General features: G+C 44.0%; 15 protein-coding genes across 17 annotated transcripts in view; 6 read left to right on the top strand and 9 right to left on the bottom strand.

The window, feature by feature from the left end:
- Window positions 13,999–19,887, bottom strand: LOC8075731 (katanin p60 ATPase-containing subunit A1). Of its 2 annotated transcripts, none has more exons than XR_002452686.1 (13): window positions 19,471–19,887; window positions 19,200–19,349; window positions 18,664–18,794; window positions 18,033–18,147; window positions 17,666–17,949; window positions 17,147–17,271; window positions 16,797–16,840; window positions 16,492–16,623; window positions 16,317–16,394; window positions 15,681–15,763; window positions 15,229–15,316; window positions 14,573–14,633; window positions 13,999–14,482 (listed from the first exon to the last, which is right to left on the bottom strand). XR_002452686.1 is itself a non-coding variant. In XM_021460318.1 (13 exons), exons 1-13 carry the CDS (start codon window positions 19,756–19,758, stop codon window positions 14,333–14,335), a joined length of 1,764 nt encoding a protein of 587 aa, XP_021315993.1. In that variant the 5' UTR covers window positions 19,759–19,883; the 3' UTR covers window positions 13,999–14,332. The 2 variants fall into 2 exon arrangements, 1 of the variants encoding a protein (XP_021315993.1); XM_021460318.1 differs by having other exon boundaries at window positions 15,229–15,351; window positions 19,471–19,883.
- Window positions 20,516–22,596, bottom strand: LOC110434514 (GDSL esterase/lipase At2g04570-like). The gene is made up of 3 exons (XM_021458659.1): window positions 21,881–22,596; window positions 21,640–21,770; window positions 20,516–21,520 (listed from the first exon to the last, which is right to left on the bottom strand). Exons 1-3 carry the CDS (start codon window positions 22,170–22,172, stop codon window positions 20,786–20,788), a joined length of 1,158 nt encoding a protein of 385 aa, XP_021314334.1. The 5' UTR covers window positions 22,173–22,596; the 3' UTR covers window positions 20,516–20,785.
- On the bottom strand, window positions 24,041–29,270 carry LOC8068603 (primary amine oxidase 2). Its single transcript, XM_002452530.2, has 4 exons — window positions 28,411–29,270; window positions 25,435–25,834; window positions 25,203–25,316; window positions 24,041–25,052 (listed from the first exon to the last, which is right to left on the bottom strand). Exons 1-4 carry the CDS (start codon window positions 29,202–29,204, stop codon window positions 24,270–24,272), a joined length of 2,091 nt encoding a protein of 696 aa, XP_002452575.1. The 5' UTR covers window positions 29,205–29,270; the 3' UTR covers window positions 24,041–24,269.
- Window positions 32,794–33,644, top strand: LOC8068602. The gene is made up of 2 exons (XM_002454265.2): window positions 32,794–33,005; window positions 33,214–33,644. The coding sequence occupies exons 1-2, from the start codon at window positions 32,895–32,897 to the stop codon at window positions 33,442–33,444; spliced, it is 342 nt and encodes a 113-aa protein (XP_002454310.1). The 5' UTR covers window positions 32,794–32,894; the 3' UTR covers window positions 33,445–33,644.
- Window positions 33,832–37,019, top strand: LOC8075730 (protein NRT1/ PTR FAMILY 5.8). Its single transcript, XM_002454264.2, has 4 exons — window positions 33,832–35,002; window positions 35,087–35,304; window positions 35,475–35,971; window positions 36,053–37,019. Exons 1-4 carry the CDS (start codon window positions 34,948–34,950, stop codon window positions 36,861–36,863), a joined length of 1,581 nt encoding a protein of 526 aa, XP_002454309.2. The 5' UTR covers window positions 33,832–34,947; the 3' UTR covers window positions 36,864–37,019.
- On the bottom strand, window positions 37,054–37,730 carry LOC8075729. Its single transcript, XM_002452529.2, has one exon. The coding sequence runs from the start codon at window positions 37,515–37,517 to the stop codon at window positions 37,248–37,250; it is 270 nt and encodes an 89-aa protein (XP_002452574.1). The 5' UTR covers window positions 37,518–37,730; the 3' UTR covers window positions 37,054–37,247.
- LOC8068601 (metalloendoproteinase 2-MMP) lies at window positions 39,684–41,418 on the bottom strand. Its single transcript, XM_002452528.2, has one exon. It carries the CDS (start codon window positions 40,936–40,938, stop codon window positions 39,832–39,834), a length of 1,107 nt encoding a protein of 368 aa, XP_002452573.1. The 5' UTR covers window positions 40,939–41,418; the 3' UTR covers window positions 39,684–39,831.
- LOC8068600 (protein JINGUBANG) lies at window positions 44,055–45,884 on the top strand. Its single transcript, XM_002454263.2, has one exon. It carries the CDS (start codon window positions 44,435–44,437, stop codon window positions 45,743–45,745), a length of 1,311 nt encoding a protein of 436 aa, XP_002454308.1. The 5' UTR covers window positions 44,055–44,434; the 3' UTR covers window positions 45,746–45,884.
- Window positions 52,013–56,817, top strand: LOC8068599 (chaperone protein dnaJ 16). The gene is made up of 12 exons (XM_002454262.2): window positions 52,013–52,478; window positions 52,822–52,945; window positions 53,018–53,100; window positions 53,182–53,293; window positions 53,376–53,480; window positions 53,859–53,909; window positions 55,289–55,375; window positions 55,457–55,568; window positions 55,647–55,795; window positions 55,885–55,938; window positions 56,010–56,317; window positions 56,401–56,817. Exons 1-11 carry the CDS (start codon window positions 52,318–52,320, stop codon window positions 56,298–56,300), a joined length of 1,329 nt encoding a protein of 442 aa, XP_002454307.1. The 5' UTR covers window positions 52,013–52,317; the 3' UTR covers window positions 56,301–56,317; window positions 56,401–56,817.
- Window positions 58,047–59,486, top strand: LOC8068598 (peroxidase 65). Its single transcript, XM_002454261.2, has one exon. The coding sequence runs from the start codon at window positions 58,113–58,115 to the stop codon at window positions 59,211–59,213; it is 1,101 nt and encodes a 366-aa protein (XP_002454306.1). The 5' UTR covers window positions 58,047–58,112; the 3' UTR covers window positions 59,214–59,486.
- Window positions 60,933–65,928, top strand: LOC8075728 (alpha-mannosidase I MNS5). Its single transcript, XM_021458152.1, has 15 exons — window positions 60,933–61,210; window positions 62,005–62,047; window positions 62,136–62,201; window positions 62,296–62,357; window positions 62,509–62,608; window positions 62,705–62,887; window positions 63,444–63,492; window positions 63,580–63,759; window positions 63,976–64,096; window positions 64,188–64,269; window positions 64,343–64,428; window positions 64,559–64,659; window positions 64,855–64,996; window positions 65,146–65,296; window positions 65,414–65,928. The coding sequence occupies exons 1-15, from the start codon at window positions 61,065–61,067 to the stop codon at window positions 65,639–65,641; spliced, it is 1,740 nt and encodes a 579-aa protein (XP_021313827.1). The 5' UTR covers window positions 60,933–61,064; the 3' UTR covers window positions 65,642–65,928.
- LOC8075727 (nuclear-pore anchor) lies at window positions 68,916–89,897 on the bottom strand. The gene is made up of 49 exons (XM_021460591.1): window positions 89,381–89,897; window positions 89,147–89,293; window positions 88,565–88,663; window positions 88,271–88,399; window positions 88,082–88,174; window positions 87,940–88,005; window positions 87,525–87,614; window positions 87,349–87,426; window positions 87,079–87,221; window positions 86,254–86,362; window positions 86,078–86,170; window positions 85,599–85,647; window positions 85,364–85,467; window positions 85,223–85,291; window positions 84,733–84,867; window positions 84,526–84,630; window positions 84,293–84,406; window positions 84,088–84,166; window positions 83,879–83,922; window positions 83,715–83,788; window positions 83,177–83,279; window positions 82,916–83,050; window positions 82,742–82,840; window positions 80,578–80,619; window positions 80,442–80,495; window positions 80,024–80,203; window positions 79,897–79,938; window positions 78,890–78,934; window positions 78,509–78,592; window positions 77,770–77,844; window positions 77,504–77,688; window positions 77,304–77,406; window positions 76,454–76,570; window positions 75,781–75,873; window positions 75,136–75,291; window positions 75,001–75,054; window positions 74,353–74,466; window positions 74,141–74,218; window positions 73,904–74,053; window positions 73,605–73,676; window positions 72,996–73,142; window positions 72,869–72,922; window positions 72,693–72,780; window positions 72,522–72,586; window positions 72,339–72,446; window positions 71,008–71,070; window positions 70,717–70,894; window positions 69,405–70,549; window positions 68,916–69,326 (listed from the first exon to the last, which is right to left on the bottom strand). Exons 1-49 carry the CDS (start codon window positions 89,684–89,686, stop codon window positions 69,273–69,275), a joined length of 6,009 nt encoding a protein of 2,002 aa, XP_021316266.1. The 5' UTR covers window positions 89,687–89,897; the 3' UTR covers window positions 68,916–69,272.
- On the bottom strand, window positions 102,679–104,546 carry LOC8075726. Its single transcript, XM_021458310.1, has 3 exons — window positions 103,997–104,546; window positions 103,755–103,897; window positions 102,679–103,177 (listed from the first exon to the last, which is right to left on the bottom strand). The coding sequence occupies exons 1-3, from the start codon at window positions 104,265–104,267 to the stop codon at window positions 103,085–103,087; spliced, it is 507 nt and encodes a 168-aa protein (XP_021313985.1). The 5' UTR covers window positions 104,268–104,546; the 3' UTR covers window positions 102,679–103,084.
- Window positions 110,408–117,470, bottom strand: LOC8075725 (nucleobase-ascorbate transporter 6). 2 transcript variants are annotated; one of them, XM_002452525.2, is made up of 14 exons: window positions 116,697–117,470; window positions 115,112–115,209; window positions 114,844–115,020; window positions 114,646–114,746; window positions 114,427–114,502; window positions 114,289–114,348; window positions 114,002–114,186; window positions 113,807–113,903; window positions 113,604–113,690; window positions 113,452–113,510; window positions 113,242–113,333; window positions 111,463–111,540; window positions 111,200–111,360; window positions 110,408–111,051 (listed from the first exon to the last, which is right to left on the bottom strand). In XM_002452525.2, exons 1-14 carry the CDS (start codon window positions 116,818–116,820, stop codon window positions 110,833–110,835), a joined length of 1,614 nt encoding a protein of 537 aa, XP_002452570.1. In that variant the 5' UTR covers window positions 116,821–117,470; the 3' UTR covers window positions 110,408–110,832. The 2 variants fall into 2 exon arrangements, with proteins under 2 accessions (XP_002452570.1, XP_021315686.1); XM_021460011.1 differs by lacking the exon at window positions 116,697–117,470 and adding an exon at window positions 116,096–116,224 and having other exon boundaries at window positions 110,429–111,051.
- The window catches only part of LOC8075724 (protein LSM12 homolog), a 6,193-nt gene continuing 3,533 nt past the window's right edge, over window positions 121,764–124,423 (bottom strand). Inside the window, exons 3-5 of the mRNA XM_002452524.2 lie at window positions 124,345–124,423; window positions 122,242–122,365; window positions 121,764–122,127 (exon numbers count right to left, since the gene is read on the bottom strand). The exon at window positions 124,345–124,423 is cut by the window's right edge and continues 2 nt beyond it. Coding sequence (XP_002452569.1) covers window positions 122,074–122,127; window positions 122,242–122,365; window positions 124,345–124,423 — 257 coding nt within the window. The 3' untranslated portion in view covers window positions 121,764–122,073. The remainder of the gene's footprint in view (window positions 122,128–122,241; window positions 122,366–124,344) is intronic.

Raw genomic sequence — 124,423 nt, 5'->3', positions numbered from 1 at the left:
TTTCGTCTATATCTAATACTCCATGCACACGTCTAAAGATTCGATGTGACGGAGAATCTTGAAAAATTTTAGATTTTGAAGTGGAAGTAAACAAGACCTATGTGTAGTTCACCCCAAAACCTAAAAAAACTAAGATTCTTCGTCACATCGAATGTTACGGTATATGCATGGAATATTAAATATAGATAAAAAATAACTAATTGCACGGGTTGCATGTAATTTGCGAAACGAATCTTTTAAACCTAATTAGTTCATGGTTAGATAATATTTATTAAATACAAACAAAAGTGCTGCAGTACCCAAAACCCAAAAATTCACCAATAAATTATACTCTCAAAATACAACCTCCTCTCTAAGAAGAATAGAGCTTCCATTTCTCAAAGAGTATAATTTTTAAAATTAACTAAATCTAAAATAAACTACTAACATTTATAGTACCACAAAGATATCACGTATTAATTATAAGATATACTTTTATCACAAATCTAAGGCAAGATATAAAAGTTCATGTTTTTCTACAAATCTTGTCGAACTTAAAAAGTTTTGACTTATCTAAAACTTAAAATTATATTCTTTTAGAGATGAAGGAATTGATTGACTAAATCTCTAACATCCGACTAAGTAGCTAGACAAGTGTGTCTAGATACATAGCCTTTGGATGGTTTGGAAACAAAAAAAATTATAATTCCTGTTCCTATGTATTGAGTCGCTCTAGCGTCATTTCATTTGTAAGAAAAAACACACAAAAAAAAAATCTTTTGTGTTTCGTTTCATAAGAAAAAACACAGTTAAAAAACATACACATAATCCTCTTCTTGTTTCCAGTGTTCTACTACTATTTGTCCAACCGCCAATTCCTAAAAGATTTCTATGTTTTCTCATTAATCCATTCTGCATAAACATTCCTATTTTATTCTTGCTTCTAATCTTGCATTTTTGTTAATGATGCATTGCAACGGGGCTGAAGATTGATGTAGACTAGATGAGAAGACATGGTGGATATGTGTTCATGTCATGGTTTTTTTATGAGTGATTATTAAGGCGAGATGATCAAGTCCTCAATTGGGTTAGTTCTAGCATGATTTGGACTAACCAAGATGTTGAGCTAGTGTGTGTTATGTAACACATCTCTTAGTTTGTGAGTGTGCAGGCATTAAGTGTATCAAGGTGGTCGACAATAATAGAGAAGGTCGCACGAGAGTAAGGATAACAGCGGGTCGAGTAAGACGTGGGTGGATAAATACTCGGCTGTGGTGATTTGGATAGCTGATAAAATTTCACATCCATACCCGTACAGTCTTACCCCACGGATAACATATTACACACATACTGTCACTCACAGGTATGACACTTGCGGTTACGTACCTGCACTTGCGAGTCGGGTTGTCACTAAAATTAATGGGATTTTTTGTCACTAAAATTGATGGGATTTTTTTAAAGCGCTAACAGGTGAAGCAATAAACTTGCACCTATACTTGCAGGTAGAATCTTATACTCGTACCCACACCCATAGGTGGAATTTTGTATCCACACTCACACCATATTAGGTATAATATCCGCAAGGTACACGCACCCACGGATAGGATTGATATCCCTAAGTGACAGGTCTGGACTAATGGACCACAGATAGTGAAGACAGAACATATTGGCCTAGACCAAATGACTAAGATGTTAGAGACCAGACCATATGATGACTAGCTTTTGGCACCATGACGAGCGAGAGCCCATGAGAGATGGTGATGAAGACGACATTAACCAAACTTAAGGCTAGTTTAAACCAAGTCAAGGTGAGGCATCGTGACTATAATTTGGTGCACCACATGGTTGAGGACATGCTTCGACCCTAGATGGTTTGATGGGTCTCTAGCGTCAAAAGCACAGGCAGATTGGCTTTCGGTTATGAGCTCCAAAACCCAACAGAAGAGCTCAGGTGTCGTTGGAGAGCTTGCGTCGAGGCGAAAGCGGCTTTAAAAAGGGTTTGTGTCCATCCGATGCATCAAACAACAAATTGGATCATTTTGCCTTGACGTCTAAATGGCTTGTGAGTAAACAACCTAACAGTATTATTGGATGTGTAATAGCCCTCTATAAGTAATAGAGGAGGCTATCCAATGCAACTATCCTTCTGCCACTATTTATTTACTAGGGTTCGCCAAGTGTTCTAAGACCAGTCTTAATGAAGGATTTCATGTCTTAGTTTCTAACACATCTTTTTTGTAAACAGTATAGAAGAGTTTCATCCTTATGAAACTTTATCTACTTTCATAAAACTCTTATCATCTCTCTCTTCATTAATATAGTGTCACATCAACATATTTAATCTCGATGAAATTACATTGATACTGGCCTAAAAGATTAAATGAGTTAGGCTAGATAGTTGTGATTCCATTTGGTCTAGTTTCTCACCCAGGTGGGAGGGCATTGAGAGAAAGACTAATCTGATGCATAAATGAATACATGGTTGATTCGACATGAAAAAAACTTGTCGAAATCATCTCTTTGTGTCCCTTCTTTTTTAATCCTTTTTTTCTTTTGTGATTTTTCGTCACCTTTTCCATATTGATTTTTGCAGCAACTTTTGTTTTGATGCCCTGGATGGTTCCGAAGAGGATCTCAACTTTCACATTTTTCTTGTCTCTTTCATAACTGTGATTATGTGATCTTGGCGAGAGCCAAAAGTGATGTTTAAGTTTGTGTTTAGGACTTATCATTCGTCGAGGAAAAAACTAAGTCCCATTCGGTGTTTGTAACATAGCATTCTGGTGATATGCTACTCTCTAATCTGTTTTAGGAGGTGTTTGGATAGAGGTGTTAAAATTTAACAGGTACTGTAGCTCTTTTGTTTTATTTGACAATTAATATGAATCATAGACTAATTAGGCTTAAAAGATTCGTCTCGCAAATTACTCTCTAGCTATGTTTTTAGTTTCGTAGATAGTCTATATTTAGCACTCCATATATGTGTCCAAACATTTTGTTTTTAGTTTCGTAGATAGTCTATATTTAGCACTCCATATATATGTCTAAATATTTGATGTGATGAGAGTTAACGATACAAACCAAACAAGACCTTAATTTCCCTACAAGCAAAACATAAGAACTCAGATGAGCAATCGTGCATGCAAATGACACCTGCAGTCTCTGTAGATACCTATATCAATCAGACCAGCCATAAAGACAAGAAAGCTAGAGCCTTATTCAACTGATTTGCAACCCTAATAATTCTTATGAAAGAACATGTTTGTCTAAAAAATCACGACTTAAAATATTGTTCGCTGATTTATTGTTAAAAAAATATATTATTGAATGATTAATAGATTCGGCAGCTCGTTAGGTCGGGCTTGTTCCGGAGTTGACACGATTATGATACAAACTGCCCTGCCCAGCGCCACAAGTGGCCCATCTGAAGACGGGGTCTACCTCCGTTTCATCATCAGAGAAGCTGGGAGAAAAGGATCTGCTACTGGTATTTTATTAGCATCTGCCTATCTGGCACATGACATGACCCAAAAATGGATTATGTTAGTTGTAATGCAAGTGACTGGAATAGAGCATATTAATCGAACTGGCACACTCCAACTAATGATATGGTTCCTGGACCAAACCAAAGGCATTATGATGCAACAATCCAATTAGCAAAAGACGATAAGAAAATGCTAAGTATGATTGATCTGGACATCGCAACATATGCGGTTTAGACGCAATCACCAATTTTCTATTTTTTTTATTTACCCAATGCGACTACTTACTCAAAAATTGGAGCGCAAGAAAAATGTACTACCAGATCCTATGATTATTTAATTTGCCCGGTTACGGACCAACTTTCTCAGCGCCGCCGCCCGCCGCTCCTACCGCCGTCATGGGTGGTCCTTCTACGGTTCTCCCTTCCTTCTCCGGTGGTAATCATGGTAAGTTGGAGTGACCGGAGATCTATCGTTTTTAATAAATTTTTTCACTAGATCAAGTCTTTACCCATACCAAATTTTTTAAGGTGTGTTTAAATCTATTTTTTAATTTTGATATTGTAGTATCTTCGTTTGTATTTGACAAACATTATCCAATTATGGATTAACTAGACTTAAAAGATTCGTCTCACGATTTATATACAAACTGTACAATTAGTTATTTTTTATCTATATTTAATGTTTCATGTATTAGCCGCAAGATTCAATGTGATAGAGAATCTTGTAAACTTTTGAATTTTTGAGTGCATCTAAACATGCCCTTAGTTTTGGAGATTTATTTTCTCCTCTTCTCCGGCGACAATGAGATGGTAGGGTGAAACCGTTTTTTTCATAGCGGCTCCGTTAAAGATGCAGGCAACAACTACGGCGTCGGCATCCTCATCGATTTGATGACAGAGAGACTTTTTTTCAGACGGCGACATCAAGACGGAAATAACGGAGATTGTATTACTACCATAGAATAATTTTCTTCGGTTGTCGTGGTGAATAATTTTCTCCGGTCTCTTCTCCATTTTATTGTTTACAATGGATAACGGAAGCAGGCATGTAGACCTTAGCCTTGTTTAGTTGATGAATTTTTTTTTTTTTGCAAAATGCTATTGTAGGCACTTTCGTTTATATTTGACAATTGTTGTCTAACTATGAACTAACTAGACTCAAAAGATCCGTCTCGCAAATTACAAACGAACTATGCAATTAGTTATTTTTTTATCTATACTTAATGCTACATGTATGTGTCCTAAAATTTGATGTGGCGGAGAATCTTGACCATTTTCTAAAATAGATATGTAGGCCTTGTTTAGTTCCTTATGAATTTTGCAAAATTATTCAGATTTCTCGTCACATCGAATCTTGTGGTACATGCACGAAACATTAAATATAGATTAAAAATATAACTAATTGCACAATTTATTTATAATTTGTGAGACGAATTTTTTAAATCTAATTATTTCATGATTAGATAATATTTATCAAATACAAACAAAAATGCTATGGTGTCCATTTTGCCTAAGGCCCTAATCTGTGCCCATAACGAAACAACAGACAACAGAGTGTGCGACAAAATAGACTGGTAGAATCAGAAGGTTTTATGTTCTGACAAATTTAGGGGGGAACAAGGGGCCATCTGGTCCCCTAGCCAATAGTAGTACGTACAAACGATCTCTACCACTCCATTGTCCATACTTGAATCTTCCTTGGCAACTAGTGTACGTACTCCGTAGGTCATCAAAAAAATGCCGTAGTTACCCGTTTTTGCTGTAAAATTCCTCAAAGGATAATTTTGTTCAACTGCCCCCTGCCCTGCTCTGACTCTGGTGCCGGTATGGATGGACCCGGCATATACATCCTGGCACCAGTGCACCAACACGCACTGACGCACAGCTGGCCCGTTAGCGCTACGGACTTCAGTGCTGGTGCTGCGTGCAGTACATTTTTTCACTAACCCTCGACTGCTGTGCATAAATGCCACGCTACTTCTGTGTATACACGGAACAGTAGTAATTTCATATTTGGCCTTGTTTAGTTCCGAAAAGATTTCGGATTTCGGTACTGTAGCACTTTTGTTTGTTTGTGATAAATATTATCTAATTATGGACTAACTAGGATCAAAAGATTCGTCTCGTGATTTCCAGCTAAACTGTGTAATTAGTTTTTGCTTTTATTTATATTTAATGTTTAATGCATGTGCCGCAAGATTCGATGTGACGGAGAATCTTGAAAACTTTTTGCTTTTGGTGTGAACTAAACAAGGCCTCTGCCGATTGCCAGCCACGCAACGCCATGGCGCGACCAAACCAACCGACCTACGGAGCTCGCTTCGCGGGCGCGGTGAAAAAACAAAGGCTGCCGTTTCAGCGCGGGCGCTCACTGCTCAGGCTGGTGAGCGCACCTGCGTAGCGCGCGGCGCGGTGGCAGGCCGGGCAGCAGGCAAGGTGCAAGGACGGGGTCTGCCGCTGCCGCCTGGCGTCATGCGCCGTGCTGGGGTCCCCGGGAACGGGTGCGGTTGGGGCGTTGGGCGCGCCGCGCGCTAGAGGAGAAACAAAAAAACACGCTTGGCGGGTGGAGCAGCCACGGATCCACGAACCGGGCGACCGGCACGTGATGGCACGCTTCTGTGTGCCAGCTTTGCCTTTGCGCAAAGCGCTGGCCTGCGTCAAAGCTTGGAGTACGTAGTAGTATGCCAGTGACAGTGAGTGTATTGGCAACTAAAGCAACACGAAATTGTCTTTCGACGCCTGCTTTAAAGTTGCGAAAAATGAGCTGAATATATACTGTGTGCATGTGCCCACCCACCCAGAGCCAGAGGCCAGAACATCATATATCGTTTGTTCCTGAAGCTGAAAAACATACCCTCAAATTTTCGCAGAGAGAGAATGCAGCTACAGGCACATCAAGTTCTAGACTGTGAATTGCGTATATATACTCCTATCTAGTGAACCGCAACTCGTTTGAGTATTTGACCTTCGCCTGAACAGAGGAGGAGGATCTTTTCTTCTCCACAACATTCGTACGGAACTATACCGAAAATCTGCCAAGGGCTCACGTAATGTTCCGTGGGGCACCCGGCACCACATGAGCAGGAGACTGATTGAGCTGGATCATCGCCATGCACTTTGTTCGGAATTAAGCCTCCATTATTTCACATGGCAATGCATACTTCGCACCACTGGGAGACGACGGAGAGCCGGGGAGGTACCAGCCTGTAGAACGTCAACAGAGCGTGACTGACAGATTCTCGCCACGTGGCAGATTGTCGTCGGCAGGTGGAATATATGTCTAAAAACAGTAGCTGTTGACCTAGTCATAACTGCAACACACTACATGGTCTCAAAACACCGATCAATGGTGCTCTCCTTCTCTATACATGTGTAGCCGCTCTTTGTATCACGGACGGCAGAAGAATGACCCTGATCCGGAATCCAAACAATATTGCGCGTCCAAATCGGCATCGGGTCCGCATCCATGGGCATTACACAACTGTGCGATCCGTCGGCGATTGCCTGCGTTCTCTGCATCTATCCGGATAGATGGATGAGACGTGCGACGAGTCCAGGACAAGGAGAGATTGCGCTGGTGCATGTGCCGTTGCCGTTGCCGCTGCCACGCGACGTGTGATCCCGCCGCGCGCACCTCGCAGCGCATGTGACATGGTGACCGAGACCGCCTCTTTTTTGCTTGGACTTTTACGCGCGCAGGACGGGGGATGTTCCATGCGCCCGTGGCCCCGCCGAGATGCTCATGCACGCTTGCATTCTCTCCGCCAGTGTCACTCGGACACTGTTCCAGCACGACCTGCCATTGACATTTCGCGCACCAGTGAATTTCATGTGAATTAAAAGCACTAATCTGTTCACTTGGCTGAAAAGTCATGACTTAAAAATATTGTTCGTTGATTTTTATTGTGAGAGAAAAATACTGCTAAACAGAATTCGGTAGATAAGCTCAAGTGAGCAGACTATATTATGCGTGCACTCAGTTCTTTTTTCTTAAAACGGTGTTCAGAATGAATTTCGTCAACTTCAAGTGGGCGGTGCTTGTTCATGTTCTGAGAAAGGATTGCCACGAAAGATGATCATTGCCCCATACCATTTGGCTTGGTAGCAACTGGCAAGTGCCAGGATCAGTGGATCGTATTGAATTGCAAGGGATCCACACCCACACCGACCGGCCTGTGCTGTGTGTTGATAGGTGAATCTAGGCAGATGCTCAAGTGGATGCCACTTGGATGTTGGCCTCCAAAGAGACATCTTCGAGTGCGGCCAGGAGGTAGATATGAATTATGAATGAACCGTTTCTCAGGGTAACATGCATTGAGGCATCAAAATTTGAGATGTCCACCGCTAGTAGCTAGTGGAGTACTACACCAGAAATCGCTGCCATTGATGGGTTCATAACTATATAAGCGTGTTGTTGCTGTTGTCAACAGTCGTAAGGTGTTTTAAGCACATGCTCAATTAATGTATTGGTCCTGAATTATTTAGTCAACTACTTCTGCCAATTATTAACTGGATTAGCAATGGGGACACCTTATTATAAAAAATATATCCTAAGAAAAAAAATTGTACCAAGATCTTTATTTTTCATCTCAAAACACAATATAGATACAGACACTTAAACGAATAAACACTCAACTTATAAACACATGTACACATACACATTTGAATGTTTTTGTAAGACTAGACCAACAAATTTTAAGATAGGTGGTCATATGACATACATCTCATTGCCTATGGTCATGTCACCCTCTCACTATAAGAAATAGTCCATATGGGGCATAACCACATAAGGCATGAGGGTTTGATCCTTAGTGAGAAATGTAACTTTAAATAATTTGGGTGCTGCCCTAGAACAATTTTTCTTCACAATGAACTTGAGTAATTTTTTTCCTTGTGATGTTTCATCCAAGTGTAAAAAAAACACGGAGAAGGGAAAAAAGGGTTCCATCGGGAAAAAAAAAGAAAAAAAAATGTTCCACAGGAGAGGAAACTAAGCTATGTTATTATAGAGAAGAGTGCGACAACACAGCTTGTATTCACATCTATATATAATTGTATATGCGATATATATGTAACATTTCTCAGCTACAAACCACCTCTACTAACCACACAAGCTATCATGATTTTCAAATCTCAATGCACTGGCCTAAAGAGCCTACGATTGGTTCCAAGATGGCAGTGTACATCTGCGGTTATTAGCACAGCTCATAAAACCCACTGTTAGCACCGCACGATAATAAAGAGGTTAAGTACTGTAAAGTGCATGGTACATCACGTGAGGGTAGGGAAAGAAACGGATGCCACTTTATGTATCATCCCGGCATGCATCAACACGTACGAGGACCACAATTCCTTGGCTTAAATGCTCACGACCTACACCTTTGTTCGATTCCGTTGCCTTTTGGAGACGACGTGTTGTGTATCCCTGCTGAATCGTTGCATGCGGATGCGGCAAGCTGATGATTGAATATCTTTGAGACATTTTCTTTCAAAACTAAGAATGGGACGGTGCTTATCTGTGGTTCTTTTTTAGTACAACTAAATAAATTAAATGAAAAAATGAGGAAAGAAATTATTTATTGAGTTTATTAAATTACACTAGAGAACAACCGCGGGTATCCATTTGGAGGGCTACCCCCATCCATAGCCAAAACAAATCCAGTCACCAACAAATCACTATAACTATTCTCTTATAAGCTGTACTTTTTCTAACAACCAACAGTATTTTTCTCTAACGATAAATTAGTAAATAGTACTTTTCACACCAAAGAACAGGCTAGCAGTACACTGTTGCCATTCCCGTGTTCATATATACGGTTTCGAAAAAAAAAGATTTCATATATATATATATATACACACACACGGAGTAACCTCAAAACGGGAAACGAATCAGATGGAAACGTAGGAGTAGGGCCTTATTTAGTTTCAAAATTTTTTGCAAAATCGACACTGTAGCACTTTCGTTTAGATTTGATAAAAATTGTCCAATCATGGACTAACTAGGCTCAAAAGATTCGTCTCGTCAATTTCGACCAAACTGTGCAATTAGTTTTTATTTTTATCTATATTTAATACTTTATGCATGAGTCTAAAGATTCGATGTGACGGGGAATCTGAAAAATTTTGCAAAATTTTTTAGGAACTAAGGCCTTGTTTAGTTCGCAAAAATTTTCAAGATTTCCCGTCACATCAAATTTTTAGTCACATGCATGAAGCATTAAATAAAGATAAAAATAAAAAATTAATTACACAGTTTACCTGAAATTTGTGAGATGAATCTTTTGAGCCTAGTTACTCCGTGATTGGACAATGTTTGTCAAATAAAAACGAAAGTGCTACAGTAGTCAAAAATGGCTCAGTGGTCAGTGCCTGAATTCACGCATGGGGGAGGGGGACATGGCAGCAAGAAACGGCTGCCGATCGGTCAGTGATGGGTTCTGATTCTGACCGCGGAGATGGGCTCTGATTCGGACCGCGGACGCTAGCTTTTGGTGGCGAGAGGAGAGAGGGCTGGTGGGAGAGGCAGGGCCGAGGCAGAGGCCGGTGGCATGTTGGCCTTGATGCCCGTGGTGTCCCCTGGCATCGGAAGCGGAATGCCATGCCATGTCGCAGGCGAGGGGAGCCGAAGGACGGAGGGGGAGAAAAGGCAGCGTTGGCCATTGGGTACTTGGGGGTTAGATTATGGCCTTGTTTAGTTCCCAAAAAATTTTGCAAAATTTTTCAGATTCTCCGTCACATCGAATCTTTAGACGCATGCATGGAGTATTAAATATAGACGAAAATAAAAACTAATTGCATAGTTTGGTCGGAATTGATGAGATGAATCTTTTGAGTCTAGTTAGTACATAATTGGACAATATTTGTCACAAACAAACGAAAGTGCTACAGTACCTATTTTGCAAAATATTTTGGAACTAAACAAGGCCTATGTCTACCGGCCCCCTCCCAAAGTCCCATTTAGTATCACCACATGCGCAGCGGCACTATCATGGGTGGCCTCATGGGTGCCCTGCTTCCCGTCCGTCACGCCGGCCATGTGCCCGCCTTTCTTGGACCCCGGGAAGGGAAAAAAAAAAGGTTCCCTAGCGATCATCACCCCTGCCACAGCCCACAGCACCCCCAACCAATATGCTACGACTGGATGGATGCTATGCTACACACCGAGGTTTGTTGGGGCACTGTGAGCCTTTTTTTTTTTGGTTTTTGCTGTAAACTTCAAGAAAAACTAACGCATCTCAAGAGATTTCATCGAATTTCTGCAGGGAGGTTTGATCGGCTACGAGGCGCAGGTTGGTCCGGGAAATTAATTCGTTTTGTCCCCGTTCTCGTGAACGTCGATACTGCTATCTCGTAGTACCCATAATGCACGCTGGACCACTGCACTACTGGAGCTTTGGAAACATCCATTCACCGGCGTCCGTAATCCTGGTGCCACCTGTCCATATTCTATTTTGTTATAAATTTGTAAATTAGTCAAAAGCAGCCGTGTTAGTCATGGTTCTGTCGCGCATATGAAAAAGAAGGAAACCGAGTCGTCGATGATTGTGAATTATTGAGATATATGCAGCTGTGCTTTGCAGTAGTAGGGCTCTAACAACCATTGCTAGTCGACACGCTTAGGAGCCAAGCAATGCTCTGTCGGTCCAGGTGTTACCGCCTGAGATATTGCTTTTCTGCTCCATCACCCCGGCCGTAATATTCAAGGTTCAGCGATCCTATACGTGCTACCCTGAGTATAGGAGGATGATGCGTGCACATTCCTAAAGCTCGGGATACATCGTACTCGTGACAGTCTTCTCCGAACAGAAGCTGCTGCTGGACTGACGTGAACGTGGAGGCTTACTGTTCATCATGTATCCAGTGTAAAGATAGCTGTGGTGTGTAGGTGCACAAGATCGAATTGTTCAGAAAAAACACAGACTGCAGTGTGTAAAAACGCTAGCTAGGCACATTTTTCGACAATGTAACGAGAACCATTAGTGACGACTGTTAGGACACGTAGTACGTGTGCTTTTGTGTACTGATGCTGACCTCACCTTCGACTTCGATCTTTAGGTGAGCTAATGAGAGATTACAGAGGGGAAGTCCTTGGGTGCAGTAGGTAGGTTAGGTTGATGCGTGCTGCTCACCTAATTCATGCGTACGGAGAGAGATTAGAGGCTTGCCGCAAGAAGAGTCAGTGTTGAAATCCTTTTTTCGTAAGGCGATATGAGAGGTAGCTTGCGTTCCCTACCAGAAAAGGCACACAAAAGTCTTTGTTTCTTGATTTCTTCAGCCCTCCGGGAACTTTACTTGGCCTGCGTAGCGTAGGACAAGCTAATTAACTGCGTATACTAGTGCTGATTAAGCGTGCCACCTTTGCTTGCTCTCAACTCAATGGAGTGGTACCTTTTTTACTCCTTATTACTAGCCGCAGCTAGGATGGAGTACATAAACGACAGCTTAACTAATTTTATGCCGATCTAATAATGAAGTGTACCGCAAATTGTAATTACTCTTTATATTAGACTTGTAGTAGTATGTTTATAAAGGTAAGGTTTACGTGAGTGTGAGTGTCCGTATTGTATTGTGTAATATAATTTTGCATTTCAGCATTTATACATCACTTCCGGATTTGTACCGAGAATACCGAAATATCGAAGGAAAAATACAACCATTCAAGATGAACTCTTGAAGGCAGGCAAACCTACGTGGGCACCCAAGTAGAGCCAGACATGTTACCCCGTTTACTACACACGTTAGACGGGTAGTAAATTCGAATTGAATACGTTCAGGAACCAGGAGAGGAAGCACTTGAATGCGTACTGTACGTGCGCTCGGCCTCTTTCACCACCACGCCGTGACCGTGACAAAAGCACGACGGATTGCTGTCACGGCTCGTGACCCTTGGTCGCGAGATGAATGACGCGGAATTCATAGCGAGCCCGGGCCCGGACGACGCACACCCACGCCACGCTGCTCTGTTTGGACTCACTGACCGCAGCCTCTGAGCACGACAACGGAGAAAGATCGCCGCGCATCTCGGCATCTGGACCGCCAAGCCTCCGCACGGGCACGGTGGCACGGCACGGGCAGAGTCGTGCGCCGCGCCGCCGCGGGCGTTGGGCACTGGGGCACCGGCACCACCACGGATGGCTGCAGGCGATCAGGAGAAGCGTGCGTGCGTGGATGGCGTCCGCGCGGGCGATCAGGACGTGCCCGCTACACTCGAACGGACGGGTCAACCCCACGAGCGTGCCCTGCGCACAACGTCGCGCCGCGGACGGGTGGGCGCGGCGGACGAGCACCAGTCGCGCTGGTTGCCGGCCGGGATGCGCCGGGCTCATTTTCTGGCCGGGCGGATGGGCGGTTTCTTTCGGTCGCGCTGCACACTCGGCGCGCGTGTCAGCGTGTGGTAGGGACCAGGGACGGCACGGCGGTCTTTGGCCAAATCGGCGTTCGGGGCCGGTGGACGCAAGTATCATTAGCATTTGTCATGCTAGTGCCGCCGATCATGCGTCGGGCTGGGGGGGACCTGCGTCGGAGGCTAGCTCGCGCGGACAGAGCTGTCGCCGTCGCTGCTTATAGCGCGTAGCAGAAGGTTGCCGTCGTCTTCGGACTGTTCCGGCCGGCCAGCCGGTGTCGCCTTGTGATTTTCCCAAAATATTGCTATGCTACCGAGTACCAGCTGCCGGGGGGAAGCAGTAATAATACTTGCAAGATATACTATGGAGGATATTTACACGGTTGGGAAGGGTGAAAACGAGGAATGCAGGATCATTACACGTAGTACGGTTGCGTGGGGTGAAAACGAGGAATGCAGGATCATTCCGGTTGCATGTCGGTCGGTCACCTAATGTGGTGTTAAGTCGCTGACCGGTAGGCAATTGCTTTCTGATGATTAGTGTGGGGGCAGTGGGGGACACTCCATCGGTGTGGCTTGACTCATGGCCCCGGATCATCAAATCCATGAAATATATTTTGTTTGTCTTCTTTTATACAGGCAGAAACGCCCCTGCCCTAAAACTCGCAATGATTTGAGAGCTATGGCCAGAGTTCACGGAACTCTTTTTATCGGGTAGTTTTTACCTTCACGAAGGGTGGGTAGTTTTGTGGTAATCGTACACTGACGATGCCTCTTCGTAAGAGGATGAAACCGAACTAGTTTTTTCATTATCCTGTTCTATAAAAAAGAGCTTGTTTTTCATAATCAATCTAGAGTAGTCAACATTTGAAACTGTAACCACCACTAGTACTCAATAAAGAAATTTTGCGCCACAAGAAATAATGATAGATTTATCATAAAAAGAACAAGTTGGAGTTTCACTGATTTTTGTCAGTAGAGTATATAAAATATTAATACCTTTTGCAACTCACAAGTCTCCAAATTAAGATGATCACCAGGAATTACTTTTCGAGACAAGTCCACACCTATCATCTTTTATGTCCAATCTAATACTGTATGTATACAACTATAAATAAATATATATGAGCAATGACTGCACAAATTGACCAGAAAAGGCACTCTCTGTCAAAATTACTAGCTTCAGAGTTGCTTGGGCAATATCAATTTGTACCAAATGTTCTTGTTAAGAGATGGCACTGGCACTTAAAATATGATATTCATTTGTGCGTTGATAATCTCTGTACAATATAGTTTCTAAAAAATACAAGAAAGCCGTTTATCTGTCACTTAAGCTTTCCTCTCCAGAATTTCAGGTGTGCTGCCGTCAAAATTTGGATAGATCATAGATGTCACATTTCCTAAGTATTAGCATAGGTCGCATAAAAGAACTGTTTAGCAAAGACTACACACATTTTCATTTGAACCACATTCGGTAATACTATGTGCTATATGAGCATGTAAAGGTAAACTGGTAAGTAGATCCCTCATGCTAACTTAAGGGCAGGGGACCTGGATGTCCGTTTTGTTCTATCAGGCAAGGACTTCCGTCTCTGTTCAGCACAGGAAAGGTATTCGTCAATTGGGGGAAGACTCGGCTCCCCCTTCTCATCTTTTGGAACCTGCCCCCTTATTAACTATAATAAAAACATACAAAATGACAAGGTGAAACGCTAATCATAGAAAACATCAAAAGAAAAGGAACTTTTGCAGATCAATTTCCAAACCTTTGACGCCCAGTGTCTTTCAGCTTGTTGGCACACATCCCTGATATCTCTTCCTGACATCCTGCAATCAATGTTCAGAACTAGTCACAACTCAACGACTGCATACTGCATACCGGCCAGTTGTCTCAAATGATTATTGAACAGCTCAAGTAGCCGTCTGAATTCAGAAAAGTGCATCGATTCCCAATTTCCCATAAATCAAGTTGATAATACTGTTACTCGGAATTACAGGATGGTCAGAACATCAAATCATATGCATAAGATATCCTCTACTCCATAACATTATTTTGAGTAGTCGTCCATAATATAGTTCCCATGGTTAAAACATTAAATGGCTAAAAACATAAAAGGTAAAAAATAATAATGAAGCAAGACGTAGTAACACATAATTTCACCAGTTAAACAAGACTGGGAGAACTTCATAACCAGATGTACTGGTAATGTAGAAATTGACTAACTACCAGATGTGAAGATTGAATTCAAGAGATTAGGCTTGGAATTCCATACTGGCTGAGCACAAGCCAGAAGTAGCTGGAAACTAGTACTGGTTTTCTGGACATCTCTAATCACAGGTTGCAACAGATATGGCGCCATACTGTATATATGCATCTTCACCAGCTAACCAAGAATATAGGTAGAGACGAATCTGTACTTACTCTTCAGTGGCCAATGAAAATTGAACCAATTCTGATCTAGTCAAGTGCTTGGCATACTGTGCAGCTATTTCCGCACGAGTTTGCTGATCTGGTAAGCCAAAACAGATGATTGAATCAAAACGGCTGCAATGATACACCAGAAAAAGAAATAAGTCAACAATATGTACAGGAAATATGAACAAATTGGTAAGAACTCAAATTTTAGAAATGCCACAAGGTTATGTGGCTTAGTTCAATGTTGAACTATTGGTTTGCTAGCAGCTTAAACGTTGAGATCTATGCCTTTCAGTCTTAGGAAATATGCAAACAGGGAAAGAAAAAGGAGAAGAAACAACAACAGAGCTTTTGAAAAGAGAACAATAATCAGCTGGCCATGCCAAAACTATGGAAGTCCCAAAAGTATTTGGGACTGCTTGCAAGGAAAGAAAGGGCACACCGATAGAAAACTGCACCTGATGAGAGCTGGATCAAGGTCCTCCTTTCTATTTGTTGCAGCAATGACTACCACCCGTCTATCCTGCTCAAACCCATCGATCTACAAAACATACATATTTAGTAACATAGAAAGATGTTCTGTATGGAACTAACAACAATAAGCATTATGTTAAGAGACCAAGTGCATGTACGCCGACAGCAGTAACCATCATTGTAGACCATGTTCAGTTGTATGTTAGGAAACTGCGGGGTATCAAATTTAACACGCAGCATTTTTTTATGAATATGAAATATTCCAGCCTCCCACATTTGCCAGTGAATGAGTATAGCCATTTGCAGCACATTAGCGAAGAACTTCTTATCCAGTGAACGTCATATAGAGACACTATACTGGCTGCTGATGTGCCATAGATGGAAAAGGTGCCCCCTAAAATGGCATCACAGTTGGAGTTGGTTGTTAATGGACAAAATGCTTTGCGGAGGGAAGGCAACTGACAAACTCTGTGACTTTATTGAATTATTCTTCACCAAGACAACTAATTTTATTTTTGGTTTTCTTCTTGACCAATGACTACACAAAAAGTGCAAAATCAGGAGGTAATAATAAGCAAAAGGTTATTTTCCCCAACAAGGGAAATAAACAAGGACCCTACCTGTCGCAGAATTACTGACAAGATTCTTCGTGTAGCTTCATGCATTTCGCTGTCTCGAGCAATAGCAAAAGAATCCACCTATAACAGCGCATGCACACGCACATACACAGACGAAGTATGTTCAATACATTTTGCAATGTCTTGAGTTGTATGCTACAAGGATTACGATATATACCTCATCTAAGAATATAATACCTCCTTCAGGAAGATCATTTGCAAGTGAAAAAACAGATCCCAATAGACGCTCGCTTTCACCATAATATTTTGACATAACAACTTCAAGTGGCACATATAGTAGTGGAACTCCCTAATATAAGCAATGAGAAAATAAAAAAATTAATTATACTAAAAAGATAATTGGCATCAGCTATAAATTTTGCAGAAAAGAAATCAAAGGTTAAATGAATAAAACATTCATCATATTCAAGAAATGCTTATCCAAACATTGCTTTGGGACAAGACAAAAAATATAATACTTACTGCTTGTTTAGCAATAACTCGAGCTGAAGATGTCTTGCCTGTCCCTAAAATAATGAGTGATAGCTGGTAAGTGTGTGAACACAACAATCTGAGAGTGCAAGCGATCAGGCTAGTGGAGCATACAAAGGAACATGTGGGTTTTCCAGCATCAGGTTTTGCTTGCAAGGTGCTCTTGTTGTTTCTTCGTATAAATATTCAGTGGGTTACTTATCAACAAAATCTGTAAGCTTTATTTATTGTGAAATAAACTCAATGAAGCTATCTTCTATTGCAGCTCTCAGCACAGTAAACAAGATAACTGCAAGAATCTGCTTTTAGGCACTAATAAAGGTGAGATTCAGGCAACTCACCAGGTGGGCCCTCAAAAAGAACAGCTCGAGGTCTATTTGTCTCAAATTTGCAGCGCGTACCGCGAGCAATGTCATCATACACTTCAGGACTCTGTAAAGCTAAGAGTATGGTATCCTCTATTTCCCTATATTAGAAGAAGAAAAACTTTCCAAGCTTAAAGACAACAATTTCAGGATCGAGTACACAAAATCATTTGTCTAGTAAGTTATAAAACTAATAGGAGTCCCTGACAGGAAGCCAAAATATAACAAACAAAGAATGAGGCTTCATCTCTAAAAGTCAGCAAAAAAGGAAAATGTGTCAATAAAATGTTCCTTCTGATTAGAAACAGATGTATATATACATATTGAATTGGATAATATTTGAACTTTATTGTTCACGAAAATATGTTTTAGATTATATTTTTTCTGCAAACCACAGCTGCTTTTCATTATTGGAAATTCGTCAGTTATCCTAATTCATGGTACATTAAGCAGCTGGTAAAAAAAGGGAAGGAATAGAAAGCTGGTGGCACGTGCCTTTTCTGAGGTTCATATCCTGCAAGGTTCTCCCAGATTACAGTGCCATCCATTGGAACACTAGATGTTTCATCAAATCCATAGACTCTAACACCCATAGCATCTAAATCAGATACAGTTTTCTCCAAAGAGGGTACATGCTTAGATCTCTGACCATTTCCTTTTCTTGGTGTGTTTTTCCCTGATGACCCCTTAACATTTTTCTCACCAGCTATTTTTAAAGCACTGACCAAAGCCTCAAGTTCTTTCAAACTAAAACTCCCACGCTTGATGAATTCAATTTCCTGAAAAAGGATCATGATATAAAGAGAAATAACAGAATAAACTTCTTTCATAAGTCATCAATGAAGGGTCAAAAATAACTAACAGAATAATCTGATCCGACAAGTGGCTCAAATATCAGAACACAGAGACCATCTTCACCGTGATCTCCGGTGCTAGTCTTCTTGGGAGGATTCAGTGTGATTTGACGTGCTGCTGGACTGGAAAAGAAGCACTTGAGTAAATAAAATATATTGGTATACCGGATACATCTATAGGAATTTGGAAACCCTATATCTATGCAATGGACCAAAATCACAAAAGGCCAATTGCCGGAAAAAGATTCTATTAAAGAAGCTTCTAATGCAATTTTCAGAACAACTGGCAATGCTTTGCTATTCTACTAGCATAAGCAAACATTATCAATGGGGGAAGGAAAGAGAAAAGTGCAGGGATTAGAGAGTTGTATGGATGGGAGAATTCCTCAACAAAAATGAATCACATCATTTAATAGAACCCCCTTCAGTCACCCAATTAACAATGTGCTCATATAAACAGAAGGCCTAGAGATATGGTTTATCAGAAGCTGGAAACCAGTATACATAGAGCACATACATCCACAGGACAATGCATGAAGATTAAAGCTGAAATTCTTCTGTTTGTATTTTGTGCTTGCCATGAATGGCAAAAGGTAATTGCACAATACATTTCTGATGAAATAGACTTTCTTTGCTAACCTGTCCCAAGCACGCACTAGAACCTCTGAGCCACCACCAAGTTGTTCTGCCTCATGTCCGATATGTGTTACGAGATCAACGATAAGGTGTGATACATTGCAAGTAGATGGCATGTTGAATTTAACAACCAACTGTTGAAAAACAAACCAAATCAGAGAAATATAGTCGTTATCGTCAAATGACGATTAATCATGGTTAGTACTGATAGTGATAGCAAAAAGGATAAGCTGTGCTTCAAACTTGCTATGGTACTGACAGTCAGATTGCATCTCATTTGTATAGAACAGCTCTGCAGTGCTCTAATAGTAACCAGGCACAATTTCGAAAGCTTCCTACTTCACAGTATCCGTGTACATTCACACTTAACTCAAATAAGCACAAATGCTTCTACATTTTCTGCATAATCAAGCCCAATCCTCCTACAATTATTCTTTGTACCATATAATGCATACAGTGTACTCAGTTTTAAGAAAAACAGGAGCGAAATTCGGATATCTTTTAGATATATTGCCAGAAAAATTGGGGGGAGGAACAACCTTTTGGCCCTTCACTGCAACATCAAACTGCGGGTATGACCCGCGCTGCATCCCTCGGCTCTGGACAAGCTCCAATATCCTCTTCCTCTCCTTGCGGGCCAAATCCTCCCCCTCCGCGGGATCAGCACTCGCTACTTTGTCGACCGCGCCCTGCAAACACAAACCAAGCTCAAATCATGTAAACCTCACTCCCAGAATAACACCCCCTCCTCCCCCCCCCCCCCCCCCCCCCCACACACACACACACACAAAATGAACAACAGAACAAAACCTGCTCATTGCTGTCTGCGTAGGCCACCGGCAGCGACGCGAGCGCGGCGGCGGCGCCGATAGCGAGATAGGCGGCAGCGGAGGACGATTTCGAGGCCCGCGACACCGACTCGGCGGGTGTGGCATTGGGGAACCGCAGGCGGCGTGATCCTAGCCCCACGACGGCGGCGTGAGGCTTCTGGAGAGGCGGGGGAGGTGTGGAGGACAAGGAGGTCGAAGCCGCCGATTCAGTGTGCAGCAGCCGGAGGAGGCGGAGCAGCGGGAGTCGGCGGCGGAGGAGCATGGCCATGCCGGGCTCACCGCAACGCCACCGGAGAAGGGCGGCTCGTGGTCACGTGGTGCTGGGCTTCGAGACCGTGGAACGTGTAGGAACGTGGGTGGCTCCAGGCCGGGCGAAAGATGCCAGAGAGTTCGCGGCAGAGTTTCGCAGCTGGGCTTTCCCCCACGCCCTACGTCTTCATGTGACGTTTACGTGTAGTCAGTAGACGCTACGCACTGGGTTTTCTGGGCCGAGCCGAAAGATTTTTTAAAATTCGAGGACAGAAGATATTCTCTCTTGGGCCGCATAACCTCAGCCTCCTCGGCACCGGGCGCCAAGCACCACTGCTGACATATTTTTTTCCCATTTCATTTGATTTAGTTTAATATTTTCTTTTTCCCATTTGAATTTAGAATGATTTGATTTGATTTGATATCCGATTCTGATTTGGAGGAGCGAGGCAAAAAAATATAGGGCGAGCTGTGCAGGACAGGGCAGTATGACGATATTATTTTCATGATTTTATTTGATTTGGTTTGATATTTTCTTTTTTTCTAATTCGGATTTAGAACGATTTGATATCCGATTCTGATTTGGAGGAGCGAGTCAAAAAAATTCAAAGACGAGCTGAGCATAGGGGGATGGTACGACGCTGCGTATTTTTTAGGTGTAGAGATATATAGAAAATGTAAAATAAAAAGTAAATTAGATAGATAGATTAAGAGGGGGTAGTTCGAAATCAGCTTCGCGACACGAACGCAATTTGCAGCGGACGGAAGTCTTTGACTCAGCACAGGCACGGCGCCCAAATATTGCAACCTGCTAGTTTATAAGTTTATTCACGATCGTACATGGCGAGAAATTTGCCTCGCTGGAGTGCTGGACTCATCAATTCTGTATATGCTGCTCCCTCTCCCTCTACGGCTCTACATTTCCTGGTTTATTACTAGTTTGTATCTCTATTGATTCGTGTGTAATAAAGAATCAAAAGCTCTTTTGGTCGTGCTAGGCTGCAATGATTTGCGTCATCAGTTGAGAAAGTTCAGGATTCCGAGCATCAAGAAGACACCAGCTGCTTGAAGTTGATGGGCGCGGCGAAGCCCATCTGCGGCGGCGCGGAGAAGATAGCCACGGCGCCCTTCTTGGACGTGGCCTGCGTGCCGTGCACCCCGTCCCAGAACAGGTACTCGCCGCGGTCGGAGCAGTAGGTGGCGTTGGGCGTGCACCCGGTCTGCGCGTTGAGCCGCCCGCCGCCGCAGCACGCGCTGGCCACCTCCCTGAACCCTGCCGCGGCCGGGTGCGCCGTGAAGTGGGACACCACGCTGTAGGAGCTCCCCACGGAGTAGCGCGCCCCCGGCAGCGCGCCCGAGGCCGTGAGGTTGGCCAGCGCCGCCCTGAGCGCGTCGTTGAAGCCCTTCGCCAGCGCGTTGGCGGCGTCGACGCACCTGGACGCGCCGCCGTCCGGGGAGGTGGCCCGCACCGACGGCACGCACCCGAGCGGCGGCACGTCCACGATCCCGAACCGCCGCGCGCCGAGGCCGTGGAGCGCCCGCACGTGCCGCGTGTAGTTGGACAGCAGGTCCGCGTACAGGGACGGCACCTCGCTCGCCGTCCCGTTCCGCTGCAGGAACGCGAACATGTCGTTGCCGCCGTCGCTGATGAGGAAGAGGGACTTGGACAGCAGCTCGTCCACGGACGACGACGACGACGAGCCGCTGCCGCTGTTCGCCACCATCTTGGACTTGGTGGCCGCGAAGTACTCGATTTGCTTCGTCAACGTGATGGTGTTCCCCTGGTCCATCGACATTCGTGTACGTACAGATCATCATCAAGATAACTAAGGACAAAATCTAAATGATCAAGAATGACGCGTGTTTTTGCCACGATCAAATCTGGTGTATTACTACTAACCGTGGTATCGAGGATGCCGGACCCTCCGGACGCATAGTTGACGCCGCGGAGGCCTCTCAAGATCTGACGGCTCGTTCTTGGCGTCAGGGACAGGTAAGCCGGCGGGCTCCTCTTGAAACCCAACAGCTTCGCTGAATTTTCGTTTGCAACTCTCTCAGTTCCATGCATATATGGTTACAATTTACAAAGAAAACCATGGCAGCCAGTTCAAGCTGAAACATATACGCATGCATTCACTGACCGACGAAGTCGGCGACGTTGTAGCCGTTGCTGAAGCGTCCAGTGGGCCGAGAGTGCGGGAAGTCGATGCCGTAGGGGAGCTGCAGCGCGGAGTTCCCCGGCAGGTACTGGTTGTTGCCCACGTCCACGGTCGAGTCGCCGAACACGTACACCGCGGGCACCAGGTGCACCTCCTCTGCCCGGCCGGCCGCGGCCGTCGCCGGCGAGGCCGCAGCCAGGCTGACGCAGAGGAGGAGCGCCAGTAGCACCATGATCAGAGACTTATAATAACTGACAATGCTCACCCCAATCATGACGCCTGCAGCTAAACGAGCATCTAGCCAGGTACTAATTAGATGGATCTATCTATATATCTGTATGTATGTGCCGTGATAACTGTGATAAGATGAATTGCAGTACAAGGTAGTTGGTGAGCTGCCGAGCCGGGAATATGTGCTTGGAATGGCTGTGGGGCAAACTCCCTGTTGCTGCGGCCATGCTCATACTACTAGCTTTTTATACAGAGGAAGCAACGTTGCGCACGCATATGCATCCGTTATGGCCCTGCAACTGCATATGCCGTAGACAACAAGCGATCGATCGTTGAATAAATGCTAGATAGCAAGAACCATGCATCATCTGATCTTCTGTTTTGCACCAACTACTCTTGTCTTCTGAGTTCTGAATAGGGTTCTATCGCCACCGAGATGGTCGCACAAACTTCAAATTTTCCTATGGGTGGGTGGGTGGATTTAAAAGCCAACTTGGCATGGTTGTGATGTTCCTTGCCAACCTCTCCCACTGCCTTAGTGACGATAGATAGATGGTGATTCATGCATGATAAACATGACAAAGTACTGTCGGATCAATGGCAGGTTTCACGAGTTTATTTGTTTTTCATCATTGTTACTGATTGACCCGATATATAATAGCTACGTACGTATCTGACAGATCATTGCATGACAGTACGTAATCTGGCTTGTTCTTCTTGTATGGTTATTATTATCTCGATTACATTACTTATTCGTTTTGGTACTGAACTATTGATTTGATCCAGAAATATATACTTACTAAACAGGCATGTGCCCGAGCGTTCTTATTTGACCAATGACCAATGTTATTCCAAGGGAGTACATATATTTTTTGTAGCTGCCCTATCTATGCCACGCCTCCTTTGACTTTGGTTATATCATTTCATTTCTGAACCGGCCAGTCAGAACTATGGATTCTAGATAATCTCCTATGGTCTTTAATTAATGTTTCCAAGCAGCCCATCTCGTACTCATTCGAATTAGCCATTTAAAGTGCGATTTGTTTTCCAAATGCTGCACCTCTAGCTCAATATATAAACCTTGAATTGCTCATTGCTCCAGCACATGTGTGTGTGTGACAGACACTGTCGATCGTGTTCGATCATGGAGTACTGGAGTGCTCTGCACTCCAATCCAGACTGAGAAAGTAACAGGTCGAACGACGAAAAAGGCTAGCACCGTATAGCAAGATAACAGATGGAACCCAATCACAGCAATGATAGCGAGCAGAGCCATACCCATGCAATACAATTGCTGTTGCTATTGGCGTAGCACTGGAAGAATCGAGGCAAACCAGCGCAAGAGGGCAAAACGACCTCCTGCTTTTTTGTTGAGTAGTGGTGGACGAGTGGGCACGTCCCATGACTCCACGAGTTGTTGCTGTTTGCCCTTTCCCGTCGAGTTCAATTGGGACATCATGATGGGTCACTTGGCTGGTTGGCGATGTGGTGCTTCTGTTCCGGGTAAAAGTTGCCCGGCCGGCCGGCCGGCCGGTCCGGCGCGGTCATAGCACCTGGCCAGCACTGACGATGGCCGCACTTTGTCTGGTTGTCCGGGGCGCTAGTAAGGTCTCTGTCAGTGGTCGGAGACTCGCACTCCCCCAAACCCTCTTCCACTACACTAATTATTTTTCCTTGAGTTTGTTAAGTATCTTCTTATTTCACCCTTTTAAACATGTACAGTGGGCCACACAACTGTTCTTTATAAAATGCTTTCATATCAGCCACAAATAATATAGGAGTAAAAGACAAACTACTGTATGAATTTGTCTATAGATAGCATCTAATTGTTAAATGATGTTTTGATCTTTGCGGCATGTTGTTTGTAGCCAATTATCAATTCTTACGTAAGTGTTAATGAAGCATGAACAATAATTCGCGTTGAAGCACATAATCCAAATTTGTCTTTGAACTTAAACCAAACAAGGCCAGACCATATATAATAACCACGTTCACTTCAGCTCTCTACTCTACAAGTTTTTGCTTGTGATGCATTTATTTAAAATATTCTTGTGATCCTACATGAATTATCAATCTCAGCGAATTCCCACCTCATCATGTAAATAACTAGACCAAGAGGTTCTTTCATAGCCTTTACTTATCACATGGACGCGACGCCACATGAGCAGTTTGGGTAGTTATTGTGATCAGCCGGTGGCCTGGTCCGAATCAACGGATTCCTGTCGAAGAAGTTGGCCGGACGCAGCTGGAAGCCACCGCTGAGCGTGGGCATCACCGGGAAGTCCTCCTGGTAGGGGATGTGATGGAGTCCCACGGTGTACCACAGCACGATGTCCCTGTCCCTGATGCCTCTGTTCCTCTTGCTCCAGGCACCCAAGCTATCCTCTCCGGTGCCCTGCTCCGCGTACAGCCCCGTCGCCCACTTCTCCGACCTATCGTAGGGCGTCACCCACACCTGCCGCTTGGTGTAGCTGGCGCGGCGCTGCGGGTAGTCGTCGTCCGCCAGCAGCGACGCGCCGGTCGCCCCCGCCGGGACGAGCCGGTACCCGACCTCGTTGCCGACCTTGGTTTCCTTGCTCGGGTTGACGAACAGCAGATCTGCCGGTGGGCCGCCGCCGTCGACGTTCACCTGGCCGTCGGCCTCCGTCTCGGCCACGTCGCGGCGCACCGTCCAGTAGCTCCTCCTTGGCGTGTCAGCGCCGCCCGTGGCGGGGTCCCCGGTATTGCGCTCGGGGACCATGGTGTTCTTGACGAACGAGTTGTTGGTGCCGTCCACGTCGAGGTCCAGGTGGTACGTGATGAAATGGTCGTGGTAGACGCCCACCGTGTTCTCGGCCACCAGCGTGCCGTGCGCGTCGGACTTGATCTGCTCGACGTGTGTATACGACGTCGCCTTCATCTCAAGGATGCCGCTGAGTGACACCTGCAGCGCGCGCGCGATGCATATGCATATATCAGGCCACATGCATGATGAGAGTGCATACATTTGGTTGCATCATCACGTGACACAAAGGGACAACATGATATATATATATATATATATAGATAGCAGAGACAGGGCAATATATACTACCACACACTTGATGGAGCCCATGGTCTTGAACTCCCAGTCCAAAGTGTAGTCGTAGTTGCCCACTGTCACCACCGTTCTCGCCACCAATGTCACGTCCGGTCTCACCTCCGTCTCCTGCATATACCACATGCATGCAAATCATCAACTCATACATAATAAAACAATGTCCGCCGCGCGTGAACTCAATAAAAAAAGCTTGAGCCAGCAGAAAAAAAACCCAGCCACAGCTCACCACGCGGCCACGCGTTCCAAACTCGGTGTGACGCCACGCTACGTCGCCGGCGTACCTCTCGAACAGGCATATCACGTCCATGGCCTCGACGGGCTTGCCGTCCGCGTCGGCATAGTACCCGCCGAAGTAGGCGGCGTTCGTGGGGCAGTCAGCGCCGCGAAGCAGCGGCGACGCCGAGACGCCCAGGCCGTAGTCGCCGGCGTCAATGAAGGTGTGGAAGTACCACTCCTCCGCCGGGTCCATGTAGGGCACGAACACCTCTGATACGAAGCCGCGGTAGAGCACCCGTCGGCGCCGCTGGCCCCCTGGGGCGGCATCGTCGGCGTCTTGGATGGAGGCGAGCGAGATGACCATGCCGGCGCGCATGTCGAAGCCAACGTGGAACTCCCAGTTGGCCCATCTGCAGTCACGCGCAAACGCCCGGATGGCGGGATATATAGTCAAGGAAACATAATACAAAAAAATGATTTTGACCAAACACAGGTACAAATATAACTTATTATTAATTACTTATTATATAATCTTATATTATTGCAGTATAATGACATATCTATATTTTAGTTAAAAAAACCCCAAGTTCTAATATACTTATTTGATAGAGAGTTCAACATCTTGAGATAAAGTCAGGCCTTGTTTAGTTCCAAATTTTTTTGCAAAATCAGCACTGTAGCACTTTCGTTTGTATTTGACAAATATTGTCTAATCATGGACTAATTAGACTCAAAAGATTCGTCTCGTCAATTTCGACCAAACTGTGTAATTAGTTTTTATTTACGTCTACATTTAATACTTCATGCATGCGTCTAAACATTCGATGTGACGGGGAATCTAAAAAATTTTGCAAAATTTTTTGGAACTAAACAAGGCCTTAGTGCTAAAAAAATGGTGGCTTAAATAATAATATCGTGCTGGCCCCCTCGACCTCCATCCCCTCACACACCGTGATCCCCGGAGTTCTCATCAAGTTTCTTGGCACCGTCATTTGTGGCATCACAGTAATGTTTTTTTAGATAATGGGCATCATAATAATAATAATAATAACTAAGAGTGCAGTTTAGGATATAAAAATTATTGTGCTTTACTAAAATACAGGAGGAGGATTTAGAATAAAGGTGTTCTAAGAACAAGATTTCTATTCTCAAGAAAAAAAAGAACACGATTTCCAACTTAACTTGCAAACAACAAAATTATACTTCCCCCATTTCAGATATGAAATATATTTTGACTGCGCTCTTGTTTGATATTGTAGATGTTGGTATATTTTTCTTTAAATTTTATCAAACCTAGATAAGTCTGATATAGGACAAAGCTCAAATGAGAGCTATTATAACTCTGGTTTGAACTAAATTCATATTGAAAACATAATTTGTGTGCCATAGAGTAGAAAAAAAATATGGTTGTCGAAAGGGAAAAGAACATGGAGTGTAATTGATAAGTTCATCGCAACCAGTAAAGATAACAATGAATATATATTCTATTACATCAGGAAATGAATAGAAAGAGCAGACATGAATAGATAAATCATTTTGATTAGTTGTAGATACTAATCACGAAATTCATTCTTATCTCTCCTTAGATTCTAGGACGTACACGAACACAGATTGAAGGGCTAGTGAAAATATTATCTATATAATGAACTTAATGATGATTAAAGTATCATAAATATCAGTTTTGTGTAAATATGATCAGACATAAGAATGTAAGATGATTTGAGTTAGAGTGAAACTAGCTTTTGGGTGGTGCGTGAAGTAGAGGAAACAGAGGTGCCACGCGCATTGGCAAGTGAAGGTAACTTTTGAATTTCTATTTGGCATTTGGTGTGAATACATAACTAGAGTCGTCTTAAACCAAACTATTTTAGATATAGTTAACTTTATAGAAAAGAGTCTCACGACAGTAAATGAACATATAGTGGGAAACATATTTCATACTGTATCTAATGATATTCTTTTGATTTCATTGATTTTTGTGCATTAATTTTTTTTATAAATTCTATCAGATTTAAAATAGCTGAACTTTTCGAAACTGTAGATATTAAACTTATTTCAAAACAGAGAGAATACCACTTCAGGATAAACGGTTAGTGGATCTGGAGACAGAGGATCAAGTGAAGATTATACTGGTGCAGAGTTTGGGGTGTGAAGACACCCGCTGACATAAATTTTGTTGCTTTCCCCTCCACTTTTCTTTTCTAGAATCTGGCATTGACCTCCCCTTTCTATAAATGCTAACGTGCGAAATAAGAATATAATTCTAGACAAAAAAATGGCTTTACCATAAATCATTTAGAGCCTGTTTGGATGACATAGTTTTTGAAAACTGTAATATCATAAAATTGTGGTTTTTAGGTTAAAGAGACACAAACTGTGCTTTAGAAAAAAGACTCATGAAAGGAATATCTAAAACTCTAAAAAAACTATACTTTTGACAAAACCAAATCCCCGGTAGCTTTTAGAAACCAAATGATTTTGTAAAACCATAGTATTTTTCTAATATTTTAAAAATACTTTGCATCTAAAGAAGGTTCATTCACTGATAAGTCAAGCTAAAAAATATTATTTGCTAATTTATTAAAAAAACACTATACATATAAGTTAAGAATCGTGCAAAACAATGACATACTCTCTGTGTCTTAATTTATTTGTCGTCTTCAATTTTCGTGCCACAAGTTTAACTTAATTTATAGAAAATACGTGTAATATTTATATCTTTAAATAATTTAAAAAACTAGATTCAAAAAATCTTTACGACGATACCAATTATGTACTATAAATATTAATATTTTTTTAATATATATTTTGTTAAAATTGTTTTTTAAAACGTAAATGATAGTTATTGAATGATGTGTGGTGTCATTGTTTTGTATCTCGTTGCAACTTGCAAATCCCTTTACTGTTGAATGATGTGTGGTGTGGGCTCTGTCCATTCATCAACAGTAATCCTATCATGAACAGCATTTGAGATGTGACGCTGTACCTGACAACACGGCCATCAATGTGGAATCCCCTGCCCTCCGGCTGCACGACGACGCCGGGCGCCGTGGCCGGCCCGGTGAACGGCGGCCCGAGCTTCTCCGCCCGGTAGTCGGTGCCGTCGGCCTTGGGCACCGGCTCCACCACCCTGTCCCGGTACCCGACGATGGCCACCCGGTCGAGGTCCACCACCAGCGTGACGCCCTCCAGCGGCCGCGCGTAGAAGTTGGCCGACCCGGCGGTGACGAAGCACTGCATCTTCGCCACCCTGCCGCCGCCGTAGGCCGGCTGGCTAGCGCCGAACCACCCCCTGGAGATCACCCCGCAGCCGACGTCGCTGACGTTGAGCCCGCGCCGCCGCACGGAGTCCACGAAGGGAGGGTACGTGGGCGGCAGCGCCATTGCCGCGACCTGGTCCTCCGTCGTCATCATCGGGAAGCCCGCGCCGCGGTGGACGGCGTGCGAGAGGACGGACGGCGCGGAGGCGTCGGTGACGTCGACGAGGAGCTCGTGGGACTGGCCATCGGCTCGAGCGATGACGAGCGCGCGCCGCGGGAGGAGGGCTGTGGCGGAGGCGTAGGAGTAGGAGAGGACCTCCGGCTTCTCGGGCTCGTCGAGGCCGACGTAGTGGAAGTGGAGCGGGCGGGCGGGGACGAACGGAGAGGCAAGCACGGCTGCGCGGACAGCCGTGAGCTCTGCGGCGGAGAGTGGGTCCAGCGGGTGGGGATGGGAGTGGGAGGATGCTGCTGCCACCGCCGTGGACACCAAGAGGACGGCGAGGACAGCAAGCATCGTCATTGCGACTTGCGAGGGAGCCCAATTGGTTGATGAGCTGATATAGAGACATGGCTCGGTACTCGGTAGGGAGTTGCAATCTGTTATTCCAATTATTGGCCATTTATTAAGAGTGCAATCGGTTATTCCAAACGCTGTACAAAAACTAGCTCAGGCCTCCCTCCAAAAACCAAAAAAATTTTCAAGATTCTCCGTCACGTCGAATTTTACGGCACATGCATGAAGTATTAAATATAGACGAAAATAAAAACTAATTACACAGTTTAGCTAGAAATCACGAGACGAATTTTTTGATCCTAGTTAGTCCATAATTAGATAATATTTGTCACAAATAAACGAAAGTGCTACATTAGCGAAATCCAAAAAAAATCACATCTAAACAAGGCCTCAATATGTAACTTTTGAATTGCTTACTGCTCCAAGCACATGTGTGTCACAGACACCGTTGATCGTGTTCGATCATGGCGTACTGGAGTGCCAATCCACTCTGAGAAAGTAGTGGAACGAGGGAAAAGGCTAGCACCGTATGACCAGGTATGGTAACAGATGGAACACAATCACTGAATCACAGCAATGATAGCGAGTTAGATGTCATTTAGGACAGCAATATAGTCTCTAAAACATAACTTTGACTTCTTAGAGCATCTCCAAGAGTTTGGCTAAATTTAGTAGTCAAATTCTAATGTTTAGCCATTTTGTAAAATAGATAACTTCTTAAAAACTAAGAGGTTCACAACAGTCTTGCTATCAGATAGCTAGTGTCAGTGGTTGGCTATATATGGCCAGCGAAAATCAAGGGATAGCAAACTTTCTATTTTACAAAACCAAATAGCACATCTGTTGGAGCATCTTTTTCTACTATAGAAGTTCTAAAAGGCCTCCATAATAAGAATAGCAAAGCTGTTGGAGTTGCTCTTATTTTTATAAAAATATTTAGAAAAAAACATAATATATATACTTTTATAAAAATATTTTTCGAGACGAATCTATTCATATAATTTTCACATTTACAAACTCAACAATTTAAAAGTTATTGATGATTTATTTTTCAATATTTGATCCAAATCTTGTCCAAAACGACATCTAAATCATATAAAGAAAGAGTATTGTTGTAGCACTGGAAGAATCGAGGCAAACCGGCACAAGAGAGCAAAACGACCTCCTTTCTGCCAACACTCTTACAGTGTAACTGATCAGCACAACGCGCCAAAGAAGCGGTTGGCTGAGCCAACCCAGATTCGAGTCATGTCACTATCTTCTTAAGACAAAAGACGAGTTTTTTAATGACCTCCTTCCTGCCTTTTTGCTGCGTCGTGTACGAGTGGACGATCCTCGCTGGTCTGAAAAGTTATAGTTGAAAATATTGTTTGCAGATTTATACCCAAAAAATCAAAAACTTTTCAAGATTCTTCGTCACATCGAATCTTGCGACACATACATGAAACACTAAATATAGACAAAAAATAAAAACTTATTGCACAGTTTACCGGTATGGGTCTTATGTTAGATCCTATTTTTAGGATGCAAAACATTGTGCATGACCTATTTTTAGGTTTAGGTTACGTGGTTGGAGACAGTCTAATAGCCTTGCTTTCAAGCTGGACATAAGTAGACATGGTGTAGTCCAAGATACACGATGGCCGGTTTAATTTGCTACCGTTATGATGAAACGGAGGTCACTGTGTTCTTGAAGTGCAAGCCAATGCGGCATTGTTGGAGAGAGCTCCATTTGGAGGAGGAACGGATCAAATTGCTGAAATCCGATTCCTCCGAAGACTTTGTGCGATATGTGCTGAACCTGACAAGTGATATGGCCTTGTTTAGTTTAAAAAAAATTATAAAATAGATACTGTAGCACTTTCGTTTGTATTTGACAAATATTGTCTAATTATAAAGTAATTAGGCTCAAAAGATACGTCTTACAAAATACAGACAAACTAGTTAATTATTATTTTTATCTATATTTAATATTCTATGCATGTGCTGCAAGATTCGATATGTTGAGGAGCTGAATTTTTGGCAAAATTTTTTGGAAACTAAACAAGGTCATATACTAATTAGACTCAAAAGATACATCATAGATTTAACAAAAATAAAGCTAAATAAATCTATAACTGAGTTATACGTGATCTAATGGTTATAAAACTTTTACTATAGTTCAAACATACACAATAATGAGTCCACCATAAAAAATTTACCACAATTGAACCATAGAAACTACATATATGAATTATTCTTATTAATTATAGAAAAACATATATTTAAAGGTACAATAAAAACTTTGTACTAAAATATACCATATTATATATTCATCGTGAAGATCTACTCATCAGAAGTCCAACTGATTTATTATAATTTTTCATTTTTTGTGATTTATTATAATTTTTCAAAAATTCAGCGAAAATAAATAAAAAGAAAAAACAAAACCACCATCTAAGACCACTTTAGGGGTTATTTGACCGGTTTTAAAAGTTCATGAGGTGGAATATTCGGTTTTATAGTTTATGGGATGAAGTATTCTACCCTAGAAAGTTTAGGGTTATGTAGACTTTTCTTTTTTTATATTTTTTATGTTTCTTTTGTTTCCTTTTATTTCTCGTTTCGTTCCTTTCCTTTCCTTTCCTTATTATTTTTTATTTCCTTTTCTTTAATTTATTTTTATTTTTTGTTTTTGGTTCCATGTGATTTTTTATTTTTCTTTTCAACCTTTATATTTTTCATTCTTTAGTACGTATTCCTTCCGTTTCAAAAAAATTGATATTTTTAATTTTGACTAATTATATTTGACCATTTGTTTTATTTAAAAAGTTTTATACAAATTTTACAATAGAAAAGTTATTATTAAAATATATTTAATGATTAAATAAGTTATATTAAAATATATAATATTTATAAAAAAAATTAATAAAACGGATGGTCACGGACCTGGATCGGATCATCGCACTCGTATCGAAGACGGCGGTGAACGTAACCCCCCGTGAGGACGTCTGACGCCATGCTTCATGAGAGTGTTATCTATATTAAATAGAGTGACATACTCCCTCCGTCCACGAAAGAGTCAATTTCTAGAGTTGTCCTAAGTCAAACTTTTTAAACTTTGACCAAATTTTTAGAAAAAAATACTAAGATTTATAGTATCAAATTAGTATTATTAGATTCATCATAGAATATATTTTCATATAATGTGTATTTTATATTATAGATGTTGTTACTCTTTTCTATAAAGTTAGTCAAACTTTAAAAAGTTTGACTGGCACGGATCCTAGGAATTGATTCTTTCAGGGACGGAGGGAGTATAAGTAAAATTACTGATTTAATAGGGTCATTAAATGAAAGAGTTTTACCAGATGAGAGAGAAGTTTCATCTCTAAAACTGGCTCGGTTAGCTGACATCATGCAAAAACAAACCCTAGCCGTACCGTACACATCGCTCCAAGAGGTAGGCACACGAATCACAAACAGACGGCGGACGCCTGGAGCGGCCTCGCATGCGTCCTCGGGTACGTGGCCGGGCACTCCGGCGCCACGTCGAGACTCGAGAGAGGGCTGGGGATCGACCTGCCTTTACGCGTCCCGTCCCGACTTCTTAATAAGGGAGGGCAGACGGCGGCTCCCAATCAGAAGTTCAGAACAGACGGCCGTCCCTATCGGATTGCTTCGAGCTTGAGCATTGGAGTGTTGCTGCTAGGCGAGATGAAGAGGTTGCTTGCTCATCGCCAGTTCGGTTGCCCTTCCCGGAGCTTGGTGGCCAGATCCCCTGCCCTGCCAGCACTTTGCAACAATGTTCTTCCCAGCTACTACAGGGTGAGTTCACCAATCCTGTCACTGTCACTGCTGCTACTTCGTCCCAATGTTGTTTGAATTATAATTAAGCAAGCACAACTGCACAAGGAGTGAATCGTGATGTACGAATGTTTTAGACAACAACAGTTCGTTCCAATCAAAGTGATAGATTTTGGTACTCTCCTAACCTGTGTTCAGAATCTTCGGTGTTTTCCTGTGAAATTGGCAGTATTATTCCGCCGAGAAACACGATGACACCACCCTAGGTGAAATCGGGGATAAGGCAAGATCAACAGCGGAAGAGTTCGTGAGGGTAGCAAAGGAGAAGACTGACGATGTCGCAGAGAGGGCAAAAGAAACGCTGCACGAGACGAAGGAAGCGGTGGTCGGGGAGTCAGATGACGAGAAGGAGAAGTTCAAAAGGAGGGTGGAGGAGGGGAGGTACAATCATCAGAAATAAGTGGCTTGTGTTTTCTTGACTGTGTATGCAGTCAGGCTCATGGCTCGTTAAACTCACATGATATAGGCCTTGTAGTCTGTAAAAGTTTAGTCTCTGCATCCAGTGTCTTGTCCAATTTTCACCTTCAATAATGTGGTGTGACCGTCAGCACTAGAAAAGCTATCTCCTGTAGAATAAATAAGATTTGCTTTTGTGCTTCAGTCATCTTTCGAACTACTACAAGCCATCTCACACTGAATAAGTTTTGCCTTTTGAAAAAGTGTTCCTGTTGTCACTTTGGAATGGTGAAAGCAACTTGTTGAGGATGGGTATGAAATGACTCTGTTGGAGATCTGATTCTGTTAGATATATGTTTTTTTGAGGGAAGTTGTGACCTTTTCAGGTTAGTGCACTGTGAGCATCATCGATGATGGTGCACAGCTAGTTTGGTCTACATTTTGTTGGTACCTAAATGAGTCTATATTTTATTAGTACGCAAGTGATCATGCCACAATTGGCATTTTCTTATGAGTACGTTTTTGGAAAAGCGATGGCAACGTGTAACACAGAGGTATTCCAATACCCATGAACCTATTGTAATCAGTGCAGATAGAAATGCAGTTGCTACTCTGCCTCCCATATCAGAAGTTAAATGTTAATTCAAATTAGCTTTCTCAATGCTCATACACGAAAATAGGATTGGTGAACTCCACATCAGAAAGCACCTCCAGGACATTTCGTCAGTGTGCAGATGCTGTCTAGTTTGCTAATCTTTTGTCTCATATGAAGTGCTTAAATGATTGAGCACTACTGCATTGTAAAAATTTATGGCTTAGGATGATAAGGTGTTGTTTAGGTTTCAATTGTCAAGCTGAGCTCCACAAGCATTGTCATGAATAAAAGTTACACCTTCCACATACTACGTCAGGTGCTCTTTTTGGCTTTCTGTCATGTCATGTTTTCACTATCTTGCCATCTTTGTATAATGGCTAAACAGTTCTTTTTTCTCTATTGAAATTCCAGTATTATGTTTAGTCTTACCATGTTGTGCTAGTTTCCTGTTCATATAGGCATGATCAGTTAATAATGGTGTGTGGCTCTAGGCACTATATTGAAGTCGGTATGGTGCTTTGTCTTCGACATTTTCTGAACTTTGCAGCTAATTACATTCATCTAACTTGAATTATTCCTACTCATCAACGAAAATTTCCACATAAGATTTCATTTCTTTTTTACACCCTGTTCTTAATACTTCTCCATATCCATATTAGTCCTGGATTCGTTATCCTCTAACGGCACTAATGCCTGGACTTATATACTCATAAGTCATAATTCATAAAATAAATATGTTGATTTGTGGAGGCTGCACTACTAGTCCTCACGCTTTTCCTTCCCATTTGTGGAGTTACCACTAATAAAAGAAGGGGCAACAATATTAGGTCTCATCTGTCTTTGCTCAGAATATCCCATATATGTAAACTTTTGAAGGAGCTGAGTGAGGCTTCTTGGTGTTCACCGTTTCTCATGGATTCAGAAGTGAAGTCGGCAGCCCTGAGCAAGCCATGTGTTCTCATTATAGGTAACCGTGTTCAATGTCATTGTTTTTCCCCTGCAAGATATCATCTGTGCATCATTTTTCGGATCATTACATTTTGTGTTGCAGTGGTGGCTGGTGTGGAGAGATTTGTTTACAAGGGGATAGCCTCAAATATTGTGACTTTCCTTACTGATGTTGTAAAGATGAGCACATCCTCCGCTGCAAAGATTGTTAGCACATGGAATGGAGTCACGTCCATGCTTCCACTAGCTAGTGCCATTCTTGCTGATTCTTTCTGGGATCGTTATTCTACCATAACTGTTTCATCGTTGCTTTACATAGCGGTAAGTTTTTTCCCTGTTCCAGGAGGCTACAGCAACACTACTATAAGTACTCCCTTAGAACAAGTTTACTTCAGATACTCTACACCTGTAGTTTCTGTTATTGTTTTTTGGTGAGAAATTGCAGTTGACCTAATAACCTTTTTCTATCGTTTTTCTTGATTCTTAATCAGGGCCTAGTAGGTTTAACCTCATGGGCAGTGCTGCACTCATGGATGCCATCTTCTTTGTTGTTTTTGCCACTGTACTTGATCTCAGTTGGGCAGGGTGGATACAACCCTTCGTTGCAGGCATTTGGAGCTGACCAATTACTGATCGAAGATGACATGGAATCTCTGCCAGCTGAACAAAAGAACCAGATGAAGAGCCTGTTCTTCCAGTGGTGGTATTTTGGTATATGCAGTGGTAGCCTCTTGGGGAACTCCATCATGTCATACATCCAAGACACGTTTGGTTGGGGGCTCGGATTTGCTATTCCTTGCGGCGTCATGATCTTATCTGTCGTCGCATTCTGTTGCGGAACTCCTCTGTATATGTACATGGAACGGAATACTGGCAACAAACCTTCAGATAGCATTTTCAGAGTACTGAAAGAAATTGTTACACATGTCATTACTCGGAAGGTCCGTTTACAGACTAGAGATGATGATCCTGACATTTCGGAGCTAGAGTAAGATTTACAATAGTAGTCTGTACCTCAATTTCTTCTGTAGTATTCTCATATGTTATATGTTTAATTCTTGAAATACAGGTTAGAAGAGAAGGCACTTAAAGATGAGTTCACTGATCACAGAGAGGCAGAAGATGGCCATGACACTGCACCTGATGTCAGTGTCACTAAGGCTATCCTGAGGCTCCTGCCGATCTGGACAACACTGCTGATCTTCGCTGTCATTTTTCAGCAGCCAATGACGTTCTTCACCGAGCAAGGGATACTGATAAACCACAAGGTCGGCAGCACCTTCGTGATTCCTCCAGCAATGCTCCAGAGCTCGACGACGATGTCGGTGATACTGCTCATGCCGCTGTACGACAAGATATTCATCCCTCTGATGCGCATGTTCACCCGGGAGGAGAAGGGGATTACCGTGCTCCAGCGGATCGGCATCGGCATGGTCCTCTCAGTCGTGGCCATGGTCACCGCCTCCATTGTCGAATCAAAGCGGCTCCATTTCGTCAGCGAAGGAGATGGCACCACTCATCAGCTGAGCATATTCTGGCTGCTCCCACAATACATTCTACTGGGAGTAGCTGATGTGTTCACGGTCGTCGGAATGCAGGAGTTCTTCTACACGCAGGTCCCTAACACAATGAGGACCATCGGCATCGCGCTCTACGTCAGCGTCTTTGGCTTCGGAAACTTCCTCGGTGCCTTTCTGATCGAGGTCCTCAAGACGACAACGGCGAGGATGGGAGAGGGACACGGCTGGTTCTCCGATGATCCGCGGCAAGAGCACCTGGACAAGTACTACTGGTTTCTGGCTTTTGTCGGCACCGTCAGCTTTGTGTTCTTCACGTATCTCTGCAAGTACTACAATGAACCGGAGGCACATGGGAGATAGGCGCATAGAGTCGCTAGTTGCCGGCATGTGTGCCAACGGTTAACGATGTCCAATCAACTATCTTGGCAATTATTCGCTCTAATTTTTGTTGTTGTTGTGCAATTTGTACTGATGCTTTCCAGTTTACGACATATGAATCCAGGGTCACCTGGGTGTCAAAGAAACTTGTGCGGCAAAACAGAGCACGAGATTTGCAAACAATAAACCAATCATCAATAGCTGAAATCCAAACAGTAATCTACACGAAGGGTTCGACAGTACATCCATCCAACAGTATACACATGGACGACACAAGGAAGGACCGAACGAAGAAACGAACAGAAACCGCCTATTATTAACCAAAGAATAGGCTTCGAATCGAAACAGAGACTAGCTAGCAGCTAGCTAGTACCCGGCGATGCCGGAGCCCTCATGGGCGCCCTGCTTCTTGCCGCCGCCGCCCTTCTTCTGGCACTTGTCCTTGATCCACTGGAACCCGCTGGCGGTGCCTTCCTTCACCTTCTTGAGCCCCGTCACCGCGGCCGCCTTGGTCTTCTCCACGCCGCCCTGCTTCTTGCCGCCGCCGTCATGCCGGCCGCGCGCGCGCGGGCTCGGGTCGCCGCCGTAGTCCCACTGGTCCGCCCACGACGTGCCGAACGAGTTGCTGCGCTGCATGGTCCCGACTCCCGATCGATCGGCTGAACCGGCCGGCAACACCGATGCCAAAGACGACGATTCCCTCGAGGAAGAATGCAAGGAAAGGGACCCTGTGCTGCTGGCTGCTGCTGCTTTTCTTGCGGCTGAGGCAAGGGAGCCTGGGATGCCAAGAGAATGAGGCTTTTATAGGAGCACACGCTTACCAGAACTCCAGAAGCATCGCCGCCCATGCGCGCCAGGCCTGTGGAATTGAAAAAGGGCGGGGGGAGAAGTCGCGCGTCCGGATATGTCCGGAACGCGGTGGTTGGTTGGTCCGTTCGTGCTCGGGGGGCAGCTGCGCGCCAGTTTTGACTTTTTGACCAGCCAGCTTCTGGCTTCTGGACCTGGGGATACCGACTGGTGGGTCCGTTGCCAGGACTGGTCCACATGTCGGCAGCTGCCGTGCTCAGACGCGGTCGGAGTGCAAAACGGCGTGAATGGTTTCCAGAAGTGAAGAAGTTGCATGCCGGAACAGGTCGCCTAATCTGATTATTTTAACTATACATCTTTTCCGGCCAAGTCTAATTTGACCTGTTAAATAGTGGCTTGCTTGATTCTTCTGCTTTCTGCGAGGCCTGACACGAGTGATCATATATTAGTACATTTGCTTTGATATTCGTGCTGATCAAACTTTCTAAATCTAACTAGATTGAAGCTCTGTTTGGATTATTGGAGGAATATGAATGAGAAAAACATAAGAATAGGGTATAGATTTACTGAGAAAACGGAGGAAAGGAAAACACAAAGAAACATAGAAATACTATGTGTTTGGAATGCAGGAATTAGAACACATGATTTCAAAGGAACAAATTAACAAAGACATAGCATGTTTTTTTACTATGATATCCTTCATGTAAAATAGGCAAAGAAACATATTCTACCAGCCATACCCTTTAGGCTCTGTTTGGTTGGTGTTGTTAAACTTAACTTCTATTACATCGAATGTTTTAGACACATGCATTGAATATTAAATATAAACTATTTATGAAATAAAAAACATAGCTAGAAGTACGAGACACTCTTTTGAGCCTAATTAGTCTATGATTAGACATTAATTGCTAAATAAAACAAAAATGCAATGATACCAATTTCAACCAAACACACGCTTAATCCACCGATTGCGACGTAGCAAGTACCATTATTTTTGTTTCTCTTTCCTTGTTGCCTCGGTCTTCGTGAATCCATTGGGTTGGACTATGTTTTGTTTCCCGTGAAATGAATGGAGGTAGGAAACTTTCATTTGTTTCACTGTTGAAGTTTCCTCCATTCCAAACACATTTTTAAAAACCTTTCCAAAAGAATGGATTTCTGTGAATTTCCCATGAAATTTCTTTGATCCAAACAGGGCCTAGAAAATATCTACAATTATATTTTAAAATTTTTTTATAAAAATAAATTCAATAGATTTATTAAACGATACTAATTATGTACCTTAATTAATATTTTCTTATGTATATTTGATTAAAGTCAAATATATTTTACTTATCCGAAAGCGAAAACAACAGATATACTTTTAGCGACCTAGTCGGTGTGAACCAAGCATCGTCAAAAGCAACGCGTTAGTGGTTCCACTTCCACGGCAAATTACGTCGGAGCTTACGTGGAGATCATGGACAATGATGATTTTTGCTCCGTGAATAAATTATCTATACGGCGGGTTCCTCTCTCGTCAGTGCTTATAACTACTCCATAGCGTGTTTGTGAATTGCTATAGAAGACATTGACTCTAAGGCTTTGTTTAGATTCAAAACATTTTTTGTATTTTGACATTGTACCACTTTCGTTTTTATTTGACAAATATTGTCCAATCATAAATAGATTTAAAAAATTCATCTCGTGTTTTATAGGCAAACTGTGTAATTAATTTTTATTTTCATCTATATTTAATATTTTATACATGTGCCATAAATTTTGATGTAATAGAGAATTTTGAAAAAAAAAATAGTTTTTGGGTGAATTAAAAAGGCCTAATTAATCCGTCATGGACGAAATGGGATACGGATGATCTGACGGAGGATAGAAGCTTCGGACGACTCTTGGACCAAAACAGCGCAGGCGCCGCCGCCGCCGCCATACGAATTCCGGCTGTACCCGGAAAGAATGCCGCTTCACTCCACGTGTCCACAACTTGTAGTATCCTTCTTGTGAACTAAAGTACCGTATTATTCTGTATTTCTGTACTAGTAATCGCAGTATGTACACACGAATCTATCCAAGAATCAACTAATCGAGCAAGAAATCGATGTAACGAAGGACGTGGCAAAAATGACAAGCACTAGAGGTCTACTACGGGCTACGGCACTATGACTAGGAGCAGTCCAACTGCCGCAACTACTCCGACGAAGACTCCATCCGGTCGGAATCCCGCGCCGGCGCTACTGTCCATCTCGCGGCTGCTCGTCGCCGGCGACGTCGGCGTGAAGTTGGGGTTGCTCCCGTACAGGCTCTGTATCCCCTGGACGTCGTCGGCCTCCAGCTCCACCTTCCTCGTCCCCGTCCTGATCGTCGGGTACATGATGGCGTCGGGCACCGAGGAGTGGCCGAGCCCCAGGAGGTGTCCGATCTCGTGCACCGCCACGGACTCCAGGTCCACCGCCCCGGACGTCGACGAAAGCGACACGTCGCTGCCGGCCACCCACGCCTCCGCGGCGTCGAGGTGGAACCGGCCGTCCGTGGGCGAGAAGGCGTGCGCGAGCGTGCCCAGCGGCCCGTCGAACGGCTCGCCGTCGCCGTGCGACCCGGCGTAGAAGCCGATGGTGATGTCGGCGTCGGACTCCGACGCGGTCTCCTCGAACCGCAGGTTGGTGGCGGCGGCCCACCGGGCGAAGGCGCGCGCGAAGACGTCGCTCAGCGTGGACCGGTCGATGGACGTCTCACTCGTGGCGGTGATGGCGTACTTGAGGTCCCGCCGGAACGGCGGCCACGTCGGCTCGCCGGCGAAGTAGGCGTACAGGTGCCTGCCGTGGGCGTCGTCCGCCGAGGAGCTGGAGCTCTTGGCCATGGTGGACGTGCCGTTGATGACGTCGGCCACGCCGCAGCGAGGGGAGACCATCTGCGAGACGGTGGACGCGTCCAGCGCGCCGGTGGCGTTGAGCCCGAAGTTGCGCTGGTACGTGGCGATGGCGGACTCCAGGTCCTGATCGAACGCGTCGCTGAACGGGGACGACGGCGGCGGCGGCGGGAGGTAGCCGAAGTGGCTGAGGTAGTCCTTGAGCCCCGCCAGGCCCTGCCGCTCCTCCCCCATGTGACAGCCAGAGAGGTTCTGGAACGCCGCCCACGGGTTCGGGAACGGTGGCGCCCCAGGCGGCAAGCCGGACGGGAAGGCCGACGCCGGCAACGCGACCGCGACGGCCAACGCCATGACCACCACGACAGCGGCAGCTTGCGATACACCCATCATCAGAAACCAGAGGGAGTTTGCCGGGCCGGCCGCGCAGAGAGAGAACACGCCAGCAAACCGAGCTCGCTGTCACGTAAGCTTTAAGGCTCGGTACCCGATAAGTCACGGGCAGCGTGGTCAGGTACGCGGAGCCGGGTCCGGGTGGCTCCGTTCGAGTCGGGACGTCGCAGCGATGTGCGTGTGGTTTGGTGAGAGTTGCCTTTGGTCAAGAACTCAAGGGCGGCGAGCGAGAGAGGATGTGGCCATTGTGTCTGTTGCCAGTTGCTGTCGTACCACGGCTGTGATCGGCGTGAAGTGACGCGTTCAGAATTGAAAAAAACTGCGTTTTGCTTTTGAACTTTGCTCACCGTCACCGGCCAGAGAAGCTTCCGCTTGATTGGTTTCCGGTGAGCTGCTCGATTGGTTCAAGAACGGAGAAGAGTCGTGGGCTGCCAGGCCCGGCTCCGGCTAACATTTCGTTTTAAGCGTAACCAAAAGCGAAAGGAACAAGAGTATGTAAAGAGAACCACACGCCTCTGAATTCTGAAAGTCTCTGAATCGACAACTTTGTCAATCAGAATCATACATACACCTATCGTTAATTTTGTACTTACCACTTGACAGTTGACAGGGAAGACAATTGAAGAAAGATATGCATGTGAGAAAGCAGAGGTCTTCTGGTGGTACAAGGGCATCCGACTGTGAACCCTATGGAGTATGGAGTGTGGACGCATAAGAAAAAATAACTTTTCCGTACTTCATTTGTGCACAAACGACATTTCCTGAATTCCCAATGTCTGCGACATTTCCTGAATTCCCAATGTCTGCGATGCGACTTTTCAATTCAACGCCAGTGGTGGACAGAACAGAGAAGGGTCGTAGGCCGCTCAAGAAGTCAATCCCGGTGTCCGCGTAACTTCTACTAGTATGAAGGACGTCATTACTTACAACTGCAGCCAAAAGCGAAAGGAACAAGAGGCGAGAGAATATACGTCTGCGAGTTCTGACGCTCTGAATCAGCAACTTGGTATTCAGACAATAATCTAATTGTCTTCTAGTTAACTAGGAAAAGAATGTTGAACAAAAGCAATTCTTCAACACCCCAAAAGAAATGCAGTTACAACGAGCACCGCCTGATTCAGCTTGAGCCCTGTCTGTGGTCGCATGAGAAAAGAATAACTCTTCTGTACTTTCTTGTGTGCAAAGGACATTTCTTGAATCCCGATGTCTGCGACTTTTCAACGCGAGCTGCACATATCCTGTTGTAACGGTTAGCTAAATGATCAAGCAACTGACTCGTGTCTGTTTCAGACTCTCAGCTTTGAGCAGTTGGAGAATATCTGGCCGTCGTTCGTCAGACCTCACCAGTTGGGGAATATCAGGAGGAGTTTAGAGTTCAGACTTTCGGGTCTGTTTACATTGCAGCAACAAAGCACGAATCGCCAATTTGGAACGGCGTCGCATACAGTCTTCGGGCCCAACATTTATTGGACCTTATGGGCTTATATCATATTGGGCCTTCTTTGTTAAGGCCTGGTTTCTTTGCTGGGCCTAAAGGACATGGCACTAGGCCGACACCGTGACAACAGCTTTGCAGGTGGATCTGTCAATTAGAGCAGACTAGCTCAAGAAAAAAAAAAGAAAGAAAAAAAAGCAGATGACTGTTCTTGAGCAGCGCGCGCACCCGCGAAATGGCGATTAGAATATGTCACTCTCTAGCCTCATACAAATGCTAACGACAAGCCTATTGACCCAGCAAGTGGTCTGACTTTATGGGCTAGAATCTCACAGCTCCACTACAATGAAAAAAGCCATCTCCAGTCGACAACACGCTTCGATTTGCTTTGCGGCCATCGCCTGAAACTCAATGAATTTTCACGAGCATAAGACAGACATGAGAAACCAAAGTTTTTGCTTGGCTTACATTACATGTGGAGAAAATCTAGCTTTGCTGTCGTAAGCATCATCTAGAAGCTGCAGGGAAACAGGGTACTTATCACCTTATCAGCTTGAGCCCGACCCACACAATAATGCACAGGGGCTTCCAATTCGAGTCGGCATATAGGTATTCCAAGGGCCCGCCGTCCTACTCTACCTTGTCTGGAAGTAGATGTGATCACAGTTACAACAACAAAGCTGGCTTGTCCTGTACTCGTGCTAAACTATCTGCTTGTCTCGTCATGCTCCCAAGCTGATTTGGTTTCCGACGACGATCCACTGAACACCGGCCGGGCGCGAGTCCACCACTCGCGTTGCTGTTGATGCGATCGGCATATATATCCTTTGATTAATTATACCGTCCTTCACGAAGAATATAATTAATTAATTAATGGCCCTGCATACCACCATGTGTTTCCAATGTCTGAATTTGTTATCATCGCTTGTGATCACAGCAAACACTGTACATCTTCTCTGACAAATCCCTGTCGGTTTCACTGATGAGAGCAGATAGCGCAACGGAAGAATGTGTGTACGACGAGCATCGCAGGGACATCGGAGACAACAACTTGGAACAGTTCCCGCGATGGAGTTTGTGAGACAGTGTGGGACAGTATTGTCCTGTGATTCGTTTTTTTTTTTTAAATGTCATGTGATTCATTCCATGATGCCTACTGGCTACTGGCTGTGGTTCCAGTTGGGTGCAGTGTACAGGTGCATATCGCAATCGCGAAAGCCACGTTGGTACTACGCTGTTTCTTTACCATATTTCAGGTTTTCATATTTTTCAGTTGTGCAAGACAGCAAGAGAAGAATGACAGTCCTCCTATATTGATCTTCGTCTAAGGTTCCTTTTTGGAGCTAATGTGCTATATGCATACCCCCATGCCGGAATAGATCGACGGCAACAAGATGGAGGAGCCATGGGGGCCATGCTATCATATCATTACAGGATCACCTTTGTGTAGAAGAGAATGCATGTTGCTTGGAAGTAGGCAGAAAGGGAATCTGCTAGGGCTCCGGAAATGGTATGTAGGGGCAGCGCAACACAAATGCTGGTGGTAGGTAACATCGATTATCCTTATCCATGGATCCCCGCACGCAGCACTTGGGAGTTTTCGACATTATTCTCTCTTTGACGACAACGCCGTCTGTCAACGCGTGGAAAAGAACACAAACCGCTTTAGAATTTTACCTGAACGAACAGAACTATCCACGGAAGGAACAAGGAAGCTTATGATTTTACTTTTTGACCGGAGGTAGCTAAATTCTCGTTATCTGATACAGACACTTTACCAATGCGAGATTTTGCTGTCACGATCTGGATCACTCTCGTCTGTCCTATCTCCCTTTAAGCGCGGCAAGCTGGTGTGCCATTTGGATTTGGTTGCTGTGCTGCCGCCGATAGATGGGGCCGTCGGGCCATGTTCTTCTTCAGGTCCAACCGTCCAAGTTGCAGGTGTGCGAATAAAGGAAATCTTATGCAGCTTTCTGGATCAGAGCCACTACGATACTGCGCATACAATACAATGAAACAAAGCCGCTGCCTTTTTGGCTCATTAGATTCTTCATCAGTTCCATGAATTCCGCCAGTGAGCAAGAGCTGAGCCAAATCCGGCAGCACGAGCCTGCAGAAGCTATGCTCTCTCAGGCCGTGTCGCTCTCGTCGCAACCAAGCCTTCCTTCCCTGCCATCGTTAGGTCCCCGCGACCTAAACGTCAGCCCTTGCCACCACCGGTGCGTCGCCACCCTCAGAGACCACGCCTCCTACGTCTCGGCCCTCGCCTTCGACGGCCACTCGCTGTACAGCGCCTCGTCGGACGGCCGCATCAGGGTGTGCCCATTGGGCGACGCGAGCGGGAGGCAGGAACAGCAACGGGACGACGACGACGGTTGCAGGGCTACGGTGGTCGTTGCGGCGTGCGACAGCTCCGTGAAGTGTCTTCTCGCCACGGGCAGCAACGGTCTCCTCCTCAGCTCCCACCAAGACGGCAAGATCATGGCGTGGCGGACCGGAAGCAGGAAGGATGGGACCCCGCGCCTCGTTCTGCGCGCCGTCCTGCCGACCTGCGTGGACCGGCTGCTGACGTTCCTGCTCCCGTGGAGCTACGTGCAGGTCCGGCGGCACCGGTGGCGCACCTGGGTGCACCACGTGGACGCGGTCACCGCGCTCGCGGTGTCCCCGGACGGCGCGCTCCTGTACTCGGCGTCATGGGACCGGAGCGTCAAGGTGTGGCGGCTACCGGGGTTCCGATGCGTGGAGTCCATCGCGGCCGCGCACGACGACGCCATCAACGCGCTGGAGGTGTCGCCCGACGGGCACGTGTACACCGGCTCCGCCGACAAGAAGATCAAGGCGTGGAGGCGCCACCCGGAGCGGAGGAACAAGCACGTGCTCGTGCAGACGATGGAGCGCCACAGGTCGGCGGTGAACGCGCTCGCTCTAGGAGCCGACGGGAAGGTGCTCTACTCCGGCGCGTGCGACCGGTCGGTGGTGGTGTGGGAGCGGGCCGACGGCGGCGCCGGGCGCATGGAGGCCACTGGCACGCTCAGAGGACACGCCAAGGCGATCCTGTGCCTGGCGGCGGCCGGGGACGTGGTGTGCAGCGGCTCCGCGGACAGGACGGTGAGGGTGTGGAGGAGGGGAGCGGAGAATAATACGGGGTACACTCGCCTGGCCGTCCTGGAAGGCCACGGCGCGCCTGTGAAGAGCCTAGCTTTGGTGTACGGACGTGACCGCGGCTTGTTCAGCGGTTGGGGCGATCCAGAAGAGGGATCGTCCGGTGGTGGTGGTGGCGCCGGCGCCGGCGGCCATTGTGCTATTGTTTGCAGTGGCGCGTTGGACGGCGAGGTGAAGATTTGGAGCGTATTGTTTCCGGTTCTCTTGTAGACAGTATACTGCTGCATGAGCATGAATCATGATGCTGAATGCCTGCGTTTTTGGACATTTAGATTAGCGTTATGGGATTTGCTACCCTTGTTCTTTGGGAAAAAAAAAGACATCTATTTTAAAACATTGAGTTCCATAAGCATATTGGTTCAACCAAAAAGCTTAACTGAGAGTGCAAGTTGAATAATAATACAATTATACTTAGTTTCAACACAAAAATATATGTTATATACTCCCTTTATTAAAAAATGTAATCCTAAGTGTTGCAGTATAAGTGAATTTCCCATGTGGCCACATCTCTCGATCAACTTAAGCTTTTAAGTTGAACTATCGGCGCATGCAACTCAATATGATGTCAATGCTAAGGTCTTGAGACCAAACTGTGGTAGGCACAATTAAATAAAATAATTATTGCCTGCTCCTAATCTATATGTGAGTCATAGGGAGCTTCCACGTGAGAGGACTGCTGCAGTATAAGTGAATTTCACATCACTCTCTGAACAAAAGATTTCTAGCCAGTTTTACTAAGGCCAGTCTCAATGGACAGTGTCACTGTACAGTTTTATATACCAACACGTCATCAAGATTGAAATGAAACCATCTATAAAATAACCCCAGCAATGAAGCTATTTCACTTTGTTGTTTCCAAGGCTAAGCAAAACATTTTATTGCTGCAAAATGATTGGATCACATGCAAGATGGTGAAACGATTTAGCCCTCAGTGGGGATTTCATCTCGTTTCACCGCGTGGGAAACAACGCTCGTGGTGGTGAAACTACTTCCTTCTCTCTCTTCATTTCATACAAAAAGTACAATTTTGCTGACATGACACTCTAATAAATGTGCATGACATCTTGGTGAAACCTCCATTAAGACTGGTCTAAGAATAAGATTAGTAGTACATGACAAATTAGGGACTAGAATCATATTTGATTCATCATCCCATATGTGACTAAAACTCACAATAAATTAGAGATGAGAGTCGCAGTTGATTTATTGTCCCCCTATGCAACCCAAAAACTCACAACCATAATAAATTACACATTAGAGTCTTAATTGTTTTATTGTTCGATTCATGATCCAAGTTTAAGGGCATGTACAACGGGTCTCTTGAGTCCGTCTCCACGATGTAAATTTCGCAGAAAACACCCCGCTGATGCTAGAGGACGGGGTCGGCGTCCTCTCGTGAGGCGACGGGGAAGTCGCGTGGCCCGAGGCCGAGACGCCGCCTCCAGCACCGTTGTATAGGATGCGGGCGTCCCCAAACCAAGAGCACGGATCCGGTGCACGCGCACGCTCTGCTGGTGTCTGCTCACATCGTAGGCCGCCGCAGAGCCCTGCATCGCACAACCGGCCCCCAGGAGGTGCTCTGCCTGGCCAGATCAAGGCGGCCGAGGAGGAGCAGGGCTGCGACGCCGCGGTCCTCGTCAAGCCTCAGCGCATCCTTGCGTTAATCGGCGTCTACACCTGTCTAGTTTCTTGCGTCCACGCCAGGCAGCACACAACAAATCAGTCCTATCTCCGCTCCCAGGGAAGGCCCCGGCTGCATGATGGCACCACTCTCATCCATCGTGCCTTGCGGCGGAGAAGAGGAACTGCTGCTTCATAAGCAAACCCACAGCCACTGCTTGCAACCTTTTGGGTCTGATGACTGTCTGATGAAAGGTTCACTCCAGTATCTCTTCGATCTCAATCGAAAACATCACTTCTGACTATTTGTTATTGGTCAATACCTTAAGAGGTTGTAAGATTCGATGGATATGATTGTGTGCGATCTACAATTTTTAGGTGAAGTCTTAGAAGAGCTGCAATTTTTAAGTGAAGTTTTAGAAGAGCTTGGACAGGATGAAGTCATTGCAGTATGTGTAAACTTGCAGTATGTCCTGAAATGCTTCAGGAAACTATGTATGTGCTGTTTTTTCAGAAAATTGGATGGCATGCAGTTTCTGAATGTAACGATTTTTTTCATGAAAACAAGACGGTACCCAGAAAACAAATAACCTGTTTATGCATGTTTGTTTATTCGAGTAAATATGGCGGCAGCAGGTTCAGTTGATATTCATGCATTCTTGAGTTATTTTTCAACAGACGGCAACACAATAGTGTACAAATTTGATATTCATCATTGATCTTGGCAAGATGCAAAGTATTAAAGTGCTTATAGACGACCTCTAGTATCTCGGTTGTATGACCTGTCTTTTTCATTGTCTATAAGTTAGATTTCAGTATCTTAGAGACGACCTCTCGTCTGTGGGTTGTACATGCCCTAAGACCCATGCTAAGACAAGTTATAATAACACCACTAAATGCAGAATATAGTCTGATTTGAAAACATATTTGAATAACTTACATTATATTTCTCAACTAAACTAATAATATTTATCAAGTACCATAAATGCTAGTGTTTTTTCTTATACGTGTAGTTCTTTAAATTCGTAGAAAATGAGAATTGTATTTTTTTTGGACGGGTAGAGCTCTAGTTTTAAGCAAGTTTATTAGAAAGTACACCAATATATACAAATCGAAATAGCTTCATTAAATCTACCATGAAACGCACTCTAGTAATGCATTTTTTTGATATTGTATATGTTAATATATTTTTCTATAAAACGATATTACTTGAAAACTGGTTGTTGGTCACAAATAAGCCTAGCGATAGTGTCGGCGCCTTACACGAGTGATGCAGCCATGAAAGCTTGATGGCTTACATGCGCAATGCTTGAATGGTACGTAAATATCAACTTTCATGGTAAATATCTACTTGCAAGAAGCATGGTCAGCAAATGGTAAATATTATCATGGATCGTGCTTGATGTGCATTTCGGACTCATGCAATCACCAGCCGAAGCCTGGCCCAACTCTTCTACTCTGGCAACACGTTCCTGCCTTTCCTGGGCCTAATCCGGCTGGCTGGCCTCCAACGGAGCACACTGTATGCTACCAACGCCGCAGGAAGGACCCGTATCGAACGGTCTCTCCTGGCCCATGATTTTCTTTCCCAGCGGGCTGCTGCTTGTGGAAAAATACAGATCTGGCTGCAGTCTTGACAACCCCTACCTTGCCAATTGCATGCTACAGCGGTGGGGCTGCCGGAGCTCCTCTTTAGTTTCTCCTACAAATTTTTATTACTAATACATTTTAAAAAGGAGCTGAAGGTGTCTCAAGGTAGAAGAAGCCTCCCTCTAAGGGCCTGTTTGGTACAGCTCACAACAGCTTCATGAGCTGTTGTGAGCTGTTTTTTTGCCAAACACTTATTTTCAAAACAGCTTCATGGGTGAAGCTGTTTTTCCCTCCTCTCATAAAAACATAAGTTGGATGAAAAAAAAGTAGCTTATTGCAGCTTCTTTCTCATTTCTCTCTCTCAACTATGCATGAAGTAGTTAGTGAAGCTATTTTGCCAAACACTTTTTCCAAAACAGGTTAGCTTCATCTAGAAAGTTACTAATGAAGCTATTTTCTAAAAAAACAGCTTTACTAGTGAAGTTGAGCTGTGCCAAACAAGCCCTAAATATTTTTCTAGATTCCTCTCATGATACAGATGGTCCAGCTATATCACTACACTGCAATCTCTGCATGCATGTGAGCTCATTTCAGTCCCAATCTGGAGACAAATGGAGATTCACTTAATGCTGACAGTGCGGCCCTGGGAAGAACACTCTTTGCATATCAGGACATTGCAAGCTTTGGCATATCATTTTTTTCACATCAAATGCCACTCATACCTGGATGCTTTTGCTTGATGTACTTGCGCGTTTAAATGCAGAGGCATTCTGTTCTGGCGACTTTGCGTTGTGCTCTTCCGCAGAGATAGCAGATATGCATTTTCGTCCAGGATATAAATATTTTTTTTTAAAAAAATATCACCAATGAAGATTTTACCATCTCAAAGACCCACCTGTCATTGTCCATCCCCATGTGCATGCATATCCCGTGGCCTACAGAGTAGCCTGAAATCCTATGGAGCTGAATTCGTCTCTTGCTGCCATTGCCAGCCACCACTGCGCTGTGCAAGCTCACTGGAGTGTTTTGTTTTATCCCATTTGCCTGCATGGGACTGGGAGATGCAATCTGCCCAGCGGTGGGCCACACTGATGGTCAATCATTCACGATAGATTGTGGACAATTAGACAGGCAAGCAGTGGGCCCTTGCATCCTCTATGCAGCTAAGCAATACCTGCTGTGTGATTAACTGATTATCAGATTTCTCTGTGCCGCACTATGGTTACAAAATATCGTCCTGAACTTATCTGAGGGTGCACATCCATTACTGGAGTGTACCTGTAGGCTGCTAGGAAAGTTGAACGCCGACTTGTCCTTCTCTGGGAGTTTAACTGTTAGACGCCCTTTTGTTAGTCATCTTCGCTGTTATGTTGAACATGGTGTCACAGTCACTGAAAGAAGTACAGCGCCCTGTCCAAACCCCGTTGCTTTAGACATTTGAGTATGAGCAGACATTCACCCTTTGACCCCGTTCCTTCCACCGAAAGGACAAGTAAAAACAGTTTTGTTTCGGAAGGGAAGAGAGAGGCATAGTGAACTAACGGTGTGTTTGGTTTAATAAACGAGGCGATCTATCATCTTCTCATTTCTTGTTTTTTATTTGGTTTGTGAAACACCTCATTTCTCTTAAACTCATAATTAGTATATATAAAGAGAAATGAGTTGATTTCATTAAAATTCATAGGATGAAAAGTCACGATGCATCACCTCACGAAACATAGGGTGACTCCCAAACTAAGCGCACCGTAAATGTAGCTTAATCTTGGACTCGAGTCCTTTACTCATCACAATAGTGATGTTCATATTTTTTGAAATTATTTTAGGATTGGTGACATTATTATTTTTAGCTGAAGATGAAGTGTCAAATGCTGAAAAAAATCAAGGTTTACGGCTTTACTCCCAAGCCGTCGATTTCGCTCGAATGGCAGCTAGAATTGATGCATGGCGTGTGAACTACTGCCAAGCCACCAACTTTTTTTTTTGGTTGTCCAACTCACCAACTAAACATGCCTCACCCTCTTGAAAAGTGCTCAATGGGTGTAAGATATGTGCACATATACATGAGTGTGTTTGAACTTTGTACATGGTGCTATGAAGTATTTGAAGCTCATTCCACTAATCCCGACAAAAAAAAGAGTCGAAGTATTAAGAATGTATTTGGTAAAGATCTAGATTTTTATAAAAACATTTTGTTTTTAGATTCTTTTATAAGAAATGTTTCGGATGATGATTCAGAACCACTTTATAAAAATATTTGACTAGTAAACTAGATTATGATCCTTGAGAAAATATATTTTCTTAAAAAATCATACAAATAAAAATATATTTAAAAATCATTTTATGGGCAAAGAACAACTTAAATATAACCTATTTTAACATGTTACACTAAAAAAAATTAAGATATAATTGTTAGCACGAATGTAGATAGAGAAACAGAAATGATTCACCTGCGGAATCAATCTTTTGTCGTTTCAATCCAGCAGTGCAAAAACCAAAAACGTTCCAAGGTAATTCAAATAGAAACGTTTGTCAGAATTCGTCGTTTAGAACCGATTCTTGTGTTCCAGACTAGAAACCAAAATGTTTTGACATTTCCAAAACACACTCTAAGGCCTTGTTTAATTTGCAAATTTTTTTGGTTCGGAGTATTGTAACACTTTCGTTTATTTGTGGCAAATATTGTCCAATTATAGATTAACTAAGCTCAAAAGATTCATCTCGCGATTTACAGGCAAACTGTATACTTAGTTTATGTTTTTAACTATATTTAATGTTTTATGCATGTGCCGCAAGATTCGATGTGACGGGGAATCTTGAATTTTTTTTTGGTTTTTGGGTGAACTAAACAAGGCAATTTCAGTTAACGAGTTTATAATAAGGACTACACATATTTACTTTCTTTTTAAAATAAAACACTCAAATAGTCACCTATAAAAGACGGAAGACTTTCTTTTGATCAAGTGCAAAGGTGTACTATTCTCTCACACTCCGATTCGTCGGCTGACGAGTGGACCAGATAGTTGAGTTCGATGCCCCTTGACCCCACCTATCAGTGACTATTCACACACCCATTTGACTTGTTGCACTCCTCCATACTCCGTACAGTTTAACGGTTAAACCTCTAGGGCGGCAAAGACGGCGACGCGGTAACCGGCAGTCCCGGTACACGGGGTACAGTACTGCTCGAGCGGAGCACCGCACCGTCGCTGTCTTTTGGGCCCCACATGTCGGCACCTACTTTAATTCGTCCGTCTCTCTCGGTCGCGTCTCCCTCCCTCCCTCGTGTCCCCCACCGATTTCGTCGGCCTCCTCGCTCCTCTTCTCCCCCGCCTCGCCACCCCGAATTAGAAGGAGCTCCGAATCTACCGGGCCGAGCTCGCCCGCTGGCCTCCCCGAGGGCGAAGCCCTATCGGCTGCCGCTCCTCCGTTGACAGGGGAGCTCAGCCCCACCGCCGCCGCGGCTGCGGCGGGTGGACGTGACCGGAGCTCCTCGCCGCCGCCGATAAGATCCGAAGGGTTCCTAGGCTTTTTGTGGCGGGAGACGACTGGTTCCGTCGGGTGGTCCGGTGAGCATGGCGGGGCCCAAGTTCGGGTCGTTCAAGGCAGAAAAGGGGGACTCCGCGGCGGCTGCCGGCGCCGCGGTGCAGAGGAGGGACCCATACGAGGTGCTCGGGGTGGGGCGTAATGCTACGGAGCAGGAGATCAAGAGTGCCTTCCGCCGCATGGCACTCAAGTAAGTATTATTGTCTGCAATGCTCTTGGATTTCGGTACCTCGCGCGCTCCTATTTTATTTTGCTCAGAGGGGAGGACTGTGTTCAAATTCTTTTTGTAGATTAGTTCGCATTTTGTGCTTATTTTGTTCCAAGTATGAGTAGCTGTATATCGTTTGCTTATATTGAATAAATTCCTCTTCTTTTGGAACCACATGAAGACCAGTATTAGCTAGCTTCTGAATCGTGCATTATGTTGGAACAAAAAACAAGGCTCTGTCTTGCAAAGAGAAAAAAAATTAAGGCTCAGTTTAGACTGTTTAGCTGTTTGAGTATTTATATATCTGGTAATAATTGTCCTGCAGGTACCATCCAGATAAGAATTCAGACGACCCTGTTGCCTCAGAGAAGTTTCAAGAAGCCACATTCTCCTATAACATCCTGTCAGATCCAGATAAGAGGCGCCAGTATGATGCATCAGGGTTTGAGGTGATTGATGGCATGGTTGAGCAGTTTGAGCTGACTGTTTTTTCGTGTGACTAATGCTTTGTTACTGTTCAGGCCATTGAAGCAGATAGTCAGGAACTGGAGCTCGACCTATCAAGTCTTAATACTGTAAATACAGTGTTTGCTGCTCTGTTTAGGTAGCTTTGAGATGATATATCTTCTATTCTCCTTTACTCGATATTATTTGCCTCATTATGTAATGTGATATATTTGTGCAGCAAACTAGGTGTACCAATCAAGACCACTGTCTCAGCAACAGTTTTAGAAGAGGCATTGAACGGATCAGTAGAGATTTCTCAGCTTCAGCTGGGCAAATCTCTATGTAGGAAGGTTGGCAACTGCTCCTTGTTCTTTATCTGTTCATTTGTTTTTAGCAGTGAGTAAACTTTGGTATTTATACACATGTTGGCAGGTAGAAAAGCAGTCAGCTCACTTTTATTCTGTGGACATAACAGATAAAGAAGCCAAAATGGGCTTAGTTTGTAGAGTTCATTCAACTTCTAAAAGTAAATTTAAGGTTTGTTGCCAACTTACTATTCATCCATCTTCTATTGATCGTTTGACTATATAACTCCCATGTTACATCTGTTATTGTGTTTCAGACTTTCAGTTCTAAATGTCACATTCCACTAGTAAATGTTGTCCTTTTTTAATACAGAACTGACCACTAGTTAACTGATAAGCATCATCTTCTTTTAATTGTAGTGTGCCATAATCAACCTATTTTGCTCTTATTTACTGAATATAAGTCTACCTTTTTAGTGGAAAATATTAGTTCACTTCCATTGTTATTAAATTGTTGATATTGTCGCAGCGTAGAACATTTAAATAAACCAAGTACTTGATATATTGTGTAATTGCAGCAAAACAAGTTTGTTGACACTTCTCTTTTCAGCTGTTGTATTTTGAGCTTGAGGACAATGGTGGATTAAGCCTTGCTTTACAGGTATGCATGTGTGTAGCCAGATTATCATTTTTCTTAGTACAGATGAAAAAAGAAGACAAAGTTCTATTGGTTACTGGCTTATCACCTGCCATTCTGCCAAGCATATGATGCCAAACATGTGAAAACAAATATTTTCGTACCAAGTTTAGATCTTGTTGATTTGGCATGTCAACCTTGAGGGCACAGCCAAGTAGCTGCAGTGCACTGACTGCCATAACTGTAGTATGTTAGTATCAATAATGCTTTGTTTATCACTGTAGATGTGTTTGGCATCTGTTCATTCTAAAATATAGCTGATGTGGTATTGTGGTTGAAGCAGTCCCTCTCAACATGATTTATGACAGTTCAGTACTAATATTGTTGGCTTGGAAATTTCTCATCCTGACATTATAAGTTAATTTTGTGTTATTTTAATCTCAATCTCACAAGATCAGTGTTCAACTGGATGACCCCTAGGAAATAATTCTGTGGTATATTAAATCTGAATATGTTCCTTAGCATTATGTAAAACTCGACCGGGACGGTTAAGACTGCCGCCGCAGCTTTCAAATTAAGAAGAAAGTGCCATCTCACCCGGCGAGAAAATCTCCGAACCCCCACCCCCATCCATCTAAAAGCCTTTATTGGTCCAGAAATATTACCAAGGGTCTCAAGCATACACGCTATCCTGCATAGTCTCCCACAGTCCCACTCTCCCTGGGGATGAACTGTGTGTACCTTGACTTCATTATTAAATGTTCTATTATCCATCTAGAAGCTTTTAACTACAAATTTACCAGATAATGGAATGGGCAAATGGCTGCTACCACACCACTTCTCTCCAAATTGAACAGTAAGTAATTAGCTTAAGGAATCTGATTGTGAGCACCCTGAGCTGTTGTGAGATGGTGTCACAAAGGAAAAGGCAGTAATATCGGGCCCATCAATTCTTGATGCTTGTGAGAGGATGTTACTTCCCCTTGGTATTAAAGCCAGTTCTTATTGAGAGAGATCACACAGTTGCCTATGTATTTAGGGAGAGTGTAGGTGAGGTAGGAAACATATCAATCTACTGCACTTGGATTAACCTAGTGCAGTATTGATTCAGATATCATGTCTAAGGAACCAACCCAAGTAACTCAGTTGAGCCATTTTTTGTAAAGAGAACACAAAAACTATACATATAGTATGTCATGGATGCACATAGGGCATCACAAGAGAATATAACAGATGCATCATTTAGAAAGAGCATCATAGTTACTAACTTATTTCTGAAGTTATTTGCCTTGTTTGTATTAAAGTCTGCTGCTTGACAATGTTCTTCTATCCAGAAGGGGATTTTGTGATCTTACCATGTTGTCTGAGCATGATTTCAGCTAACGTCTATTAGCCTAGTGCAGGAAGATAGTGCAAAAACTGGAAAAGTTACTTCTGCGGGGATGTTCTTTCTAGGCTTTCCTGTGTATCGATTTGAACAAAATAATTCAGTGAGTATATAAATTAATGCCTTGTTGCCTCTTTTTGTTTTTCTTTGCGTGTTTATTTTTACAAGTCACTATTACTACTAGGCTGCTGCTGCTGCGAAGGATCCTGATAGTGCTTTCTTTAAAAGATTGGATGGCTTTCAACCTTGTGAAGTAAATGAACTGAAAGCAGGAACCCATTATTTTGCTGTATATGGTAATATCATTTTCTGTTGTACCATATCTAGGCATCTGTGACTATATTACAATTTACTGAAAATCAATCATTTTTCAGGTGACAATTTCTTCAAAAGTGCGAGCTATACTATTGAAGTTGTATGTGCTGAACCCTTCTCTGATCAAAAGGAGAAGCTACGAAGCGTGGAGGCAAAGATAATTGCAAAACGATCTGAGCTGTCTAAATTTGAGTCTGAGTATCGGGAGGTATGCAGTTCCCTTTGACATATTTTATTTATACAGGTTCTCCATCTATCATAAAGTTTTAATGCTAAAACACATCGCTAAATTGGAAGGTTTTGGCAAAGTTCACCGAGATGACTAGCAGATATGCTCAAGAAATGCAAACGGTATGTGCATTCATTAAACTGGCATTTGTGCTTCTCACTGTGGTCTGAACTTTCTATGTTTTAATGCATAGATCGATGAGCTTCTAAAGGAAAGGAATGCAATTCATGCATCCTATACCAACAATCCAACTCTGCAGCGGAGTTCCAGTAGCAGCAAAGGGAAATCACCCTCTAAAGGGTCCAAAAGTGAGGATGACCAAACTGTAAAGAAGGAAAAGAAATCAAAGAGCCAGCCAATGGAGGGATCCAAAAGCGACGATGAGGGTCCCAAAAATAAAAAAGAAAAAAAGCCTAAAGATCGGATTCGAAGGAAGAAGTGGTTCAACATTCATTTGAAAGTGGACAAGAGAAGGGCCTGCTGATAACTGCAATGTACCATGTAATTGTTTTTTTTGGTGGGTGGGTGGGGGTTCGGAAGATCTATCTCAGTATTCACTTGCTCTTTCTGTTCTTATTTTTTAGGTGTTCCCTAGATCTCTGCTCCAAGCAAAAGGATGGAAATCCCATTTGATGTCCAGGAAGATGCAGCATTTCATTTTGTCGATGATTCCTGTGATCATATTCATACCCATTTTGTTTCCTGAAAAGTCAGGAACCTCGCCAGTTTCAGAAATGGTGTAAAGAAATGTACCACGTAGTTTTGTGACCCTAGTCGGATACTGTTGTATTTATCTCAAGTTGGACAGTTGTTGATGGATGTACAATAGAGATCTTAGTAGTGTGCTGTCTAGAATGGCAGAATCCAATTCAGATTTGTTCAATTTGTTTGATGACGTCTGCGTCAGACTTTACTGTCCAACTTGACTCTGAACCATCTGATCTAAACTACTGATCCTGTATTCCATGAGGCAATCTAGCAATGTGCGATGATGGTTGAAACTTGTGCGTGGTGCTTCATGAAGGAACAAGGTTTTGATGATTCTTGCTGTTTCAAACACTGAATGAACACATTGTTACAACTCTACGTATTAAGAGGCATTTGAACCAGCATGCTCCCAGGTTGTGTGAGCTTTGTATTCTCCTAGGCTGGTCATGCTGAAGCGAGAATTTGTACCGTAGACCAAACCATGCTTTCATGGTGTGCTGGAGATAAAATCAATTCTGACCATTTGTTCCGCACAAAATCAAGCTTTGTCACATCCCACGGACAAATTGTCCAACGAAGAATGTTGGTTTCCTTTTTCCTTCTAGCATCAGATACAGGTCACTAGTTGGCTGTAGTTGTGATAGGCGTAATTTCCTGATAAAGTCAGTGCTAGATTAGGTGAAACTGATAGTTAGACTGATGCTTTAAGGCCCTCCACAGTGTGCAATCGATGCCCAAAAATGAATGGGTTTGAAAAAATATAATTGCAATCGGTGATCAAATGGGCATGTGGGGACTGCCAGAACTAGAATAACTCCGTCTTCATGTTTGGAGCAACAAAGACTAGCAATAGTTTCGGAGCAGAACTAAATAGTTTTTTTATTATAATTTTTATGATTTGGCAGCGGTGCCTCTACTTGTTTCGCTCCTGGTTTTGCTGGCAGCATCGCTATGTTTGGCTGATAAATCATGGCAGAAAGTACTGTTGGCTGATAAATCATGGCAGAAAGTACTGTTGGCTGATTTATTATGAAAAAAAAACACTGCTGAATGACTGGCAGATTCGGCTAAGCGAACAATAGAGGGCCTCATGAGCGAGAAGTTGTGTTGAGTTTGTAGTGGGGGGTCGTTCATGTACTAGAGTTATCTTGTCTTTGCACCCTAATAGTGTGATCTTCTGATCCTCATTTTTAAAACTAGGAATTAGACCTATTTTTATATTTCCTTTTCTGATAAACCTGCTAAAAAGATCCGACGATTCAAATTTGTACGGCTTCCCGCTTCCGAGGCACAAGACAAATCGATAGCATTTGGCATTTGCTAAATGTAGTAACCACCACCCTGGACGAGAGACACACGTTACAAGCAGCACAGCGTGCGCGCAGCGACCGTTTTCCACCCTTTACAACTCCTCTTCTTCGGTTGTGTCCACCGCAAACCTCTCCCCGCCTCTCCCTCGGCTCCGTTGGCCTCCCCTCCATTGCCTCCAAGAACGGCCGCTCCTCGCATTTCTTGGACCCGAACACCCACGCTTCCAAAAGTTAGGAGGGAAACCCATCAGCCAAGAGCTATCTCCACACGCACAGCGATGCACCAGCACGAGATACCAGCCATCATGCGCCTGTCCCTCCTCCTCCTCCTCGTGGCCGCCCTCACGGCGCGCGCCGCGGCACAGCTGCCGGCGCCGGCGGGCGGCGGCGCTCTGAAGCCAGACTTCTACAGCCAGTCGTGCCCGCGCGCGGAGCGGATCATCGCGGAGGTGATGCAGACGAAGCAGATGGCGAACCCGACGACGGCCGCGGGCGTGCTCCGCGTCTTCTTCCACGACTGCTTCGTCAGCGGGTGCGACGCGTCGGTGCTGATCGCGTCCACCCAGTTCCAGAAGTCGGAGCACGACGCGGAGATCAACCACTCCCTCCCCGGCGACGCCTTCGACGCCGTGGTGCGCGCCAAGCTGGCCCTGGAGCTGGAGTGCCCCGGGGTGGTGTCCTGCGCCGACATCCTCGCGCTGGCGTCGGGCGTGCTGGTCACCATGACCGGCGGCCCCCGCTACCCGATCCCGCTGGGCCGCAGGGACTCGCTGTCGTCGTCGCCCACGGCGCCCGACATCGAGCTTCCCCACTCCAACTTCACCATGGACCGCCTCATCCAGATGTTCGGCGCCAAGGGCTTCACGGTGCAGGAGCTGGTGGCGCTGTCGGGCGCCCACACGCTGGGCTTCTCCCACTGCAACGAGTTCGCCAACCGGCTCTACAACTTCCGCAACCAGGGCGGGAAGCCGGAGCCGTTCGACCCCAGCATGAACCCGTCCTACGCCAGGGGGCTGCAGGACGTGTGCAAGAACTACCTCAAGGACCCCACCATCGCCGCCTTCAACGACATCATGACGCCAGGCAAGTTCGACAACATGTACTTCGTCAACCTGGAGCGGGGCCTCGGCCTGCTCAGCACCGACGAGGAGCTGTGGACGGACCCGCGCACCAAGCCCCTCGTGCAGCTCTACGCCTCCAACCCCGCAGCCTTCTTCACCGACTTCGGCCGCGCCATGGAGAAGCTCAGCTTGTACGGCGTCAAGACAGGCGCCGACGGCGAGGTCAGGCGGCGCTGCGACGCCTACAACAGCGGACCCGCCATCCCCGGCGCCCTCGGCGGCGGCGGCGCCATGCCCATGCCCATGCCCAAGATGTAACGCTGCGCGTGCTACGACGACGGCGCGCGCACGTGCTTGTCTGCCGATCTCGATAGACGGCGGCCGAGCTGTGTGGCACGACGACGACGCGTTGCTCGGGGACCTCTCTGCTCCAGCTGCGGCGGTCACGATGGTGTTAACATTTTGTGCGGAAATGTAATATGTTTCCTGCTCGATCAAGTAATTTATCCCTAATCTGTGTGCTGCGGAAAAAAAGAACTTTGAAGTGTTGCTAATTGCTAGTATAAATTAATTCGTTTTTTTTGGTCCTTTGATCGTCTTGCCAGTTTATTCATCATCATGTATATAACTCACGCAGATTTTTCTCATGATTTTTTTTTGCTAAATAAATGTTGCGAAACAGACCGTTTTTAAGTTGTGACATTTGGCGGCCAAGGACACAGGCCACGGCGGCATGTCTGCGCGCTTGTGATTGGCTACTCCCATGGGTGTGCACGTCATAGGTGATCTGGTTCTGACTTCTGAAGCCGACAAACTGTTTTAGTGCGCGCCGCCTTGCGTACATTGTTATGTGTACACAGGTTCTCATTTCATGATTTGGGGAAAGCAAAATGTCACGTTAAGCGCAACATAAATATTATTACCTCCATTTTAAATTATAAGGCCTTTGACTTTTTGACCCTAAATTTGACTACTCGTCTTATTTTAAAAATTTATATAAAAATAGTCAAATTTAAGTTATTTTTGAAGAACTTTTATTAATAAACTAAAACCGCAACAAAAGAAGTGATATTTTACATAAATTTTTGAATAAGACGAGTGGTCAAACTTGATGTTAAAAAAATCAAGCGCCTTATAATTTGAGAGGAAATATATGAAACTTTATAAAGTTGATAGTTCTTTTCAAAAAAATTGATACAATAACTTAAAAATAAGTAAAAACGACCGAATATAAAAAATGAACCTTACATGAACTTCAATTGATTTACGTAATTTTATTTTCAAGTAAGTTTTCTTATCTAGGTTTAGAGGGAGATCATTGGCAACAAATGAACCTAGCGGTGGAGGTAGACATAGAAGTGATCAATCATGCACAAGAGAATAAGCCTTAAAATAGATGACGTGGAGTGGTGAACTCGGTTATTATGGTGCAGATTGTGGTAGACTCAAACAACACTGACACTCCTATAAAAAGAGCATGCAAGCAGGAAGTGGTCATTCATGGTAGCAATGTGAAGTGCATAAAGAAACTTGGGAGGAAGTAAAAAAAAGAACTTGGGAGGAAATTTAACAAGCTGCAGTGCCCAATGCCTGCAACTCAATGTTGTGATTGATACATTTAAAGAAGGTAAGCAGTTGATTATTAGCATGTTTCATATGAAAAACATGCATAAAGTCTATACGATAGGGCAATGGATCACACACTAAGTCAAGAAACGATATGAGAGATATGTATAGAAAAGAAATAATGGACAAAATTGTTGAATTTTATCACCTAGATAGATAGCTTTGTTCTCGTGCTTCATAATTTGTCATCCTAGTCGCCTCCTCATGTTCTCATGCACGCTCCATCTCCTAGTGTTGCCTTCCCTAGACTTGCTATACACATGTGTAAATCATGTACTTTTGAACATCAGTGAATTAATCTGTTAACATAGTGCTCTGTGCTTACAATTTATACAAGCTCATAAAAAACAAGAGGCATCGGTGGCACTGCATGGACAGCATAAGGGGGGCCTCCTAGCAAATTCCCCTACGCAGCGCTCTCGATCAGACCCGTCTGAACTCTGAACTTCTGAGGCGAACCCGATCCCCACCACCGCGCTCCACCAGGCACCAGCCCAGCCGGCTAGCCACTTCATCGTCCCTCGTCGTGGCGCGGAAGCCTCCATGCGATCCCCTGGGCCGCGCCTCCCAGCGCCGGCGCGGCTCGCCGTGGCTGCCCTCCTCCTCGCGGCTCTCACCGGGCTCGCCGTCGGCGCCGATGGGTACGGGCGGGCGAGGAGGCTGCACATGAAGACCAAGGTCCTGGAGATGTGAGTACTCATCTGCCATGTGCTTCATTTCCTCCCGTCTTCGCCGTTCGCTAATCTTTCTTCTGAAGGATCTAGTTGTGGGGGCCTGGGTGGTGTTTTCAGCGGTGTCTACGTGATGCTGTAAACACAAAGGCTAGTTCTTCTAATTTGACGAGTTCTGAACTGAAGTCGTGAAACAAATCCTTACAAGTTTCAATGCTAATCTTTTTCGATTTGTTGGCTCAAATGTTAACATTTGGAGCTCACGTGTCTTTGTCTCTTTGGCCTAGGATTGGGGTGACACACCTCGGAACAAAAGTTCTATGCCAACGTGGTTGGCAAAATCTGAGAGCACTTTGAGCTTAGCCTCTAGTACCACTGTTATTTGACGTTCTTTTGTTCTTTCTTCCTTGATTAGCTTCTTCTGAAATGAGTTGACTTTAAAGTTCTTCGAAATTGATGTTATTAAAGACCAAGAGACTGTAGAAGTTGGTCAATTTGACATCTTCGATGCTATTACAATGATATGTGATAGGCTGGCACATTTAGTGTTGTCAATCAAGATTATAGGGCATCGAACATGCCTGATGAAAGGATCCAACATATCCTAGCCACATTAAAGGTGCTAACAATCTAACATTTGTGTTGTTGCCGCTATCAAGATCCAGTGCTGTAACTGTAAGTAATGACCCACAAAGGCGTGTGACAGGGTGGCCATGCGTTAAGACCTATATAGGAAGCTTGGCCTCTTAGGCCTTAGCTTCATTGCCATGTTTAAATATGTTCTGGTATTGATATACTTCCATTCCTTTCAGGTTTTACCATGCCTATGACAACTACATGACTTATGCATTCCCTGTATGTTAGCAGCCACTTTAGTACTCTACTTTTGTTCAATTGGTCATTGACTAGCACGAGCTAATGTTCTTTCTTGATACCTTTTCAGCATGATGAATTGAAGCCTCTTACTAAAAGTTTCACGGACTCGCTTAGTGAGCTTGGCAACTTAAATGTATTAAAGTATTGACAACTCTAAGGATTTTAGTTCATATTATATAAGCTTAAGGTTCCACAACTTAATGTTACTCATTATTCCTTTTTTGTAGCTTGAACACTTGCCACAGGATTATAGTGGATCCGCATTGACACTGGTTGAGTCATTATCCAGGTACACTTTATGAATCTGTAATGTTTCTAGTTACTTAGTGCTTTGAGATTTATATTGTCTTTTGTTGTTCAAGATGTAAACTGTTGTATTTTTCTTTGACACTTCTATTCATAAGATTGGTATGTGATGCCTCTCTGTTTGGCTCATGCAGTCTTGTTGTCTTAGGTAACCTCACAGAGTTTGAGAGAGGAGTTCTCTGGCTTTCAGAAAATCTGACATTTGATGTTGATGCTCGGATTAATCTTTTTGAGGTAATTCTATTTGATTATTTTTACTGTTACCACACAGGATTTCAAGAATCAAAGCAGCTCTGCCTTTTCTCATTGTTTTTTTTTTGTGCTATTCAGTGTAACATAAGACTTCTTGGGGGGCTTATTTCTGCTCATATTCTTGCAAAAGACTACAACAGCCAGTTTAAACATGGACTGTATCAGGATCAATTACTACATCTTGCTGAAAGTTTAGGCAATCGTTTTCTACCGGCATTTGAGACACCTACTGGATTGCCATATGCATGGATTAATCTTAAGGTTCATATTACCAAACTTTGTCTTTTCTCAGACTTTAAAAGCCTAAATTGTTGTATGCATGGATCAATCTTAAGGTTCCCTTTACAACCTGTGTGAAATAAGACAAAAACTTTGAAATCGTATGGCCACTTGAATAACATCATTTATTGTTTGTACAAGTCTGTGTACATTCAACATGTCAAACTGAGAAAGGATCTTCTGCAAAGAGTTATCACATTTGTCTGAAAGCAGACTACAACAAACCTTGAGTTTTTTCTCCAATAAGTTTTGGAAAGGTGTATAGTTATTAAGACAAGCATGCTCATTAGGCACAATGTTAACATCTATCAATGTTTATCTTCGGACAACTGGGACATTGCTTGCTAACAGCTAAAATGAGAGTGACAAATTATAAGCATGCTATGGTAGAATGAAGAACCACTGAATGATTACTTTGTTTGGAAAACTCAAAGTTCACATGTATTAGAAATCTGGTACTATTACTTGTCAATTGGCATAGCTTTTGACCTTATGTTTATCAAAATATTTTTGTTGATCATACAACAACCTTTTTCAGTATGGAGTGATGGAAAATGAAACAACTGAAACAAGCACATCAGGGTGTGGTAGGTGGAAGAAATTTGTGTTTACTATTTCTAGGTATAAATGCATACTCTACTGTGGTTGTTGCTTACTAATCTACATGCTTACAGGTTCCCTTATACTTGAAATGGGTGTATTGTCACGTTTGACTGGTGATTCTAGATATGAAGCTGCAGCTCTTCGTGCTCTCCGCAAGTTATGGAGCATGAGAAGTTCACTGAATCTAGTAGGCACAACACTTGATGTTTTAACTGGCAAGTGGATTGAGTATTCATCTGGAATTGGTGCTGGTAAAACTATCAATACTTACCCATGTAATTTATTGATCATGTGCTTATGTGATGTGTTTGTAGCATTATTACAGCATATGCTGTTATGTTTCCTTCACTGCTGCATTTTAGCATCTTCATTTCTTAAAAGAGATAATTATTGTCACTTCATGAAATGTCTAATTAGAAAATATACCTTTTAAGGCATAATAATGAGTTCTAGTAACATGATTGCAGGTGTTGACTCATTTTATGAGTATCTGATTAAAGCATATATTCTTTTCGGAAGCGATGATTACTGGGATATGTTTCATTCAGCTTATCTTGCAGTGCAGAAGTACTTCCGACATGGTCCATGGTGAACGATTCTTCCTGCACTTCATTTCACCCACCTTGTCAGTCTCAGGAGTATGCTTGTTTTGAAATAGTAATGATTGTCAACTCTACAGGTATCATGAGGCTGATATGAGGACTGGAGAAGCAACACACTGGCAGCTAACTAGCCTTCAGGCCTTCTGGCCAGGTCTTCAGGTTTGCTGAACTCCATGCATTACTTTTGGATGGTACTTCTTTATTGTTTGCTTAGTTCTACTATAATGAACAGACACTGTTGGGAGACGTAACTGCTGCAAATCTATCACACCGTGAGTTTTACAATATATGGCAAAGATTTGGTGTGTTACCTGAAAGGTATACTGTTTTGATCCATGTTTTCGTTAATGGAAAACCAAAGTACACACGTCTAATAAGGCAAAACTATTTCAGTTAGAGATGAAGCATAATCTAGATACGTACATTGATGTATGTTTTATATTTTTAGATATCTTTTGGACTATGGAATGTTGCATCCTACAGAGAAGTACTATCCCTTGCGTCCTGAGTTTGCTGAGTCAACATTTTATCTTTATCAAGCTACTAAAGGTGCACCCAACATATCTAGCTCTCATGTGTTCATCTAGGTTTCCTGTCATCTTGAGCTCATCATATACGACTTGTTCTTTGTAATCATGCCATTTTTCTTATTGTAGAAACACCTAATTCACCCAGACATATGTAGTTTTACCACCTTTTCTTTTTCCTCTCCATTCCCAGATTTCTGAATCACTTCTCTTATAGATCCTTGGTACCTAGAAGTGGGTGAAGCTATTGTTGGATCACTTAATTACTATACTAAAGTGGATGGAGGTTTTGCTAGTGTCAGAGATGTTTCAACAATGAAACTTGAAGATCATCAGCACAGCTTCTTTCTTTCAGAAACGTAAGCTAACAGTTTTCCTCTTGTTTGTTTGAAGCAGTTAGCAGGAAAATACTTCGTGCACATCAGAAAGTCTCTCCTTTTATTGACTCATGGGCACGAACCGCGCATTGATAACTTAGTTACTTAACATGCTAATTAACAACTTGCAGGTGCAAATATCTTTTTCTTCTGTACGACGATTCATTCTTGAGGAATCAAAATTACATATTTACAACAGAGGGACACCCCCTTCCAATAAGAAGCACATGGCATGAGAAATTTCCAGCAGCATATGTTCCCAGCAATTGGACATTTGTTAAGGTGCCTTTTCTTCTTTCAGGCTCCATCCCTTAAGTTCTCCTTTCATGAGTATTGGTCTTCGGATTAGTTGATCTGGGAAAATATTGGCATTGCATATGACACCAAGAACCTCTGCAGGATGAGATCCAACCAATTCGCGTGAGCGCATTATCGTCTCAAGTTTGTCCGGAGACAATTTTCCGGAAAAGCGTTGGCACCCCATGGGAGAGTGCGTGTCATGTACCAGATGCACACGCTAGCCACAGATGCAGGACTGATGATGACTGTGGTATAGAAGCAATAACATGCAAGAAGAGGACCTGCAGTATGGCTGGCTACTGCGGCTTATGGCTGGTGATTTATTAGCATCTCAAGAGCGGGAGGCCATATTGTTTTGCCATTACGGGAGGATTAAAATATCCTCGGCCTATAACTGTACAATAGAGTAGTGGGATAGCATGATAGGTTGGCGCATCTCAGTCATTCAAATTTGCCTTTCTGAATTCGTTTTGTACATGCCTGTTTTCTGGTGCGGATTTTGAGCATTCGAGAGTGTACGTAAAGGAAGTAAATTTGATGGAATTGCATGATAAAAACAGCTTCCTTCACTTTATGATTTGAGCAATGGCAAAATCAGCACAATGTTTACCCCAGCCAAAAACTCTGGGATGCAAGTACCGGACGTACATTTATTTTTGGCAAACAGAACAAAAATACAAACCAGGCAGTAGCCACGAATAGAGCGAAAGATGAGTTTAGACGAGACAAAAACTGGCAACTACCACATCACTTATGAAACACAAGTTCTATCTAGATTTGCACTATATTTTTCTAAATATTATATGTAGCACAATTTTTCTTTACATCTTAGTCCCTCCGTCCTAAAATAATTGCATGTCTCACACCTCAAGGAGAAACATTTTTAAGTTTAATTAGATATATAGAAAATATTATGTCATTGAATCTCTAAATAAATTTATTATGAAAATACATTCTACAATTAATATGAAAATATATTTCACAATCTAATGATACTTATTATCCATCATAAATATTATTACCTTTTGTATATATATTTAGTTAAATTTTAAAATATATGGTTCCTCGATAAGTGAGATATGCACTTATTTTAGAACAAGCAGAGTACGTTCTAAACTATTAACTAACCTAACAAGTTAGATTAAGAAGGTAAAGCACAAACAAAAGAATGCAATGAGTAAATGTGAAAACATAGATTGGATTAGAGATGCAAACTACCACATAATGATTTTTCCCACAATATTGGAAAGTTCACACTTTTTCACTAGTTCTCGTTGTGTAGGCCTCACATGATTGTCCTCGAAAGAACTAGGTTATGCGGTTGGATATCTCCGTAGACAGACCATGAGGCCTTTTCGATGGGGCTCCATGTGACCTCTCCCTAACCATTCCTTGCCATCTTCACTATGAAGAGGTTTTGGACAAAACGCCAAGGCTTCATTTAGTGTTATCTTGCAATATTACTAGCCTAGCATATATAACTCTTGGTGCATGCATGCACCGATGCCAAGGAGGTATGTACTCACTGAACTATCTAAACACTAGGCCTAAACCTAGAACAAGCGTTAAAGTGGTCTCTAACTAGCCTAATGAAAGCCCTATGTTTGGTTTCAGCAATTGAGACAACAAGTGGACTAACCTTTATCTCAAGTGTTGTGATGAGATAGGTTATGTCTACACCAAGATTGAGCAAGATGGCACTCATGGAGGAGATGAGAGGTGTTCGCGTTGATCGAGTGCTCAGTTCTAGGAAAAGAAGAAAGAGAAAAAACAAAAACCTAGGGATTGAAGGCAAAGGTAAAAGATAGAGCTCTTTGTTTTGCCAGTCAAGACGCAATAGAGTGTGTGATCAGGTTTAGGATAGATAACCATACTATTAAGAGAGAAGCTCTCAAGTTGAATGGTTATCTGGTGCCACTAGGTGTGATTTCATTTGCATATTCATATCACTTAGTGACATGGTGAGATGCAAGTTAAAAGTCTTTCAAAATGGTTAAAAATGGTAACTCACACACATGAAATGGTGTATCACTTGAAGGAGTTGAGCACATTTGAAAAGGCTTAGAAATAGAGTTGATGGGGGTGTTTTAGCACCCGTCGAATCAGCGTGCATCAGACTAAGCATTGTGGACACCAGGCTATATGTTACGCGTAAAATAACACCACGTAGGATTGTTATTTCTGGGCTAGCTCCCTGGCGGTGGGATGACTGGCATCCAAGTAGCAGTGCATGTGGGAAAGTTTCAAAGACCATCGAATCAACATGTATGGCAGCATCGGATCATGCACTGAGGAAAGATCATGTCATCGTTGCCGGCGGTGGGACCGGTAGGCAGTAGAGGCATCAGACTAGCATATGCTCCTATGCCATCCATCAGACGAATCCGATGTGGATTTGGCCCTCTACAAAAGACGTCACACTGAGGACATTGGATCAATTTGAGTTTGCATCGGACTATTGGGGCTTTGAAACTAACCACGAGCGCTCTGTTAGTGACCGTTAAGTGCCTTGCGTTGGGACCGCCAGTGCACGGATGTGTTGGTTGGTGTCCCAAATGACTACTTTCTCTTGTCCCCTCTATGTGTGTGTGTGTGGGCGCGCGCGCATGGGATTTGGACCTCTTGGCCACTTGTTGAACCATGCTCATCCCATACAAGCCGAGAAAATCTCTCCCAACTCTCTCATGCTCTTGTGCTCTTGCAAAACACTTTTGAGAGGGTTTGATTCATCACTAGGCATTGCATTTGTGAGTTGTATTCTTGTGGTACTAGTGATTGTGAAGGGTGTTCTTGTTACTCTAGGTGGTTGCAGCTGCCTAGATGGTTGGAGCTTTGGTGATTGGTGAGGGTAATTGGTGATTGTTTCAGCCCCAAATCAAGTGATTGTGAAGAGGAACTTGATCCGGCCTCGCGGAGTGCAAAAGGGGATACTCTACTAAATTACGCATGGCTAGAAGGAGGGCTTGTGGAAGTGATTCTTGCGACACCTAAGTTGTGAGTCTACCATGTGATGCTAGTTAGTGCCCAATCACTCACCATTAGACTAGCCATAATGGGGTTAAGTTGCCAGCGAGCAGCCGAACCTTGAGAGAAAATTAATTGTGTCATTTCTCTTGCCGACTCGGTATAAAGCTCTACACTTGCATTTCATTCATTCCATTACTTATGTAGTTGAGTAGAGGTAGCTCTAGTTTACTATAGCATTAGAGTAAGTAGCTCTCTAGTTTGCTCTCTTGTGAAGTTGTGTAGCTAGAAGGCTTGTGTGGTGACGAGGTAGATTGGTAACCAACCTTGCTACTAGACTTGTATATTGTGTAGTCGTGTAGCTAGTAGCTTATGTTGTGAAGTGGTTAGATTAGTAATCAGTCTTGCTACTAGACTTCTGTAGGTGGGTTTGCTTTAAGTGAACTAGATAGAGCTAGTGCTTGTAGTTGTTGTTAGAGTCACCTATTGCTCTAACACTTAGCTCTCATGATCAGACCCAATATATCATGATGGTCCTCGATCTTCGCACCATAGCCTAAATAAATCCATTTCTCGCATCTATGACTGAATATCTTATATAATAATTGTTATATAATCACCCATAAAACTTAATATCTTCTATACTAGCAAACGTTGTTAATACTAGTAGTTATATTGTTAATCAACCTCCAAAATAACTTGCTAGGGTCTATGTTTCTTACACCCTGAATAAAACAGTTCTCAAATCAGCATCACATGCCCCGCCCAGTGCCCCAAGTTACAGCCATACAGGCTGTGGTAAGATCCTTTACAAATACTACAGTTTGGACTACAAGTAGCTGTCGCAGAACCCACAAGGAATACAGGTCAGGGGCTCAGGGCACATTTCGTAAGAGCCAATGGGACACAAAATTCGTAGGTCTAAAAACACAAGGTGGTCTCTATATCCCCATGGGCAAATTTATCCCTGCACGAGAAAAGACAATCTACTTCCCTAGGACTGACCACGTCCCCCACGGCCCCTTGATCCTCGACCCGCGGCATCTTTCTGCAAAAGGCAACCCCGAAACAGCTTAATGCTGGATATAAGCACACAACTGAAACGAACAAGTAGAGGAAACCATACCCTGAGTGTAACAGATTGCCCACGACCCCGAGCAGCGACAGGTTGTTGTGCACCAGCAGCAGGTTGCTGTGGACGTTGAAACCTGGCTTGCCTATTTTGCCTGGCCCTTTCAAAGTTGATTGTTCTGGTGTTCCGCTGTTCAGAAGCTCCTGCTTGGGCTGGATTAGTTGAAGGTTCACGTGCCTCTGTTGTAGTGCTAGTATTCTGGGGTCGAGAAGTTGCACCAGCTTGGACTGGATTAGGGGAAGGTTCACGTGCAGGAGATGCATCTGCATTTCTGCTTGGTGAGGCATCAGCTACACCAGATTGTGTTATAGGACTTTGGTCTGGTTCCACTGCAGCACGCTCAGCTGTAGTTTCACCCTCAATCTCTGACATATCAACATCACTCTTTTCTTCAGGTTCCTCTGGCAACTCTCCCTCCTCCATGTCATCGTCAACATCAGTTGCAGTAGTAAGCTGAGCATCTTCCTTTGAATCTTCTGTTTTCTGGTCATCGTCAAATGATTCAATTACTGCCTCTGACTTTGCCACCACATGCTCATCTTCTATGGTAATTGCATTTGTGTCAATATTAACATCAGCATCCTGGCCTTTGATGTCCATCGAAGCATCTCCAGAGTCATCTTTATCACCCACATCCTCCTCCCTTGTTGCCTCAGCCTCTAGCAATGGCACAGATGACTGATCAGTACCAATATCTTCTGTAGGCTGTTGTCCATCTAGGTCATCAGTGGCTACATCCCCAAGAGGTGGTTGACCACTTTTGAGCTCACTAGTTCCTTGTGAAGATTCTTCCTCCTTGGGCTTCTTAGATGGAGGATTGGCATCATTAGCCTCACCTTGTGAGGCACTATCTACCGTCTGTGCGGATGAGATAGGCCGTTTACGACTCGAAGGCTGTAACACAGGTAAAATGCCAGTAGCTTCACGCTCTACTGATGGACCCCCTTTGTCCTGAACAACTGTGGAGGCATCAACAGCTGATGCATCTGTATCAGCATGAGGTTCTTCAGTCCGTAGAGTAGGACGAATAAGGGGTCTTCTTCCTCCAGGCCTACGCACTTCAGTGCTTGGTTTGGTAACTGCTCTATCTTCCGTCATTTTAGCTTTAGCTGGCCTTGGCGGAGTATCTACTGGACGTCCTGCAAGTAAACGACTTATGAGCTCCCACATTGACCAGAAGAGTAAAGGATTAAATGTCATAATATAGGAAACAACATCAAATGCTTCAGAGGGCAGTGCATTGATCATTGTGTCCACTAGTGAATAGGATGCCAGCAATGTTATGACAAAATGAATACTGAATCACCTGCAGCTGAAGTAGATGCATCCACAGGGGCAGTTTCAACAACTGGAGTTTGAGTCGCTGCACCATCACGGAATGGACTAGAAGATTCCTCCATATCTTTAGCTGCACGGAAGTATGAAAGAAATTGCTCTTCTAGGGCAGAGACAGGTGGCACTTCAGATGATAATCCAGGATAATTCTGAAAAAGCATGTGTTGTAACTTTCAGTTGTGATATAGAAGGTACATCAAAGACAATGTATTTGAAAATTTTGTCCAGTAACTTGGCATCAAAAGTGCATTCAAAAGTATACCTCAATCAACTCTTTCACAGCCTGCTTATGCTTCTCTATGGACTCTTCCAGTTGTTTCTTGTCCTGTAAATCAATACTTACAATCAGTACTTCGATCAAAGGGGGCCACAAAATATGACGTTTTGAACAAGGACAGTCAAATTTGCAACTTGGTCCCTATGTTTCAGAAAAATGGTAATATAGTCCTACAATCTATACATAATATTAAAGAGCAAAAAAAAAAAAAAATCTTTCTTCCGTCTCCCACTCTAACCAATCTGTCCATTCCTCACCCCTTGCCCTTCTAGCTTTGAGTTTGGAGAAGCAAGACATTCATTGGCGCCGCACCACTCACATCAAGGCATGGCCTCACAACAAATTGTACGTCCTGTTGCAACGCGTAGGCATATTTGCTAGTACCAAATAAACGCAGTATCAAGGCATTTTCCATGGTGGATTTAATAGAACTAATTTGATGTTGTAAATGTCCTAGCAAATATAGGGTCTGTTTGCCACAGCATAAACTTCCATATGCTGCTTATTTGCTGAGCTGAGCTTGCGGGAACAAGGAGTTCAACCTTGTCAATCTTCTTGGCCAATTAGAGCTAAGTGTCGGAGGGCAGTATGGTGATTGAAGGGATCTCAGGTAGGCTCGACCAAAGGTGGCGCAGCACAGAGGGAGACATCCCGTCATGCTATTCAGCTCATCCTCTGGCGCCAGCCTGGCTGAGGGTAGAGAGGGAGCAGCAGTGCATGGAGTGGATAGAGGAAGGAGCAGGGGAATAGCCTAGCCAGGTTTCGTAACAAGCCAGATGGTGAGCCAGATAGAGAGGGAGCAGCAGTGCATGCTGTGTATTGAAACGAAACAGGCCAGATGGCAATAATAAGATCACAAAACCTAGAGCTCTAATAACATGATACAATAATAAGAGACTAAATTGGATAATTGTATTGAGATCCATTGGGTACTGTTATGTATAAAGTACATGATGGATACATAGGGGAAGCTATGTAAAATATTCTACATTCTTCAAAACAAATCAAATGCTAACAAACCCACATGACCAACCGAAATCGTTCAAAAAATCAATGGTAAAAGTCAATGAGATTTCACTAACACACTTTTTAGGACAACCATATACAATCAGACAGAGGAGTTGACAAGCAAAGAATTTGGGAACCTATTTCTTATGTAAAATGCCACCTAGTTCCTCCTAAGTTCATTAATTGCATGAAATTCAATCCCCTTATCCAAACAGGTCGTAAAAACCAACACAGTCAAAATATACTGTTAAACTGAATACGTATTACCATACAGTAATGAGATACTATACTTTTATGAACAAATGTACCTGTTGCACCTTTTGAAGAGCACCAAAGATTGTGTTCTCGTTCCTTCTACTCTTAGCTTTTTCTTTCTTGTTATCATCTCTCTCCTTTTCCAGGGTTCTTTCTAATGTCTGTTAATACATGTTTCTGCGTTTCTGTTAAAGGCTCAAGAATATTTTTGTACTATTTAAGAAAAACGTGCTAACCTGTATCCTGAAATCCTTTTCTTTTATAGCCTGCTCAAGTGTTGTTTCCGATGTTGTCTTCTGACCTGCTAAAGTATATTAGATTTGCAGCAACTAGCGTGAAACTATTCAAAACCTTGCTAAAGTGGGAAAGAACAAGAGGCAACTGCAAAAGGAACAGTGTGGGAGTACTTGATTTAAGATCCTCCATCTGCTTTACAAGGCTTTGATTTTCTTTAGCAATCTCTCCCTTCTCCTTCATCAAGTTGTCATGCTTTCTCTGGAGCATTTAAAATGGGAGAAGGCACATGAATACACAAAAATAGATATTCAATATTGCAACTAGAAAGTAAAAAAAAAAATCAAACCTTTAAGTTAATATTGAACTTCTTATGCTTGTCAATCTCAGATTTAAGGGAGGCCTACAATAGGGTAAGATTATAAGTACAGCAAAATAGTTGATATATTGGTGTTAAAAATTTGAATCATTCTCACCTCTACATCATTCAGCTTCTTTTCCTTGGAATCCAATTCAGACTGACATATAGAAAGCTTATCCTCCAAATTTTTTATGACAACTTCTTTCTCGGAAAGCAGTTTCTTAGCACTTTCAAGCTCCATAGAATTCTCTCTCAAGGTTGACTGTTGAAAACGATAATTATGCATGTGATAATAAGATGCATAAAATATGACCCCAAAAAAGTCAAGGAAATCCAATAACATACCATACCACTAATGAAATTAGACACTTAATGACTCATGTACAGCTACAGAGACTTGCACAATCACTTAATGACCCAAAGCAAGCCACCATCCAAAAGAAGATAACAATAATAATCGTAATACAGAGAAGAGTGCAGAAGCCCAAAGAGTTTATGTCACGAACTCGCGACAAAGTAAAGTGGTATAAAAATATTTCTTATAAAACAGGGAAACAAGGCACTAAAGTGATTCGTTAAATGTTTTGTCAAACTAGACAAAAATGACATACATCTAACTGCTTTGTGCAGAAGACCAAATTCAATTGTATAAACATCATGTGCGAAGAAACATTCAGAATGGCATCATCAGAAAGAAAAAAGAAGAGGAAAACAGATGACTAACTTTGATATTCTGAAGTTCACTCTTCATGGCTTCATAAGTGTTCAAATCAATGCCTTTGCTATTTTCAATCAGCTGCCCCAAAAAAAACCATTAATACACAAGTGCAGAACTCAACATATGAAGAATCAAATGAATTAATATGCTGATTTCTATGCATATATGGTTTTCTTACAATGTTAGGATTTTTATGGCAATAACCTGCATATTACAAACCATGGACTAAAACATACTTGGGACCAAAAGCCACAGTTGTTGTTCTTAGCAAAGGAATTTCATGATATTTTGTCACTAAAACTTACCTCCGAAATCCTTTGGTTGAGATTTGCTATTTCTGCCTTCTGCATTTCTAGTTCTCTTTGGCACATTTCAGCCTCTACCTGTTTCTCCAGTAGAAGGTTCTGCAACCTCTCAGATTCCATTGTAGCCTTTTGAGCTTCATCACGGAATTTCTGAACATACAAAATTAAAATAAAAAACAATTATGCACATATATAGTTATAAACCAGCAATGAAACATTACCAATTTAATATCTTACCTGGCATTCTTCAAAATTGTGCCTATTCTCCTCCCTAAGTTGTATGTTGCTTTCACGAAGCAAGTTAATTTCTCTGACCTGAGGTCAGCCATTTCAAAGAAAAAATAACAAATAAGGTAATAAGGCTAAAATACATTCAGGAACCATGTTAAAGCAACATAGCAGTGCGACCGAATGTAATCCACTAATTCCAACAGACATTTGAATTGCACCTGAATCTGCAGTGACTTGAATTCTTCATCCTTCAACATTAATGTCCTGGCACTATCAGCTTGACTTCGCAACAAGTCCTGTGCCTCCTTGGCAGACTTTAAAGCACTTTCCAGCTATATTAACATTAAGAAACATATTAGAAAGAATAATACAACTACTTATAACACAAAGTTTGTAAAGTAAACTATAGTGGAGGTTCACATGGTCCATCCAATACAACTACTTCTAACACAAAAGTCCTGATCAAATATTCCAAATCTAGTCTATAGAAAAAGCTCATTTCATTGAAGACAGATGAATTAATAAGGGCCATCACTTTCAGTATAACAAAGTAATAAACCAACATAAATACATGTGGCTGATAGACTGTTTCGAAAGCAAATTGGCTATTATTAGGGAGACGTCAATTTAAACAAACATTTGCAAGTAGAGCTGGCGTTTTGACACCAACCAACGCACAGTTTACCAAACAGAAATCAAACAACTTTTTAATTATATGATCAACATGGCACATTGCATTTGGCAGAACTTGCTGCAGTTTATTTAAGCAGCAATAAAGGGCTCATGGAATCTTATATTTTAAAATTCAAAAGCATTTTGAACAAGGACAAATGCAGGGCTGGTTGCCAGGTGTTATCATAACATACTTCTATCTGAAGCCGTGACTTCTCCTGTTTAAGCAATGATATCTCTGTTTCGGCCTGAAATAGTCAACAGGCTGAATAAGAACAACATCTAGTGTAAACTGAATACTACAAAAAGCTTCCAAATCCAACACTTACTATTTCTTTCGATCTGCGCAGATAGCTGATGACACTTTGTAGATCATCTTCGGCATGTGAGTTATCAGTACGATGTGATGAAAGCCCAGCAATATTCCGTTCTTTCTCGGCTAACCGAATGTGCAAAGCTTCTAACTGATTGTGTAGAATTCTATTCTGCACTCATCACAAAATAGAAATCATGAAAAAAATTATGAAAAGATAGCAGTAAGAATAAGTGGAAGAAAACTCTACATAAATTTCTTATGAAAAGCATGCATGTTCTCTTGCATGACAATCAGTGACAATATACAAATACAATGATGTGGTTCACAGGCACAAGTCATCCCTCAATTTTAATGATAATCCCTAAAATAAATAAGAATAGGTGTTGAAGTTCCAGATACAAATTTACGAAACATAAGCCCCTCAAAAATCAAAAGGTTAACTTTTAAACATCCATTGGGTTTAACCCATTCTGTAGTAAACTATTCAATGTGGTCATGGAACTGATCAGCTCTGGTATGAATGAAAAAGTGGCAATGGCACAACCCGAAGAACAGGAAGAAAATTCCTTACACAAGAATAACACAACATCAAAATGTAATACAAAAATACTTCTGTGACAGTGTGTTGGATATTCAACAAAAAAAATTGCTAAATAACCTGATCATTAAGCTCATTATACTTCTGCAGGGCATCATCCTTCTCTTTCAATAAGCCTATCTTTTCTTGCTCAGCAGAAGATCTCAGACCATCCTGAAATGATTGCAGCGTTGATTAGTTACGTAAGAAGCAAACCAATGGAAACTCCAAAATTCAATGCAGCATGGATAATGCACATCTGTAGAACATCAAGAAATCTATACATTTTTTAAACAAAAATGCACTAAGAGGCCAAATTTGATTTTATTTCTGATTGCTTTGCCCACTTCTTACAAAAAGAAGGCAGCACATATAATCAAAATTGATGAAAAATAACATATGTGCAAGAACAAGTATTAAAATCAGCTACAATATTGTTCGAGAACATGGCTAATCAAAAAATATTTTTTGCAAGAACAAGTTTATCTATATATTCACAATAAATATACGACTTATCAGCAGCAGGCCCCACTACCAGATAATGAGATAGTGAATGCACCACCATTTCGTGCCAATTCAGGTTTCATGTTTCAATAAGAAAGGTGTTTATGAAAGGCAGGCCAGGAGCTTTGGAAGTGACATGCACACAGCCAGACAAAAACTCAAAAGGTATATTTGTGTGACTGAAATATAACATAGATTCTGAAAAAAAAAATAGCCCAAAAAAAGAGGTTACACAGGGAGGGAAAGTTACATTTTCAGTTTTCAGTGCATCTGCTGTCTGGCGAAGTACAGTGATTTCATGCTGCAACGAAGATAGCTGTTTAGAAGTATTTGTCAACTCCTGTATTGTCTCAGATTGCAAAATAACCTACAGAAGACAATGTAAACATGAACACAGATCAGTATAAACCCTTGCATTCATACACTTGTGATGTTCACAATAAACGTCAATCCGAAAGATGCTACGAATCAATCATGGATATATAATAATCTTCATAATTTAAAAAAATCTGAGTTTGTGCTTTGCAGTGGTAGTGGCTAGTGGTATGTTGCACACTCGTGTTGCCTCCACCTTGAGGATCTTCTCTACGCCTCTGTGGGCTGATTTTTGTGTGCATTTGTATGTGACGAAAGAGGATCTATGTAGCATATAAATTCATTTTCTTTATGATAGAGAATTTTTGGCTTCATGACTCAATAGTTCCACGGCTAGGTTAATGACTTAATGAAGAGTTAGTAAAGAATTCATAGGATAGTAGATAGAGATTAGGACTTGCCATTTATTTAAAAAACGTGACAAGGCACAGGTCCTGACTAGAGGTAGCTAGTACATGAACTACAATTTGAACGCATATCCTTTTTTTTCAACTTTCCAAATAGGAAAGTCATTACTATTAAGCTAGATCATTCTAAATGATTATAGCAGTATACAACAAATTATTCTACAAAATCACTTAAACTTATGCACGAATCAAAATAGGAAGTCATGGCAGCCAACATTTTTATATTATTTTGTAATTCTTATTTAGGGGTGGGGGACTTCCCACATTCTCCACCAAGAAAAGTTGGTTTGCATCAGCAGAAGCATAAAAGAAAGAAACCTGGCGTTCGTAATTATCTTGGGCGGTTCGCCAGCGCTTATACTGCTCATCAAGTGAACTCTTTGACGAAGCCAACTCAATTTCTAATTTTTCTAACTGCGGTCTGTTAAGAGGAACAAAACAACAGCAGAAAACGTCAATTCATCTGGAAGTACACTAGAAAATTATTTCTGCCGGGTTTAGAGTAAACCAATGCTTACAGTTTCTGAGAAACTTCTGTTCTTAAAACAGAAATTTCATTCATGAGAGAAGTGACTTGCTTCTCTTTAGATTCAATCGCATTGGCAGCTTCTTCACACTTCATGACATAACTCTTCTCCATTTCTGATAACTTATCCCTCAACTTTACAATCTCATCTTCCAAGGCTTTCCTGCCAACCTCGGTCTATACATGAAAACTACCAAGTCAATGTGCATACATAAAATAAAGGTAGTCTTCAATATAACATATATAAAATTCTGGTACCTCAGCCTTGTAGTCCTGATGGGCAGATTCCAATTGCTTCAACGCAACTTCATTTGAGTGTGCGATTTCTTTGTACTGTACAAGATTTCATGTTTCATGATTCAGGAAATCAATAGTGTGAATAAGCAGCTTTCTTGGAAGGCAAAATTGAGGTTCTGTTGTCATAAATAAGCCTCTCCCTCCGTTTTTAAAATATTATGAACACAGCACTCACATCGGTAAGAGGTAAGATAAGGGAGGAAACATAAAGTATCATTTTACCATGATTCAGAAGTAATAGTGGTAAAGCTGGTTTTAACATTTCCTTTAAATTTTCAGTGCATAGAAACATTTTCACATCTAGGTAAGGCCCTGTTTAGTTCCCCACCCAAAAAATTTTCATCCATCCCATCGAATCTTTGGACACATGCATGGAACATTAAATGTAGATAAAAAAATAAACTAATTACACGGTTTGGTTGAAAATCACGAGACGAATCTTTTAAGCCTAGTTAGTCCATGATTAGCCTTAAGTACTACAGTAACCCACATGTGCTAATGACAGATTAATTATGCTTAATAGATTTGTCTTGCAATTTCTAGACGAGCTATTTAATTTGTTTTTTTATTAGTTTCTAACACCCCCCCCCCCCGACATCCTTCCGACACATCCAATGTGGCACCCAAAAATTTTTAATCTCCAATCTAAACAGGGCCTAAGCATAATCTTCTGAAATTTAACAAGGTGAGAGACGGGCACCTGAACCATGTAGTTCTTATTTACTTGTGCTTCCTCCTTGTATTTTTCTAACTCCTCTTTCAACTGGAATAACTCATCACTCTCCTATTGGTGACCAAGACACCATGTATCAGACAATCAAAGTTAATACACAATGAGCTGCATAAAGGAACGCTTGACACAGGAAGGTAGGGGTGGGGTAATGACTTCTTGTGCAAAATTTCAATGGTGCTTCAAAAGAGCATGGAAAGACAAGGACATAAAAAAATATAGAACACATTTAAATCAAAACGGCAGTACTATAGTCCTTGCAATTATCCCGAAGAATGTAGATACATGATTATTGGAGTACAAACTCATAGATAAATAGTTAATGGCATACAGCAACAAAAAATAGCTCACCTCAGATGCAGATGAGATTTCATGGCCACTATCCCTTGAAATGACCTGATAGAATAGAATAACAGCACAATTAGAAGCTTACATGACAATGATCTATCTAGTACAGCATATGATCTTGTCTTATAATTGTACGAGGTTCGAACTGGCCATTTTTTAAATTTGGCCATGAACAGCAGACATCACGTCATGGGTATGTCTTATATCATGTCCTCCCTCTCCTACCAGATAGATAACGTTTTTATTACTGCAGTCCCTAGTAAAGTATATATTTTCTCAAAGTTGCAGGAGACATGATATGGAATTTAGAAAATTAATTTTTAAAAACTAATACATTATTTAAAAAATATAATCATATGAGAGTAATTCTGATGAAAAATCTAGCATTATTTGTTCAGAAATATTCACAAGCAGGAATACATCACCATCAACATTTCAAAAACTAAACCTCAGTGTTGCAGTATCTTCAAAAATATCCAGGTACCCTGCAACGACTAACACTGCATGTTTTTGCAGCCCGTCAATTGAATATTAACTATTACTCCCTCCATTGCAGATTGCAAGTCATTTCAGTTTTTTCTAAACTATGTATCTAGACATAACGTATATCTAGAGAAAGCCCGTCATGAGGAAACAATTGTTCTTCAGTATGTTCCCCCTGAATTGCAAGTGACAGGCCCTTATATATTCTAGGCCTATATATATTGCCCATGAAGAGTTCTCTATATACTGTTGTCATCCCCAAGGGACTGGACAGACTCTCAGATATCAAAGGCTAGTAACAAGTATTACGGATTTCACTTTTTAACTTAAAATATATGGTACTTCTGCAGGAGTTTACAATCAATGGCATGCGCTTTTGTGTCCCTATACAATACAATCATTTCACAGAGACTAAAATGGTTAAAAGCACACGTGACAAACTATGAAGATTATCAACACTAAAAACATGACTGATTTCTGATATTCAAAGCTTGCAAAATCACAGTTTTTGACTTATTTGCATCTACCTTTCTCGATTTCAGCTTGGCCTCTAAATCAGAACACTTGGCCTGCAGAAAGAGAAACAAATCAAAATTGTCCCAATCTCAAATATAGTGCTATTAGTCCAGCTACAATAGAAATATTTCAACAAACCTCTGCAATGGCAGCCCTAGATTCAGCATCAGAAGCAGCTTTCCATGAGTTATTTAGCTCCTTTCTCATATCCTCTACCTGCTTCATGCAGCTGTCAAACACATTTTTCTTGTCAAGCGACAAAACACGAACTTGATCTCGCTGCTCTTGAAGCTCCTTCTTAAGGTCAGCCCAATCTCTCTGCAGAATGATTCAGTTTGTGAATAACTGGGAAACTAGGTGAGGTTAAAGAGAAAGGAAAAAGTAAAGCAGATAATTCATGCTAAGTTTTGGGCTGCTACAAGCTTGAACTCAAGATGAGCGGTCGAAAATATTTAACCCATGGAAACATAAACATACAACAAAACACTAGTGGCAATCCAAAGAAAGAAAATACAAGCAATCATCACCATGCAGAAGTAGCAAGGAGGAAACTTACTTCCAGTCGCTTAATGTGTTCCTCATGATTTCTCCTTTCCATGGACCTTGCATTCTAAATGATCCACAGGTCAAAAAAAGAGGCGACATATATTCCAAACCTTTCCATAACTCATCTTAAAGCCTAAACTGCATACCTCTTGAACCTCCTCGGTGGTATGGATTGTGTCGATTGTAGCCTGAAAAGCAATATATGAGATATATAATACACAGAAAGAAGAACGAAATGACAAGAAAACATTAATACAATAATGCACTGCAACTGTACTATGGCCCTACCTGCAGCAAGAGTCTCAAATTCAAACAAAAGATATGGCAGATATGTTTTTATTAAAAAAAGCAAGATGAATCCTGTGTTGCATAACGAATGTTATTAAGTAGTCTGACTAATCGTGATTAGTCAGGCTTATCAGTCCACTGGCATCAATTATGACCTATGACTCAACTATAGCAATCAGGAACCAAGTCATCCATTTAGGCATCGATTCATCACGAGTAGTCGTCCGACTTGGGCAATGGAAGTGGATGGGAAACTTGTCATGGGCTGGCAGACGGTCACTTGGGTTTATTGTTTTGTCCCAATAGGGTTTCACTTGTTATCTCTTCTTGTCCTGCTATCTCCTGTTTGATTCGGGAGACTGGAGTTGCCGCCCACAGAGCTCATATAGGAGGGAGAAGCTCTTGGCGCTGCACCCTTCTCAATCACAGATGCCTCCTTCCTTCCAAGTCACGGCTGCCATCCCCCTTCCCAGCCAGTCACCTCCCTTCACTGCATCTGCTGGCCAGGAGCCCTCACGGAGGAAGCTGCCAATCTGACCCATCCCCACCGCAGTTAGGCGTCACTGGCCGTCCACCTGTCCTTCAAACGCCGCCCACTGCCATGTCACACCTCCTGTTCCATGGGATTTTGAAGAATAGCCCCACCTCAGATGGTTCATCACCTCCACATCATTTTGCTCCTAACTTTTCTTGCTCCAAGCCCTCCTGATGGATCTGTTTCTAGTAGCTCTTAGCTCTGCTTAGCTTCTCATCCTTCTACTTCAGTACCTCCATGCTCTGGTTCCCTGAGAGCAATGACAGTAGCTGATGTATATGTGCACTACTGCACTTGTGTAGATGTGAATCAGTGCCGGCAAACTGTAGTGGAAGTGTTAATGCCTGAGGCTGACCGAGAAGTAGGAGCTGCAGCTGCATCATGTGCTTCTCCAGATATTTCATCACTAGCAGAAAAGACCATTGCTACATACTTATTATATCAGTTCCGGTATATAGAGGAAGATTATATCTACGACTAGGGTTGACTACAATCGACCTATCCAGATGATCAACAACTAACCGGCTTAGCGGGTGCCATGGCGACTAGGGTTCAATCAGATGATTTGGAAACACTGTGCATAACATGCTAGAAAACAAGAATCAAAAGTTGGTTATAACCAAAAAAAAAAAAAGTGAATATGTAAGTTATCCTTTTGTTGTATAGTTTGTTACCTGTGCAAGTGCAATGCAACAATAATCATGGTAGCATACCATTGCATGGATTTCATTTCAGAAATTTGACAGGACAGGAGACCATCTTGAAGAAAGTTTCTTACAATAAAAGGTAGAAAGAACGACATATTTTACAGCTATTATCATGGTTTGGGATATAAGCATGGTACTAGATAACGGTGGTAGCGGCCGCTATAGCGTCCACAATAGCGGTAGCGGTCTCCTACCGCTACTGCTATGACATAGCGGACTAGATTTAGCAACTTGGAACTTAGCAACCGCTATTTGAGTTAGCGTGCCACTATACCACTCCGCAATTCTTTTGTAGCGGCCACAATAGCATGGTATGGTATGCAACAAACAAATAATCCTAGTCCACTTAAGAAAAGAACTCCTATCATGGCTGGAGATAAGCCCCACAGCTGCCGGCACATCAATCCATTATTCTTACACTTCCACTGCCATATGCATCCAACCTCAAACCAATGAGAATATTATCCATCAAAGATTATATCAGATCAGATAGTTAAAGTAACTAGCATGTTCATTAGACCATGAAATCATGCAATTACCAAATACTGGCAAATAACTCTGTAGATTTGTCCAAATGAGACTAATGTGGGATGAGAAGAGACATTCAGTAGGCTTTTTATAACACGCGTGCACATAACTAAAACAAAACGAAGGATGAATCTAGCAAAAAGAATTTACATGTATCGTACCTCAACTATATCAGCATGATAAGAACTGATAAATGTAAAATGACACCTGATACACCAACTTTTATATGTGGCAATAAGAAAAAAAATAAACCTGCAAACGATGCACTCGCTCCGTTAAATCACGGACTTCATCCAAAGCTTTTTTCTCTGACTTCTCTAAATTCTCTTTTGCATTCTTCAATGTGGACACCTAGAATGTTGGGAAATCATGTCAGGTATCTGCATCATTATAATTATTTAGTGGATGCACAAAATGCAAACAAACCTCCATTGATAGCTTCCTTAGATTCTCCTCTAAACCTTGCTTAGAATCCATATCTTCACGAAGTCTTCTTTCGTAATCAACTACCAAGCGCATCAACTCAGCATTTCTAAGTGAAGCAGAATTAGACTCCTTCCTCTGTAATTACAGGAGAATAATCCAAATCAGCATTAAGAATAATGCGCAAGAGTTCTCATCAACAAATAAACGAAGAACTGAGAATTAATTCTGTGAGAAAACAGTATTACAACACAGAAAAAGAACCTGATGCTCAAGCTCCGCTGCAAACCCATTAAGCCGGTCCCGAGCAAAATCAGCTTCAAGAACTGCCTTATCACGCTCAGATCGCAGAGCCTGAAGCTCAGTCCTGAATTGACAACAGTAAGTATTTAAGGTATTTGAACTTTATCCAGAAATAGAATCCTAGTCGAACTTCAATAAATATGCCATCTACAACCAAACAAAATAAAAGCAAACTAAAGTGCAAGGCAAACTAAATTAACAGCATATATCACCCAGTGTGGATTGAGAACTGAAAGTTCCTACAACATTCTACTTCTACCAGCATGAGACTACCGCAGATGTGGCTACTATCAAAGGGTAAAGTACCAAACCTTTTCGCAACAAAAAAAAACAGTTACCCCTCAAATGTTACAAAAATTATGGTCCAACTTCTGACCTATAAAGCTACCGATAGCCCCTAGAAGTTTACTGCAGAACTTGTATAATGAAATAAAAATAAACATACACTGATCATTAGCTATATTAAGTAAGCCAGATAAACAATGAGAGAAAAGACAACCTCAATTTTGTCAACTCTTCATCAAGGCTTCTGGCTCGTTCAGAGACTTGCTCATAAGCTTTCTTTGAGACTTCCTATAGAGTTGAGGTAGAAAACACAGGATGGAATAGATAAAACCACTGTATTCATATAAGCTGCTTGAAAAGTATCATCCAGAAAATTACCTGTGATCCTTCAAAAAGAACCATCAGGTCCGGTCTGCTGCTATCTAGAGAATAAAAAGGAAAAGTGTGAGGTAAAGTTAACATCCAGAGCATCTGCGAAGTACAAGTGCCTTGACATACACCACCACAACACAGTCAACCCCACACAAATACAAGTTATTCAACTAATGGGCAGGACAAATCAAAAGAAAACGAATAATAGAACAAACCTTGCAGAGCACTAGGTACTGTATCAACACTCGAACGAGCCTTCTGCTGCTCCTCACACAGCTTTCGATACATCGCCACCTACATAACAATAAAGAATAACAATAGGCTATCTTATGATTCATGGTACATGCAGCAATTAATAGAATTATGTTTCAACACAAAAGGATTTTGTGTGTCTTTGAAAGAAGAATATGTAAGACATACGGATCGATGAAGCGATTCAATCATTATTGCTTGTTCTTCTGATTTCTTCATAACTTTTTCAACCCTGGACGCAGCATCATCTGTAATTTTCTTCAACTCAATTTGGAAGCTCTCCTACAAAGGTAGGAATGAAATTAAGAATCTTTGAAATTGAAATTGAGAATATAACTAGCAATTGACAAATTGAACAGTTAAAATTGTGCAGTCAAAAAAAAGCAACATATCACACTTACCCGCAGTTCCATATCCTTTTTGTCAAGATCGGCTGAGAGCATGTGAACTTGATTTCTTAGCTGAACATTTTGCTGAACTAACCCATTGATATCTTTAAAAGACATCTGCCAAAGATTATAATATGGTAAGACAAGATAACAATTTGATGCAAAACCATAGTGAAAAAAAGGCTTTAGAAGGGATAGCCACAAGAGTATGAGACTTACATTATCCTTGATATCATGCTCTACATTGGAAAAAGCATTGCCTAAGCTTGAAGAAAAGGTGTCATGGCCTACATTAGGAAGGCTAGAACCACAACGAAGCTGTATGTCTTGGCATTCTTTAAGAAGAACAGCAACCTACAAATAACAGTAAAACAAAAATCAGAACATGCATATGCAATACCACATGGACATTATAAAGCAGAAATGATGCATAACAAACATAATTCATATAATTCCCCACATGATTTTTTATTAGCCTTGAAATAATTGGAACAACTTCGGGACGAATGGAAGGATATTAGCGGATAACCACCATAGCATAAATATCTACGGGGGCTCCACAGTCCCACCACCTGAAGATGTTCTCATACATGACACAAATCTAAATCACAATGAACAATCTGTTTGAAAGTTCGCAAACTCCCATGTAATTAATATCAATAATGAAAACAAGCAGACTGAAATGTCAATGCCAAGTTGAAGCGCTCACTTGTTTTTGCAGGTCATCTATTTCCTTCTGTGCCACACTATAATCACGCTCCTGTCTTTTCAGCTCAGACTGAAAGGTATGTTGATGTTAAAACCATATCCAATGAAACCTATCAATGTGCAATACCTGTATACTATGTACCTTTAGATTCCTAATATTGCTTTCAAAATTATCGTGCTCCAGCAATGCTTGCTGCAATTTCTGATCCATTAGAGCATAAGCTTCGACCATCCTCTCGTGCTCAGCTATGATAGAAGAAAAAACGGGGAGGAATGGTTGAGAGGAATCATAAAGTCAGCAGTGCTTTCTTCTCCAAGCAATGTTATTTCGCTTGTGTGGTGCTTCAAGAGGTTAAGAACAATGAGCGAAAACTTACCCCGTTCGTCTAGGATAAGCTCAGCCTTCTCTTCTATTTCATGCAAAACCTGGTGTACAAGAGATATTCAGGTACTCGACTATGATTCAGGAAAAGAAGCACATATTTGTGCACAAAGGATCTCTTTAAAGCAAAAGACATTACTGTTTCTGTGTAGAAAAACTAGCATACTTCTTTCTAATTCACATCAGACCCATTGGACGGTTCAAATTACTGCGTCATCCTAGATATTGCAATGACAACTGAAAATAGAGCGCCAAATGTCCACAGCGTAATTTCTTATTTGCCATAGCAAAATTTTGCAATTTCTTATTTTCTATAATATCCCAATGACACATGGGGTACACGTGTCACTAACAAAGGCAAATAGAATTCCAATGGCACAAAAGAAATTTAGCTAATGTCGATCATTTGGGTAAAAAAGAAGATGAGCAGTTGATAAGATCCCAATTCAGAGATAGTAACAAGCAATGACTTACCCTTTCCAAAACTGCTTCTGCATGTCTCCTTCCCCGCCTCTCATGGAGGAAAGCATCAGTAGCTTCTTGGTATTTCTCATAGATCTTAGCAAGCTGATAATGCAATGAATGTTATCAAGCAACATAAAGAGAGGTGAAAACAAAGAAATTAAGAGTACAAAAGAGGTAGGACATACACTCCAACCGTCACGAAGAAGAGAAGCTGCTAAAGCAGTTCCAGAAACACCACTAGGTACCTTTGGAATAACCATTAGGTCATTCTGATTAACTGCATCAGAAATAGGACTGCAAAATAGGAGAGGGGTTTAATGAAAGACAAACTTTAAATATGAAGATGTTGCCCTAAATACTAATCTAGAATGCTCAGAAGTGATGCTTTCTTCATCTCTTTCTTCTACATCCCACATCCACCTCTATAAAAAATTGTCAATAAAAGTTGGCCTAGAGAAGTATGATATGCAACAAAACAGAAGGTTCAGGGGTTGCTACATTCATGACAACATTCCCATTCCATGTCCCTACAAAATAACATGGAAAGGACTAAAGAGATCAACCTGGAACAAACTAAACTCCTAACAAGTTTTTAATCTTATCCTAGCATGATTGTTAGTCAGGAATTATGTTTCATATGCCCTATTGTAACCTCATTTCAGTTTGCATAGCCCCACCACCAAAAGAGGCTGCAGTAGAACCACACTTCTCAGTTAGGCCTACCAGCTTCATCACCACTGAATGAAACATCCTCAGGGAGGGCAAAACTGCCAGGACAAAACTCTACCGTGGGTCTGCTGCAGGCCAAGCAGAGCCAAGGGCATGGGACAGGCCATTAGTCCACATCCACCAAAAATGAGACTAGGGTGATACAATTTTTAATCATTTCAAAAGAAAAGTTAACAGCTGGCGATTTGATAAACATCTCAAAACCTTTTGTTTTCCTGGCATTTCAACCTGTTTGATGTAACATATTTACAACAAAAGAAGTCAAGTGCTAGAGATCATACAGTTCTCGTACTGTTGTGTCTACTAGATCAGAAGAGTCTGCTGCAATGCTGGTCAATGGAATGAGGCTCAATTCACTGGACTTCCTTGTATTCTCCAGATCAAGTTCGCACTTTTCAAGCTTCTGCTTCAAGTTGACAGCTTCCTGCGGTAACAAGATCACATAGCACAATGAAAGAACACCCAAGATCTTGCTCAGGTTATGACAAGATCTAATAAACTTGCAACCAACAAAAATTTTGCAGGGAATATGAACATATAAATAGATATACCTTTTCAAGGTCTCTCCTGGACAAGGACTCCTTCTCAAGCCTTTCCTTGTATTCATCTTCAACTTGGGTCAGATGTGTCTAGTTTGTACGAGAAATTGATCATGAGTTATTCACTGTTTGTAACTGGGACTGTGGGACAAAAACATGTAACCATGATATACAAGCAAAGGCATTACCTCTAATGCTTTAATAACACCTTCGAGCTCCCCAGCCTTTTTCGACCATTCCTCGGAACTTTCTTTGTGAAGTTCAGCAAGTTTCATGACCTAAGCACCATGAGCTATGGTAAATCATCTCACTAGAGATAATAAATGGAAAGTACTCCAGGTGATAACACAAGCAATGCATTGCATCAGCTTTTCATAATCAGTTTCAATCAGGTGACAGGATCATCGGATATTAACAATTTAAGATGTGACAAAAAGTCTCACTCAACTATAAAAATGATGAATGGGCATGAAGAGATAACAGGAGGCGAGTGGAGAATCTCTAGACACTAGGCGGCAGTTAAATACTGACATACAGCAGCACCAAGGGTGCATACATAACAGCAGCAAGGAGAATTGAGAGTTAAGAGAGATAAAACCATACAGTTGAAAGCTCTGCACCCAAACGTTGTTCATTACCGGCTGCAGTATCCTTTGTTGAGCACAACTCCTTCAATCGCCAAAATATAAAGAGAAAAAGATTAGATGGAAACAGTAATACTACAATCAACTGCATGAGAAAATACCTTTTCCATGTAGGATAATCTTTGCTCCAGTTCAGAGATGCGATCTTTGCTTCGCCTCAAGGAGCTAGAAGATTCAGAAATCTCTCTTTCTAGCTGAAACACGAAGGTTCAGTCAGCATATGTGTTCTAAATCCATCATGAGTTAGATCACAAAAACTAACCATCATGAGTTAGATCACAAAGACTCACCTCAGCAATCCTAGCTGACATCCGAGCCTCCTCATCCATATTTGTTTTCCTTAATTCAGCTAAGTTCTTCACCTTTGCTTTCAGTTCTTCATCAAGCCAGAGATTGTGCTTTTCAAGCAGCTCCTTCTCCTGATAAAGAAAAGCAAACCACATAAGAACCAACTGGTGCACCATGCAAACATATGGGCAAGGCTCAGCATTAGGCAGTATTAATGCATCAAAGAGTAAAGGAGTGACACTACTAAAATAACAACTCTGCATATTGGTGTTAATTCATCCATTTCATGTTCATACCTGGGTAATGCGATTGCAAATTGCTTGACAATGGGTAAACTTGGCTTCAACCTCTTGTATCCTAGCCTCTTTACCAGCAGAAGTCTCTGCCAGGTTTACCTGAAAAGATGATAACCATGTTTTCAGTAAACTTAAACAAAAAAAATGCAGGATATACACCCAATCCGCGAAATAAAAGAACATTAAAATCTCAAAAAGAAAATGCAAAAACCAAGAGCCTTTTTGGTTGGCTGCTACACATGACATGGAACATGTGGCAAGCCATACTTCTTGCGAGTTGCTACCTGCGAATTCAGGCAGAGAAATGTGTCCACCACAGCTGATATAAATAAGTGTCTAGAGACCACAGGTCTACAGAAGTAGTGGCAGGGCTTGGTGGAATATTCATAGGTCACTAATCAAAAGCATGCTTTTATAATTTAGAAGATAGTGCTAGTCATATAACTGAACACACTTTGACATTGCAAAGTTCAATACTGATAAGAATACAGCTGACACTAGATTCACTATGAATACGGCTGCCAAATTGATTGGTTAGTGCATATATGTTATTATTAAAAGTACTTAAACAGAAGTGCTCACAATTTTGTCGTAGTAGCTCTGGATGATTCCATCCTTCTCTTTTATTTCTGCATCTCTCTGCTCAATCAACTCCAGCGACTGACACTTGGACTTGTGCAGCTCCGTGATTTCAATTTTCAACCTCTCCACCTCACCATCCTTAGCAATCTACAGCAAAAAACATCGAGTGATCAGTGCACCCAACCAAACAAAACAATGTGATCAAACAAACAAACTGAAAACCTCGAGTCTTACCGCCTGGATGCGAAGCTGATGTATCTCCGCCTGAGAGGAGGCAAGCTCGGCAGCGCGGCGCTCAGCAGCCGCGGTGAGCTCGGCGGCCTCGGCCTGGGAGCGATCGAACTCGGCGGAGAGGGAGGCGTACCGTTGCTCGAGGAGGGCGCAGGTCTGCTCGGCAGCGATCGCAGCGGCGTCCGCCTCGGCGCGTACGGTATCCACCTGGCGCCGGAGCTCACGGATGGCGGCGTCGGCCCGCTCGGCAACGGCGGCCGTGTCGCCGCCGAGGAGCCGGAGCTCCTCGTCGGAGATGAACAGCGGCATCGCCGCGAGCGGAGACGGAGGCCGGGCCCTAACCCGCGCCCAGTAACCGCAGTATGGCCGATGAGTCTAAGGTTCTAGGGTTTGCCGACCGCCGCTGGGGACGAGATGGTGGTGGTGGAAGGACGGAAGCGGAAGGGCCTCGACTCGAATGGGGCAGTGGAGGGACAGGTCGAGAAGCCAAGCGGTGTAGGCGAGGCAGCAATAAGGTTGCGACGAGAAGTGCGTAGGGAACTGGGTAGATTCCTCGGCCCACGGCCTCTATAAAACGGGATAGTTCAACGTAGACCGAGCCTGCTGCGTCTGAGGAGAGTGGTCTAGAGAAAAAGTCCGTGGCCCTGTTTGGAAGAACTGCTTCTGGGCCGTGCTTGTGTCACCTGTCCATTATCCTCGATCTTTGTTGGGACGACCGATTAAAAAAATATGTCGTTGTAGGTCTGTTTAGTTTATGCCTACGTTTGTCGCGTCTAATTTTTTTGGTAAACTATGGTCCCCAGAAAACATAGCGAGCAAAATCAGAGGCATACTTATAGTAGACTTTAGCAGAAAAAAAAAAGTCTATAACGTATGGACAGGATGCTAAGAAAGTAACACTTCATAGGCCTTGTTTAGTTCCGAAAAGATTTCAGATTTTGGTACTATAGCATTTTCGTTTATTTGTGTTAAATATTGTTCAATCATAAACTAACTAGGCTCAAAAGATTCGTCTCGTAAATTACAGACAAACTGTCGACGAAAGCTAGTCGGCAGTCTACCTTGGGGTGTACCCACGGTAGTAGTTTATCGGTAGACGGTGCGCAAACTACGAACTCGATGGTGACGCAAGACACGGACAAGCTTTTTATCCAGGTTCGGCCGCCGAGTTGGCGTAATACCTACGTCCTGCGTCTGGTTGTATTGATTTGTGTTGAGAGAATATCCTGTCCTAGGGGGGTCCCTTGCCCCTCCTTATATAGTCTGGAGGGCAGGGTTACAGATCTGGAAACTAATCCTAGTCGGTTACAATTGCCATGGATAATTCGATATCAATTCCTATTCTAACCGACTAGAATCCTGCTTGATCTCCACATCTTGTTTCCTTGCGCGAAACTCCATGTTGTCGGATCAAGCCTTGAACTCGTCTCGTAATGGGCCAAGCCTCCTGGCCGAAGTCTAGCCGTAAGGGTATAGGGGTTTATACCCCCACAGCTAGTCCCCGAGCACCATGTATTGTGATGTAACACGCCGTCTTGAGCTTCTTCGATCAGTGAGACTTGACGTCTTCAATAAGTGGGAAAGTCGCTCAAACAGTTGCAACGGTTCTTTGACCAACTCAAAAGACAGTTGATCAACATTGACATCGAAGAAGCGAGTTGTTCGAAGAATGCATGGTGCTCTAAATTAAAAAAGATTTCTTTCCTGGTGAAGTGTGCCCACTTTACTTTTTTGAAAGGTATAAACATCAAAAAAGCAAGCATATTCACCGCAAGGTGAAGTGTGCCCACTTAGTCCCCGAGCCTGGTAGTAGGTGACGTAGGCACGTGGTGCCAGGGTCAAAATAAAAGTCCTCAAATAAATTCTGTAACTGAGATGCATCGCCAGATGCATCGTACCGATGTAGTCCCCGAGCTTGCTGGAAGGCGAAGTATGAGCCTTGTAGCAAGGTCTAAAAAATTGAATTTACCAGTCCGTCTGCAATTGAATAGACTAATCGACTAGTCCCCGGGTGTATAATAGTATGACGACCAGTCCCCAAGCACCAAGTGCGCTCCTTAGAATTCTGCGTTGCTATACTGTACGACCAGTCCCCGAGCATCGACTGCTCGGTGGTCGGTGCAGTCTTTGAAGTTCCGAGCTGATAGACTGGGCGACCAGTCCCCGAGCGTCAAGTGCTTGGTGGTCGGTGCAGTCCTTGAAGTTCCGAGCTAATAGACTGGGCGACCAGTCCCCGAGCGTCGAGTGCTCGGTGGTCGGTGCAGTCCTTGAAGTTCCGAGCTGATGGACTGGGCGACCAATCCCCGAGCATCAATTGCTCTGTGGTCGGTGCAGTCTTTGAAGTTTCGAGCTGATGGACTGGTCGACCAGTCCCCGAGCATCAATTGCTCGGTGGTCGGTGCAGTCCCCGGATTGTTGACTCTCTGGCATATTTGTCTTCTTTTTATTGAAACGATCTTTTCAGTTAAAGTTGACATGACGAGACCTCCTGATGGGTTGTCAGATGGACGCATGAAAAGTTGCGCCTGGCAACTGTGCAGCCGCCCTTTGCGTGGTTTGAGAAAAAGGAAACCATCAATTGGTACGAAAACTCCGCCGCATTAATTGTCTATAATCATTGTAAACCGAAACGCCGCATCCGCCGCATGGCCCGCCCACTTCCCGAGAATACAGGAAATGGGAGAGGTGGAGTTGCGGGTTATAAGAGCCTGACAGTTCCGCCTGTACTCCTTACCCTGCCATTGCCCTCAAGCCTTCCATTCTCGCCTCTTTCGATCACCTGCATCTTCGTAACCCAAATCCACTTCTCACCTCCAATGGCGAAGAGCGACTCCAAGAAGAGGGCCGAACTGATGGCCAAGGAGTGGAAGAAGTCCCGCAGCACCACCAAATCCCTTGGTGACCTCGTCGACATGGGACTCCTGCACAGCTCGGAGCTTGGCGGCTGGAGAGCGCCGGAAGGAGAAAGCTTCCCCGACCCTCGTGCCGGTGAGATCGTCGTGTTCGAAGATTTCGTTAAGAGGGGATTTGGGGTTCCGGTTCATCCTTTTCTCCAAGGTCTTCTTTTGTATTATGAGATCGGGATTTGCAATCTGCACCCGAACTCAATTCTCCTTATCTCCACGTTTATTCATCTGTGCGAGGCCTATGTTGGCATAGAGCCGCACTTCGATCTTTTTCGTTATCTTTTCTGCTTGAGGAAGAAGGGAGCAGTTGGAGGCTCTAAGGTCGCAGGTGGAGTATACCTCAACCTTCGTGATGGAATGAAGAATCACTACCTGCACTGTCCATGGAACACTTCCTTGACCGAATGGTATAGGAAGTGGTTCTACGTCAGGGAGGAACCGGGCAGCTCCACGTTCTGCGACGTGGGGTACATTCCCGAGAAGAGGGTGAGCTGGACCGACCGCCCGGAGTTCGACGGTCAAGTGGCGGATCTGATGAAGCTGATCGACTGGTCGCGCCTGGATGGGCTTGGCGTGGTCGGCAACTTTATTTGTCGTCGGGTGATGCCCTGCCAGAAGAGGGTGCACTCGGCGTACGAGTATGCCGGAAGCGTGGACCCGACCAGGATGCGACCGGAGATCTTGGAGAAGGCGGAGGTACAACGGCTGTTGAACGAGCTGTTCAACTTCGCAGACGGAGGATTCATCCGTGGCAGTGATCGGGTGCAAGCCTTCAAGTTAGGTCGACCAGCACCAAAGGTATGTTGCAGATTATTTTGTTTTAGTATTTGTATATCGTATGTGGCTGGCTCATCTTTGTTGCTTTTTGCAGATCGGCGATGTCGACCGGTGCACAGTGTATGTATCACTGGCACCGGGGATGGAGAATCCTGCGGGAGAAGACCCGCTAGAGGAGGACGCTGCTCGGTGTGCTCATTACACCAGCAGTGAGGAGGAACAAGCCCGCCCCGTCCCAACCACCGAGGAAAGGGTGTCGGGGAAAAGGCCAATGCCTGTGGATCCGTCGCCGATGCCGACACTGCCGGCGGAGAGCAGCCGAGCGCCGAAGCGGCGTCGGTTCGTTCGGATCGACGACGAGGAGGAGGAGGAGGAGGCCGTTCCGTCGTTGGTCCGGAGGCCTCCTAGTCGTCCGGACGGCGGGGCGACCACTGCCAACCGTGTGGCCGTCGATCCACCTGCGCCTCGCGCTGGGGAGTCGGGAGCACAGGTGCCGACTGGTCGGACGAGAAGGAGGTTTACCGCGACCCACCGCCGCTCAAAAGTGTAAGTGTTCAACTTACGTATTTCACCGATGTTTTTTTTTATTGTAGTTTTGTTCCTTTAGCGCGGCGTCGGATGTCAACTCTGGCCATGCCGCTGGCCAGGGGACGAGTGAGCCGGTTTGCGCTGCTGAAGACGCGGCCCCGCAGACCGTAGAGCAGCCTACGGCTGCAGCCGTGCCTGAGAGCGCCGAGGAGTCCCCGGCCGCGGCACCGGCTACGTTGAGCAGCCCGACCAGGGTTGAGGAGGCTATGGGGACGTCTCCCCCAGCCAGCACCACGGAAAGGGAGGGAAGGGCCCCGACCCCTCCTCCCGCCGGGGATGGTGAAGTCTCCACACCGCCCCGAGCAGGGGCCGCTTCGACTGCAGGCTCCCCAGGTCTGGTCCGGGGACCAGTAATGCCTGGGACCGCTACCGGAAGCAACGCAGCGCGGGAGGAGGAAGCTCAGGCGGCCTCCGAGGACGAGGTGGAGGAGATTGAGGGTCGTCCCCGTGATGGCCGCCAACACGTGTATGTGTGGCGCCAACGCGGGGATCACTTTATCGGGCATGAAGAGCTCGCCGAGACCGAGGAGCGCGCCAGGGTGGAGCGCGCGGCCAAGCACCTTGTCGACGAAGTCAAGGTAAGCGACTTTTTGTACTGCTGTACATTCTATGCCTTGTCTTGCATGGTCGTTATATGTTCGCTTTGTAGGGCGCAATGAAAACGGCAAAGTACCGGAAACGGTGCTTTGACCAGATAGAAGGCGTCGTGGCCGAGAACAAGGCCCTGGCCGCGGAGGTAGACCGGCTGCGGTCGGAAGTCGGGGAGAAGGTGGCCGAGATGAGCGCCCAAGAGGAGCGTCGTCTCGACCTCACTCGTCGCTTGGCCGACCAGTACCGGCAGCGAGAAGGTTAGTCACACGCTCCGAGCAGCTTTGCGTACTTGTGTAGTTTGCTTTACTGACCAGTTTATGATTCACGCAGACTTGGAGGAGGAGGTGGCGCGCCTCCGACAAGAGAAGGAGCAGCTCAGCCAACAGCTCGCCGGTGCGCTGGAGTCCGGGCGGTGAGCAGGAGAGGAATTGGGTCGAAAGGACCGGGAATTATCTGGTAATGGGTGCCGCCTTGTTAGCTGCTGCTTGTCGCCCCTTTGTTTGTTTGGTATGTCGAAAATAACGCTTTGTTTCGTTTGCAGTGCTCAAGGTGAACGCCAAGAAGCACCTGGATGATCTGGTCAAGGACCGGGACTCCTGGAAGGTCAACTGTTGCAGGATCTGGAAAGGAGTGTCCCCGGTCCTAGACCTGATCAGTCCCGAGCTCCCGGAGAGCCAGCCCCGCGCGCCACAGTTGACCCCGGTCGAGAAGGCGCAACGGGCGTGGGACTGGCTCCAGCAGTTCGTGAAGGACGCCGGGGAGTTTGCCGGCGCGCACGTCCTCAGCATGGTGCGCGCCCACTACCCCTGGTCGACTTGAGCAGGCTGGAGAAGGGGTACCCGAAGGAGGTCGGCCCACAGGAAGCGGACGAGCTTCGGGGTAGTCTGCTGGACTTGTCATCGACAGTGATCGGCGACATCAATCTGTGCGGAACGGCCACTCCCCCAGACCAGCCGAGTTCAGATAGGTCGGCCAGGGAGTTGTCGGGCGCGTCCGTTGCGGGAGATGGGCGGTCGACGCCTGCGGTCTCGACCAGCCAGGCGCCGGTGGCCCCGACCCCTTCGTCCGGGCAGTAGGGCCAGGCGAGTGATCAGCCCGAGCAGCTAGGCCAATAGAGTAGTCTGTAGGAATAGACTAGTGTCTGCCCGTCAGGGTATTTATTGTAAACTTTGTATGTAAAGTTTGTAATAAAGTTTGCTTTTTGTCATGACTGTTGTTTTGAGCGCTGTAAGATTATCTGAGTGACGTGTCACCGTATTCGTCTTGGTAGTCGTTAAGAGCATCCATTGCAGAAGTTTTGCCGAGTGCTGTGTGCGACAAGGTATAGGCAAAAAATAGAGAATTTCATTATTAACAATTATAAGATACTTACAAAGGGAAGTTATTAAAACTTTATGGATAGAAACGTCGCAGTTTGTCTATGTGCCAAGAGTTAGGCACTCGTGTTCTGTCTGGGTATGCCAATCTGTAGGACGTAGGTCGTGTGACCTCGGTCACCACGAAGGGTCCTTCTTAGGGAGTGGATAGCTTGTGCATTCCCTCCTGGCTTGTTTTCCATCGAAGTACCAGATCGCCGACCACGAAGGAACGGTCCTTGACGTTCCTGTTGTAGTATCGCCTGACTGCCGCGAGATATTTTGCTGTTCGGAGACAAGAATCTAAACGCTTTTCCTCCATGCAATTGATTTCGAGTTCTCTGGCGTTGTCGGCGGTCGCCTGGTCGAAGTGTTCGATTCTAGGAGATCCGAAGTGTATGTCAGACGGCAGGACCGCCTCTGAACCATACACCATGAAGTAGGGAGACACCCCTGTGTTTCGACTGGTCTGAGTTCGGAGGCCCCAGACCACTGCCGGCAATTCATTCATCCATCGACCGGGTGCTCTGTCGTTTTCGGTGTACAACCTTTTTTTAGGGCGTCAACGATCATTCCGTTAGCACGTTCAACTTGACCGTTGGCACGTGGATGTGCCACTCACACGTATTTTATGACTATGCCTCTGTCATCGCAGAAGTCCCAAAAAGTGGTGCCAGTAAACTGAGTGCCCAGGTTGGTGATTATGCTGTTCGGGATGCCGAATCTGTGTATGATTTGATTGAGGAATTCCACAGCCTTCTCGGAGGTTGCCTTGACCAGAGGCATGTATTCAATCCACTTGGAGAACTTGTCGATTAACATGAAAACAAACTTGAAATTGCCCGGGGCTGGTTTAAATGGCCCGATCATGTCAAGCCCCCAGCAAGCAAAGGGCCAAGACGACGGGATGGTTTGAATTTCGTGGGCAGGTACGTGGGTCCTCTTAGCGAAAAACTGACATCCTTCGCAATGTCGAACCAGTTTTTCTGCGTCGCCGACCGCGGTTAGCCAATAAAAACCTGCTCGGAAAGCCTTTCCGACCAGCGTTCTGGATGCGGCGTGATTGCCGCAGGATCCAGCATGTATGTCTTCTAAGAGCTTGATACCATCATCTTGGGGTATGCACTTGAGCAGTACTTCGGAGCTTGCGTTTTTCCGCATGAGTTTGCCGTCGACCAGGATGTAGTTCTTTGATCGTCGAATGAGGCGCTCGTTCTCTGTTTTGTCCTGAAGGCCTGTCCCGTCCGATATGTATTTGATGAACGGGGTACGCCAGTCACGCCCACCGGTTGTCGGAGTGGCGTCGTCTATGAGCATTGCCTCGGTGGGTTGCTTGTCGACCAGGGAGGAGCCTACGCTCGGCTCGTGGATGTCCTGGACGAAAATACCCCGCGGGATCTGGGCCCGAGATGAGCCTAACTTCGACAACGCATCTGCTGCTTGGTTCTTATCCCGGACCACGTGGATGTACTCTATGCCGTAGAAGTTGGTTTCCCATTTGCGAATTTCTTTGCAGTAGAGATCCATCTTCTCGTGGGTTGCGTCCCACTCCTTGTTGAGCTGGTTGATGACCAAAGCGGAGTCGCCATAAACATAGAGGCGCTTGACTCCCAGCTCAACGGCTAGTCTTATGCCATGCAAGCATGCTTCGTATTCGGCGACGTTGTTTGACGCCGGAAAAAGGATTCGAAGGACGTAGCGCAGTTTGTCCTTGTTGGGTGATACGAACAGTATCCCAGCGCCGGCACCGTTGATGTTCAAGGACCCGTCAAAGAACATTGACCAGTGGTCTGAGACATCGGGAACGGAAGGCTCGTTGAGATCCGTCCATTCAGCAATGAAATCGACCAGGGCCTGAGACTTGACAGTGGTGCGACTCTGGAACTCCAGGGAAAATGGACATAATTCCATTGCCCATTTCACGATTCTGCCATTGGCGTCTTTATTGCGCAGGATGTCCCCGAGAGGGAAACTGGTTGTCACCAGGACTCGATGGCCGTCGAAGTAGTGCTTCAGCTTTCTTGACGTTATTAGAATGGCGTATATGAGCTTCTGTATTTGTGGATACCTGGCCTTGGACTCGTTTAAGACTTCACTTATGAAGTAAACTGGTCTCTGGACCTTGTAGGCGTGACCTGGTTCACCTCGCTCGACCACTATTGCCGTGGAAACAACCCTGTCGGTTGCAGCAATGTAAAGGAGTAGGTCTTCATTGGGCTGAGGCGCTGTAAGGACAGGTGGTGAAGTGAGGAAGGTCTTAAGCTGGTTGAATGCGGTGTCAGCTTCTTCTGTCCAAGAAAATTTTTCCGACGCTTTTAATAGTTTGAAGAAAGGGAGGCCTTTTTCTCCTAGCCTTGAGATGAAGCGACTGAGGGCGGCCATACATCCGGTTAGCTTTTGGATATCCTTTACGTTCTTCGGTGGTCGCATGTCGAGTACCGCCTTTACTTTTGAAGGGTTTGGTCGTATGCCGTCGCGACTGACAACGTTGCCGAGCAGTAGACCGGAAGGAACGCTGAAAATGCATTTCTTGGGGTTGTGGCGGAGATCCCTGTGCTGGTTTACTTCTTGGCCGCGTACGCGGTTCTGCTTGCGGCGACCGTCGGCGTCCCGACCACCATCGTCGCGCCGTGAGTCCTTTCGACGGTTGTCGGGAGAGCGGCTGCGGTGACGCCTGCTGGGAGACGGTGAGGCCCGGCTACGATTAGTCTCGTCGGAGGCGGCTTCCGTATAAGAGACGTCCTGGACTCTCTTGAGCAGAGTGGCTGTCTGTCCCATTGCAGCGATCAGGTGTGCTCGGATGCTGGTCCGGACTCCCTGGCACTCGGGGGTATCAGGAAGCCGATCTAGGTTAGCCATGGCGACAGCCACGTTGGCGTTTGGCGTTTTGTAGACTGGCTGGTCCCCGACCATGTCAAAGGCATCGTTGAGATTATTTGGTGGCATTTGTTGTTGCTCGTCTGCGCGTCGTCGGGCGCGATCGGCGTTGCGCTGTTCGCGGAGTTGCCTCTGGTCATCTGTTTCTCCATCAACGACCGGTTCGTCGGCGCTGACATTGAACACAATATCTCCTCGCTAGGGGGGAAATATCGGGAATCGGAGGAAACTCGGAGGGTGTGAAGGAAAATCCAGGTCGTAGTCCTCGTCTTCGGTGTTTATAACCTCGGTGGGGACGGAACCGGTGCTTGAGTTGGTGCTGGAAACCTGGCCGTCCCGTAGTTCTCGGATCGTCACCATGTTGACGTAGTGACGATCGTTCCTTGTCGGCGACCAACCCGCCTTGCTGAAAACGGATTGGGTGTGCTGTGAGTAAACAGAGGCCGAGTTGTTCAGGCCGCAAGGATAATCTTCCTTCTTGAGCTCGACGGATCGTCCTGAGGGTGTTGAGGTTATCGTCAGAGACGTTCCCAGCCGTTCGTGTGTGGCGACACGAGTTGGCCGGCGGGGTTTGAAAAAATCCGCTGGAGCAGCTTGGTCGGGCCGACGCAGAACTCCGTCTACTAGTTGGGAAACTTCGAGTAGCTTGGAGTCAGCGCGATCAAGCGCTTGGAGAAGGTCCGAGCTGTCGATCTTCTTTCCCTTGTAGAGCGGGAACGGTGGTCGGGCGCTCGGTGCCGCCACGTGTGTGGTCGGAGACGGCGTGATCTCAGATTGGATCTGGGTCTCTTTCGAAACCGTGGTCGTGAGGCCGCCGCTGCACGTCGTCCACGTGATCTGGCCAACGGTGAACGTGAGGCCTTCAGGCACGGTCGCGGAAGCTGGGATCGTGACCATCTTGTTCGCCGGAAAAGTTGCACGCACACCCCCTACCTGGCGCGCCACTGTCGACGAAAGCTAGTCGGCAGTCTACCTTGGGGTGTACCCACGGTAGTAGTTTATCGGTAGACGGTGCGCAAACTACGAACTCGATGGTGACGCAAGACACGGACAAGCTTTTTATCCAGGTTCGGCCGCCGAGTTGGCGTAATACCTACGTCCTGCGTCTGGTTGTATTGATTTGTGTTGAGAGAATATCCTGTCCTAGGGGGGTCCCTTGCCCCTCCTTATATAGTCTGGAGGGCAGGGTTACAGATCTGGAAACTAATCCTAGTCGGTTACAATTGCCATGGATAATTCGATATCAATTCCTATTCTAACCGACTAGAATCCTGCTTGATCTCCACATCTTGTTTCCTTGCGCGAAACTCCAGGTTGTCGGATCAAGCCTTGAACTCGTCTCGTAATGGGCCAAGCCTCCTGGCCGAAGTCTAGCCGTAAGGGTATAGGGGTTTATACCCTCACACAAACTATACAATTAGTTTTTGTTTTCTTCTATATTTAGTGTTTTTATGCATGTGTCATAAGATTTGATGTGACGGAGAATCTTGAAAAGTTTTTAAATTTCAGAGTGAACTAAACAAGGCCTATTGTGACAATAAACCAAACGCATCCAAACAAAAACTATGATATGCCTAATTGCGGCATGAAGCGTGACCAAATGCAAGATTTAGGATTTTTTTTAAACTTGCTACTACTAGTTGTTATATGTATTTAAGCTGCCGATTTGATATGAGTGTTTGTATTTTTCTAGATTTATCTAAAATATAACGGAGTTGCTTTTTCAATAAAGGTGATACGTCCTTTTATAAGGAAATGACCATGATAAATTTGTCAATCTGGAAATATGTGTACAGTCTTTTTAAAGTGCACAGTGCTGAACTGGAATTTTATTTAAGGGTACGACAATCACAATTTTTATATATAATTCAGCAAAAACATTTGACAATTTGGTGTCAAATTTGCAATAACAATTCGACGTACATGTACTAAATAACATGATAAATCTCTTTGAAGATTTATTTGAAAGCGAAAATTATTTTCTTGGTCTTAAAAAAGGGATAGTTTCTTGGCCCTTTTTTTTCTCGAACTTGTGTTGGCCCTAAAACGAATTTCTTTAGTTTTTTTTGCCCTTTTCGTTAGTTTGGTGGGCTAATAGTGTTAAGTTGTACGCGAAATGACTCTATTAGCCCCGACGCCGAAGGCTCACAGGTCTTTCAGGCTATCTCTATCAATAATTTTAGAAAATAAGGTACAATATTTTTTTCAATCATGGAATAATTATTTTTCAAACATGGAAGCTAATAACTAGTGAATAAAATTACAAAGCTGCCAAAAAGGGTATAAAAGATTATCAAAACAGTGATTGTGTTTAAAACTTTACTATATATACCTTCTCTAGGAAACACATATATACACTAATATACACCTATTGTACACAGTAAATGTATCTGCCTCTAGTTTGTTTTAACTTCGCTACGGCTCCTGCATGGCTGGTCATTTTGCAGAGAAAATCTTCTGATCTGCAGTCAGCAAAGGGCACGTGCTGAGCAGCTTTGTGACGTCTCAATCCTGAACATTGATCAGTAAAGCGAGATTAGAGAGAAAAGATGAAGGGCAACATGCCATGGCTTGTCGTTCACTTCACTGTTCTCGTCCTTTTTTTCATTCCCTGTCAAAATGCCGTGGGAGTGCCTCGGTAAATGGAGCATTCAGCCTCCACTCCGCTACTGCGTCCCATCTCTCTACTCGGATCACAGGCTCATTGTTTACTTCACAAAAATTTTGCAATTTTTTTTAGATTTCTTGACATATCAAATCTTATGATACATATATAAAGTATTAAATATAAATTAAAAAATAACTAATTACATAATTTTTTTTAATTTATGAGACAAATTATTTAAATCTAGTTAATTTATAATAGAACAATATTTATCAAATACAAACAAAAATACTGTAACGTTTATTTTGCAGGGGCCTTTCGGCCAACGACAGACACAGTCGATCAGCAGACCGTACGCGTGGTGGCGGTGGTTAGTCAAAAGCTGGCAGCATCATATGAACACCATGGTGAATGAGGAAAGCTAGCATCTTGAGCTGTGGAGGTGCTTTATTCACAACTATAAAAATCTTTATACAGACAGGTATTTAAGATTTTTGGAGGCGGGCAAAGCAACCATCTCCAATAGAAGGTCTCCATTAATGCACAAACCAAGGAGGCAGACGCTTTGCCCGCCTCGGTTAATCAGAAAAAAAACCCATTGACAAGCCTATTGAGCCCATCCACAGGCCCAGTGAACCCATCCACACACCGCCGCCACCGCCGTTGCTTGCATCCTAACCGGATCGCGTGCACCATCGGATTTGGCCTCCCGCCGATGGATCTCGACTCCTACCACCGCATCTGCCCTCCATCGACAGGATCCGGACGTACACTTGGCCGCTCGCAGTCGTATCCATGTCGATCGACTCAATCCGCCGCCACTAGAGCTCGTGGATCTTGCCTTGAACCCGTTGGAGCCCGCGGCGCCCACTTCAGGACCTCGCTGCTGGAGCGCACGGTGGCTGCGCTGTGGACCTCGCCGCCAAAGTGCGCGCCATCCATCGTCAGGGCGTGCGGGCGTCCACCGCAGGGGCTCGGACCTCGCATTCCGCAGTGTCTCTACCGCCAGAGCTCGAAGGGCACCGCAAGGAGAGCGGAGGAGCGCTGCGCTGGAGCTCAGAGGGAGAGGGGAAGGGAGAGGTTGCGAGCGGAGAGCGTCGCGAGGAGAGAGGAGGTGCGCCGCTCTGGTCCATCTCGTAGAGAAGGAAGAGGTCGCGAGGTGTGCCGCTCTGGTTTGTGTCTGAGTGGCATGAGAAAGAAAACTGAATAGAAAAACCTAAGTTTTAGTATTTATACTCAAACGGCTATTGGTTCTCACCCGAGCTTTTTGTGCCTTGACCTTTTTGGAGGCAGGCACACTAAATTTGATTTATGAAGGCGGGCTTCTTTAGATGACCGCTTTCGAAAATTGGTCATTTTTAGGTGGTTATTTTAAGGTGCTCGTTTCTATAAATCTAATTCTCGAGGCGGGCAAAAGTGGCCGCTCAGGACAGGCGCTAAGCTAAGCATCGCCGACGCGAATAATACACATGATGAGCTTCCCATCCAACCCAAAAGGCTCCGATGATTCCACCAACCAACTGCTGCCGGCATCATTGGCACTGAGTTTATGATTGCCTATTTGGCATCAACAGCGAATACTAAAGAAACGACACAGCGATATCCTCAAAAGCTATACGCTCGATTCCCATCTGCAAGAGAGTAGCAAGTACATGGCATGTCTGGTTGTAAATCTAATCGTAAGCTACTCTAGTTTGTTACTAGTATGATTCGATGTGCAAACCATATGGAGAGAGAAAAAAAAGAGCAAAGCAGTCTCACTAACAAACACCTGAAAATTTACACGGATCCGAGGCCACATACTGCATGATCTGAAGCAGTCCTCTCATCCTAGGGTGTCCAACTCCAACTCACAGTTTGCAAATGTAGCAGTAGGCCAATAGCAACGCAACCCTTTGCGATGAACTAATCGAGGCCAGCCAGGTGATCACCGAAAATACAGGTCCACCGGTCAATGATTACGGCTCTACGGTTGTGTGTGGTATGATGAGTGTATTGAGCTGACATATCAGCTCGTGGCCTCGTCGATGCTTTGCAGCGACGGCCGCCATTGCCGGTGTCGCGCACTGGAGCTCCGGCTGCCGTTGTCCTGACGCGCCAACTGCAGTCAGATGGGAAGAGCAGAAGAGTAATCAGAAGAAGGGAACCTTTGCATGTTGCGTGGTTAATAAAATCCGTAGGAAAAGGAAAAGATTCTCGGAAATGATTCCTCCCCAGGCCCTGACAGTAGTTGAAACTCACCTATTAATCTATCCCCTAATCTAATGCTGTACTTCCTTCTGCCTGCTATAGCAGCATCAGCCATCAGTTAGTTATCTACACTTCTTCCCCCCCCCCCCCCCCCCCCCGCCCCTAAAAAATGATACTACAATCTTCTTGTATGCATTTCACCTGGAATGTTCAAATTGTGATATTTTATTTACTTATTAGTTTTTAAACCGTTTTGTTTACTTGTTATGACCATGATTCTCAGTTATGTCAGATTTTTTCTACAGTGCAGAAATTCCAGTGGCAAGAACAGACGATGAGCACAGTCACGAGAAGATGAACATCTAACTACCCCCCGAAGAAGCAATTAAAGGCGTGCGGCGGGTCATGGCGAGAGCGTGCATGGGAGCATCGGAAAGCAGTTGTGGATTGGAGTTGGAGAGGCAAAGTCTAATCCATGTAATAATCACCTGATCAAGGCTGGCGTCCAAGGCTGCCTCGTCGTCGTCCTCCTCGGGCGCGCCCCTCGGCGTGCCCTGCCTCGACTCCAGCAGCTGCTGCTGCGCTTTCCTCTGCTTCTCCTCCTTCCTCGCCTGCACCGCCTTCGTCACCTCTGCAGCAGCGCAGGCGCAGCTCAAATTAGCTTGGTGCAGGGTGCAGGGCATACTAGACTGGGAGGATTGCTAATTTTTACGCAGGGACGACGACGCACCCTGGGTGGTGATGAGGCGGTAGACGTGGCCGAGGAGCAGCGTCTCCTTGGGCTTGAGCAGCTTGACGCGCGTGAGGCGCACGGTGCGGCGCTCGCCGCCGGGGGCGTCCTGCCGCTCCTCGGCGACGCGGAGCGTGACGAGCGCGACGTAGTGGCCCGGGTTGGCGCGCATGACCTCGGCGGCGCTGGTGGACCAGTAGAGCCGCTCCACGCGCCCGCCCGGGTGCTGGAGCAGCACGTTCGCCGCCTCCGCCGCCTGGCAGTTCCCCATGCTGCTGCGCCGCTGCTTTGGTCTGGGTGGGCCGCGCACGCGACCGAGCGAGCCCGGCCGGGGAGCGGCGACGACTGCGATGCAGAAGACAGAGGAGAGCCGAGAGCCGAGAGCAAGAGCAACCGCTCCGCTCTAGTGCCGAGGTGGTATATATGCCGCGACCAGCCAAGCCAAGCCACCCACTGCTCTTCTTCACCCCTTTTCTACCCCTGCGGGTGGCCTGCCGTGTTCGGATGCCAGCGCTGGGCTCGCGCGGTTGAGCCTCGCGTATGGGCGTATATATATGGCTCTGCGCGGTAACGGTTGCCGAGCGTGCGAACCGGCCGTGGTTGGTGTGCTCGGCTCGGCGTCGTGCTCGTGCGTGCCCTGGCCGGCGCGCGCGCCCGTATTTGGGCCAGTGGCGCGGTGAAACGGCTACTTGAATTCGGAATTCCTTATCATCGGCAAAAAAAAGGTCCGACGACCGACGCGGTTTTTGGCCGCCGGGGGAGGGAAGCTATCCTTTTCCCCGGAGTCGCACGTGAACGGACGTTGGGACGTACGTTTTCGGGGGCAGTTGTTTGTACTCGGCGGCAAGTTTGCAGTGCCGCAACAGCGAGAGCGAAAAGGGAAGCTCCCCCATGCTCCAGTCCTCCATCAATTGGTCGTTTCTGGCTGCTGCGTAGTACGTCCCGTCCACCACCGGCCAACGTGAACGTACGTCGAAAACCGTGGCTCCGGCCGGTACGTAGCTAGCGGTAGAGTCCATGGCAAACGGCAGCAGAGCAGACACCGCCGGCGGCGGCTACCGAAGTTTTCTGTGATGTGCGTTTCCCACCTGCACGGCTCTGTCCAATAGGGGATTCCCAAGTCGCAGGTGAATTGACCAGCAGACAGCAAAAGCTCTTGTCTATATTCAAAATATTTCTCTGTGAAAGAACACCGATCGATTAGTGGCGCTTCAGCATTTTCCCCAAAGTCTCTATGTGTCGTGTTCAATAGGTGGAGGATATTACTGCTAACAGATTGTAGTTTGGATTGGATCCACCGGTCCACCCTCTGGTTCAGGTCAACTTTCTATCTGATGATGGCCGGGCCTACACCTCACTAATAACATTTTCAGCAGGCAGTTGCGCGGCTTCTAAGTTTATTTTTTATAGAGCACCAAACTTTGAAAGGTCGTCGATTGGTGGTGCTTCAGCTTTTCCAAAGTCTATGTCCTGTTCCGTAGGTGAATAATATTACCATTGTGTAGTAGTAACAGATTGTGGTTGGGATCCACCCACTGGTCAGGGTAAATGACGTTTTACCTGGTGCTGGGCCTACATCTCATTAACATTCATCAGGCAGCTGTGCAGTTTCCATGCATGTATTTTGACAGAGCACCCAACTTCGACTATCTACTGTATTGTATTCAGCTGGAGCAGACGAACAACTTTTGTGTTGGGTGTTTGGGAGTATTATGTATTCATGTGTATGGGAATCTTCTACCTTTTCTTTTGTGTATGTAATACCAACATCTGCCACAAATAAAGATGCTCCAAAATGAAAGCTTCAGAAAGGTTTTGCCACCATGCCACGCATCAAAAATTAAATATTGGCACAGTATAAAAGACCTCTCACTTCAAAGTTCAAACAGTACAAGCAGCACAATGCAAATTGCAAGCGCACCAGCTTGAAATCTTTAATTGCAACGACACATGTTTGAAATCTTTGTAGCTTTTTATTTATAGAGATGCTGTCACTTCCATAAAAAAATGGAATGCAGGTGCCACATATCATGGCATAATGCTGCACCAATCAATACTATTATACATATACTACGATGACTTGATCATAAATTTTATTTCTACATACACTCTGCAACCGCTTCTCTGATAATGGAATGTGCCGAGTTAAAAAAATAAATAAAAATTGAGGCGACCATTCTGCTGCTTGCCTGCCAACCAGCAGCCTCCTGAAAACAAGCCTGTATCAAAATTGTGTCAAACCTCCACCTTCACTTGCAAGTAAAATAAAATTTAATCAAAGTGTCTAAGTTAGGTAGTTATATTAGTGCCTTAGTTAGATGTTTAATAATTAATAGTTGCCGAAGATGGATTGGGACTTTGGCAGAGTCAGCTCTCCTTATTGCCAGGGCAGTGTGTGTGTGTGTGTGTGGTTCACGTCTGATTTTCCGGTGATCGTCCGATCCCAGCTACCACTGATGGCCGATGGATGGAAGACAATATTGGGTTCTCTTGGTCAACAATGGCAACGCAGCTATCAGCAGCAGCGAGCACTGGTGGTAGCAGATAGCAAGTTCGTTCAGCAACAGCAACTGTGTGTATCAGAAGCTCGCGTGGCGTGTCAGGATCATATCATCGGCCGGTGTGGTCACCGTAATCCCACAGGGATATGGCAATGCTCATGCATTGATGAGACCATGTGCACCGGCGCGCCGCTGCCTTGCTCGAGTTGGCGTCCCGCCGCGGAGTGCACCCTCTCCTCCATCTCCACGCGACCATGCCATTTCTACTGTACTAGCTCTCCACTGATCGGCGGAGAAGCTGCCGAACAAGGGGATGACGTGTTACCATGCATGGGAAAGTCTTTGCGGCAATAGATTTATGCAGCGTCAGTGATGCCGATGTGTGAGGCCAGGTGAGGTCAGTATCGCATATTTTTCATCAAGGTGATCAAACCCTAATAACGAACGTGTACGTACGTCCAAGAATTTCTTTACAAGCTTCAGAGTTTGTTATTATATATATAAGAAAAAGATTCAGACTTCAGAGAGGTGTACACTGTAGCATACTGCATCAGAAAAAAGAAAGGAGAGAGATGTGGATTATTTCTGATTCTGATGCTTCACAAGAGGAACAGTCCTACTGTTGCAGCACTGTGCAAGTGGGCGCTGTTATTGGGCATGCAACGCCTGTTCGATGGGCTGAGTCCTTGTTTACTTCCTCCAAAAACTATATTTTTTAAAATTTCCCGTTATATCGAATCTTTAATCACATGCATGAAATATTAAATATAAAAGAAAATAAAAACTAATTATATAATTTATTTGTAATTTGCGACATAGATCTTTTAAACTAATTAATCTATAATTAAAGAATATTTGTCAAATAAAAACAAAATTGCTTCCGAATTTTTTCAGACAACAACTAGGCCTCAGGCCCACTCGAATCATTTCCCCAATAATTCGAACCTCAGCAGACATGCAGCTGACCTGCTCAACTGTATTTGGCAAGGCTGGTTCCCCTGGCTAAACTGGAGCAAAATGTGGCTGAGAATGTACTCATCTTCAAGGCTTCCATTATATTCATGGACCATATGCAAATTGCCATGCAATTTACGTAAGCAGACGCGCCCTGAGTGTGTGAAAACGTGTGCTCAAATTGCGAGCTCATTCGTTTGAGTTTATCTGCTAAATTTGTTAAAATTTGTTAGTTATTTAACAATATTTTTTTTATAAAAAAAATCAACAAACAATACTTTAGTCATAATTTTTTAGCCAAGCAAACAGACTAAAGCTAACCCTACCTGACTGTCTTATCAGCGTTGTCGCCTTTCCCTTCTTTGATGTCCATCGCTGATGCGTGTGGTGTGCTACACCCGTGTTTGTACAGTAACGCTTGGCAGCATCCGCCGAGCCCTTCTTGTTCTTTGTCAGGTCTCTCAGTCCATGAGATGAGATGAGAGCATCACCCTAGCTGTCGATCAGTGGACGCAAGCGAATGATAAGGCTGTGGTGGTCCGCGGTCAGGGCCCAAGAGGGCCATATGGGCCAATCAGGGCCCTTCTGTTTAGCCTGTTCTTCTCGTTGCTTCCTCTTTGGTTCCACCAACGAGTTGAAGAAATTGATGAAGATGAAGCCTTGCCTTCCATTTTACAAAGATCATTTTCTAGCTGTTGAGCATCTCATCATTAATTAAATCGTCATTATGGAACTTTTTTTATTTATTTTGATGAAAAATCTCGTCTGAACTTGGCCCACATACCATGATGCATTGATAAACACGAGAGACGACGACGACGACGACGACGACTTGTGATTTGTGAATCACCAAATCGGAAGAAGTATCTGCCACAAAGATTTGGCACCACCAGCCATGTCAACATGCCGTTTATGCAGGAATCAGCACCGAGGTCCGCATGATTTCACATGGGAAATGCCATTCATTCTTCTTTTGTATTACAAAACATATATTTTATCTCTACTCAGCAGTTCCAAGGATGACACAACAGACGAAGCCACAGGATCATGTGAGAAATACGTACAAGAAACAGCCTGCCACGAATCAGAGGATCACAGATGCTCTCTACCTGCAACAGTTCACTTCTTGGCAGCAACTGGCCCAAGGGGAATATTATTGTTCAGACGAACAAAATCTCAAGCTAGCGCCGGCCTTTAACGACCGGAAGAATGCTGAGAATCTAATCTTTTATATTTACAAGTTATTTGGTAGATGCAATCATGCATCTGCACATGTAAACACTAGTACCGACACGGGGCAATAACAAACGGTAGGAATTTTGTTAGGAATTTACACAGAGTCTCCGAGCTACATAATGTTCGCAGCGTGCCAGTGCCAGGACTAAACATGTGCCTGAATGTAAAACACAAGCAGAACAAACCATCATATCATCACGTTCCATTTTCCTCTTGTGATAAATAGCGTAGAGAGCAAATCACAGATTGTCCACAGTAAGAGTTGTTAGAATAAATGGGCTAGACCCAAAAGAAATTCTGAATATCTAAATAAATTCTAAAGGACCATTCATGTGGATAAAGAGGGAGTAATTCTCAAAAAAAAAGTGTGTAAAAGAGGAGTGGAGATTTGTTAGTCCTGTCTTACTCCCTGAAAGTAAAGGTTTGTCGTACCTACCTTGCTCGACAACGCGCGGAGGCGCGACACGGCTAGCCCAACGGCTCCAGACACGAAGCAGGTGAAGAAAGAGGGGAATGATCGGACAAACGAACTTGGATGGCATCAACAAGACACGAGGTGGTACTTCATTTTTTGAGGGACACCTGAGTGAGCGATGCATGTGACTATGTGAGGGATCTAAAGGTTTGTTTGGCTACAGTTCATCCACATGTATTAAGGAGGTATTCAAGATAGCTCCGCTTCTGTTTTTATAGCTTTGCTTTAGTTTATGTTGTTAAATACCTTCAGTTCTACAAACTCTATTCTAAGAAAACAATAGAGTTGGAGACCAACTTCATGTTTTTTCTAGAGCATCTCAGGAGACAGTTTCTACTCTAAGAAAACGATAAAGTTAGAGATTAACTTCACGTTTTTTCCAGAGCACCTCACGACGCATAGAGTTCAAAGTAATTACCCACCGTGTCAAGACTAGTCTCCTCGCGTGCGTGCTCCAGCAAAGGGGGAAAAGGTGAGTTCGTCGGCCAGCTGGGCTGCTCGGCCTTTGGGCATTGAGTGGCCTAGTACGGTCAACATTCTTAACCCTTTTTTAATTATTCAATTCTTTATTTCCAACAAGAAAATAAAAGAAAAAACCACTTACGCATGTGCTGGGTACTAATTGCATAAACAAAAGTAAGTAAGGGTCATAATAGACTATTTGCATAAAAATAACCAACCAATTCCTGGAACTGGAGCTATAATGTGTCAAATAGGACCACTTGCGAACTCCACGGTGAAACAGCTTTATGGAGAAGTTGATAGAGCAGAACTGCAAAACTGGATTGAAACAGTCCCAAACACCCTCTAATTATGAAGATAAATAAATTAGATTATAGCCAAACAAAATCTAAGAGGCATATTTATTATTATTATTACATTCCTTGTAGATATAGAGCCTGTTCAGTTGTCTTACCAGCTGTACTTTTTTTTTGTCAGATAAATCAGACTCGATGTCCCCCGTTATCTCCGATCCGAATGCCTCCAACTAAAGGCATGCAAAGTGTATACTCTCTTCGTTCTAAATTATAAAATGTTTTTACTTTTCTAAATACATTTTATCTACACACTTAGATATATACTATGTATAGTCGTATAGATATTAGATATGTAGTAAAGACATAGACAAAATATATTTCGAAAAACCCAAACATCTTATAATATTTGAAATGGAAGGGGTACAGAAGAGCACGGCCCTAGGGCGTTGGAACCGACTCATGTTGTTGCCCCACAGAATCAACAAGGTTTAGTACTAGCAAATACGAGTGCTTCCTGGACCCGAGAACATTTTACTCCACAGCAGAGGCTACACTGAAGCACCAAGTTAACATTACAAAAGATAGCGGTGGCCGGATTACTACAATATACAATATTAGCATAGTGTACTACAATGACATTGTCATTCTACTAATCCCGTTGTGAATGATGAAATTTGACTACAATGACATGTATGAACATGCTATTCCCATACGACAAACGGGTAACCAAAATTTCCTACTTTTGGCACCAAAATAGAATATAAAGTATACAGCAGCCGTAGGATCTTTCATCCTTTTGAAGCATAATTTTTTTTTTCATATACCATACCAAAGATCAACAGTGCCACCGCCAGAGAACAGGAGATAGACAGTCCAGAGTAACAAGAGTATCTCACATTAACCACAGCAAGCTCAGACGGAAGGGAAGAACTTGTTCAGGTTGAATGGCAGGGAATAGAACTCCTCACTTCTTGTATCAGTCCTGTATGACCGGAACTTGTCCCACCAATGATAGCCTCGGTCTTTCCTGACAGAACTTTCATGTCTGTGAATAGTGTTGTCCAGCAGATATGCAACGAAGCCAGCAACAAACGCCTTGGACGAGAATATCACATTTACTATGTCATTGAACTGTAATATTAATAAAATTATTAGTAATTCATTTACCTTTCCACAGAACTGTAAATGTTTTTTTTGAAAATGCAGGAGAAGTTTTGTTAAATTACATGATCACATTAAACTCTAGCACTAAGATTTCTGAAAGACAGCTGTTACATACCCATCTTGAATGTGTGTGAACAGGGCCATAACCAGCAACAGATGTGTACTCATTAAAGTATTGAGGAATTGAAAGGCCCATGAAAACTGAGAACCCAAGGATGAACTTGGTCCTAAAGCTGTTGAGGTTACAGAACTGGAGGAAGCCAAACCCAGCAGAACCTAATAGAACAAAGTTCATAACAGTTACACATATCGGATGCATCAATCGTCATAATGTGAACTAATAGAACAAACACGAGTAGGTTGAAGGTCTTCGCTCACCAGCATAAGCAAAGAAGATACAATATAGAGCTGCAAAGATGGGTGCAGGAATTGAGGCGAACACAGCTCCAAATTTCCCTGGGTAGTCAAAATGACCAATGATTATTACAGAAAATGTAAGTATTCACGTTCTGAGATCCAGAGCATGCAAAATTGCAATGCAGATGCTAGGCAATTTCCATTGAACGCCAATTTCAGGTTAAGTAGAAATGAAGTACTGTAAACAACATTGCAGTGAACTGCAAACAGAAGAGATAATTAACAGAACTGCACAACACATTCTCAAAACAGTTCAATTAAATTCTCCTTTTGGATAATATTATATTAACACTTGTTCCTCACATTTACTAATACGGATGCCCATTGTAGTACATGCTCAGAGCCTCAGATTCACAATTATATCAACTGATATTCCATAATTAAGTTAGACAAGTTAAGGGTCACACTTTCTAATTTTATAAGAATTAGAAATAATGATCTAACAGGAGCCGACCCACTTGGACCCATTGGGCACAGGCAGACTTGACACTTGAGCCAGTATTCTGTAGTTATAGATAGATATTGTATGAAAGGCATCTAAGAAGTCAGCACCACATAAGCTACTTGCTGGTTTATCAAGTACTAAACTAAAGGCAAAAGGCCTTGCAAGCAATAGCAATGGTCCAATTAAATGCCTTGAAAGAAAATATTAAGGGCATAATTTCAACTTGGGGGTCAAGTCAGTGGTGAAGTTATGAAAATGGGGAATGCTTGTTTATGCGCATCCGTGTATTAATGCCCTTCACCTGCACAGCCTCTCAACCTGACTATCCCCTCCCAAATTGATGCTCCTCCAGCAAACTGATTCTTCTTCCTGCCGCTCAGGAAATCACCAATGCCCCCAGGCCCCATCGTTCTTCTTCCTTGCACAGCGCAAGTCAAAAACTCTCACTGGCTCCTTGCTCCCAGCAGCGCACAGAGCGGTCACAACAGAGCAAGCCATGTGGTGCTGGAGGGTGAGATAGAAACTGCCTGAATCTGGAGACTACCGAATTAGGGTCAGGGATTTGGGCTATGGGTTGTTTTGGAGGGCTCCATGTCCGGCAGGCTTAGAGGGATGGCCTGCAGCAGCAGTAGGCACGGCAGCAGAGGCTGGGGTCAGCAGTGAATGACTGGAGTGGTTAGTGGAGGGTGGGGTGAACACAGGAGTTGGGCGGCAAGGACACAAGGTGCTGCTGGCTGGGGCGGCACCGCGGTTGATATCTGAGGCAGCAGCATGCCTTGGCTGCAAAAGGGACAAGCTGTGAGGGAGGTGGTGGAGGACATGGTGGTCATAATGGAGTGAAGAAGAGAAGAGGAAAGAAAGAAAATGAACAGAAAGGGAAACAAATTTGTCAGTAAGCTATTTTTGGAGTGTGCAAGCTAGAAGTCTAAAGCATGTGCATGCAGGATTAAGCAGTGTCTTGTGAACATTATTCGCCAAGTTTCTTAAAAAAACTACTGCCGGATATCTCTATAGACAGACCTGGTTCTAGACTGCATGAGTCCGAGTTTCACTTCAAACTTCAAAAGGAACAATCAATCGATCTATATAGTATACTGTATGCACGACCGACAATCTTCACAACCTCATTAAGGAAAGGGAAGAGCCCTATGAGATAACTACTACTATATAGCAGGCTTATGTGACAAACAAAACCAGGCCAATTTTGAAGTCCAATCATAAATGTTAAGCTTAAATCTGCTATCTCAAAGATCTAGTAAAGAATCAAATACTAGTCCCATGACAAGTAAACTTACCCAGAATAGAGAAGAATATCATGAAACCAGCTGATATCTGCACTACCCTTCGGCTACCAACACGTGTCAAAGCTAGCAAACCAGCATTTTCACTGCAGTTAAGGAAATAATTGCCGTATCAATCCGAATTAGATCTATTCCTTAAAGAGAAGAGTTGTATTGAAATGGAAATGAGATGCATTCCTTAAAAATGTACTGTCTGGTGCTTACACTGATACAGAAGACCCATTTCCAGTCCCAAATAGCCCATCCAGAAGAATACCGATGCCCTAAAGCAAGAACAATTGCATACTCTAAGTCAACTAAAATATACAATTATCCAGTAAAACCTGAACATGTGGTAGATGAAAAATAACATGTACCTGCCAGCCAATACCACGGCTAAGAACAGAGGGAGGGATTGGTGTAGCACTAGCATACCTAGAGACAGCAATGAAGGCCCCAGTGGACTACAAACACAAGGGATAGCCAGTTAGTGAGATCATTATTATATCACCATACAAACACACATATAGCAACAATGTGCTGGAATATTTCTTTTTTGTCTAAGAGTAGTGAGCCAAACCTCCACGAGAGCAACAAATGATGCTGCCATCATTGCAAAAGCTTCACCCGCATCGAAAGTTGGAGCACCCCACTGGAAGGGATATGGAACTCTGATCCTGTCATTTCATTTGTGAAAAAGTCACACTAATCATATATTTTGACAACAATGATGGTGGCATATGAACAATTGTATCTTCAGAACTGCAAACAGTACCAGGGTGCGCCACCAATTAATCCAGAACGGTCAGTGCGGCAATGAAATTGAGTCTTTGGTGGTGCATTCCTGTATGCTCCTCCAACAGTGAGAAGGTATGCATAGAGCCACACTATGGGGATAGTGAACAATACAGCAAATCGGTCAAAGATAGACTTCAGCATGTGAACAGTATTTGGCAGGTACTGCAAAAATGGAACAGAAAGGAAAATGGTAGTTGGATGACATGTAGAGAGTTAGAGAGCAAATTGGGTGCAACAAACAAATGTATAGAAATCCAATCATACCATTGCAAAGATCACCAGAAGGATTAGTTCAGGTAGACCAATCTCAACACATTTGGCAACCTGGATATTTAGTGTTCAAGCATGAGCAGATATACTTGAATGGATAGCGTGAATAGAAACACAATTATCAAAGCTTACCGAGGGAAATCCTAGCTCATACAGTCCAAATCCAACTAGTGCCACCAAAGGAGCAGCTGAAAGTGGACTCAGATACCTGGAACAAAACGAGTACATACAAGCATAAGACCTCAAGTGAGAAAGTAATGCGTCACTTCTACAAGATTCTTTCTTGCTTGAGTACCTCTGGAGGAGATACTGAAATTAGAAATACAGTAACTAATTTGTTCATCTTCCTACCTGGCAACATTACGCCAAAGGCCACTGAACCCAACTATAATCTGTAAGGCTGAAGCCACAATTAATGCACCTTGTGTCCCTCGCATGATGCGGAGAAATTTCTTCAGAAAAAATAACAAGTAAATGATCAGGTCCAGGCGTACACAACTAAGATAGTAAGATAAAAAAAAATGGTTGATTGCAGTACTTTCAACATACAATGTGTGGATTGGGTTCATTAGCATAACGTCCAGCAAGGATGATTGAGATGGTAGGCAGAACAAAGGTGTATGACCCCCCAACCACTGCAGGCAACCTGGTACCGAAGAAACTCTGCAGGAGGGTGTTGATGCCTGCAACGAACAACAATGTCTGGATAACCACTGCCTTGTCCTCCTACCGCAAAAACCGTAGGAATTAGATTGATAGCTTACAAGTTAGAACCAAGTAACCAACACAACATGAATAGCGAAATTCGAAATCTCACATTGTTTCCTCCCATTTGTGGAACTAGTGCAGTTGGTATGATCACACTGGTACCCAGCATGACCAGATAATGTTGGAACCCAAGAAGAACGGCTTCAGCTGCATTGCAGACAATCCCATAGAACCAAGTTAGACCAAAAAGTTACTCACTAATAGTATCACATCAACTTTTTGAAGTATTCAAGCATGTGAGCAAAGTATTTTTGTAGTAGAAAGCATCATATGTGTACCATTGTCAACTATATTGGGAACATGTTGAAGCTAATCCAAGACAAACGCACGAAATCAAGTTTGAATCGATAAATTCAGTTTATTAATCCTATTTACAAATGCTGATGATCCAAGATTGGGACATTTTTCTCCTTTAACATCATAACTTTCACACAAGCGCGATGAATTCAATGCACAACAAATGGATCATTTTCGCCCTAAATATGCTGGTGTCTTTCACCCCTTCCATCCATGGATCAAACTCAACCAGTAGGTGCAAAATCTCATGCAGGTCACATGATACTTAATGAACTAAACCCAAAATTTATTTGTGGAGATGTGCTGTAAAATATTAAATGCCAGAAAAGGCAGTAGTGGGACTTCAAAGTGACACAACCAAATAGATCATTACTTTCACAACTATGTAGCCACGGCACGTCCCCTAGATGCATCAGTTCATATGAAACAGTAGAAAGCTCCAACTCAATAATACAGGGAATTAAAGCAACTTGAAGCCAGATTTGGAGCTAGCTAGTAGCACTGGCATAGACAGTCTATAGCAATCCAATAGTGCACTACAGATTACAAAAGAAATAAACATGGACTAGACACGCTATACTAACAAAAAAGGCAGAGCATGTGCTTTAACGCAGGAAAGAGTCAACCCTAAGAGTTGATTAATTAACACCATAGTTACTCGGTAGAACTCCAAAGCAGCACCAGATTTCCTGAATATTCCATCCACACAAGAGAAGTCTCAATCCTAGGAATATACCACTGCTATCAGTTAATAAGGTGACAGAGAACCAGGATCACAGATTCGGGAGCCATCTGCAACTTGAGCATCAAGAGCGACAGAACCTCCTTTCGACGATTCCTTTGAGAGTTCATTTGGCGGATATACGCCACTTGCAAACAACACGAGCATCGATTATTAAACAACTAGAGAGGCGACATGCGGAACGGAAAGGCGAACCACCTTTTTAGAATTAATATGGGACTGACTGAGACCAGGAAAGCTCAGGCAGATCTCGCAAATCCCCCGTAAAACCCAATCGCCGACTCAAGCGAGGCGTCAAGGTGTGATGGCCACACCACACCGCACCGTCGCCACAGACCCTTGACAACGACGCGCGGAACTGCTACGTTGGTAGCAGCCGCGCATCGCTATCGCGACCAACTTCCTACCGGCCGGGACCAAAACAAACCCCCTTCGAAATTATGGGCCGCGCCACGGAGTCTGTTGTTGTTCCCTAACAACGACGTGAGCCAGCGGAGGCAAACTTCGGAACGGGAAAAAACTAGCCATGAACCGAGACGAGAGCGACGGCGAGTTGGCCGGAGCCGAGGAGGAAGCGATGGGATGGGAGACTCACGCCACGGCGGAGGACTGGTGATGCAGTAGGAGACCCCCGGGAGCTGGTCCTTGACGGGGTGCGGCGTGAGGTCATCATGCTTCGGCCCGCCGCCGCCGCCGCCGCCGCCTCCACCCCCGGCCATCTCGCTGCGGCGCTTCCCAGATCACGGAGCACGCGCACCACCCCCCGCCTTCCCCTCGCGCTAGCTAGGTCGCAATGCGAGCGCGAGGAGGAACCAGCACGGCAGCAGCGGTGGCGTATACTTGCGCGAGTGGTGTGAGCGCTACCGCTAGCGCGCAGCAGTAGAGTATTGTAGTGGCACTGGATCAGAGGCAAGTGTGCGAGGGGGAGGAGGGGTAGACGCGGTCAAAAAAGCGAGCGCTCGGGCTGCTGGCAGTGGCAGGAGGGAGGGGCAAGGCGGGAGCGGTTGTTTTTCTGCGTGCGTCGTCGTCGTCTCTCCCAGCCCCGCAGCCGCCGCGGGAGGAGAGAGGGGAGGACAGTTCACGCCCGCCCGCACGGCTCCAAAACCGCATTTATGCGGGCGTTGTTTTGCGTGTGTGCGTGAGCGAGCCGTGCGAATCTCTCCTGCCTGCCTGGGCCTGTTGGCTGCCCCTCCTCCCTTGGCCCTTGCTTGCGCGGTGCGGTGGGGGCTGCCACCCGCCCCGCCCGCCGCCCCCGGCTGCCTGCTACTGCTAGCCACCACCCACGGCCACCCCCACACCGCGCTGCTCGGAACGGCTGAAGCCCCACCAGCTTCTCCAGTTTTTCGCGCGACTTTGCGACGAAACCGGGGATGTGGGATGCGGTGGATCTTGACCATATGTAGTACGTATTTCGGGTTCGTTCATCGCGTCCCGTTTCTGCCGCCTCGGTCCGGTCCGTTTTTTTCCCGTGACGCTCGCGCGTTCGCAAGCGCGCTTTGGGCTCCGGGCGTTGGGAACGTGGCTGCCGATGGATTATGCGTGAAGAAAGAGGAGTGCTTTCCAGTTCCACTCGTTGCGTTCATGGCTTGTTGTACTGGCGCGCGATGGCGTGGCGCAGCGGCCTGGGCGAGCGCTTCCTTCTTCTTTCCCTTGCCTTGGGGAGAGCTGCGAATTATTATTGTTGGTAGGAGGGAGCTGACAGGAGATGGGTTATTTTTCCGCTTTTCCGCGTCTCGTTCGGAGGGGAGAAGCGGTGAAAAGAGGAGGCAGGGGCGCTTTTGACCTGTACGCAAAGTTGCGCGGCCCGTACCACTCCCTATCATTGTGTTTCCACCCGGACCCGGCGTTTTGCTCTTCCGCAGCGCAGCATTTGGCCTTTTCTTTTCTCGTCTCCCCCGTAGCTGGTGTTGTCCGTTATCCCGGCGAGAATGATTAGTCACGGGCTGGCCTCGAAGCCAGCGAGGGTCACACGCTGACACTGTGTTGCAGCAGCCCCGGGTTAGCTACGCCACCCTCGGCTTGGTCCAGGATAATTGTTTGTTCATACGTACGTAATCACCAAGAGATCCTACCGGTCTATCGTTAACTCATTTATTATTATTACAGGCCGCTTCTAGAAATAGAAGCCTACTAGTACCTGCAAAGTGGTTAGTCGTGATCTTGCACGATTAGCATTGAATTAGAAAAGGCGTGCTTTATGGCCATGGAGATCTCGAGTTCTCGGGCACGAGGAAGTGCATGGGCATCGCCGTCTGGGGATTTCTTATCTCGAACGATCAATGACGCAATTGGCATGTGGGTGGGGAAAGGAGGTCTCGCATGTGTCCAATGTCCAACTGTCCCAAGGGAAGCAACGTGGAGTGGATGACTGTGGGAGCACTGGCCAGATGTGACGGTGGCAAGTGCATGGAATTTCCAGGGATGAAATAAATGCGTACTCCGTATCTCCAACAGTATGACGCTGCGCTTTGTGTATTTATTGTTCGTGAATCCTTGTTCAACGTGGAGTAGTAGTTACGGAGAGTCGGAGACACGGATTGGGACAAAATTGCGCAACGGCTGCCGCGTTTTGCATTTAATTAGGCCAGTCTTAATGGGGTTTTATTAGAGTTTCATGCGCATTAAATATATTGATGTGACGCTATATTAATGAAGAGAGATGATAAGAGTTTCATGGGAGTAGAGAGAGTTTCATCTCCATGAAACTCCTATGCACTGTTTCTAAAATATTGATGTGTTGGAAACTGTGACATGAAACTCCTGGCCTTATCACGGGCTCACTGGCGCTCCGACATGTTTCTCACCCTAATAAAGCCCTATCAGTACTGAGACATGCAGACAACGAGACAAAACACGGGAGTGAAAAGCTGAAAGAACTGACAGTGGATTCCTCCCATTCATCATACAGTAGGTGCGCCAGTGATACTGGTACCAGTACTCGTACGTCTTTCGTACCACGATCATACCTGCAGACTACAGTGGATGTCTGTTTTGAAAGAGCGAGGAAGAGGTTAGCTCTATCACACGAACAAGAGGCGAGATTTTTTCTCAAACTCCGTTCTCGGTCGGCTACAAGATGACACTCTAGTTTTATCCTAAACTAATTTTTTTAAACTTATAACTAAAGACTATTAGCATCTATAAGACCAAAAACTCCTATGTACTCAATCCATCCCAAATAAGACGTTTGACTTTTTTGACATCAAGTTTAAACACTTGTCTTATTTAAAAATTTATACAAAATATCACTTTTTTATCATGACTTAGTTTATTAATAAAAAATCTTCAAGAATAACTTAAAATTGATTATGTTTATACATTTTTTTAAAATAAGACGAGTGGTCAAATTTAGGATTACAAAAGTCAACACATGTTATAATTTAGGATAGACGGAGTATTTAGTAAACGTAGAGTTTATCACGTCTAGTGGACCATATAGTCCATTTAAATGGATTGTACCTCGAATAAATGATAAACTATAGGTGATATACTGTTAAAGTCTTGTCTGCATTGTAGGAATTTGGAAGGAATTATAAAGGTATGGAGTTCTTACGCTTTGCTCATATCGCCTAGATAAATTATCCTTCATTAAAATTATGTCATTGTACAAATACCACGTAAAGACTTTAATTTTGAGGGGTATTTTGAGTTTCCAAATTAAAGTGTTATAAGGTAAAGTCTGTACTCCTAACAAAGCTATGTATGTAGACTTGACTAAAAACAATATGTTTTGATGTAGCCCCTGCACAAAACGATCTCTTTGGTTTCTTAATTCTACGTTTGCAACCATGGCCATGACATTATGCCACGCTTGATCTCCTGAAAAACACATTTAACGGTATCATAGACAACACTGACCTAACAGATGCACTTTTCTTTCTCACAATATTGTATAGCGTCGGGAAGAGCGTTTTGAAAGGATGTGGCGATATCCATGAATCCTCCCAAAAATGCACTTGGGATCCGTCATCTACCGTCATCTAGATTAAACCTACTCATCATCGAAAGAAACTCACCAGGCAAGCCCAAAACTGAGAATCCCTAGGCAAATATTGAACTTGAGTCAAAATGTTATCCCTTAAATACTTACTTTTAAGTAATTGTTGCCATAACCTATCACTATTTTACAATTTAAAAAGCTACTCCCTCCATCCCAAATTATAAGACACTTGACTTTTTTATCTCAAGTTTGACCATTCGTCTTGTTCAAAAAATTTGTACAAATATAGTCAAATTTAAGTTATTTTTGAAGAACTTTGATTAATAAACCAAGCCACGACAAAAAAAATGATATTTTACACAAATTTTTAAATAAGACGAGTGGTCAAAGTTACTGTCAAAAAAGTCAAACGTCTAGTACTTGCTTAGAGGTACGGCGGTTGTAGGGGTATGCACAATTATTATTATGTAAAATAGAAATAATGTTGATATCTTTAAACACATATGCTCTAAAAATTCAATTAGACTCGAAACAAAACAAAAAAAAGCTTGATTAAAAGAATTTTTTAAGACCAGATCTTCTATTTTCTATGAACCGAGAATGCCACGCCTCCCCAGCCGCCACTCCTCGCAGGCTGTGCACATCGTTAGGCCACTCTCAATGTATGTTTCATGAGAGTGTTATGCACATTAAATAGGGTGCCACATAAGCAAAATTGCTGACTTGACAGGGTTATTGAAGGAGTTTCATCAGATGAGAGAGGAGTTTCATCCTCATGAAACTTATGTGGCTTGGTTACCTAGTTTATAGTCTTTAAACTGTGCCATGAAACTATGTTTATAGTCTTTAAACTGTGCCATGAAACTATGCATCGACACTCACCTTAGCCGCCGCTCCTCGCAGGCTGCACCCCACAGACCGCGTGCCATTCGCGCCTTGCGGTCACACACAGACGACACCACTATGCCTCACGAGCATGCCACCACATGCCTCAGCATCAACAATGTTATCCTAAACTAAACAGTCAGTCACCTACCATTTAACCATTAATCAGCTCAAACAGCCACTTAAACAGGCTAAACAACCGATGAAATGATCTAAATGGCCAATTAAACAGAAATGATATTACCACCGTGTAGCATTCAAACAGGCTAAACAACCTTTTAGGCGAACAGCAGAGAGCAAAGGAAGAAAACGGAAGAAGAGAGGGATTTCACCCCACTGACATGTGGGTCCTATATATTAAGCGGACCAGGTTTACTTGGTTTGCTGAAGCTTATCTCTTGTACTTTACAATTTATAGTTTTCTATATCCCCTGTACTTTACAATTTTAAAGATAAGGGAAAAGGGAAACCGGTGAAGTTGCTTTTAAATTCCGAACATTACCCCCAACACGTACACAGCTCCCATCGCATAGCATATATAAGCAGTAAATTCGTGCAGACAGTTCGCAACGAATCGCAGCAAAAACCTGGACATGCAACCAATCCGACCAAACGGTAAACAGATGCTGGGGATTTTTTTAATGGACTCAAATATTCCTACCAAACAGTGTTACTACGAAAAAAGCGATTGAATTAGCAGTCTCCCAGATAAAGCCTGTAACAGGACGCCAATTGATTTTCTCCTGCCAAAAAATGTTAGAATGACAAAGCTGGGTTGAATTAGAAGCCTACTAAATTGAACAACAAAGTCTGGTGGGTAGATTTTCAGAGCAGTAACCTTAGTTGCCAACTCCCCCTTTTTCAATGTTGAGTTCTTTCGATGTGCATGTGCTACTTCAATTCAATCCTTCCCAACTCCTGTACCAGCGACAAAACTAACAGTTGCCCAATACGAGGTGTTATAATCCATTCAAGTAACACATGCCATCTATGAAGCAGTACAGAACTAACCAGTTGATATGATTATTATGACAGATTTTTTCTGAAACATATAATAGAAAACCCCATCGATGAGAATAAGAAAACTGGCTGCGGTATTAGAAATACAACACGGAGGCTAATGTAAATATTAGTCAAGCCTTTTAAGTTAAGAGAATTGGCCAGGTACACGTGAATGCAATCTTTTCCTTTCAAAGTCAATCTGCAAGAGGCAAACACAACCAAAAACAGAAGGGTCCAAAAAAATGTTGTTAGTCCCATTACTGGTCCAGCTATGTAAAATTATGAACATTGACGTCAAGCGTTAAGTATTTACCACTTTCTTAACGCGCTCATTTGCTGCCGCTGTTCCTCCACTTACATTTTCAGGCAGGTACGGACTGCATACACGAACCTCCTTCATTACAACAATGTCAGTCTTGTCCCACTGAACCGGAAGCCTGATGGAATGGAACAACATAATTTGTTATCTGGAAGCATGTCGGGTACCATAAACGGGATACCCTAATCAAAGGGGGAAAAAGGGCAAAAAGAGGCCTTAAGATTAACCAAATCCACTTCCTCTCGGCCCATCAAGGAGACCCAGCCAAGCGGACACGACCCACAACTCACCCGAGCCTCAGTCTCAGGCGGGGGATCAACGTCTTGCCCTAGCCCTGGACTCGAGCGGAATCAATGCCTCGCCCGAGCCCCAGTCTCGAGCGAGTTCAACGCCTCGCCCAAGCCCCGGTCTCGAGCGGAATCAACGCCTCGCCCGAGCCCCAGACTCGAGCGGAATTAACGACTCGCTTGAGCCCTGGTCTCGAGCGAGATCAACACCTCGCCCGAGCCCCGGCCTCGGCGCCAGGCTTCCCACGCACGACGATCGTACTGCGGACGTGACGTAAACCATTCCTCCGCCCAACTCCCATCCCTGTCACGCCTTACCTACACTGTGAGTACGACCGGACAGAGGAAGGGATGGGAGATGTTAAATCACGGCGATGTTGCCATAACCGAGCAGTCACTATTCCTCAACACAGGACAGGGGACGAGGCCTCGAAAAGGATTGCCACGACCCAGAATAGGGCTCGGCAAGGCGACTACAAAGCAGGACGTGAAGATCCACAGTATAGAGGACGACCGCCACGATTAACAGGGACAACCACGCCGCTGCCATTACCTTAAGGACGCGACGACCAGCAACTACAGTTCCGACGCCATAATCCCTCTGTGTACTAGGAGTAGAAACTAAGACTTACACATGTAAAACCCACCTCCCCTTGAGGCTATAAAAGGGGAGGCAGGGCACCTTCTAGTGACAGATCGAACAAGTCCAACACAACCAACCCACAAATCACAACACTCCATAGAACTCACTCGAGCACTCTGCCACCCACAAAGCTGAGACCTGGGACTACTTCCCTCTCTCGCAACTAGCTTGTAGCCCCTACTACAAGCACTTCAGGTGCAAGATAATACAGGATCCGACCCCCACACTGGACGTAGGGCAGCGTTGGCCCGAACCAGTATAAATCCCTTGTGTTCTTCTTGCATCACCATCTGGGTTTAGGGGCACGCAGACTCGTTACTCGTTAGTGCCTGGATCACGTGTCCAGACACTGACAAAGCATATGCCCTTACTGTCATAGTGCTATATAGAATCTCTTACTGAGAATCTGAGATAAATGTTACTATATAAATCTCTAATTAAGTCCAGACACTGACAAAGCATATGCCCTCCGTCCCAAAAAGAATGTAAAGCTCACTTCCCGAAAAGTCAAAGGATATTTAAATTTGACCAAGTTTATATAAGATATTATATACAGTTAGATCTCTAATTAAGTTTATTATGAAAATATATTTAATAACTAATCTAATGGTACTTATTACACATTATAAATATCAATACTTTTTAAATTATATTTGGTCAAAATTAAGAATCTTTGACTCCTTTGGATGCGAGAATTACATTCTTTTTGGGACGGAGATAGTATAATACTTTAGAAAATTGTATGAAAGAAACCAAATTGTCATTGACAAATCAGAGTCAGAGAAAGGCACATTGGTAGAAATCAATTTGCTGCAATAAACTAGAGAGCCACATCGAGAGAAAATAATAGCTATGGGAAAGTAGAAGGCCCTGCAATCTCTTTGCATGCAGACAACTTCCCAATTTCCATTTATCAAGGGTAGAACTTGTTGCTGATCCAGTTATCATAGCATAAAACTTATTCTGAGATATTTTCATGTTTGTAAAGTTTCCACTGAACAGAGTAACTTTTAGATTGGACTTGGAGAGTATGTGTTCCAATGTAAACTTGGGAAAACATCAAATTGTGCATGCAGAGAAACCAAAAACATAGTTGCAGTGCTGTAATGTCTGACCTGAAATTATGTGTAGAACATTATCAAAAACACACAAGTGAAGTTAACTTACGTCTTGGACAGCGCATCGAATATACTTTGAGCTTCTGGGGTGACACCAACACCAATTCTCTCGGCCTCAATCTCTGCTT

This window comes from Sorghum bicolor, chromosome 4, assembly GCF_000003195.3.
Source record: "Sorghum bicolor cultivar BTx623 chromosome 4, Sorghum_bicolor_NCBIv3, whole genome shotgun sequence".
In the NCBI taxonomy this organism is placed as follows: domain Eukaryota; kingdom Viridiplantae; phylum Streptophyta; class Magnoliopsida; order Poales; family Poaceae; genus Sorghum; species Sorghum bicolor.
Note: the sequence above shows the minus strand (reverse complement) of the source record. Positions and strands in the feature narration are given on the sequence as shown.

Bases quoted from the DNA above. Each gene is read 5' to 3' on its own strand.
- LOC8075731 (XM_021460318.1), bottom strand. From the start codon at position 19,758: ATGGCCATGCTCCTCCGCCGCCGACTCCCGCTGCTCCGCCTCCTCCGG. The intron at 18,148-18,663 runs GTTAGCAAAGAA...CTTCTTTTCCAG, and splicing joins CTAGTGCGTGCTTGGGACAG to TCCAGCAGCACGTCAAATCA. The intron at 16,395-16,491 runs GTATATATCGTA...GCGCTGTTATAG, and splicing joins GTATTATATTCTTAGATGAG to GTGGATTCTTTTGCTATTGC.
- LOC110434514 (XM_021458659.1), bottom strand. From the start codon at position 22,172: ATGATTGGGGTGAGCATTGTCAGTTATTATAAGTCTCTGATCATGGTG. The intron at 21,771-21,880 runs GTCAGTGAATGC...ACGAAAATTCAG, and splicing joins CAACGTCGCCGACTTCGTCG to CGAAGCTGTTGGGTTTCAAG. The intron at 21,521-21,639 runs GTTAGTAGTAAT...TCGATGGACCAG, and splicing joins CCGGCATCCTCGATACCACG to GGGAACACCATCACGTTGAC.
- LOC8068603 (XM_002452530.2), bottom strand. From the start codon at position 29,204: ATGACGATGCTTGCTGTCCTCGCCGTCCTCTTGGTGTCCACGGCGGTG. The intron at 25,835-28,410 runs GTACAGCGTCAC...GCGTGACTGCAG, and splicing joins ATTGATGGCCGTGTTGTCAG to ATGGGCCAACTGGGAGTTCC. The intron at 25,053-25,202 runs GTAGTATATATT...CGCGCGCTGCAG, and splicing joins TGGGCTCCATCAAGTGTGTG to GTGTCACTCAGCGGCATCCT.
- LOC8068602 (XM_002454265.2), top strand. From the start codon at position 32,895: ATGAAGAGGTTGCTTGCTCATCGCCAGTTCGGTTGCCCTTCCCGGAGC. The intron at 33,006-33,213 runs GTGAGTTCACCA...TGAAATTGGCAG, and splicing joins TTCTTCCCAGCTACTACAGG to TATTATTCCGCCGAGAAACA.
- LOC8075730 (XM_002454264.2), top strand. From the start codon at position 34,948: ATGGATTCAGAAGTGAAGTCGGCAGCCCTGAGCAAGCCATGTGTTCTC. The intron at 35,003-35,086 runs GTAACCGTGTTC...TTTGTGTTGCAG, and splicing joins GCCATGTGTTCTCATTATAG to TGGTGGCTGGTGTGGAGAGA. The intron at 35,972-36,052 runs GTAAGATTTACA...CTTGAAATACAG, and splicing joins CCTGACATTTCGGAGCTAGA to GTTAGAAGAGAAGGCACTTA.
- LOC8075729 (XM_002452529.2), bottom strand. From the start codon at position 37,517: ATGCAGCGCAGCAACTCGTTCGGCACGTCGTGGGCGGACCAGTGGGAC.
- LOC8068601 (XM_002452528.2), bottom strand. From the start codon at position 40,938: ATGATGGGTGTATCGCAAGCTGCCGCTGTCGTGGTGGTCATGGCGTTG.
- LOC8068600 (XM_002454263.2), top strand. From the start codon at position 44,435: ATGAATTCCGCCAGTGAGCAAGAGCTGAGCCAAATCCGGCAGCACGAG.
- LOC8068599 (XM_002454262.2), top strand. From the start codon at position 52,318: ATGGCGGGGCCCAAGTTCGGGTCGTTCAAGGCAGAAAAGGGGGACTCC. The intron at 53,294-53,375 runs GTTGGCAACTGC...ACATGTTGGCAG, and splicing joins GCAAATCTCTATGTAGGAAG to GTAGAAAAGCAGTCAGCTCA. The intron at 55,569-55,646 runs GTAATATCATTT...ATCATTTTTCAG, and splicing joins CCATTATTTTGCTGTATATG to GTGACAATTTCTTCAAAAGT.
- LOC8068598 (XM_002454261.2), top strand. From the start codon at position 58,113: ATGCACCAGCACGAGATACCAGCCATCATGCGCCTGTCCCTCCTCCTC.
- LOC8075728 (XM_021458152.1), top strand. From the start codon at position 61,065: ATGCGATCCCCTGGGCCGCGCCTCCCAGCGCCGGCGCGGCTCGCCGTG. The intron at 61,211-62,004 runs GTGAGTACTCAT...CATTCCTTTCAG, and splicing joins AAGACCAAGGTCCTGGAGAT to GTTTTACCATGCCTATGACA. The intron at 64,660-64,854 runs GTGCACCCAACA...CTTCTCTTATAG, and splicing joins TCTTTATCAAGCTACTAAAG to ATCCTTGGTACCTAGAAGTG.
- LOC8075727 (XM_021460591.1), bottom strand. From the start codon at position 89,686: ATGCCGCTGTTCATCTCCGACGAGGAGCTCCGGCTCCTCGGCGGCGAC. The intron at 86,171-86,253 runs GTATGTCCTACC...TTGCATTATCAG, and splicing joins TTCTTCGTGACGGTTGGAGT to CTTGCTAAGATCTATGAGAA. The intron at 74,467-75,000 runs GTATGTTATGAT...ATGTTAATATAG, and splicing joins AGTCACGGCTTCAGATAGAA to CTGGAAAGTGCTTTAAAGTC.
- LOC8075726 (XM_021458310.1), bottom strand. From the start codon at position 104,267: ATGGGGAACTGCCAGGCGGCGGAGGCGGCGAACGTGCTGCTCCAGCAC. The intron at 103,898-103,996 runs GTGCGTCGTCGT...GCGCTGCTGCAG, and splicing joins CCGCCTCATCACCACCCAGG to AGGTGACGAAGGCGGTGCAG. The intron at 103,178-103,754 runs GTGATTATTACA...ATCTGACTGCAG, and splicing joins TGGACGCCAGCCTTGATCAG to TTGGCGCGTCAGGACAACGG.
- LOC8075725 (XM_002452525.2), bottom strand. From the start codon at position 116,820: ATGGCCGGGGGTGGAGGCGGCGGCGGCGGCGGCGGCGGGCCGAAGCAT. The intron at 111,541-113,241 runs GTAAGTTTACTT...TTGACTACCCAG, and splicing joins GATATTCTTCTCTATTCTGG to GGAAATTTGGAGCTGTGTTC. The intron at 111,052-111,199 runs GTATGTAACAGC...TTAATATTACAG, and splicing joins TTCACACACATTCAAGATGG to TTCAATGACATAGTAAATGT.